This window comes from Notothenia rossii, assembly GCF_949606895.1.
Source record: "Notothenia rossii genome assembly, chromosome: 2".
NCBI classification, from domain to species: Eukaryota; Metazoa; Chordata; class Actinopteri; order Perciformes; family Nototheniidae; genus Notothenia; species Notothenia rossii.
In genome coordinates, this window is record NC_136904.1 from 59514062 (window position 1) to 59636809 (window position 122748).

A 122748-nucleotide genomic window follows, 5' to 3' on the forward strand; every position below is an offset into this window, starting at 1 on the left:
TGAGCGAGAATCTCCGTGGGCTCTCCGTCCAGTTGGCAGGCCGGTGTCCTGCACAGTCTCATCATATATTTGACCAAAACGATCCCTCTGCCCTTCAATGCAAATGCAAAACTCTTCCACCCTTGTCAGACAAAACTGCATGTCGAATGACTTGTTCTGTAAGATGTCGAAGAGCACATCTGCATGCGCAAATACCTCGTTAAAAGTTGAAAGGAAAAATCCAAATTCAAAGTTGCCCAGGTTTGATAGGTAGCCATCAGCACTGAGAATGGCAGCATCATCAGATTGCTCGTGGTGTTCAACGATGTAGTCAAACAGATCCTTAAGAGCATCCTTCTTTTCAAAGACAGTGCACACCAATCTTGATGCAAAATTCCACCTGGTTGGTGCCACCCGTGGCAGTCGCTTCTGGCATATTTCATCAAGCAGCTGCGTTCGTTTTGGCGATCTAGAAAAGAACGCAGCCAGGCCAGAAAGGTGTGAGAAGAAAATTCTGCATTCTTTCATTTTAACTACACCTTGAGATAAAACCAAATTAAGGGCATGTGCATAACAGTGTATGAAAAGTGCCTGTGGGATCTTTTCCTTGACCTTGGCTTGGACTCCGTTCAGCCCCGATGCCATAACGGCAGCACCGTCATAGCACTGGGCTACAAGTTTGTCCATGCATCCATGTTCCTCCAAGAAACCGAGGGCCATGGCTGCTACATCCTCTGCCCGTTTCTTCCCTGTCACATCCTCAAATTTGACGAACCTCTCTTTTACGCCACTGTCTGTTACAAACCGAAGAACAAACGATAACTGTGCAGCATTGCTGACATCCGTTGTTTCATCCAGCATTAAAGCTACGAAGGGTGCTTTACTTATTTCCTCTTTGATGGTCTCACCCATCACTTAGGCCACAGCACTTATCAAGTCGTTCTGTATTTGACTCGAGGTTCCAATGAACACCTTAGAAGTGGACAAATGGTAGTGCAAGTCTGGATCATATTCTGCTATGAATGTAAGCAGCTCCAGGTAATCACCTCGATTGGCTGATTATCTGCTCTCATCATGGCCCCTGAAAGGTAACTCGTGTTTCCCAAGGAAAATCACACAGTGGATCAGACGTTTCAAAATCTCCCGATTTTTGTTCACCTTTTCGTTGTGAATGATAATTTCTCTACGTCTCTTTTCGTCCAGCTGTAGATCAATCCTTGTGTCTCCAAAAGTCTTCATGGTGACCGTTGCCTTAAGATGCCCTGCTGTGTTTTGGTGTTTTTGTGCAGCCTTGGTTAAACAGCTCAGATTATCGTAGCCTTTCCAATTCCATGCCCCCTTTTCGGTCCCAAAAAGCAAGCACTCCCAGCAGTAGAGCCTTTTGTGACTAACTGAGCCCGTAAGCCACGGGTATCTTTCCCAGTTGCTAGCCTGGAAATGGCGAACATAGCCTTTAGCAACTTGATTCAGCTCCAGATTTTCAGGCGTTGGGCGCCCTTTTTTTACAATGTCCGTCTTTTCAGTGAATTGTCGTCTTGAAAAAGGAACCGACAATAATTCCGCAACAACATCTTCTTCACCTGTTGCCATGTCAACATTAAAACGAATAAAACAGAAAATGAATTGTTACGTCCCATCTATATCCTGTGTCTCGCACCTGTCAGAACTAACGGGCCTTCTAGCATACCCTGCACCGTGGGAAACTCCGAAAGAATACGCCCATTGGCTACAAATCAATATATGATTGGTTGATCAAACTGTCAGAATGTTCGCTCTCATTCATTTCAACGACCAGGGCCTTCTATCAAGGATACAGAATACCACAGATGCAGAAACAGATCTGATTGGTTGCATTTATTTTCTAAAATGCGTAGTGCAAGGTCCGAGAAAGACAAACAAATCAACGTAACACTGTTTATTACAGATCAACAACACAGATACGATTGTCATTTATAAAATGTATTTACCTTTTATTAAATTGTATTTATATAATTAAATCGATAAATGTATTTTTTTTATCTGAGTTATCAGGGTATTCTCTGAATACCTTGAAGGCCCTGACGGTTCGCCACTGATATATATATATATATATATATATATATATATATATCATATAATGTAGAACAGTGTTTATTTCATAATTTGATCGTATTTCATACCTTTATTATGCAACGTTAAACTGCATCTGCACCACTAGGCCTAAGCTAACGCCTCACGTCAATGACAATGTAATTCGTTAGCGTATTAGCTCGTTGTTAGCTTAGCCTCCTTGGCATATTACCTCGTTGTTAGCTTAGCCTCCTTGGCATATTAGCTCGTTGTTAGCTTAGCGTCTTTAGCATACTAGCTCGTCGTTATCTTAGCATATTAGCTCGTTGTTAGCTTAGCACTGTTAGCATTTAGCTAAACTCTTGTTTTCTCTTCACTTATAAAATAGATTAGTTTGTTAGCCTTCTAAGCTGTCTAACTAGCCTAGCCATAGCATGGTCATTTATGTCGTGTTTCTGTATACCTGTCATGTATACTTATCTCATTGCAACTGTAAAACAATGTATTTTTCTTGTGTGTTACAGTTTTACAATAAAGAATATAAGAATATTCAGGAGCTTCAGTAATCTCCAATTCAGAATCCCGTTCTCCTGGAATTATCTGAAGTTTATGCTGACTAAATAGCTAGATTCCATATATATATATATACTATGAAAACTCATCTGATCCTTGAATGTTCTTTCTAAATAAATATCCTTTGCAATATTTGTAATGTTTACATCAGACACATCAAAGTTTGTGTATGTTTGGGAATAAATAAAGATATATATCTGTGTACAGGTGTTATTAATTTATTTCTTTGTTAGTATATTGTATGCCTACACATAATTAGTGTCAATATAGCTATTCTAGCTGTTAGTTAAAACATTACTTTCACAATAAGGGATCCAATTTCCTGAGATGCCAAGGATGCATTTTGATTGACAGTCTTTCTGTCTGCTGGAACTGCTACCTCCGTGACCCGAGCACGGATAAGCGGGAGAAGATGGATGGATGGATGGAGTTTTTCTGTTATTCAAATGAACTTGTATAACACTTACATTTATCTCAGTCCAAAAACACAACAAAAATGACTATCATCCAATATTGTTTTAACTACATCATAACTAACTTATAATGCATTCATAACTGTATAATCCTGTTGTCATTTAATGTTATGGCCCCAAAACACATTACACCACATATTGTGCATGTGTGAGTTCAGGTTCAAGTGTTAGTGTTTGGGGGGGGGGGGGGTGTGTCTAAAGTCAAAGATGAATCTTGATTGGGCCAAATTTGACCCCGAGTCACCCACAAAATGCTGCTTGGTCAACACCAAATTATACACTTTTTTCTTTAGAGACCTTCAGACTTGGCTAAAATTGTCAAAATAAGTTTTGTAGTGTTTCTATAGCTGCTGTGGAGGATATCGTGAAACCTTGTTCCGATAAACAAACTAGAGCGTAGTTATTATATAACTTTAACTTGAAACGGGTCACGGGATTAATATAAATGCAGGAAAGTCGATTGTCAAGTCCAACAACAAACTATGCAATATATTAGACTTTAAGTACTTTGTTATTTAAAAGAAGACCTTAACTTAAAGTATTCTTTAATGTTTGAATAAAGGTTAATTTTGGCTGTTTTGCACATCCTCCTATTAATATCTTTGTACATCCGGCACTAAACTGTTTTATTGTAGAGATCACTTATAGTATCTTCTTGATATTTTCATCTATATTTCTATCATTGACCATCTACTTTCCCCCTATTTTGTATGTACTCTTAATATATGTATTTTTCATACAATCTAACATATCAACAAAGAAATTCAATAACATGCTTTAACCACTAGGCGTTTCAAACGGTCACGATAAGTGTTAACACAATAAAATATACTACTGTTTACAGTTTAGTTTATGACGTATGTATGTTGTTGTTATCCATATATTGTTTGGATATTTGTAACACCAAACCAACAGAAAAGAGGGTCTTAATAACATGACCCAGTGGTCAAGTTAATAAAACATAATACATATCAAACATAATATTACTATCAACTTTATTGTGAAATTAAAAACGGTGTCAGTTTCCGGTGTCCGTTCTGAGCCAAATCTCATAATAATGTAATATTTAATGCAGCCGAACGATTTTTTTTACAATGCATTTATAATAAGCAGCCCCGTGCCGGTCAGGCGCATTGTAGGAAAGCAAGACAATAAATGGCAAATATATGTAGAAAATAAAGGTAGAGTTACTTCCAAAACAAACGTAAAGTGGGAGAAAATACGTTCTACCAAAACGTAATTGGGAATGCAGTTTATTTCTGTCGGAACGTAATTTTGACGAGACAGGGTGGGCCTGTGATATATGAGAACATTCAAACTTTTGGGTAGGGCTATACCAAATCAGTGATGCATACACAGGTATGGTGAAAAAAGAGAACTATTCGGAGCAGGAAAAAAACAGCTTAATATACCATCTGACAAAGGCCTGTGCTATAATGCTTCAATTAAATGGCTATTCATTATTATATACTCAGATCAATAGGAGACAGAGATGTTAAGTTATAAATCAAGGGTTTATATTATCATTTACAGCAGGGGTGGGGAACCTTTTTCCTTTCAATGTTTACAACATCCTCCGAGGGCCGTACAAATGATTGAACTCAACCTCTGCTTAAAAAAACTAAAATCCCAGCCAATTCATTTGGCCTTTCTTTCAAGCTGTGCAAAGAAAAAGCAACCTCTTAATCCAAATATATTTACCATGACTCGCGCATGCATGCGCACGGTGTGGCATGACCACCAAAACAGAAAGATATGGACACAAGATGTGTGCAAATGTATCCATGTGAACATGATTTAAGTGGGGGGGACCTAACCTCCTCTAGGGGGGTCCGGGGGCATGCTCCCCCGGGAAGATGTTTTTTTTAAATATTGAAGTTAAAAGCATCAATCTGGTGCACTTTGAGAGCAACATGAGGAGATCTATGGATACATCTCTCAACACCCATTTGAAACAGAACTGTAAGGATATTTTACAAATCACTTATTAACAACTTTTTTGTTACTGTCATATAGTATTTTATACCTGTTTTTCATTTAGTCTCTAATTTCTCATTAATAATTATAATGATCATATCAAGGTGTGACTTAACCTCACTGAGCTGAGGTTATTTGAGCCTCTCAGGAGAGAGCTCTCTTCCACCTGGTTGTAGAAAAGCTCTTTAAATTTGTTAGCATAGCTATCTAACCAGATGCTAATAACAGATCGCCACTGTGCTTACAACTAAAGACACAGCCACGCAAACACTGCAGCATTTGTACGGCTCCTTATGGGTACTGCAATATTTGAAGAGCTGGAGCGGCGTTCCGGTGCTCTCCGTAAGCACTCTAGTCTACACTCCTTTCAGACGAGACATAACCACGTGAAGACACGTTACGCTCGTGTTGTGTTCAAGGAACCTGTCCTTGGCCATGAAAAACAGGCACTTGCTTGTTTAATTATTTTGCGATCTACACTTCTTCTTTTATGAAGTGAGAAGTTGTCCGTCAGTCGGACGGACAAACGGACGAAAAAAAAACTAGTTAGATAGTATTTTTATAAAGTGTTTTCCGGTTTGCGAAGCAAGAGGGTTGTAAAAAAAATCAATCGAGTGACACGCTGTGCTTACTGTCTCAATAAATATAGAGCCCATGATCAAACAATAAGTGTTTATTTTTCAAATACTAAATGACACTGCAACAAATAAAACATTTCCATATCCGAAACATTTACACAAATAAAGACATAGATACATAAACACAGTAAACATATGTACATATTGTATGTGTTGCCTGGATCCACAACACATTGACCAGGCAGCTCTCATGCTGAACCAGAGGGACCTGGCGACTCGGGTGTGGCAGTGAGAAACTCAAAATTACAGGCAGGCTCCCATGTGTTATCCCAGGTTCGGTTACTGTGAAATGCACAAAGTGTCCTGAGAACAAAGATCACATTTTAAGATCATTGATGAAAAAATTAAACACAAACATATTTTACCAATAAATGATTTAGAAGGACTCATTTAAAAGAGGCCTTTATTATTTATTATATTCTGATCATAATTCCATTGTTGAGGTATACTAGAATAGATTTATATTGTGCAATGTTCCAAACTCACATTGGTTTCTCATACAGCATCTCTGTAAAGTATGTGTATTCACTCTCTGTCCTAAACGGCTTGTTGGAGCTCCTGCCCCACCCCCCTGTAAGCCCACTATGCTCTGATGAGTCCACCACCATTACTGTGGAACATCAGTGTTTATGTGTTACAATGGCATTTGTTGGCAACCAGAAAATGACACCAGTGACGACAAACAGATGAGAATGCTGCGTGGGGTCTGGGTGCCGTGTTTGGGGGACGTTGCGGGGCTCGTTGCTGGAGCGGGCAGTGTGAGCTGGATTACTGGTGTTGTTTCCTTGTTGCTGCGTGGGGTCTGGGTGCCGTGGTTTTTCATGGCACTTGGTGTATATTCAGCCTCCAGGGAAACACAACGGGAAATCCACCTCACACTGTCCGCTCCGGGGGCCTCGCGGGGCGGAATACTGAGCTGCTCGGGAGTCTGCCCTGGCAGAGTTTGCCTATTGTTCTATAGCTGTGTGCCTATTGGTCCATTTGGACTTAGTGACGTCAACCTGCCCCGGAAGAAAACAATGGAAAAAAAGTTTTACTCGCTACAGGGTGTACTTTGAGGGTTTGTGACTCTGCAGACCGTTTACATGCATTAAAACCTTCATAACACACAAGGGGACGGGTAATAACCGGAAAAGCATGACATGGGACCTTTACCTATAGAATTGGAGGATGAAACCCTGTTTAATGGTCACACATACATGCACAGGGAAAAGTGTTCTCTGCATTTAACCCATCCTAGTACTAGGAGCAGTGGGCAGCTATTGTACAGCGGCCAGGTTTAATGTTGTTAAAGGGGGACTTTGCAACTTAAATCATGGTTTTAATGAGGTTCAGGTTTTGTGTTTCAAGGAGTAGTTATAACACACAGGGATAAGGATAGTGACGGCATCTTTCATTCATCAGTGCTCTCCTCTTCGTCCTCATTTCCCTGCTTTTCCTCACTGCTATGTTCTGCTCATGTATATAATGATACAGCGCTCCTGGAATAAATCCCAACACAATCCTATTTACCTCAGGCAAAAAGCACTTTATCATTGGTTTAAAAAAAGGAGCATACTTAACTGCGGTCCCCAACTTAGGAACTGTAGCCAATACATATATTTCTGTGTGCTACTTTTGTTTTGATGCTACAAAGATAGGGACGTTTTTGTAATACTTTGGTTACGTAATCAAACACTATGTTGGATTTTAAAGGGCAGAAAACAACACGCAGTTTTGTCATCAAAGGTTTAAAAACAATACAAATATGTATAAATGCAATATTTACTACTTCTTACCACACAGAGCAAGGCAACCAGCATATTTCACACTCTGCTTTCCCCTACACAAACACATAAAACACACAGGGAACAATCATTTATAATTTTAAGCAGTTACTGGATATTACTTATATTACTTTTAGTATTTCTTGTAAAGGCCTGAATGAGTTAATGAGTAAGGCCCTCACAACAGAAATATATACGATTAAGCCTTGTATATCTTACCTCATTCATTCTTCTTCCAAGTACCTTGTCAAAGAGGAAGACCTTCTGAAGGTTACATTTGCGGCAACCTTAAATAACAAAAAAAGTTTATTAGGTCATGAATGTGATGTTTGATGGCTGAATCAAATATGAGTCCAACACATTGTATTCATCATAACCCTCTTAGGTTAAAGGAGCAGTAGGTAAGTTTAAGAAACCGGCTCGAGTGCACAAAAATTCCAAAGTACACAACCAAAAAGAATCCGCCCCTTCCTTCAGACTTCCTACAGAGCACCTCCTCCAACACACATGAACGCGCACAAGATCATGATAATGAATGTAAAACAAATGTATAACACAGTTATTGTCAGTGCTTATATTTTTGAAGCTAGCATATTTCTTTTGTGAAAATGTATTACAAATGTTACGTCTAGCTGACGAGAGCAGGCTGCGGTAACGTTACATATCAGCTCGGTGTGCTCCATAAGCATCGTTGAAAAGCAACTCCGATATTGAATATGGTTTGACTTCCCCTAGTTTCCACTTTCTTTTTCTTCATAATTTGCTCCAGTAGTTTTTCTTTAGCATTACATTACATTACATTGCATTTAGCTGACGCTTTTATCGAAAGCGACTTACAATAAGTGCATTCGACCAGGAAGATACAACCTTTAAGAAAACAGAATCATATAAGTACATCAGGTTTCATAGAGCCAAACATTTCAAGTGCTACTCAACTGGCATTTAGAAAGCCAGCCCTTTATTAGTATATAAGTGCTTTGTTAGTAATTTTATCGCTCGAAGTGGAGTCTAAAGAGATGAGTTTTCAGTTTGCGTCGGAAGATGTGTAAGCTATCTGCTGTCCTGATTTCAATGGGGAGCTCATTCCACCATTTTGGAGCCAGGATAGCAAACCCACGTGTTTTTGCTGACGGGAACTTGGGTCCCCCTCGCAGTGCGGGTGCAGCGAGCTGTTTGGCTGATGCAGAGCGGAGTGCACGTGCTGGGGTGTACGGTTTAACCATGTCCTGGATGTAGGAAGGGCCAGATCCATTCGCAGCATGGTACGCAAGTACCAGTGTCTTGAAGTGGATTCTAGCAGTTACTGGAAGCCAGTGAAGGGAGCGGAGGAGCGGTGTGGTGTGGGAGAATTTGGGAAGGTTGAAGACCAGACGAGCCGCTGCATTCTGGATGAGCTGCAGAGGTCGGATGGCACATGCAGGTAGACCAGCCAGGAGGGAGTTGCAGTAGTCTAGGCGTGAGATGACGAGAGCCTGGACCAGAATCTGCGCTGATGTCTGGGTCAGCTGGGGACGTATCCTCCTGATGTTGTAAAGCGTGTATCTGCAGCAGCGGGTTGTAGCAGCGATGTTTGCAGTGAAGGACAGTTTGTTATCTAGGACCACACCCAGATTCCTTGCAGTCTGAGTCGGGGAAACAACAGAGGTGCCGATGTTGATTGTTAGGTCAACAGTGGGACAATCTTTTCCCGGAAGGAAGAGCAGTTCAGTCTTGTCAAGGTTGAGCTTGAGGTGATGAGCAGACATCCACCGAGAGATGTCTGCTAGGCAAGCAGAGATGCGTGCGACGACCTGGGTCTCTGAGCGGGGAAAGGACAGAATTAGTTGGGTGTCGTCAGCGTAGCAGTGGTATGAAAAACCATGCGGGCTAATGACAGACCCGAGCGAGTTTGTGTACAGGGAGAAGAGGAGGGGACCAAGAACCGAGCCCTGAGGGACCCCTGTAGTTAATTGACAAGGGTCGGACTCGGACCCTCTCCAAGTAACCCTGTAGGTGCGGTCGTTGAGGTATGAGGTGAGGAGGGAAAGTGCAGTGCCTGAAACTCCAAGTTCTTGGACAGTGCGAAGGAGGATCCGATGGTTCACCGTGTCGAATGCAGCAGACAGGTCCAGAAGGATGATGACAGAGGAGAGGGAGGCTGCTTTAGCAGTGTGCAGTTTGTCAGAGACAGCAAGGAGAGCAGTTTCTGTTGAGTGACCTGCCTTGAAACCAGACTGGTGCGGATCCAGAAGGTTGTTCTGATGGAGCGACCGGTTGATGATGTTGAAGCAGACTCTGCCATGGTGAAAATGTCCTGCAGCGGCTGCTGACGTAGTTCTTACAGTATTACGGCTTCCACAGATGAAATTTTGTTATGGATTTTTTTTCAAAGCAATTACAATATGCATTGCTATCAGGATATTAAGAGCATTCCATGGAATACAACAAAAAGTGTATCTCGAGCCGGTTTCTCAAACTTACCTACCCCTCCTTTAAGTTAGGGTTGACATTAACCATGGCGTTCCAAAATAACACCAAATAGGTCAAGGTCAAAGTCAAGTTTATTGTTTATTTATTTATTAAAGAATACAAATAATAACTAAAGAATAACAATCTGTGTTCAGGCTTACAAATTCAAAGACCTGGTGATGCGATGAAGACTGGTTTTACTACCCGATAAATGCAACAAGTCAAATTTGTCAGGAAGCGAATGTAATAATAGTGTGTAATATTTCCAATGCAAAACTTACCAACTGTTTTCTTTTTCTTTTTTTGTGGCCCCTCCTTTTTGAGTGAAAATGTCTGTGGTGGTGGCATGTTTGTTGAGGCTGAGGATGGAGAAGAAGAGGGCGAGGTGGGGCAAGTCATGAGATTCAGAACAAAGAACTCTGGCTGCTCTGCACTGGAGCTCTGTGGCTTCTCTGCGCTGGCGCTCTGTGGCTGCTCTGCGCTGGCGCTCTGTGGCTGCTCTGCGCTGGCACTCTGTGGCTGCTCGGCGCTGGCGCTCTGTGGCTGCTCTGGCTGCTCTGCGCTGGCACTCTGTGGCTGCTCTGCGCTGGCGCTCTGTGGCTGCTCTGCGTTGGCGTTCTGTGGCTGTTCTGCGCTGGCGCTCTGTGGCTGCTCTGCGCTGGCGCTCTGTGGCTGCTCTGGCTGCTCTGCGCTGGCGCTCTGTGGCTGCTGAGCTGTCTGTGATTGTTCTGCTGGGGGAGTGTCAGGTACAGACGTCAGTATTATTTATTAAGTAAAAACGGAGAGGCACACAAGTGGGGTCTAAAATAAACAAGAAAATACTCTTACCCTGAGTTAGAAGGACTTCATACACCCTCCGCATCTTATCCAAAATGGCTTTGGTCACAGAAGAAGCGGCGAAATGGGTCATGACATCTTCTACCCACTTATTTGGAGATTTCTTGTCTCTATGCCCATAAAATAAAATTGGCTTGAAGCCCAGAGCCTCAAGTTTCAACACCTGAAATGAAAAGAAGCAGTTGCAACACATTAGTTCAAACCACTACATTAGTACTGTAGAAAGCTACTTAATTTCAAGGACAGCTAATTGAATATGATGTTAGATATTATTTAGCGACAAATTGTTTGATTTCGATAAACCATAGAAACAACAACATTTGATCTTGCATTGTGTAAGACCAATGGTCATAAAGATGTAAGGGAAAAGGTGCCTCTGCCGTTCCTGCGATCGCCATCCTGAGGACTCAGGATTATTATTTGATAGGAAACACTGACTATTGTTGCTCTTTAACATAATACATAGGTAGAGATGGCTTCTACCTGGGGTTGGACTTTTGACTAAAAACCCTGATATCAATATTGTAGGAGCCGAAATGCTTATTTAGACTGAGTTAATTATTTAAATAATATTCATTTGTTCAAATCAACTCAAAGATGTAAAAAGTATCCCTGCAGGATGACAGAAACTGATGAAAATGAGACTATGTGTTTTTATTAAAAAGCCTGATCACATTGTCTTATGATATGTTAAACAAATAAAGCTTAATTTCACTTAGCAGACATTAATGAGCTATGAGCATTTTTTACTTATTGCAATACGGGCAGAATCAATGATGCGGTTAACGTTGCGATTCCTAACCACTCCTTGCCCCCATTTGCTGTCCAGGGTTGCTGCCTTTTTTATGATTTTCGTCATTGTTGACAGGGTCTCGTAACAGACAGTGCACGTTTTGATGCTTGCCCTATTAAGAGTCTGGCAAGTAGGGCACGGCCGTAACTTTGGTCAGGTCATATCTCCAAGACAGACAAACAGTAATATATACAAAAATAGAAAAGCAATAGTGGACAAAGAGATGGACAAAACTGGAGTAAGCACAGATAGCGAGAGAATTATGCAAAAGTGAGAGAGAGAGAGAGAGAGAGATGCACAGACAGCAACACAGGTAAGGACAAGGCACACTGAAAAGGACGGTTTGGCAAAACAAATGTGGCTCTTAAAAGTGCCTTTGGGTGGATGATTGAATGGGAGATCACAGGGGTATATCAACTTCAAAAGACCTGTGTGGAAAAAAGAGACACAATATTTAGAAAATTAGCCAAGGTACCTTTTACACTATCTTTTGTGTTCAACCTGGATGTGTAGTTTCATAAATTGTCATTTATTTTTGTTATCTTAAATGTATGCATGCCTCTTAATTAAAGTAAAATGTTTGTAAATGTCCCCTCTGTGGGATAAGTAAAAGGTAAAGTATGATTATATTTGACAAATAAAAGTAACACTATATTTGAAGGGCTGTGCATAAGATACACATCTGTCATAAACATGTAGGAATAATCATTTGGACTGCTCTTATTGGGTGTCATTCAGTCAATTCACTCATAGTCATACCCTATTAAAATGTAAAATTCTACGAGCTAATAGCTAATAGAGAACTTCAGTGACGCGTCCTAAAACCCGGAAGTAAGTTAGCATTTTTACCACTTCCGGTTCCTTCGATAAAAGGCAATGCAATTTCTCCATAGGATTTTGGAAAAATAGCTCCAAATAAGGTCTGTGTTTGACACAAATTGAAGAGACAGCTCACGTGTTGTTCTACAACATTAAATACATCAGCTGTGACCCCGCTGGTGAATTTTGAAGAGGTTACACATTTGAAAAACGATGGTTGTTAACATGTGGCTGAATAAGACCTGAATAGGACTACAGAAGTTGTCCAGGCCGTTTTACGTCATTACACCAAACACGTAAACACTCCCGCTAAGTGTGTTTGCCCTGTTCCGCTTGAAAGCAAGTACCTGCCTCCTGCAAACTGTTCAAACAAACGCTTCAACCTATACGTTTTAGACTAGAGTCTGTATGTTTGAATATGGATCTTAAGTTGGCGTGACGTTGAAGCAGCGACCCTGCTGTAGTTCGTTTATACAGACGACTTGAGATCGCGAGCGAATGCTACCCACCGCGGGCCATTCTGCTGAAGCCTACGTTGCGAGACTACATTGTATTAAAAACATTATGCTCTCTATATATTGTCTTTATTATGCTTTATATAGTGTCTCGGGCTTTGGTTATAGGGCGGCTCAAAGTATTTTGTCAGGCCGTTGTGAAGACTGCTTTGTTTATTGTCCTTGTTTTTGTTTTAAATAAAGCATTTTCAATCGGCGCATGCCAAACATGTGACGTCATATGATGCGTCGCATCTGAGCACAGGGAGCCGGGAGGCATCTATCGTTATTCCAACCCAGTTTAGATTTAACCACTTCCGCATTACGCAAGAACGTAGCTTTAGCGTCATAGACTTCATCTTCGGCAGTTATAGCGGTCGCGGTGTAAAGCAGGATATTGAATAGTTGTTTTTTGTCTTTCCAAAGGATTTGTTGACTGAAAGTAAACGACAGACGCAGCCGGGAGACCCCGAGCTCCGTATTCCCCGTATTTTTTAAATAAAGAGACTTTTAGACTGCATTGCATTAAAAACATTATGCTCTCTATATATTGTCTTTATTATGCTTTATATAGTGTCTCGGGCTTTGGCTATAGGGCGGCTCAAAGTATTTTGTCTGGCCGTTGTGAAGACTGCTTTGTTTATTGTCCTTGTTTTTGTTTTAAATAAAGCATTTTCAATCGACGCATGCCAAACATGTGACGTCATATGATGCGTCGCATCTGCGCACAGGGAGCCGGGTTGCGTCTATCGTTATTCCAACCCAGTTTAGATTTAACCACGCCCACTTCCACATTACGCAAGAACGTAGCTTTAGCATCATAGACTTCATCTTCGGCAGTTATAGCGGTCGCGGTGTAAAGCGGGATATTGAATAGTTGTTTTTTGTCTTTCCAAAGGATTTGTTGACTGAAAGTAAACGATCCAGAGTCCTGAGATTGTATTACTGGTGTTTTATCATCTCAGCTGGTGTAAGAGCAGAATATTGAATATAACCTTGACTATTACTGTGTAGCCTACTTCATTTATCTGACAGCATTATTTAATGATACTATTTTATATATATATATATATATATATATATATACACACATTTATTCATTTATAAACATATACATATATATATATAAACACACACTTATATGTACTCACACATGTATTTATTCATTTATACACACAGATGTATTCATTCATTTATACACACACAGCATTATTTAATGATACTATCTTATATATATATACACAAATGTATTCATTTATAAACATATATATATAAACACACACTTATATGTACTCACACGTGTATTTATTCATTTATACACACAGATGTATTCATTCATTTATACACACACACTCACATATATACACTTTATATTAATTAATTTGTACACACACACATACATATATATACAAACAAAACAACACAATATAATAATTAATAATTATTATAATAATTAATAATAATAGTTCCAATAATAACATAATATGGTATGATCAATTCTACCCTTTTGTTTTTGCTCCCATATTTCAATTAAAATATATTTTTCAAAATCAATATTGGTGGGGGCTCTTTTGCAAAGATAATCAATAACACCGCCTGACAGTTGTTGCAGATTATACAGCATACTTGTTACTTACACACATGTGCCATGATCGGAATGATCTCGTCTTGTACCTTTACTCAAGTACAAGATCTTATCACTTCTTACACCTCTGGAAAGCACTTTTATGTACAGGAATACATTTTTATAAATGTCCCAACATTTCATTTTTACATGGCAAAACGTTAATACATTATTAATGTTAAAATAGACATTTATAACATATTATAAATGTCTATAAAATATTAAATAAACGTTAACATGTTACATGACAAACAAAAAAACGAAACATTATATATAGGCTATATATACAGATGTTTGGAAATGTATCCCTCTTATATCCATCAGGGATTAATATTAAATGATGAATTAACATTACCTCAGCACTGCATAAGTGTGGTCGTCAGTCATATTGACAAAGAAGCACTATTATATTGTATATTATGCAGCGTTTATAAGGACGGTATTTTGCTTGTCAGATTCAGATTTCGCGGGTGTTAACATTACCTCAGCACTGCATAAGTGTGGTCGTCAGTCATATTGACAAAGAAGCACTATTATATTGGATATTATGCAGCGTTTATAAGGACGGTATTTTGCTTGTCAGATTCAGATTTCGCGGGTGTGCCATGTCTATGACGCTATCGCGTAGAGCTATGTCGATCCTTGCGTAATGCGGAAGTGGGCGTGGTATACGGCGCTGGGAATAACGATAGATGCAGCCGGGTTATGGCTCGAAAGGATCCGTCTAGTGTAAAACTATCGCGATAGTTTGCAAGTCACGTGGCTGAATGTTTACGTTTTTTATTCACAGGCAAGTCAACGTTGTCGCAGTAAAAGTCCCAAGATAGCTCCTGGTGCAATACAAAGTTCCCTTTCAGTGTTTTACTATTATGTCTGATGTTTCTCTATTAATATTACTGCTGCATTAATGTGTATGTTGCATGTTACTGCTGTAGGTGTTTCCGAGCCGCTCCAACGAGAGTTACAACGAGAACGTGACGTCATATTTACACAAGACGGATCCTTTCTAGCCATAACCAGGGAGCAGGGAGTCCCCGAGCTCCGTATTCCCCGTATTTTTTTTTTAAATAAAGAGACTTTAAATCACGGGCGCGCAACAAACGTGTGACGTAATGTGGTATTACAAGTATTAAAAGAGGTGAAAATCACTACAAGTCTGGGCATTTTGAGAGCTGTACATACACACAAGGGGAGTCAGTCGGTTCATAAGAGCCAGCATGCGGGAATCTGGGATTTGTAGTATTTTGCGTATTTTTCATTGTCTTACATTTCTACAGTTTTAGGACAAAATGTGACTTTTTTTACATGGAAATTATTATGTAAGATTGACAAACATCATTACGTGTAATCCGTTGCACAATTCAAACGGGATCGAAATATAATCTTTCTCTCTCCATTGATTTCAATGCATATTTTTTCCGAATAAGGTGGAGGAACCCGGAAGGGGAGGGGCTTCGCCTCTCTTTAATAAGAACGCGTGTGTCGCCACGTCGCACTTGTTAAAGCAATGAATAAGGTAAGAGCTTCATTAATCATTTGTGCATAATCAGAGACGAAGAAAACCATTAAATATACACCAAAACTGTTATTAAGTCCAGTCAGCAAGTATTGTAAGCACTTTAAGAAGAGCAAGGTAGTAGTTTTGTGAGTTTGTGAATCCTTTTAAGACATTACAATACAACTTACTGGACTATGCTAGCTAACGGCTACTAGCCATAGAGAACCCTCCTTCTGGTTCCTTCCTCAAAAACGCAATGCAATTTCTCCATAGGATTTTGGAAAATAGCTGGAAATAAGGTCTGTGGTTGAAACACATTTAAGAGACGGATCACGTTTTGTTCAGCAGGATAATATCCACATGTACTACTTTTATAATTTTCGAATCATAAATCTATTCGCCAGAAGCAAAATGCTAACGTTATGCTATAAACCAGGGGTTCCCAACCTTTTTCACCCAAGGCCCCCCCAAATGACTCCTGTTGGAATTTGCGACCCCCCAAAACTTTGAAACTTTAATTATCGCTGTTGCCGATCTGCCCCCTTGCCCGATCTGTACTGTGCATGTGCGAGATGGTCTGCCATACTGGACAACTCAGTACGGCAACCCAACTAGGACACTTGACACAGTGGCATTTGGCAAAGCACAAAAAGAAAATGGATTTAATTTCTGTTTGGCAGTTATCATACTGAATAAATATTTACTGTGAATATATGCAAAAATGTATGGCATATAGCTGTCTAATAGAAGTTAAATCTATGTCTCACTTATTCTGACAATGTACTTAACCCCAAATAAAAGAACCCAATAAAAAGAGTTGTTAAATAATAGTGAAGTCACGTTGTCATAACAATAACTCATCTCTCCCGGTTTTTTGTGTTCTTTTTCTGCTTTGCCAAACGCCACTGTGTGAAGTGTCCTATTACAGTTGCCGTATGTAGTTGTCCAGTATGGCGGACCATCTTGCACATGCGCAGTACAGATTGGGCAGGGGGGCAGATCGGGTAGTGACAGCCGTGCCTTACCCCCCCCCTTCAACTGTTTAAAACACATGCTCAAAGTAAACCGGATTTTGGCGATGTGTTTATGTGGATTAAAAAATCGTAAATAATCTACAAAATGGAGGAGACCGATCTGATCGGAGCAACTGTGACAAATAATCCAACTGAAACCGACACTTTACGCGCAGAAGAAACATTTATATTAAAGAAAAAATGATACATTTCTGTCTTTGTATGCTTTTATTAGCTACTAACTTGCAAATGTATGCATCATATTTATTTCAAATGTCGAAGAACAGGATACTTCAAAAGAATATACTATGTCTAATAAATAAATGGTAATATGGTTGCATAGGCCTGTATAAAACAAAAATGAAAAACTGGCATATTAAGCAGGTAAATCGAATGCTTGTCTGCCATGGAACAGGTAGCAGAGAGAAGACGAGGTTCAAGTAGGTTCATTAATGTGAACCTTGGGCTTGCACGCCCGCAGCCAGGGATGGAATGTCCGGTGTAATGTGAGTGACAGCCAGTCTAAAGTCGTTGTGAACGTCCAGTGTGTTGCATGCTTTTGTTTTGATGGCAACAAGTGCGCTGAAGGCTGTTTCTGATAGATATGTCGTACTGAATGGGAGTATAATCCTGGTCGTGGCATGCAGTGTGATCTTTGGAGCGAGGCTTGGTCCTTTGAGAATCCAAAACTTTTTAAATCCTTTTTCCTGGAAGTATTTCTTTGACAGCGAGTCAGCTTGGATGTCGGTGAGCTCATCTTCGCAATCCAGGTATTCTACATCCTCAACTTTGGCAATAAAGGGATCTAAAACCCACAATTCCTTGGAGACATACTCGTCTATGTCAGCGAACCGTGATTACATTTCCGTTTGCAGTGCGTTCATATGGCGGATGAACTCGCGACGTACAGGCACCGTTTCAGGATTGTTTTGGGATTGTTTCAGCAGTAGTGGAAACTGTTGCAGCTCCCCCCTCTTAATTTTCTCGACCCTGTACTCCAGTTTGCGCACAAATGCATCATTGGAGAATGTTGGACTCCACGCCTTGCAGACGCTTGTTTGTTTCATTGTAGAGACTGAAGATGTCGGCCAGGTATGCTGTTTTAATCCAGAATGACTCAGTCACTTGCTCTGACAGTGCGCGGTTACGAGTTCGTAGAAACTCTTCAATTTTTTCCTTCCGTTCTACAAAGCGTGCCAGCACTCGGCCGCGTGAGAGCCAGCGCACCTCGGTGTGCAGGAGGAGGGTTTGGCGCGCTTCATCCTCGCACAAGTCTGCGAATAGACGCTTGTTGGTGGGGCGACCTTTGATGAAATTGACTATTTTAATAACAGTTGAGAGTGTTTCGCTGAGGTCTTCTGACAGTTTCTTGCTGGCCAGGGCCTGGCGATGTATCACACAGTAAAATATTGTGCAGTGTGGGGTCTTTTCTTTCAAGCGACTGTTAAATCCCTTGTTTTTCCCCATCATTGAGGCAGCTCCATCTGTGCAACATGCAACTAAATTCTCATAGGAAAGCTTGTGGGATGAGAGGTAAGAATCCACTGCAGTAAAAATGTCCTCACCCCGGGTGGTAGTGGTAAGGTTGACTGACATAAGAATGTCCTGCTTCAAATCTTCCCCATCGATATATTGCACATAAACGATCAGCTCAGCCTCGTCTGCTACAGTTGTGGTTTCATCAAGTTATATGGCAAATGGCCCCTTTCCAAGCTTTTCGAGCAGCTGCAGCTCGCAGTTACTTGCCATCTTCTCAATTCTGTCTTTCACCGTATTGTTTGACAGTGGTACAGTTTTTAGCTTCTCCGCGACCTGCGGGCCGCACAGTTTCTCAGCCATCTTAATGCAAGCTGGCTTAATGAGCTGCTCGCCAATGTTGTGCGGTTTCTTTGCCTTTGCTATTAAAAGTGCACATTCAAAAGAGGCCTCGCTGCCAGCCCTAACAAAGGCTGTTCTAATATCCATTGGCTTGTTTGCCTTTGCAAGGTGTTGTTTCTTTATGAAAAAGTCCCGATCACGCCCGACTGTTTCTGGGTGCATGGTCTGTTGGTGTCTCTTCATTTTGCTGGGTTTCATGCTTTCGTTGGCTAGCTTCTCTCTGCATATCACACACTCTGGGCGGGTTTTGTCCGTTCCCTCCATGAAACCGAAGTTAAGATAGCTCTCTAGGTAGGTCCTCATTTTCTTTTTGATTGCAGATGAGCTGTCATCTCCTTTACGTTTTTCAGACATTTTTAGACAAAAATATTCACCTTATGAAGTCGGTCGCAAGCTAGCAAGCGCAGCAAACTGTTATTATGAAAGCTGACACAGTAACGTCAATGTTGGCGCCAATCGGAGGAGTATCAGATGAATTTTTTGAATTTTAATTTTAGTTCATCAATTAATTTCTATATTTAATTGTAATGTAGACAAGGCTTTTAGCGCCAATCATGTATTGCGTTACAATATGTAAAAAAAATTATATGTAAAAAAAAATTATATGTACATTTTTTTTTTTTATTATTATAATAAATATGATATTAGGCCTCAAATCATCTGAGGTCTGGCGCCCCCCCTGCATTGTTTGGCGCCCCCCCCAAGGGGGTCGCGACCCCCAGGTTGGGAACCACTGGTCTACAACATACGTATAGGGAGCTATGTAGAAGCCTATGGACATCCCAGAAAGTTGAAAATGTACGCTAAGGGCAAATCCCGGAAAGTTGAAAATGTACGCTAAGGGCAAATCCCGGAAAGTTGAAAATGTACGCTAAGGGCTGCCCCTTGCGTTGTAAAAAGCTGACACAGGGGACTGACATAACGTCAACATAGGCCGACCTGGGTGTGAGGATGTGTTGGCTCAATTGAGTTATTGCCAAGCAGTAAGCCAAACTTTGCTTACATTCTTTCATTTATATTTATCATATTATAAAACTATGATTCTTCTCTACAGTATTAACACATCTTCATTAATCTTTTTGGCATTGTTACTGAAATAAACATGGTCTCTGCCATTTCTACATTAACGTTTCACCCGTTGTTTAATGTGACACCAGTAATGGAGTAATTTGGAGGGGGAAATCAGCTAACTTCTTCTGTAGGCTAGTTAATCAATCAATAAATCAATCAATCAATCAATGTTTATTTATATAGCCAAATATCACAAATGTTACATTTGTCTCAGTGGACTTCACAGTTTGTGCAGAATATCAGTATGACAATACGACACCCTCTGTCCTTAGACCCTCACATCGTACAAGGAAAAACTTCCGGAGAAAACCCACAGTTTAAAGGGAAAAATGGGAGAAACCTCAGGGAGAGCAACAGAGGAGGGATCCCTCTCCTAGGACGGACAGACGTGCAATAGATGCCGTGTGTAAATTGAAAAGATAATACATTAACTGATGAAGCTGTGTCCGACTGAGCTAACTAGTTTGCTATGTGTTGAGTGTATTTTATTGTATTTTCCTTCTCTGTAGTGTACTCCTAGTGGTTTTATGATGATACTGAAAACTTTATTATTACATTACATTACATTGCATTTAGCTGACGCTTTTATCCAAAGCGACTTACAATAAGTACATTCGATCGGGAAGATACAACCTTGAAGAAAACAGAATCATATAAGTGCATCAGGTTTCATAGAGCCAAACATTTCAAGTGCTACTCAACTGGCTTTAGATAAGCCAGCCCTTTTTAGTATATAAGTGCTTTGTTAGTAATTCTATCGCTCGAAGTGGAGTCGAAAGAGATGAGTTTTCAGTCTGCGCCGGAAGATGTGCAAGCTATCTGCTGTCCTGATTTCAATGGGGAGCACATTCCACCATTTTGGAGCCAGGATAGCAAACCCACGTGTTTTTGCTGATGGGAACTTGGGTCCACCTCGCAGTGTGGGTGCACGTGCTGGGGTGTACGGTTTAACCATGTCCTGGATGTAGGAAGGGCCAGATCCATTCGCAGCATGGTACGCAAGTACCAGTGTCTTGAAGTGGATTCTAGCAGTTACTGGAAGCCAGTGAAGGGAGCGGAGGCGTGGTGTGGGAGAATTTTGGAAGGTTGAAGACCAGACGAGCCGCTGCATTCTGGATGAGCTGCAGAGGTCGGATGGCACATGCAGGTAGACCAGCCAGGAGGGAGTTGCAGTAGTCTAGGCGTGAGATGACGAGAGCCTGGACCAGAACCTGCGCTGATTTCTGGGTCAGCTGGGGACGTATCCTCCTGATGTTGTAAAGCGTGCATCTGCAGCAGCGGGTTGTAGCAGCAATGTTTGCAGTGAAGGACAGTTTGTTATCTAGGGTCACACCCAGATTCCTTGCAGTCTGAGTCGGGGAAACAACAGAGCTGCCGATGTTCATTGTTAGGTCAAGGGTGGGTCAATCTTTTCCCGGAAGGAAAAGCAGTTCAGCCTTGTCAAGGTTGAGCTTGAGGTGGTGAGCAGACATCCACCGAGAGATGTCTGCTAGGCAAGCAGAGATGCGTGCGACGACCTGGGTCTCTGAGCGGGGAAAGGACAGAATTAATTGGGTGTCGTCAGCGTAGCAGTGGTATGAAAAACCATGCAGTTCCTCAGCAAGGAGAGCAGTTTCTGTTGAGTGACCTGCCTTGAAAACAGACTGGTGCGGATCCAGAAGGTTGTTCTGACGATGGAGATAACAGGAGAGTTGTTTAAAGACAGCGCGTTCAAGTGTTTTAGACAGGAACGGGAGGAGAGAGACAGGCCTGTAGTTTATAACATCAGACGGGTTGAGAGTGGGTTTCTTTAGCAGAGGGTTTACTCTTGCCTCCTTGAGACTGTTTGGAAAGTGACCAGAAGTTAGAGAAGTGTTGATGAAATGGGTGGGAAACGGTAGAATATCAGGAGCGATAGTCTGAAGGAGGTTTGAGGGGATATGGTCCAGAGGACAGGTGGTAGGACGGGCAGAGGTAACGAGGGTAAGAACCTCACTTGGAGAGAGAGGGGAAAAGGAGGTTAGTGTGTGGGTGAAGGGAGGGTCTGGGGACCCAGCGGTGAGTAAAGGTGAGTCAGAAAAAGAAGAGCGAATATCATCAACTTTTTTTTCAAAGTGGTTAACAAAGTCGCTTGACAGAAGGGAGGAGGGGGAAGGGGCTTTGGGGGGGTCCAAGAGGGTGGAGAAGATAGAAAATAGTTTTTTGGGATTGGAATAGGAAGATTGGATCTTATCTTGAAAGAAAGTGCTTTTTGCCTGAGAGATGGAAGCAGAGAAAGAGGAGAGGAAAGCCTGATAGGTTAGGAGTTCGTCATGGTGTTTGGATTTCCACCATTTCCGCTTCAGCACGCAGTGCGTCATTTAGCCAGGGAGCAGGAGGGGGCTGACGAGCCTGCCGAGATGTGAGAGGACAGAGAGAGTCCAGAGAGGATGAGCGAGTAGAGAGGAGAGTTTCTGCAGCAGAGTTTGGAGGCAGGAGTTGGAACAAGTCAGAGGAAGGTAGGGCTGAGAGCACCGATGAGGCAAAGGTAGAGGGGGAGAGGGAACGGAGGTTAAGGCGGACAGGTGCAGAATTAGAAGAGATTAGTTTGTTATGTTTGGAAAGGGGTAGAGAGAATGAAATTAAGAAGTGATCGGATGTGTGGAGCGGGTTTACAGAGAGGTTAGAAGCAGTGCAGTTCCTTGAGAATATGAGATCAAGGACATTGCCAGCGTTATGAGTTGGTGGGGATGGAGACAGTGAGAAAGCATAGGTGGTTAACAGAGATGTTAGTTCGTCTATCTTCCCTGTCTGGAGGTTGAAGTCTCCGAGAAGTACAGCGGGAGGGCCAGCTTCAGGGATGTGTGAGAGGAGATTATCTAATTCCTCCAAGAAGTCCCCCAAGGCGCCTGTTGGACGGTAGAGAACAACAATGGTTAATTGTATAGGATGGGTTACTGTGACGGCATGGAATTCAAAGGTGGAAGGAGTGAAGTTAGGTAGCTTGAAGAGGGAAAAGCTCCAGTTGTGAGAGAGCAGGAGACTAGTGCCACCTCCTCTGCCAGAGGGTCTGGGTGTATGGGAGAAGGAATATGCTGTGGAGAGAGCTGCTGGGGTCGATGTGTTGGATGGAGTGATCCAGGTCTCCGTGAGAGCAAGGAAATCCAGAGACTGCAGGGAAGCGTAGCCAGAAATGAAGTCATCCTTAGGAACAGCTGACTGGCCGTTCCACAGCCCCCCTGAAACGAGATGTTGGATCTCAGTGGAGCATGTGGGATAGACAAGAGCAGGCCGGTTATATCTGTTAGGAGATACACGGGGCCAGTGATAATTGCGAGAGGACACATGAACAGGAATGGAGAAAATACACATGATTATAGCATGAGGGGCTAAAAAAACAAAGAGAATTGAATAAAACAAAAGAAAACACCAGCGATACTTAGCTCAATCAAAGTTTGCCTCCTCTTTGCCTCCCTCATGACTCCCACAGGACTCCAATGTCTTTGTCAGTCTTTGACTCCCACAGGCCTCCAATGTCTTTAGCCGCGTTCACACCGGAGTACTTTTCCCACTTTAGTTCCGATATAGTTCCGAAATGTCGCGTTCACACCAAAAAGAGCCGGAACTAAAATTAGTTCATGAGAACCTTTTTACCCCCTTTTCCGTCCCTGCTAAAGAGCAGGGACTCTCATGCGGCTCTCTTGTGAGAAAAGAGCTATATTTCTGATTGGCTGGGCGGATTGCAAACCACGCCCCGTAAAACTCAAAAAAAGTGTTGTGAAGCCACCATTTTATTATCCTCGCATTAGCATTATTAGCATTAGCATTAGCCCAGCGCAGAAACGCAGAGAGACTAACTTATGGCAACACAAAATAAAACATGGGAGCTGTGGAGATGAGGAGGTGTCGACGTTCTGGCGAATTACTCGGAAGGCTTCAGTAGAAGCTGCTGGGAGTCCCAGCAGCTTCTACTGAAGCCAGTCATGGATGTATAATAAGCCAGTCCCCAACTCCGGGGACTTCCGGCCGGGGATTTTGGGCGGCAGTATACGCCGTGAAGTTGTTTGCGGCCTGCCAGTAAACCCAAAGCAGAAGAAGAAGTGACGTCAGCGGCTTCATTTGCCTAATCCACCCCCAGGGACTTATTCCGGTGTGAACGCGATCTGTACTTAGTTCATCAGAACTAAAGAGTTCTGATGAACTAAGTTCTCATGAACCTTTGTGGGAAAAGTACTGCTGTGTGAAAGCGCCTTTTGTCAGTCTTCGTCTGGCTGACGCTCCAGGAAAGAGCCACCTAAGATGGACACCTGATTGCTGAGTTCTCACAGCTGTGGGGGCACGCACCTCTGATTAGTTAACTCTCTTCAGCTGGTGGGCGACAGCAGAGTGTTCCTGCCTATTGTAATGCAGGGTTGAGGCGCGTGAACCACTGAGACCTGTGTTACAGGTTGAGTTGAGCAGATCTGAGATTTAAAATCTCTCAGAAATCGCCGTTTTAGCTACAATAACTACAGAACAATTATACAGAGTAGGATAAATGAAACAGAGAAGTCTATTTAAACAAGAATATAACTTACAGTGATTGCTGAGTCAGAAGGTAGTGTCCTCACCGGCTCAAGATGCACACTGTTGTGTATATTGTATATTTCAACCTTAGTAGCCATAGTGCAGGCTCCAGCACAATCCTCTGTTTTGGAACCATGTTCACTTACATTGTCCCTTTCAAATGAAATGGAAATAGTAAACAATGAATAATACTGGAAGCTATCCCCAAGAACAACATTTGAAAGCTAAATATGAGGAATTTGAATTATATAAAGTGAAAGCATTTGGAATTGTTGACATGTTACTGTTATAAGTTTCACTTTATTATCTATCCTCAGGATCCTTTCTGGCACCAGCAGCAGCAACGGAAAAGGATAAGGTGCCCCCTCCAAATGCTGATGATGGTAAGTTAAGTATCCCACTTTTAATTGATTATACTGTGCATCGCACTCCAAAAATTCCTTGTAACATGATATTCCCTGTTTCTTTTTTGGTCATAGCAGTTCAGTCATCACCTCCAATATCTACCTTGAGTTAGGTGTTAACATCTTCCTCCAGTGGGGTGCCAACATCTGCCTCCAGTGGGGCATCAACATCTGCCTCCAGTGAGGCGTCAACATCTGCCTCCAGTGGGGCGTCAACATCTGCCTCCAGTGGGACAGCAACATCTTCTCATCATGAAGATGACACGTCAACCCCTACCTCCAGCAGCACTACCACGACTACAAAAGGTTTGATCACATCAGACGACCCTGCACAATGGCCAAATGTCCTAAATGATAGTGAAAAGTGTGCACTAGTAACAAGAGGACCATTACAAGAAACAAATATAGTCTTTCCGCAGAATACTGAAAAAACTTCACGTAGATTTACAGAGGAAAACTATTCTGGTTTTAATTGTTCTTTATATTTATATCTGTGATTTATTCGTTTTTGTATGTCTTTTATATTGATATTACTAACTAATAACTAACTTTGAATATAACAAAAATGGAAAGTTGTTAAATAAAAAACTGTTTACATTTAGCAATTTTTTTGTTGGTGTCAGATTATTTATAACACAATGGTGATGAAAGTTGGTTCGAGGCGCCCCCAGTGAATTTTTGCCTAGGGCCCCCACAGACCCTAGAATCGGCCCTGAATATGGGCGATCATACGGTCATGTAGCCAGTGGTGGACTGGGACTAAAAATCATCCCGGGACTCTCTGGCCCACTTCGGTACCGCTAGTAAATTGTCAACGGGGGGAGTGGGGGATGTGCAAGTGACTTATCCGACCGGCCCACTTCGGTACCGGCCCATCGGGATTCGTCCAGCCCAGCCCACGTAAACTGTCAACGGGGGGAGCCTCGCTGTGGCGAAACGGTGGACCTAGTGTAGGGCTGGGCGATATGGTGTCTAAATGATATTGCGATATTTACTGACTATATCGCGATATACGATATATATCGCGATATTCTGAAATGTCCTCTAAAACACATACATTTTTTTAATTTAACCCCTTGATGTTTACAGTCACGCCAGTATGATGATTCTAGTAGTCCCTGCAACATATGTCTGCATTAAAAAAATCGACTAATAATGAAGAAAATTAACACATTTGTTGCAATAGTAATTTATGCACTAACTACATTACTACTTGTACTACAATATTTGAATCATCAGTTCTTCCTCGTTTTCCTCAATTGTTCATATGTGGTTTATTAAAATAATAATATTGTGGTCATTGTTAAAAAATGTCTGCTATTATTATGAGTAGTATTATTATTATTAGTATAATGCGCTTTCTGTCTTCCTGTCATTATCAGGAGTTAGACATGTAATGGCTATGTATTAGATTAGATTAGAACCTTCATTCTCCTAAACTGCTGGGACATTTCCCTATAGCCAATACCTTTTATATTTTCTACTCTTCACTTACTTGTCAGCATTGATGTACAGAGCCGACAGAAGACCTTGTTTATATTGGCATCATATTGAGAGGTGCAGTGACGCGTCCTAAAACCAGGAAGTAAGCTGCTGGTTCCCTTTGGAAAATAGCTGGAAAGATTATAAAAGGGTTTTAGGACCCGTCACTGCACCACTAGAAAACAACTCCATCGATCAAGCTGGCTGAAACTTTCTCTCCCTCTTCTTCTCATGCTACCTGTCACTGTCCTTTAACTCCTCCGGTGACTTTCTTTTATTTGAAGATAGTTTTTTTTCCCGGCGCTCACAGGCAGACGGGAACCTGCTCGTGCTGGCATCACAGTAAACAGCTGTTTTCTTTTCACCCAACAACGAAAACCGCCTCACGAAACGCTATGTTGTAGCGTTAATAAACGAAACAATTTAACAACATTGCTTGTCAAAATACCTATACCACAGGACAATTTTTTTTTTTTTAAGCAATATTTTTAGTGGCCCGAGCGGGCAAGTGGAAAGTACGTTTTGCTGGCCCGGGGTGTCTAAATAGTGCTTCCGAGCCAGCGGGCCATTTATAATGTCGAGCCCTTCTCTCTGTCACTGCATGTGTGTAATGTTTGTGTGCAAGTTAGACGGGGCCTGCGTGTGTGCCTGCGTGTTTGACTGTGTCTATGAGGGAGAAAGGAACGCTCATTTTGGCCGCGGCGGGAAATTGATTTGACAACATAATACTCGATGTTCACGATGTGGTCATTTACGACATCGCATGTAGTGCAATCCACGATGTATCGTGTAAACTCGATATATCGCCCAGCCCTAACCTAGTGTCCCGATCGGAGTGGGAATAATAATAATAATAATAATCCGTGCATTTTATCCATTAATTTCCCCAACATTGTGGTAAAAAAAACACACGTTTGATCCATGTTGGTATACTACAACTACAAAAAGCATCGGTTTGTATTCTCATCAGGAAATGCAGACCGGCTCAAACAAACGATTTTTAAATCATCATCCTCGCGATCATTTAATGTATCATATTTTCGCCGAATTGAAATGAAAGCACTCCCTTCTGTCAAACGACTTTGTTAACCACTTTGAAAAAAAGGTTGATGATATTCGCTCTTCTTTTTCTGACTCACCTTTACTCACCGCTGGGTCACCAGACCCACCTTTCACCCACACACTGACCTCCTTCTCCCCTCTCTCTCCAAGTGAGGTTCTTACCCTCATTACCTCTGCCCGTCCTACCACCTGTCCTCTGGACCCTATCCCCTCAAACCTCCTTCAGACTATCGCTCCTGATATTCTACAGTTTCTCACCCATTTCATCAACACTTCTCTAACTTCTGGTCACTTTCCAAACAGTCTCAAGGAGGCAAGAGTAAACCCTCTCCTAAAGAAACCCACTCTCAACCCGTCTGTTGTTATAAACTACAGGCCTGTCTCTCTCCTCCCGTTCCTGTCTAAAACACTTGAACGCGCTGTCTTTAAACAACTCTCCTGTTATCTCCATCAGAACAACCTTCTGGATCCGCACCAGTCTGGTTTCAAGGCAGGTCACTCAACAGAAACTGCTCTCCTTGCTGTCTCTGACGAACTGCACACTGCTAAAGCAGCATCCCTCTCCTCTGTCATCATCCTTCTGGACCTGTCTGCTGCATTCGACACGGTGAACCATCAGATCCTCCTTCGCACTCTCCAAGAACTTGGAGTTTCAGGCACTGCACTTTCCCTCCTCACCTCATACCTCAAAGACCGCACCTACAGGGTTACTTGGAGAGGGTCCGAGTCCGACCCTTGTCAATTAACTACAGGGGTCCCTCAGGGCTCTGTTCTTGGTCCCCTCCTCTTCTCCTTGTACACAAACTCGCTCGGTCTGTCATTAGCCCGCATGGTTTTTCATACCACTGCTACGCTGACGACACCCAACTAATTCTGTCCTTTCCCCGCTCAGAGACCCAGGTCGTCGCACGCATCTCTGCTTGCCTAGCAGACATCTCTCGGTGGATGTCTGCTCATCACCTCAAGCTCAACCTTGACAAGACTGAACTGCTTTTCCTTCCGGGAAAAGATTGTCCCACCCTTGACCTAACAATCAACATCGGCACCTCTGTTGTTTCCCCGACTCAGACTGCAAGGAATCTGGGTGTGATCCTAGATAACAAACTGTCCTTCACTGCAAACATTGCTGCTACAACCCGCTGCTGCAGATACACGCTTTACAACCTCAGGAGGATACGTCCCCAGCTGACCCAGACATCAGCGCAGGTTCTGGTCCAGGCTCTCGTCATCTCACGCCTAGACTACTGCAACTCCCTCCTGGCTGGTCTACCTGCATGTGCCATCCGACCTCTGCAGGTCATCCAGAATGCAGCGGCTCGTCTGGTCTTCAACCTTCCAAAATTCTCTCACACCACGCCGCTCCTCCGCTCCCTTCACTGGCTTCCAGTAACTGCTAGAATCCACTTCAAGACACTGGTACTTGCGTACCATGCTGCGAATGGATCTGGCCCTTCCTACATCCAGGACATGGTTAAACCGTACACCCCGGCACGTGCACTCCGCTCTGCATCAGCCAAACAGCTCGCTGCACCCGCACTGCGAGGGGGACCCAAGTTCCCGTCAGCAAAATCACGTGGGTTTGCTATCCTGGCTCCAAAATGGTGGAATGAGCTCCCCATTGAAATCAGGACAGCAGAAAGCTTACACATCTTCCGGCGACGACTGAAAACTCATCTCTTTAGACTCCACTTCGAGCGATTGAATTACTAACAAAGCACTTATATACTAATAAAGGGCTGGCTTTTCTAAAGCCAGTTGAGTAGCACTTGAAATGTTTGGCTCTATGAAACCTGATGTATTTATATGATTCTGTTTCCTTCAAGGTTGTATCTTCCTGGTCGAATGCACTTATTGTAACGGCCCGTCTACACTACAGGCATAAAAAAATCTTGAAACTGGGCGTGTCTGAAGCTTGGCGATTTTTTGCGAGCAACGCGACCAACAACCAATCAAATGAATCTCCCGCCCCCGACATACAAAGCAATAGCAATGTTAAAACGAAGTAAACTGGATATAAACTCCCCAAACAGGCGAAAAACCTACCAGTTTCACCCACTGTCTCTGCCACCTCCCTCCATGCCTGGTTCCTCCGGTTTGTATCCCGGTAAATAGTTCTGGTCGTAAAGAACCGGGTGATTTGCTACCGTAATATCTCGTTTGGAATATGAGGAAATGAACTGCGGTCTGGCTCTCCCAGCTTGCGGTTTGATTGGCTGCGCTTGCACTGGCGGGATTTGCATAAACTGGATTTGATTGGCTGATGCCAAGCATCGAGCCTCAAAAGTTGAACATTATTCAACTTTTGATGCCGATAGATGCTCGTCATGCTTGCAAAGCCATGCTCCCCCACAATGCCACCAATGTCACCCCATTCAAGTGAATGGGCGAAGCGTTGAAAGCATTTTTCGATGACTGTAGTGTAGACGGGCCGTAAGTCGCTTTGGATAAAAGCGTCAGCTAAATGCAATGTAATGTAATGTAATAAATGTAGTTTCATCCACTTGAGTTTCCAACTACAAAAATAATCGATTTGTTTTTATATCACATCCTACGGGAGGAAATTCAGCAGCTCTCACTACCGATTTTTAATCCTAATTTAATCATCTTCACCACAATCATTTATGTTTATGTTCGCCGAATTGACATGAAAGCACTGACAATGAATGAATATACTGTAGTCAACTTCATTAAAAACGTTATTAACGTGCCTAAACTCAGTAATTCACCATTTCTACGCATGACAACACACTTTGTCCGTGTTTGGCTCTCTCGCCGCACAGTGAAGCGTTCCCGCATTGATGTCACTTCCGGCTTCCCCCAAAACTTCAAAATGAGTCGGAGGAATTTCCCCGCGATGTTCGAAATTATTGATATTTATCGGAACGGTATCGCACCTTCTTTTTGAAACTGACGGTTCGAGATGACTAGTTGCCCAATATTTCATTGCACAGTTGTTAGGATGCTGTCACAGGCTCTTTAAATCACTCAGTGAAGTGTTATGTCAGAGAAAGTGGTGTTTAGTTTACAGCAGCTTGTGACTGCCAATCATAGTTTAAATGTCTTCCTTACTGTAAGCAGTTATGATAGAGCTGTTTGTGAAAGGTTATTTGTATTTTTTATTGTTCATATAGAAACCACTGCTTTCTGCTCACTGGTGAGTTAGCCTATGAATGGGTGTTAAGCACATCAGACTGGCAGCAGTATGGGCATTGCACTATGGTAGTTGTTATTTGCACATTGTTAATCATGGACAATGCATCCTTAAATTGTTTAACTGTGAGGTATTATACAATTGTACTGTACTCTGGAGAGTTTTTTAAGGTAAAAAAGGTAAAAAAATAAACAGCATGATAGGATGCGCAGTACTAGTAGAGAGAACCAAATATGTAAAGCACTTTTTGTTAATGTATGATTTGCTGCATATAAGGAATAAAACAAAAATCCTCTGTCGTACCATATTGAAGTATCATTATTTTGCATCGTGTTGTATCGTATCGCCCCGAATCGCATAATGTTGAATCAAGTCGTATCGAACTGTATCGCAACAGGGGTGAATCGTATCGTATCACATCGCCTGGTATTTCAAATGTATTGTTAATGTATCGTGGCAACGTATCGAGATGCGCATCGCATCGGCCTCAGTGATGGAGATACACATCCCTAGTTTACATGCATAAAAACCTTCATAACACACAAGGGGACGGGTAATAACCGGAAAAGCATGACATGGGACCTTTAAAACATATAATTAATAAATGGGTGAAAATTGCTTGGGTCCATAATGGTCAGCATTAATATATACCCACATGACAGCTAAGGTCAGAAGAGCTTTAGTTAATAGCTGGTCTTATGTCTGTGACCCCTCCTGTTGTTAATTGATAAGCCTGAAACATGCACTTGTCAAGGTTCAGAGGCAAATTTTGCAAATATGGCAGTAGCCATCGATCATCTTAAGATAAGATAAGATATACTTTATTGATCCCAAGTAATACACAGCAGCATGTAAAACATGCAATTTATTGTTACTAAAATGCAGAGGTTAACCTGGTATTTTTACTCCACTAAATTTATTTTAGATACTTTGCAAATTCTGATTAATGATGTGAAATATATACAACCCTTAAACCTATCATGCTATATTTAAATGATATAGTGTATGACCATACCTATATAAGGTATATTTATACATTTTATGTTTCAAAATACCAAACAGATAATTTTTTAGCCATGCCTCGTTTCGCTCATTTTCGCTCTATTCCAAGCCTGTCTTTGAAAATTCTGAGCAGCAGCTGACCACGCCCCCCTGCAGAAGAGGGGGGCATGAGCCGTCGAGAGTCACGTTACCATGTTTGCTGTGATTACGAGTGTGAAATAAATATGTCATCTCAGAGCAATGCATGTGTTCAAGCATATTATCAATTTGATCCAGAAACTGACCCTGAAGCAGCGGAGGTTTTGGTGGAGGTGCAAACATCTCGGTTGCAGCAGGACGTTTCTGAATGGTTAGTTGACAAGCTGTTGTCCCTATTTATTTTACTCTGTTTGTTACGATGTTTGCTACTTATTCCGTTCATGTTTTGGCTAATTAGCAAGAATGCAATGTGTACAGTTTGTAACTTAGAGTTTAACCCAGCAATAAGTCTCTGAAAGGCGGGGTAAAGTTGTGTGGCTAGAGGCAGAGCACAGCGGCAGGCAGGCAGAGGAGCAGGCTGCGATACACACACCCCCCCCCCCCCCCCACAGAGCGCACCCAGAGGACAGGCTGCGTCACCTCACTTTGTAACTCAGGAAAGGAGCAGGAATCCTGGGTACGTGAGTGTTAAAAGTGCATTAAAATGTTTTAATCCGACAGCCGCTGATGTGCACGGAAGTCTGTCCGTTTCTTAACATTTGAATAGCCAAATGGACGGAAATCCGTCCTACAGTATATCAGTAGCGTGGCGAAAAAATTAGGGGAAGCCAATATGTCCTTTCTTTTGGGGGGGGGGGGGGGGGTGGTCAATGTAATAACGTAACCAGATGAGTGATTACAGCGCCCGGTATCATTTTACACACATTTGTATCATACAGATGCAGGACTTACACACGACTGTTATCTGACCGACAGGTCCGCACGCACTCTCCAGCCGATACTCTTAATAAGCATTCATTCACAAACTAAATCAGGAGACCTTTAACGTTTTACGTCCGGTTCGCTCCTTTGTTCCTCGCTGTACACAGCTCCAGTTTGGGCATTGGCCTGTCATCAGATTGTATTTGTTGTTGCTGCTGCAGCGGAAGTGTACAATTATTTTTGATTAAATACTCCAAATCTCCACCCTCCATAATTGCACTTGCTTCAGTTGCTTGCTACTTTCTAACGGCGGTGAGAGTGGTGCAGTGACGCTATCTATCTTCTATCGATTAGATTTATCATTCGAAAATGATAAAAGTAGGGTAGACATGTGGATATTATCCGACTGAACAAAACGTGCATTTACCTAACAGGTTCGTTTTCCACTGACCATTTTTCGAGCTATTTTCCAAAATCCTATGGAGAAATCCCATTGCTATTTTGTCGAGGGAAACCGAGCGCAGCTTACTTCCGCTTTTTGGGACGCGTCACTGCACCACTAAATTGATGCGATTTGTTTGGATTGTGAGGCAAGGGAAGCCAGCCGCCTCTGGCTTCCCTTGGCATGGTCCTGACCAATCACAGGTTGGCAGGGGCATGACGTGAGCCTCATCTGATTGGTCAATCCCTCCATTTTTTTTCACCAAGGGAAGCAAATTTCGGCTGGCCTCCTCTCGCAACAGAGAGTGCAATCTACTTTTTCACCATAACATCTAGAGGGGCGCTGTTTCACTCTTTGTAAAATACTCAATGAGAATGGGGGAGAGACGGGCCGGCAGCAACACACAACAAAGAATTTCCGAAACTAAACGAAGTGTTTTTATTTATTTATTAAAATTATAACTACAATCCGAAAAAAATAGGGGAAGCGTGGCTTCCCTTGGCCTCCGGGAGAAAACACCACTGCAGTATATGCGAATGAGAGGTTTGGAAATGCACGTGACCGTGGCTCATTCCCCTGATAGGTGGAGAGTTGACCAATAAGCGGAGCACCTCTTTGTGACGTAGAAAAGTGTTGAAATCTGGATCCGGTTTTTTCAGATCCGTTGCAGCCCCTTTTTTAGAGATTTGGCTAAGGAGGAAAATAGAGAGGGTTGTGTTTTCTGACACTTGGTGAGTTCCCTGGAACACCGGGGACACATATTCATGTATAAAATACGTACAAAGGTGCATTTTGCATGATAGGTCCCCTTTAAAGCAGACATTAGTTACACCCGAGTAAAATTCAGGGTGATTGTCAAGTGCTAAAATAAACTATGCAATATATTAGATTGTCAGACTTAATATTTATCTGTTGATACCCCCGAAGTTGTTTTATTATTCAAAAGAAGACCTTAACTTAAAGTATTCTTTAATGTTTAAACAAAGCCTTATTATGGCGCGTTTCCACTGCAGGCCTCGCTCGGTTTGGTTAGGCCTTATTAGGCCCGGCTCACTTTAATGCTGCGCTTCCATTACAGTTTAGGAACTGGGGTAATTACTATAGTAACGCAGTGTAGGCGGAGCCGTGACGTCATCTTCAATGAGCGCCCCAGAAAAAGAACACAGCCGTTAGCTCTTAGCACTCAGAGCTCACAGCTCTTCATATCTGTTCAGAAACTAGACAAAAGTTAAACAAGTACAAACCACAGACTGCCTGTGTCATGGCGAATACAATCGCTGGTTTATTTATGTCTGTATAGGCCGTTGTTGTGAGTGTGGACGGTCGGAGCATATATAACGTTAGCTTAGCCAAGCTCCATTTAGAAAACACGCATTTTAAAAAGGGTTTTTCGCATGCCGTCTGTCTGCAGACTAGTCAAAGCATTAATTCATGGTTTTTACTAACCGGTATAAGTATGTTGTTACTTCGGCATCATTTTGAAACGTGTATTACAATTAAATCACGGTCAAATATGTTCATCTTGTTGTAGTTGTGGCCCCCTTGCCAGCGATTCTCTCTAGTTTAGCATACTCAGCCCGACTCAGCCTGGTTGTTCCTGGCCCTAGAACCACGATTTTATGGGGCCAGAAAAACTGTGAATTAGGACCCGCTAGCCGGTACTAGGCCTAGTGGAAACGCAACCAAAAACGGGCCCCGCACGGCTCGGCATGCTTAAAGCGAGCTACCCGCTGCAGTGGAAACGCGCCATTAGTTTTTCTATTTAGCACATCCTCCTATTAATATATTTGGACGTCCTGCACTACCCTCTACTGGACTCTATGGGTACTACCTCTTAACCTTACTATGCAAGCATTCACCTACTGAGATATCTATAAACGTAGCCGGCTCCTCGGGGCGGAACTACCTGAATGCGTGCGCAAGCCCACCGTATATAAGGCGGCCACGCCTCCTGACTGTCATCCTTTTCTCTTCAGCGAGCGAGCAACAACTGAAGCAGAGAAAGTGAAATGTTTCAAAGAAGAAGAAAGAGTTATCATACCTTCATGGAGTCGCCACTTCTAGAGACCCGGGCCTGTCCTTCGTGCCCTGGCTTAATAGCGGGCGCCGATCCCCACCACCTCTGCTTCGAGTGTTTGGCAGACCAGGATATGGCCGGTGCCATTCACGTTCGCCATTCCAGCGGGGCGGATTGCTCACTTTGCTGGGGAGGACAAGGACGAGGACTTCTCGTTGTCGGGCACTTCCGGGTCCAGTGTCCATGGAAGTCCACCGCCCAGGTCTGTACATCCCCCTAGGTCAGTGGTTCCCAACCTGGGGCAAAGATCGCAGGGGGGGCACCAGGCCTCAGATGATTTGAGGCCATTTAGAATCTTTTTTTTCTTCTTCTTTTTTTACATATAATTGTAACGCAATACACATAAAGACAGAAATGTATCATTCTTTCTTTAATAAAAATGTTTCTTCTGCCCGTAAAGTGTTCAAACCAGGCTTGTCTGGATAAGCGCAACTTCCAACAGGAGTCATTTGGGGGGGCTCTTGGGAAAAAAGGTTGGGAACCCCTGCCCTAGGTGATGACCATGGTGGCGGAGCGTGGTCATCTGCTCCCAGCAGGCAGCAGGCTGGGCAGAGGGCCTCTGCCCCGCTGCCGCGTTACAGGGCGGCTGCAAATAAACACGGGTGTGTTGGGGGGATCACACTGCATGGCACTTTCCATAAAGACCGTGATGATCTCCTGGCAGCCAACGTGTTTACGGAAGGGCTCTTTGGATCGATTTCCTTGGTCACGTGGATGAGGAGTAGTCACAGCTTGGCGTATGCTGCTTCTTGCTCATTCTCAGAGGACAGAACACTGTCCCACACTCGCGGCCCCGCTGTAAACTCTAGTAAAGGAGCCAGCAGGTGGGCGCGCACATGAGTGGAATAAACTGCAGAAAGTGCTGTCAAAGCATTGTGCGGCTTCAAGATACGCTATTGCCGATGTGCTGTTGTCAGAAAACACATCTTGCCTGGTATAGAGGGATTTCACGGCTGGTCAGCCTTCAGTCAGCCGCTTATGACGCGGTTTTTGCAGGGGGTCAGGAGACAGTGCCCAGTGGTGCATGCCTCCTCCCCGCAATGGGATCTGCTGTTGGTGCTCGAGGCTCTGGTCACAGAACCATTTGAGCCTCTGGAGCTCTCCTCCCTGAAAACATTGTCATTGAAAACAGCTTTGCTGCTTGCCCTGACTTCGGCCAGGGGAGCGTCCGAGCTGGCCGCTATGTCGGTGCACCCGAGTTGCCTTTTGATCCGGGGGGACCGTAGCGGGGCGACACTCAGACCGAACCGCTCCTTTGTTCCTAAGAACCTAAGGAGTTTGTTCAGGTCGACGGCTATACAGTTAAACGGCTTTACTCTTCCACCCCATATTGGGGACAGGGAGGCTGTGTTTCCCCCGGAGACGTCGCAAAGAGACGGAGCGGCTCGACCTGTTGCTGCCTGCGATCTGCGATATACGGAGGCCTGCTCCCACCTGTAGAGTACAGCTGTACTGGAGAGGTTTTTACCGGAGCGCTTCCACGCTGCTGCTTTCGCCTGTCCTTTGCTGCTGTGCTGATTTGCTCCAGGAACATCGCGGATACTGTGTGCTGGTCTGGGAAAATGGCCCATATCGGGATTCTGCTGTGCCTGTTAACTCTTTTGGACTATGAGAAGATCTCTAGTCATTCTGAGAAGTGTACTGGATTCAGGTCTGTTCTGCCACCCGCAGTGGGCATCCCCTGCAAAGGTTCGGATGTGTTCCACAAACAATTACCGGTTGCCTTGTCACAGACAATCTGCTCGACAAAATATGTTTGTCTTTTTTGTTTTCCTGCGATGATGGTTCTTCAGGACTGCTTCTTAAGCTCAAATCACACTCTCGCAGACTTTCCGGTGTTTCTAAAGTAGATGACAATGTATGGGTGTAGTTTAAGAGGAAAAGATGCCAGTTTTTTTTGTTGCTATTTCTGTCAGGAGATGTACAACCTAACCCTGGTCCGCCCAGTAGTAGTAGTCAGATCGCTACTTCTGCAGATTTTAAAGCTAGGTCTGGGTTGGGTTTCATCCATTTGAATGTGCGCAGTCTGTTAGGTAAACTAGATTTTGTCCGCATTTGGGCAAGCTCGACTGACGCTGACGTCATTGTTTTATCAGAAACATGGCTAAATAAATCTATGTTGGCCTCTGACATTGCCTTAAATGGTTATAATGTGTATCGTTCCGACCGGCCTAATAAAGGTGGTGGTGTTGCCATTTATGTTAAGAAAAAGTTCAGTGTATCCAAATTTGTTTCCAAATCTATCAGTAAGCAATTCGAATTTTTAGCCTTAAATATATAAGTGGCAAAGGGGCAACAGGTCATGGTGGTGGGCTGTTACAGACCCCCCTCAGCTGTCAAGGACTCCTTGTCTTCGCTAGCAAATCTTTTATCGCAGCTAGACCACAAGGAAATAGTGCTACTTGGAGATTTTAACTGGGACTGGTTAACTGCAGTATCAGAGGATTTTAAAAACCTTTGTATCTCTTTAAATGTTACTCAGATTGTTGACAGTCCTACTCGCCCTAACATTAAGTCCCCTAATAAATCCTCCCTAATTGATCTCATTCTAAGTACTGTTCCCTATAAATACTTATCTGTGGGAGTATTTGCAAATGATGTGAGTGACCATTGTGCTGTAGCCACAATTAGGGACACTAAGGTCCAAAAGGTTAAACCTCGTATTATTATTAAGAGAGACATAAAACATTTTGTGGAGCAGGGTTTTGTTCATGATCTGTTTGGGTTTGATTGGGGAAAAATCGATCTTTGTGCTGATGTAGAAACTGCATGGTCTTTTTTTTATCTTGGTTCTATGTAGATCATTGATAGACATGCACCCCTGCGTACATTTAGAGTAAAGGGACGAGACAATCCTTGGTTTTCTGCTGAACTGTCTAGTCTCCTTCATGAGAGAAATAAGGCCTGGGCAAAGGCTAGGAAATCAGGCTCAGAGGTAGAATGGCTGCGTTTTAGGCAGCTAAGAAATAGCTTCACTTCACATGTCAAAAGTGCTAAGTGGAAGTACAATTTGTCAGTTACCACAGAAAACCGAAATAATCCTAGGAAATTTTGGAAAGCCATAAAATCGATATCCACCGGTGATATGTGTGCAACTCGATTTTGACAGGATAACAACTGGTGACTTCTAGAATTGTGTGAGTAACATTCTCTTTTTAGTAGGGCCGGGACTCGATTAAAAAAATTAATCTAATTAATTACAGGCTTTGTAATTAATTAATCGCAATTAATCGCATTTTTAATCACATATAAATATTTGACCTGAGAACAGTGAGAAGCAATTTTTTTCACATGGATTTTAATATACCATTGAATAATGACTGAATACATAAGCTTAAGCAACAAAACATTGCTTATTTTTTCCAAGGATGCACTTAAAGACCAACAGAAAAGTGCAATTTTTGCCATAAAGTGTAGCAATAGCATATTTAGGAATATAGTACATTTCAGAGATTCAGGTAGCCTATAGGTAGGTAGACCTTCTGTAAACTATAACACTTTGTTTTTTAAGTAAAACACAATACTTTCAAGTACATTCAGTACATTGGAAACCCTGACTATTAGAAAACATCTCTCTGTTGCTTCAGAGGCCATAACAGACTTTGTTGATTTACCAACAGTTGATTTAAAAAATCTAATCAATTTCAGTCCAACTCTCTCAATAACCTTGGCCAAAACAATAAACAGTTCAACATAAAGTGCCAGTTGCACCAACAACATAAGAAATAGTTCAACATAAAGTGTACTGTACCATTTAAAATAAAATAAAAAAGTGCCAGTGATTGACCTCAATCCCTCCTATTCTTCCAATATCCTGATGAAAAATAAAATCTCTCTGTTGCATAGGCCACTGTTTGATCAACGCGAATTGGGTGTGGGTCCTTGTACTCTGAGTCGGGCTAACGTCCACGCTAGCTTCCACGCTAGCTGCTATAGGTTTTGCATTGAGGTGATACTTGAGGCTTGATTTGCTGCGGTGATATGCAAATTCCTTTTTGCATAATTTGCAAACAACCGTGCTCTTATCGATGCTTCCATCCGTCCGTTTTTTAAAACAAAATGTCCCATCCACGGGGCCAGCCAAAGCGGTCTCATCAGCTTGTTCGTTCATGTTTGACTATTGTTCACTGTGGTTTGTTGTTGTTTGAAGTCATGAACGTTAGTTGGTGCTCCACTATAATCGGTACCCCTGAAACTCATCCAGTGAGAAACGTTCCGCGGTGCAAAAATAAGTGCAATTAAAATGCGTTAATTTTTGTGTAATTAATTCATCTTAATTAACACGTTAAAGTCCCGGCCCTAGTTTTTAGACTTCTCTGTTTCAGTGTGTGTACTCTGTATAAATGCTCTGTAGTTGATCTGACTGAAATTGTGATTTTAAATCTCAAAACCGCTACAGTATCTTTCAGGCAGAAACTTGGGACAACTCATTTGCTAGGGTTAACGTTGATTTAAACCTTTGTAGAATACTAAGAGCTTTATTGAGTAGGTGTAACTGTATTAAGGGTTAAACTCATAACTTTATAACTTAGGCTTTAATGTAATTGTAAACCCTTTGTGCCACTGAAAATACAATAACAACTCAGGAGGGAGGCAGTCTCGATTGAGGCCCATCAGCTCTGATCTGTGGCCACTTCCCCCCCAGAAACTGTATTTAAATCCACTTCCCCCATAAACTGTATTTAAGTCTCACCCTGGTCACTGACCTGCCAGTGTGCAACTCAATTTTGACAGGATAACAACTGGTGACTTCTAGAATTGTGTGAGTAACATTCTGTTTTTAGACTTCTCTGTTTCAGTGTGTGTACTCTGTATAAATGATCTGTAGTTGATCTGACTGAAATTGTGATTTTAAATCTCAAAACCGCTACAGTATCTGTCAGGCAGAAACTTGGGACAACTCATTTGCTAGGGTTAACTTTGATTAAAACATTTGTAGAATACTAAGAGCTTTATTGAGTAGGTGTAACTGTGTTAAAGGTCACATGTCATGGCCATTTCCACTGATCATAATTCCATTGTTGAGGTATACTAAAATAGAAAAATACTGTGCAATTTTCCAAACTCACATTGGTTTCGCATACAGCATCTCTGTAAAGTATGTGTATTCAGCAGTATTCACTTTCTCCACTAAACAGCTCGCTGCAGCTCAAAAACCTTCATAACACACAAGGGGACGGGTAATAATACAGGGTCATTGTAAAACCTTTGTGCCACTGAAAATACAATAACAACTCAGGAGGGAGGCAGTCTAGGGCTCATTCCCAAACCACCCCCTACACCAGCCAACCCCAATTAGCGGCCCGCGGGCCAGATCCGGCCCGCGAGAGGCAATAGCATGGCCCGCGCTGATCTACTGGCATTCACTTGTTATAACATAAAAACATAAAATAAAATGTCCGCGGTTTCGCTTTATTTTGACCTCCGTCGACACTCGTAAACCTGACCCATGACCTTATCGCGTGCATATGCAAGACGTGCTTCGCGCGCTTGACTTACTCGTCACCACCTGGAATAGCGGCAAACACATATAAACAATAGCTCGCCAGCTAGCCGCCTGTCATCCCAACCCAGCGATTGACCAACATGACACTAACGGGCCGTGGATAACTCAAACCCAGGATGGAATTCGCAAAGAAGAGGAAGGTAGACCAGGAGAACCGTCAGTTCAAAACTGACTGGACTGAGAAGTATTGTTTTTTTTTACCGGACCACGTCAATGCTAAACCGACTTGTTTGATTTGCATGCAGAATGTAGCTGTAATCAAATCAGACAACCTGAAGCGGCACTTCACCTCTATTCATGCTGCCAGTTTTAATGCTAACTATCCAGAGAAATCCGACCAGCGCACACAAAAGATAGCAGGTTTGCTTGCATCATACAAGCACTCTGTTTCCACAATGTCGAAAACAACATCGGCACAAGAGAGCGCAACAGCTGCCTCATTGCACGTCTCTTGGACGCTTGCTAGAGCCAAGAAGCCGTTTGCTGATGCTGAGTTAATTAAACGGTGTGCGATAGACATGGCTCATGAAGTTTTAAATCATGATGAAAAACAACAAAAAAAGGTTGTAGAGCTATTAAAGCAGGTGCCGCTGTCGGCTAACACGGCAACCAGAAGAGTAGAGGTTTTAGCGGAGGAGTGTTTTTCCAGTCTACTCACGGATTTGAAGAAAACAGAGGCTATATCCTTAGCCATAGACTCCTCCTGTGACCGAACCGACATGGAACAGCTGTCTGTGTTCGTACGATTTTTTGATGGGAAGATATTCCGGGAAGAGCTGCTGTGTTTGCTTACTCTGCCCGGGCACACAACCGGGGAAATAATCTTCCACGAGCTGACACAGTTCTTCGAAAAGAATGGTTTGAATGTGAGTCAAATCGTCTCTGTTGTAACCGACGGGGCTCCGTCGATGGTTGGAAAGCACAAAGGCTTGGTAAGCAGGCTTTCCGCCGTTAACCCGGCGCTTCTGACATTTCACTGCATCATTCACAAATCAGTGTTGTGCGCAAAACTGTGTGGAAAAATGAAAGAAACGATGGATACTGTGACGAGACTGGTTAACTTTGTGCGTGAGAGCTCTAGTCTGCAGCATCGCCTTTTTAGATCGTTGCTAGAGGAAATGTCCTCTGAACACAAGGATCTCTTACTACACAACGATGTTCGCTGGCTGAGCAAGGGCCGTGTGTTGGAGAGGGTGTGCGACCTGCGTGATGAACTGGTGTCGTTCTTATCAAGCCTGCAGGGCCAAAAAGCCCATGAGTTTTTGAGCTTTTTAACTGACACCAAGGTGATAGCAGATGTTCATTTTTTGTGTGACATCATGTCTCATCTAAATCACCTTAACCTGCAGCTGCAAGGCAAGAACCACACTGTTGCTGAGATGTACGAGGCGGTTGAAGCTTTTCGGTCAAAGCTGCACCTTTTGGAGAGAGATATTCATGGGAGGAAGCTGCACTTTCCACGTCTGCGTGAGCACTGCGAGAAGAATGAAATGCCGGAAGATCCAGTAATGAAGGATTTTGTGTCAAAACTGGCAGAAAACTTCAAGGAGCGATTTGAAAGCTCCCTTAAAATCTCACGTGACATCCTCCTCTTCCTCAGACAGCCATTCTCTGTGTCAGCAGACGGGCAGTGGACTGGAGAGGCCAAAAGGCTGGTGCCTTCCATAGAAGAGGGAGCTCTTCAGATGGAGGTCTTAGAGATGGGAAGCTCTGAGTTGCTGAAAGCTCAACACAAGGATACACCAGTGTGTGACTTTTGGATCAACATGGTTCCCCAAGCTCGTTTCAAAAACACCAGAGCTATTGCTATGTTCCTACTCACAATGTTCCCCTCAACATACATCTGCGAATCAGGATTTTCTTCAATGAATGCTATCAAAAGCCAGGACAGGAACAGACTCTCCAGTGCACATCTTGGACAGTGCTTCAGGATTGCCACAACAGAATACAAGCCCAACATCAGACAGGTTGCCTCATCCCGCCGCTCTCACTTCTCTCACTGATTGCTGAGTGAACAACATCAATTTATTTTTGCAATTTGTCAATTCTATTGTGGTATAATAATTATTAAGACAAAAATAACCATTTTATAGTTATATTTTATATGTACATTCATTTCCTAAATAAAATGCTACGCAGCGTAATTAAAAACAAATTATTAATATGATAGATAAAAAACCTTGGATAATGCAGGGCTTTTAACAACAGCCCACAAACTGGTTAAATTGAATACAACATTAAAATAATATATTAAAAATAAAGTAAAAAAAAAACAATGCTATTTGTTATTTACAGCCTGATATTATTTGGTACACATATTTAAAAATGTTAAAACTGATAATGTGGTGAATTTGGTACGACATTATAAAAGTAACTAACTGAAACTCTCTCTCTGTCTTCCTGTCTTTCCCAGTGTGTGTGTGTGTGTGTGTGTGTGTGTGTGTGTGTGTGTGTGTGTGTGTGTGTGTGTGTGTGTGTGAGAGTGAGAGTGAGAGTGAGAGTGAGAGTGAGAGTGAGAGAGTGTGTGTGTGTGTGTGTGTGTGTGTTACAGTGTTTGCTGAATTGGATGTGGACCTGTCTGACTATTTGATCAGAGTTCACTCTGTTGTTTTTTATTTTTGTTTTATTGTTATGCCCCATCAGACCACAGCAAAATCATTTGTATTTGTTAAAGCATTTATTTATTATTATTGTTAATAAATGTTTGATTTCGGTCTAATTTTGTTTCAAGGATGCATTTTTCCTTTACTCTCAACACAGGGTTTGTTTAATTACTACTGCCACTACTACAACAATTATAATAGAGGTAACATCTGCACATAGTGTAAAACAACTTTTAGTGACACATAGCATTTTGGCCCTTAGCTTGTCATGCTTGAAAAAAATTGGCCCTTTGGTAAATATAATTGGGGAACCCTGCCCTACACCCTACCCCTCCGTTTGCCCGTTCACGCGGAGGGTCCGCCATATTGAGGGCTGTTCCAAAGCAACAAGTGTGGAGCGGTGTGGTGGGGGAGTGGGCTATCAAGCCCTCTAACAGCGAGTCTGCAGCGGTGCTGACTTGAGACCGGTCTCTACCTGACCGGAGTCACGCTGTGTGTGTCCGTCAGGAAACACGCTGTTACAAGTAGTTCCAGCAAACATCCACTGATAAACTGCGATGTTAACAACCTCATGATAACCTCATATGTTTTTTACTTAGGATCATACCTGTGTTTAGTCTAGAAAAAGGTAAATGTGTGCATTTTATTATAAATTTGTTTATATTTAAAGACTGTTGAAAAAACTAAGAAGCTTATAAACATCAGGTTTAAAACTAAAAGAGCTTTACAAAAACACAATAAAATATGTTTGGAGTTTTATTTGAGTTATTAATTTACATTTTTTGTCTAATAGATGCTGATTTGAAACCATTGTTACATACAGTTACGGCATTTCCTGTTTCTGCCGTAGAGAGGGGAGGCTGTCCCAAAGCTTGCCGCTGTATTTACTCCCTCCATCTGACAGGAGGGAGTCTCGTTGAGCTGCGAGTGTGGCTACAGACGGAGTTCACTCCGTCACGGAGGGGTAGGGTCGAGGGACTGGTTTGGGATTGGGCCTACATTTGCTTTGAGGGCCACCAGCTGCAAAAAGTTAACTAATTAAAGGGGCGTGGCCCCACAGCTGTGAGAAATCAGCAATCAGGTGGCGATTTTAGGTAACTTTCCTGGAGCGTCAGACAGAGGAAGACTGACAAAGACATTAGAGTCCTGCGGGACTCAAAGACTGACAAAGACATTAGAGTCCTGCGGGAGTCACGAGGGAGGCAAATCCTACTCAGATTGAGCTAAGTATAGCTGGTGTTTTCTTTTTATTTATTTTATTTTCTTTAGTTTTTTAGCCCCTCATGCTATAATCATCTGTATTTTCTCCATTCCTGTTTATGTGTCTTCTCGCAACTATCACTGGCCCCGTGTATCTCCTAATCGGTATAACCGGCCTGCTCTCGTCTATCCCACATGCTCCACTGAGATCCAACATCTAGTTTCAGGGGCCCTGTGGAACTGCCAGTCAGCTGTTCCTAAGGCTGACTTCATCTCTGGCTACGCTTCCCTGCAGTCTCTGGATTTCTTTGCTCTCACGGAGACCTGGATTACTCCATCCAACACATCCACCCCAGCAGCTCTCTCCACAGCATATTCCTTCTCCCACACACCCAGACCCTCTGGCAGAGGAGGTGGCACTGGTCTCCTGCTCTCTCCCAACTAGAGCTTTTCCCTCTTCAAGCTACCTAACTTCACTCCTTCCACCTTTGAATTCCATGCCATCACAGTAACCCATCCTATACAATGAACCATTGTTGTTCTCTACCGTCCACCAGGCGCCTTGGGAGACTTCTTGGAGGAGTTAGATAATCTCCTCTCACACATCCCTGAAACTGGCCCTCCCGCTGTACTTCTCGGGGACTTCAACCTCCAGACAGGGAAGATATCTGAACTAACATCTCTTTTAACCACCCTTGCTTTCTCACTGTCTCCATCCCCACCAAATCATAAAGCTGGCAATGTCCTTGATCTCATATTCTCAAGGAACTGCACTGCTTCTAACCTCTCTGTAAACCCGCTTCACACATCCGATCACTTCTTCATTTCATTCTCTCTACCCCTTTCCAAACATAACAAACTAATCTCTTCTAATTCTGCACCTGTCTGCCGTAACCTCCGTTCCCTCTCGATGGATCCTACCTTTGCCTCATCTGTGCTCTCAGCCCTCCCTTCCTCTGACTCGTTCCAACTCCTGCCTCCAAAGTCTGCTGCAGAAACTCTCCTCTCTACTTTCTCATCCTCTCTGGACTCTCTCTTTCCTCTCACATCTCGGCGGGCTTGTCAGTCCCCTCCTGCTCCCTAGCTAAATGACGCACTGCGTGCTAATAGAACCATCCTTCGGGCAGCAGAGCGGAAACGGTGGAAATCCTAACACCATGACGACCTCCTAACCTATCAGGCTCTCCTCTCCTCTTTCTCTGCTTCGATCTCTCAGGCAAAAAGCACTTTCTTTCAAGATAAGATCCAATCTTCCTATTCCAACCCCAAAAAACGATTTTCCATCTTCTCCACCCTCTTGGACCCCCCTAAAGCCCCTTCCCCCTTCTCCCTTCTGTCATGCGACTTTGTTAACCACTTTGAAAAAAAGGTTGATGATATTCGCTCTTCTTTTTCTGACTAACCTTTACTCACCGCTGGGTCACCAGACCCGCCGTTCACCCACACACTAACCTCCTTCTCCCCTCTCTCTCCAAGTGAGGTTCTTACCGTCGTTACCTCTGCCCGTCCTACCACCTGTCCTCTGGACCCTATCCCCTCAAACCTCCTTCAGACTATCGCTCCTGATATTCTACCGTTTCTCACCCATTTCATCAACACTTTTCTAACTTCTGGTCACTTTCCGAACAGTCTCAAGGAGGCAAGAGTAAACCCTCTCCTTAAGAAACCCACTCTCAACCCGTCTGTTGTTATAAACTACAGGCCTGTCTTTCTCCTCCCGTTCCTGTCTAAAACACTTGAACGCGCTGTCTTTAAACAACTCTCCTGTTATCTCCATCAGAAAAACCTGCTGGATCCACACCAGTCTGGTTTCAAGGCAGGTCATTCAACAGAAAATGCCCTCCTCGCTGTCACTGAGGAACTGCACACTGCTAAAGCAGCCTCCCTCTCCTCTGTCATCATCCTTCTGGACTTGTCTGCTGCATTCGACACGGTGAACAATCAGATCCTCCTTCGCACTCTCCAAGAACTTGGAGTTTCAGGCTCTGCACTTTCCCTCCCCACCTCATACCTCAAAGACCGTACCTACAGGGTTACTTGGAGAGGGTCGGAGTCCGACCCTTGTCAATTAACTACAGGGGTCCCTCAGGGCTCTGTTCTCGGTCCCCTCCTCTTCTGCCTGTACACAAACTCGCTCGGGTCTGTCATTAGCCCGCATGGTTTTTCATACCACTGCTACGTTGACGACACCCAATTAATTCTGTCCTTTCCCTGCTCAGAGACCCAGGTCGTCGCACGCATCTCTGCTTGCCTAGCAGACATCTCTCGGTGGATGTCTGCTCACCACCTCAAGCTCAACCTTGACAAGACTGAACTGCTTTTCCTTCCGGGAAAAGATTGTCCCACCCTTGACATAACAATTAACATCGGCGCCTCTATTGTTTCCCTGACTCAGACTGCAAGGAATCTGAGTGTGACCCTAGATAACAAACTGTCCTTCACTGCAAACATCGCTGCAACAACCCGCTGCTGTAGATGCACTCTTTACAACATCAGGAAGATACGTCCCCAGCTGACCCAGAAAGCGACGCAGGTTCTGCTCCAGGCTTTCGTCATCTCACGCCTAGACTACTGCAACTCCCTCCTGGCTGGTCTACCTGCATGTGCCATCCGACCTCTGCAGCTCATCCAGAATGCAGCGGCTCGCCTGGTCTTCAACCTTCCTAAATTCTCCCACACCACGACCGCTTCTCCGCCCCCTTCACTGGCTTCCGGTAACTGCTAGAATCCACTTCAAGACACTGGTACTTGCGTACCATGCTGCGAATGGATCTGGCCCTTCCTACATCCAGGACATGGTTAAACCGTACACCCCAGCACGTGCACTCCGCTCTGCATCAGCCAAACAGCTCGCTGCACCCGCACTGCGAGGGGGACCCAAGTTCCCATCAGCAAAAACACGTGGGTTTGCTATCCTGGCTCCAAAATGGTGGAACGAGCTCCCCATTGAAATCAAGACAGCAGAAAGCTTACACATCTTCCGGCGCAGACTGAAAACTCATCTCTTTCGACTCCACTTCGAGCGATAGAATTATTAAGAAAGCACTTATATACTAATAAAGGACTGGCTTATCTAAAGCCAGTTGAGTAGCACTTGAAATGTTTTAGCTCTATGAAACCTGATGTACTTATATGATTCTGTTTTCTTCAAGTTTGTATTTTGTTGAAGTAAGCAGGCAGAGTGCCTGTAGCTTCACGGAGCAGCTAGCAGAGTGGAGCGGAGCGTTTGCAATTGCCGCAAATTGTTGTTTCTTACACGACCACTAGAGGTGCTTAACTTTAAAACGCGACTATAGAGTGCCACAGTGACGCGTTCCTAAAACCCGGAAGTAAGCTGCACATGGGTTCCTTGGTACATGGTACACAGTGTTAATTTCGTCAACGAAAACTATGACGAAAAACGTTCGTCAACGACCTTTTTTACATGACTAAAACGAGACGATGACGAGCTAAAAATAGATTCTTGATAACGAAAACTTTGACGAAATGTATATTTAGTTTTCGTTGACAAGACGGGACTAAGGTGTTAATGGTGGACTAACGGACATTCAAAATGCAGGGTATTTCCCCCCAATTGTCCGTCTTGTCTGTCAAAATGCATCTTACGTTTCTAACTTGCAATATCATTATTTCCGCTCTCTTCACTCCAGAAGAGCGATCTCCCTGTGTCTCTCTGTGTGCGGGGGGCGGGGCCTAACAGACACGCTGCAGCGGCACACAGAGATCTGCCGGGGACGGAGCGTTCAGAACGGAGTGGGACACATGCTGGAGTCCTTCAAGTTTGAATGAATTTGTATACTGCAGGGTAGCTTGTGGATTTACTCCAGGTGGAACTAAAGTCTGATTTAACACTTGATTAGTTTTCACATCATGCATCCACATCTGTAAAGTAACTAAAGGTATTAAATACATGTTGTGGAGTAGAAACACAGTAGCAACACATTTAAATACTCCAGTAAAGTACCTCAACATTGTACAGTACAATATTTTAACATAATTATATTCATTTCACATTTAAATAAAGCAATTAATTTGGTTAACAATTTGTTAGTTTTTCCCTTTAAAAAATAACAAAAAGTAAATAAAAGAATACGTTAAAGTACCGGATCAATAAGCTGTATCGATAAGACTAGTAGTGCCGTAGAAAACCTCAACGATACCCATCCCTAGATATTACACAAGTAAAGTGTTAAGAGAGTGAAATGTTGCTTTACGAATTTCAACACTTGATACTGTCACATTGATTCCAATTTCAGATAGGCCTACCTGTATTTGCCTAACTGAATTGGTTTAAAGTCCATGTAATGTCCAAAATAAATGTTATTCTGTGTTAATAAATCGCTTCATCACTTTCCACTGCTTCATTTGACATATCAACATCAATGATTCTTTCCATAAATACCCCCCAAATAACATGAAATGTGTGCCACTTTCCCGTGTTATTCCGCTCCGGTAGCGAAAAGCTTGCCAGCCATTAACCCAGCTGTGTGACGTCACACGTGGCAAACACCAGCCTCGTCTGGATTGTTTGTTTTGTATCCTTCCGCTATTTTCGCTCAACATATGTGTAACCGGACCTCGCTAAACTTTTTTTATCTAACAATTCATGATGGGGAAGCGATGTGTAGTTGTGAGCTGTGAATGTTTCCTGATTGCTATAAACATTGATCATGGGTGCTGGAAGATTGTGCACAAAACTCGGGTCAGAATTAAGTTACTACAGGTGTTATGCCAGCTTGAGCTAAATGTCACCAGAGTACAGTGAACTTGCCTAGTGACTGAAATATATAAAAGTTGAAGTGAAATAAGTAAGGCCAAAAATGAATTACGTCTGAATATCTTTATTATTTTTACCTTTTTACCGCAACCCGACCCGAACCCGCATATATATAAGCAGTGACAACGTGCAATTATTAACACACGCAGTTGCATATTTGGCTCAAAAAGCCTGGGATGTTGTTTATTTTCTCCATCTAGGTTGACACCAAAAGCCTCCCAGACGTTGGATTTCGCTCTTGAAGAAGAGTTATTGAAAATGGTGTATTCTCCGCTAGAGAGCTTCACCTCAGCCATTCAGAATGTGGCGCGCTCAGCAGCAGATAGATGCGCTGCAGAGGTTATGATTATGCTCGGTCCCACGGAGGAGAGGTCTGAGGATTTAAACATTAAACTAAATTATTATTGTTTAAATATATTTATTATGCAACACCCGCAACCGGACCCGCATCATCTTTGTTTTATCCAGAAGCGAACCCGGAAAAAAGCGTTTGAAAAAATACCACCCGCAAATCACCTTTTTTGCGGGTCACCCGTCGGGTACCCGCGGATACCCGACCCGATGCAGGACTCTGCTATCTGGTCAGTAGGTTGCAAACTGTCTATTTGTTCCATCACCTGCCAGATCTCTCTGCAGCATACACATTCATCTGCAGTGGGCATGCTTTCACAGCATTGACATGTACACCAGAATATTGTACATAACATTAAAAAAAAAACAATATCTGCCGGACGTGTGAGGAACAGATGACAAATTAAGATCGACATTTAGTGCAGGTCAAATTAAATAAAACAGAATTTACCATTCAGTATTGCCGACTCGAGTCTCGCCGGCTGCGGAATCCGCTTCTCTTTCACAAGTTTCTGCCTCGTTGTTCGATTGCCGGGCAGGAGGCTCGTACTGATAAGGCAAGATGCCTTGAAGTGAAAGGCTAGCTGGTTCACTCTCTACTTCTGTAACTGAATCCAGATAACCCACCGAATCTGAGCTTGAATGATCGCTCTCGCTGTCGCTGTCTGAAGTTGTCGCGTTGCTTGCCATTTGGACTGATTTGATCAAATGGCAATGTTTGCCACGTGTGACGTCACCGCTCATTCGGGAGTGATCGGGGGCGTACTCGGCAAACTTCGGAACCAACATCGGTTTTTAACGTATATGTCATTTAATTATGACCAAACTTTAAACATTTTTATTTATTTTTATTCTGGTGATATCTAAACTACATGTTAAAAAACACCTGTGTTAGATGCATTACATGGCCTTTAAAGAGAGAAAACATTTTGACTAAAAGTTGACTAAAATGTAATTTTTCAACGACTAAAAGTAGAATAAAACGTTTTGAGTTTTCGTCGACGAAAACTAGACTAAAACGTTTTGAGTTTTCGTCGACTAAAACTAGACTAAAACTATGAAGGATAGGAATGACTAAAATTTGACAAAAATTAATAACCATTTTCGTCTAAAGACTAAGACTAAATCAAAAACAGCTGCCAAAATTAACACTGATGGTACAAAAAAACAATGCAATTTCTCCATAGGATTTGGGGAAATAGCTCAAAATAAGGTCTGTGGTTGACACACATTTGGGAGACGGATCACGTTTTGTTCAGTCGGATAATCTCCACATGTCTACCCCACCTTTATAATTTTTTAATCATAAATCTATCGATCATAAATCTATCGATTAGATTTATGATTCGAAAATTATAAAATTATTGCATTTCTTTTTTGCAACGTGCAACGCACTAGCAAGACGTTGATCGAAATTGCGCAGGTCTCGCTTGTCTCAAACAAGCCTAGTAACTGCTTTCATCGCAACGCGATGTTTACAGTGAGAACAGCTGTGAGGTCCGTGCAGAAAGCAGAGCAGTGTGTAAAATATATATCATTCAGTATAACAGGCCTACATTACTTTCTGTATTTGTATGCTGTAGTTTAGTAGATATCTACAAACAAAGAGTCAATATTTTTCTAAGACCTTTTCTAATTTAGTGCTTCACATAATAAAATACACAACGGCTATAGCCTGATTATGCTTTAGGAGCAGTAGGTGTGTGTGGTACAGTTAGACTTGCCACCCGTTCCTTGAAATACGTATTTGTTACGTAATTGGGAATTAAATGTTGCGTTCCGTATTGAACCAATACGGAACGAAGTTTGTCCCGTATTTTCACAATCTGTCCCATGCACGTCTGTCACACACACACGTGAACACTGAACTAACAATAATGAACAAAATAAAGGACAGGAAATATTAAAAACAGCAAAATATGTTGGCGGGAGGTGCGCAAGACCTTCCGCGGACTCTCCTCTCTGCTCTGCCTCTGTGCCAAATCCTGTCTGTCTGCCTGTCAGCCCGGCCCGGCCCCTTTGCGCTGCCTGTCGTCGTTACGCTCGCTACGTTACGTCATTACGCCGCTCTGTCGCGGCGTGATTTTTAAAAACAAATGCAAGATGTCTTCAGATACGCCACCTCGTCCTCAAAAGAGGAAACACCGACAACAGAAATACAGACGAGAATGGGAAGAGGCAAACCAGTGGCTTGATAGGGTCCCTGAAGATGACTACAAGGCAAATTGCAAAGCATGTCGCAGAACATTTTCAGTGTCGCACGGTGGGCTGTCTGATGTCAAACAGCACGCAGCCGGGGATCTCCACTCAAGAAATATCAGAACACAAAGGAGCCAAGCACCAGTGTCACAGTTCTTCATAGCTGAAACATCTCCTGAGATTGATTCGGTATGATATGGGACCAGGGGTGGGTAGAGACTCTACCCACCCCTGGTCCCATATCATACCGATATGATTTTAAAGTCTATTAAATAAACGTGTATTTAATATTATCAATATAGAATGAAATGTAACCATAAAGAACATCTCTGATTCAGAATCAGAACTCTTATGTTGTTATGCTAATGCTGCTCATTTGAAATTATTCCTAATAGATTAACAGCAAATAAATACTGTGAATAAATACGATTGATTGATTGATTGATAAATAAAATAAATAGTGACAACAATATGAAAGTAATAATCTGACATCATCCCATTCCCCCCTCTAGATTACTGCAGCTGAGGTGACACAGGTATACCACACAGTAAAACATAACCTCAGCTACAACAGTGCTGACTGTGGACACAAGCTCAATCAAAAGACTCTATCTGATTCCAAAATGGTGAAGATGACTTTGGGGAGAACAAAGCAAGAGGCACTGGTGAAAGACGTCCTGGCCCCGAAGGCAGTGGGTGATGTTCTCAAGATCTTAACATCACCACCCCTCCCATTCTCCATACAGACCGATGCTTCCAATAAAGGGAACAGGAAGATGTTTCCCCTTGCTGTCCAGTACTTCACTCCAGAGTCTGGTGTCACCAACAAAATGCTGGACTTCATAGAGAATCCAGATGAGTCAGCTGCTGGGATTGTAGCTCTCCTGGAACAATCCCTTGAGAAATTTGGCTTGTCAATGGATCAAGTGACTGCATTCAGTGCTGACAACACAAATGTCAATTATGGTATTCACAACTCTGTTTTCACCAACCTGAAGAGAAAACAAAACGATCTGCTGCGAGGAAACTGCCATGCCCACATAGTGCACAACACAGTGAAGCACGCCCTTGACAAGCTTACTGTAGATGTGGAGAATGTTGTGCTGAAGGTCTATGGCCACTTCTCCATTTCAGCAAAAAGAAGAGAGTCACTCAAAGAATTTTGTGAGTTTTGTGACGTTGAATTCCAAGAGATCCTACGACATGTGACAACCAGGTGGCTCTCCCTCAATCCAGCCATCCATCGGCTGATGCAGACCTGGACTGCACTGAAGTCGTACTTCATCAGTCTAGGAGACGAGTGTCCCAAGCAAGTGCAAGCTTTGTTAAAGCTCAACAGAGACTCAACTGTGGAAGATGAAGACATTGTGGAGATTTACCTTCTTTTCTGCAACAATATACTCTCCCTCTTTGAGGAAGTAGTAAAGAGCCTGGAGAGCAATAGAACCACCTGTGTTGAGTTGTATTCCATCATGGATTAATTCAGGCAAAAGCTCATACAGAGACGAGACGACCAGTTCTATGGGTACCTAACAAGGCAAAAGCTGCAGCGCCTCCTCCCTCATGACGCACACATGGCAAGGGCCGAATTCACTGCATTCCTCAATACAGCCATTTCATATGTTGAGAAATGGTTCGACTTCTCCGAAGAGAACTGGCTCTTCTCACTGCAGCCTCTCTTACTCCAACATGGCAACCTGACCTTTAATCAAATTGAGAAGGTGGCTACCAAACTCAACCTCATCAATAAATTGAAGATGAATGAGCTTTACGATGAGTGCACCACAGCCAATACAATCCTGAGGAGGCTCAGAGAAGAATATTCTGATGCATGGAAGTCCAAGGGTGTGGCTGCGAGGTGGATGGCTGTGTTTAAAGAAGTGGATGTGCCCAGCATGCTCTCCATCATGAGACACATCCTGAGCATCCCAGCATCCACTGGATACGTGGAAAGGATCTTCTCCAGAATGACCAACAAGTGGAGTGACTGCAGGAGCAGGTGCTCAGTGGAGCTCATCAGGAGTGAGCTCCTCATTACTCTGAACTTTGAGCAGACCTGTCCAGAGTTCCACACCACAGCTCTGAAAGACAAGGAGCTGCTCAGTGCTGCAAGAAGTAACAAGAAGTACTCCTGGAAGAAGAAGTGAGGAAGAGAGGGGACTGTTTAAACCTGTTCTAACAAAAAAAAGGACATAAAGGAGTTGAGGGAAGCTATGCACTTTATTTTTTATCTGTTTATTAGTTTTATGTTATGCACTTTCTTTAGGCGTATCTTGACTCCACTGGTGGCTCCCAGTTATGAAGCAGAGGGTATGCGGCCAGGTTCAGACTTGGCTCAAGGAGTGATGTTATCAATCTTTTCATTTGTCATTTTGTTCAATCAGATAATCATAACAGGTTCACAAAAGTGTTTCATTTTAAGATGATTCGTAAAAGAGTCCTCAGGCAGGCTTTGTTACAGCTGTTACAGCACTTTATATGCATATAATACAGACTAGCATATGCTCAAGTTCAGCCTAGGTCAGTCTAATCACCCGTAACAAGTTTACAAGTGTGTTTCATTTCATTGTTTTCTGCCTTAAGTTTAATTGTTCCCAAATGTTACACTTAAAGCACATTCTATTGTAGCTTATTTAATTTAGGTGCTGTTCTGTTTCAGTTAACGTGCCCTATGCAGGCAGGCTTTGTTTAATTTACTATGGCTATGCTCAGGTTCAAATGTTACACTTAAAGCACATTCTATTGTAGCTTATTTAATTTAGGTGCTGTTCTCAGGTTCAGGCTAGTTCAGCCTATGCACAGTATGTATTTAAACATACAAGTTTACAAGTTCATTGCTAATAAAGCACTTTAAACTAAGTATGACTACAGTAAATGCTTTCTTGACTACCCCTTCCTTACTGACCACCAAGTGACCCCAGGGCCCAGAGGCTATTATGGTATGTGAAATCATGTCAATTATTTAAATCAAAGCATTTTGGTTCATATAAAAAATAGATATATTTCTATGCATTTCAGGAGTTTCGGACACCCGCGCGGCGTGAGGGGTGTTCCTTATTTCTATTTCTGAAAGGTGGCAACCCTAGGTACAGTGTACTGTGTAGGTGTTGTACAGTGCGTAGATGCGGCAGATAGACGGGTCTCAGTTGGTTTGGTGTCATATGCTTACTTTTAATATTTTTACAACTTTTGGCCCGTAATTTCAATTCCCCATTTCAGCGACCAGAGAGAGGGGGAGGGGGGGGATATATCCAGTCTCTGATTGTGTTACGTTATTATGAGAGTGCTCTCATACTTGTTTGATTCTGAAATTGTATATATTATATAAATATGTGTGTGTGTGTGTGTATATGTCCGCATCTGTAGCCTGTTATTGTCTCATTATACCGCACTGTCAATGAATTAAAAGTAAATATATATAAGTCGTCATGAACACATCTGTCCATCAGAGTGCTGCTGTGCCTCCTGTCATCATTGGACGTCTCTTTAAAATGACCGCTCAGAGGAGAGGAGTTCTCATTTCTCTAACCGCCTGCTGCCTCCACTCCTCTTTCCCCCTCCTCAGTCCTCCGCTCGCATCTCCTGTGGGCGGCACCAAGTCTCGAGGAGGGGAAATTTGAGTATAGAGCTCCTGCGGATGATGTCACATATGCTGGTCACGTGACGAGAAACGAAGGGGGCAGCCATTTTGGCAGTAATCGCGTCAGTAAATTCATTGGCAGGCACTGGCAGACTGTCGAGGATGGTGGATAACTGCTGTGCACCAGGTTGCACAAATAGGCGTGGGAAGAAGAAAGGTGTATCTTATTATCGCATTCCAAAAGACGCGGAGAGGAGGGAAAAGTGGATCGCAGCGATTAAAAGAGCCAGGAGCCGTCTGAACAAGACTGAAAGATGGGACCCCCCGGCCGTTTGCTTTCGCTTATGCAGTGATCACTTCATATCAGGTGGGTGAAGGAATACAGTACAATGCTACAAAAAGTTTCTGGTCAGTTTAATTTTTACCGAAGTAGAATCTAGCACCCAGTTATTATAGCTAACGGACTCTGTGATGTCCCTTTTTAACTCAACAAGTGTGGCTCTGGTGCAGCCTAGCCAGTTAGCTTGTAGCAAGCTAGTGGTAAACAAACCCGTGTTGAAAATATTCCTTCTTATTTTTTAGGGAGAAAGAGTGATAATAGTAGTAGTGGGCTCCCAGCACAACACCGTCGTTCCTGACCACCACCCATGGCTTTAGTTGACTTTCATTAAGCCTTTGGGAGTGATTAACCTATATATGAAATTCAAAAATAGATAAATAAAGGTTAAAAACGCCAGCCACTTTGGTTGAGTATGTTCAAAAATACAAACTAGTTTCAGACGCACTGCAGTAGCTATCCAAGCTAATAAACAAACATGCTAACGTGACACTGCCGTAGCTAGACAAGCTAATAAACAAACAATGCTAACGTGACACTGCCTATCAAACTGGAATAATTTAATACTTACCCTTGCAGTGATGATGCCGAAGTTTTTGGATGTAAGACTCCACAGTTGAATGTTGTTTACGAAGCCGGACTGACACCATTTGTAAGCCTCCAAGCTTTTGTAAGCTCTGAGGGAGTCTCCTGAGTACACTGATGGAAAGCTTACAAGATAGCTGTGGATGTCCGCGTAGCGCAAGTCGGGTACATCGTCTTCAGAGCAGGAGGTTATGCTCTTGAAAAGCACACCGGGTGCATTATATGGGTCGCTTATATTTAATCTTTCTAATTTTGTACTATAAAGCCGAATTTCACTTGAATTAAAATGAGATGTATACTCGCACGGTAGGAAAACGCTGGCGCCGGTCGTCATGTTTACTGCCAAAATGGTGGCTGATAACCAAAAGTCACGTGACCGCAGGAGCTCTATAGAGAAACCTCTACTGCAGCTCTCGTCTCCTCTTCACACACCACACTTTTCGCGGCACACATACTTACAGCCAATCAGCTCTGAATTATGTGATATGACGTATGGTGGGGATGGCAGCTCAGTGCACTGCCCCTATGGTCATTATTTTTTTGCCACACACATTAAATAGGACAATACTCTGAGCATGCGCAGTGTAGTTTTTACAGTCACCGTTCACTTAAGACAGTGAGAGGGAGGGGCATGATCGGGTTTTGTCCCACATGGCTCTAAACAGCTCAATAGGCACACACTGTAGACACTAATTAGAAATACACATACTAAAACAGCAATGTACAGACGAATCAGATGATTAAACATTATCTTAAAATATATTTTATATCTTTTATTTATTTGTTGTAATCATTATTTTTAATACTTTCTGCTGACACTAGGTGGGGCTGTGTTTTGCACTGAGAACTGTACACTGTAAACAATACAACCTAGACACCATGACGTTTGAAAGAAAATCTAAAATGTGTGCCCTTTTAAAACATTCACTCACAGTTTATTGGATGCCAGACCCTTGTCAGTGGTTTCCAGGTGGCCCAAGATCAGTTATACTGTCATACAACAAGATTGTAATGAACGTTGTTGATGTTTCAATATCCTTCTCATCACTAACTCAGTTACTACGGCTGAGAGACTTTCCTCTCATCAGTCTCACTAAGTTCCAGGTCTGGCAGGAAGGACGCAGTAGGGTCAGAGTCTCCAGCAGGACTCTTTTCTTCATCGTCCTCACTGTCTCCTGTGCGGACAGCTGTAGTGACGGTTCATTCTCTTGAAGCACTCGGCCTTCTTCCACTCCTCTGTAATGCAATAGGGCTCCCCTGCCCGGTGGACAGAAAGTCAGGGAGGCAAGGGAATGAGGAGGATTTCCCCCTGAAATTATTCTTGTTAATCCTTGCCTTAGGGAACGTTTTGAGACAAAAACATGGGCTAAATGTTTCAGTGCTGCAAAATATTAAAATACGGTCCTTCTTTTCAAAATTGGGACTGCTTTGCAAGAATCTGCTACAGCACTATTAGCTGAGGAACCTTTGAACATGTTATCAACAAGAAAATATAGTTCCAAATCCTGAGAATAATCTGTTTCAATGAAATGTAATGCCCTCTTTTTGATTGTTCAGTCACTTACACATATTGTAATGATTCACAACGGAGTGATAACATCTTTGAGACTTATCACAGTATGCAGCACTAATTAAAAAAAAGAACAAGTAAAACAAAGACTGGCACTTAGAAACAAATGTAAGCCTTTATTGGAATTTTGCAAGGCATTAAATACACAAATCCCATTATTTTAATAATTTGGCATTTAATTATAAAAAACTTCTAGTCTAACAATACTGGTCTTACAGTCGTTCTTATTTGTTTCATCTTTATAGCTCTTCTCTTTCACTGTATCACTGAGGTGGAATCCTGACATTGTGAAAGCAGATGGGAATTAATAGTACTGTATGAAGAAGGGGAGACAGCAACGAGACGTGGGGAATAATAGGAGAACACCTACTCAAACTCAAGAAAATACTGCGTGTCAAGGCTGCATCGTGGGTTAAAACAGTCTTTCGTTGATATCTATTCATTTTTTACCCCTGATTTCCCAAGTTTTACATATAAAAAACTTTTGTATGAAATATAAACAAGCTCTTGCCGTGGTACACAGACATGTGCAGATAATAAAAGTAGACAATATTATGTTCTAAACTTGTCAATAATCTCAGGAGTCACGGGATCTGGCCTGGACTCGTGTTTGATAAACATAAATAATATGTTCTGCTGTCAGGAAATTACTTTCAATATTTGTATCAACATGCAAGTTCTCCACCAATGCTGCTTTATAGTCATCATAAACATTATCATTATCACTCACTGCATGTTGCTCAACAGATCCGAAGGTTTTGGCTTTACGAGCCATTTTCCCTCATTTTGACAAGAAAAAAAAACGGAAAGAAAGAAAATAGGAACAGTCACAATACATTTCCAGCCGGTCTGTGTTTGGTCTGGTCTCTCTTTTTATATTCTGGTTTCTCATCCCACATCCAGAGCAGAATAAGTCATCAAAAGCACCTCCTGAGCCTGTCCTTAAACCGCCTAACGCCCCCCCAACCCCCAGAGTTAAGACATGACTCCGAACACAGGGTTGTGGCGGCAGATGCTCGGCCCGATCTCTTCGTAGTCCTTCTTGGTGTGGCACACCTGGTAGAACTCAGGCTGTGGAGGCAAAGCAAGATGAAGGTGAGCACACACAAGAGAACAGAAAGAAAACCCAGAAAGATCATTTACAGGGTTCCTGCAGGTTTCGCCAACTCAAATTTAAGACTTTTTAAGACCTTTTTAAGACCACTTTGAATATAATTTAAGACCTATTTCACGGCAATAAAGTATGAAGGAAAATTGCTCTTAAAGGAGAAATACGTCCCATAATTACATACAAAGTAAATGTATTCATGTTCAACATAAGAACAACGACTGAACATAACAGCATAACAGTACACAGAACTATGTTAGCGTGTTAGACAAAAAGTGTCAATGTGTGTCTGTGTGTGCTTGATTGTGTGTGTTAGGGCTGTGCAATTAAGCGTATTTTAATCGCAATTACGATTTTGGCCTGCCACAATTACGAAAACAACATAATCGAAAAAAACGATTATTTTGCTTTGCTAGGTTGTGATAGTGCACTAGAACATATTTTGATCTAATTAATTTTAGTCTAATTTATTTATCATATTTATATATGTTAAGTAGCTTGTGGAAGGAAGAGAGAGAGAGAGAGAGAGAGAGAGAGAGAGAGAGAGAGAGAGAGAGAGAGAGAGAGAGAGAGAGAGAGAGAGAGAGAGAGAGAAACAAAAACAAGAGCTATATGCAGAGCTCTGCGGCCTTGGCTACACTATTTCATCGTTGCTGTTGTATGATTGGTGTTTAGCTATGGTATTTAGCATCTACAGCACCTCCGCTTTTAGGGTTGACATAGACCCAAACGTCGCCCGGAGGTCCGCCGGTGTTGTTGCGGGAGCTGCTGCACTAGCTAACGCTCCACTAGCTAACGCTACATTAGCCAAACAAACGCTAATCTCTTTTGCAAAAGGTGCAGCGGGCTTCAAACACGTTCCCCTTCACTGGTTTCAACCAAGCACTAAATTGGATGTTTTCCAACCAAATACGGTTGAACTTACACCTCCCCATATTAATTTGTAAGTAGATTCGAAGATACATGAGTTTCTGACTGCCGCTAGCTGAAGCTTGGTTGCTAGCTGGCTGTTCTCCGATAAGGGGCCGGGGGAAACAAAGTTAGTGATTACTGGTTCCATGTTGATTTAATTCAATACAAATTGTTGGGGGGAACTGAAAGGCTCTTACCGTACTGGTTACTTTGCAGCCCGGACATTTCCCCCAAAACACATTTAGACGCTATCGCAACACAGAAATACCTTTCAAATCCGATCATTTTTAAGACCTTCTAAATCATATTTAAGACCTTTCTTATTTTTTTGGTCATATTTAAGACCTTTTTAAGGCCTTAAATTCAGATGATCAAATGTAAGACTTTTTATGACCCCGCGGGAACCCTGATTTAAAAAGCTGCATATGTCTGCATATGTATCTTCTGCAGATGTTGTTGTTTTGTTTTGCTTAGGCCTGGAGGTTATTTTATTTATTATAAACAAAATGCTGCAGAGGGAAAACTGTCTTCGCCCTGCAGGATCTACTCAACTAACTGCAGTTCTATTGGAAAGCAATGTTAGAGTTACATTTAAATGTTGCTTTTCTACTGCAGCATACAGGTCTGCTCTGTATATTAAATTAAGTAAATATGATCTCTTGGCAGTCCTGTGTTTTTACTTAACATGAAAAAACAAGACTGATTTTAAGGTTAAGGTATGCTAAAGGTTAGGCAGCTTATTTCTAAAGAGTTGAACTTTGAATTAATTTTCTGACTCGAATAACTTCAACTTCCCAAGTCTATTTTCTTTTCTTTGTTTAATGACAGCACCCGGCATTAGAGACATACTGTATCTCTACATGTAGCCATCTATCAATATAATGTTTTAACTGTTTTCATAAAGCTCAGATCTACTGTTCAATTCAATTACAGTACAACGATGGAACAGCATTGAAAGTTAAACAGGGCTCCACTTTTGTTAGAACACATTTTGTGGTAACCAGGCAACGCACGTCATTGGCCATTCATACACCTGTCCGCCCACTCAGAGGCGTGAACGCTAAAGGAGGATTTCTGATGCAGTTCTGTCCTCTTTGCAAAATACTACAGGTATGTAACCTCCAATAATACCTAAGACATGATTGTTGAGAAGAAAACCAATCATGGTGATATAAACAATAAATGAAAAGGTAATGAATGACTTCTTTAGGTTCTCAAATATTTACTGACAATATTGTTGGAATTTTCTATATATCAAACTGCTTGGGTTTTGGGAGCTATTAATATAGGGCATAAAGTCCTGACTGAGAAACCTGGGAGCTGCTAAAAAGAGCAATTATTCTTATCAGGGAACAATTCTATTCAATTCTAACATCAATTAGCCTTTTGTGGATCAAGTATCAGAAACCTTTGCTCAGTCATATTTCCTGCCGCTAAAATTATCAGCTTTACTCACACAAATAACCCTTAGGGGGGGGATAATGAACTGTCACGACCACCCACAGAATTCATTTTCACTCAGTAGGACTAAAATAAATGACACAGGAAATAAAGAGTGAACAAAAGTAGGGCCCGCCCTTCCATGTCACAGCAGATGAAAGCCATGGAGTTGGAGATTCTAAAAGTAGATGTGATGAAGTCTAACAGGAACATGTTCATAAAACAGTGATTGAAATACTTACAGTTGATGCTAACATTGATCCACCAAACCACACTGCATATCTCTGCATATGGTGAGTGATGACTTGGACATCGATTGGTTTGGGCTGCGGGGGGGGGGCGGGGGGGACAGAGAGATGGGTTAGGGATCGGTCACTCTGAGAGCTGCAGTAACAGGATGAGTGAGCAGGATTCATGTAAAGGGATTTTAAAGACTTTCCATGTGTCACAGATATTATTAGAATATGTTCTACACAGAAGAGAATACGTTAGTCACTGTTTCACTTCTGTGTGTTGCTAGGAGCTGGTGATATGGTAACTATCATGATACAGATCAACTGCAGGCAAAGAGATACAGCCTATTATATTTGAGCATATTATATATCATATTCTTTTAGAAAAACTTGAAGTTTCAGAGTAAAGTGTATACAATCTGAGAAAAATAAAAAGAGTTTGGTTTTAAATGCAATCTGAACAGTGGGATCTGCATTTACATTTATCAGCATCAATAACAAACAATATAAATAAACCTGCTTGCAGGCTATTTCAGGTAAACAAATAAAAGACAGACATTGTTTACGACTTCTGAAGCTAATGGTTAGAATAGGGTCTATTTGATTGTTTAAACTGATAAGTGGAGATACCACAAAAAACGATTCTCTGATTAACAGAGGTCTCTTTCTCTCTACGGTAGCATCACCACGTGGTTCAGAACCCAGCACTGATCCTGGGGCTTGGAGCTAAGAGCTTATGTTAATGGGGTCCGTGGCATGTACTACGAAGCAGGATTAGCGGTTAGCGAGGTACCTTCAGGGTTAACTCTGGGTTTCCGGTCCTACGACGCTGGTTCACTTCTTACCGGGGTAGATCTCCACGGTAACTTGTGCTGAACACATAACCTGCTCCGGTATTTTTTACCAGCTGTTCTGTATTCACCTTGCAGGTGCAACTATGTTGCTTATATCCTGGAGTATGTGTTTAAATCATGAATGGTTCAAGTTTAACTTCTTCATATTTGTGTAACATGATAGTTTACTTTTCATTCAGAATATTTGTGATTGGTCAAATGTTGCTAACCTCGCCCCATTCACGTGAACGCGCTCTCAGCCAGACGGAGAAACCCTGGGTTGATTTACCGAGTTAATAACCAGGGTCGTAGGACCGCTCAGCGAGATCTCGTTTGTTATGGTTAGTTAAGCCAGATAACTCAAACATATCCAGGGTCTGTTGAACTGGATTCGTCGTACAGGCCACAGGTTCCATTGAGTTCCATTGTAATGCTTTCAGGCTCTTTTCGGTAAAAATTAGTATTGGGCAAGGTTAAATTGATGCATATGCCCAAATGTCTATCTATGTCTTTCATCCATGTGTAGGACATTTTGGGACAGATGTCTATTTGTGTCGGTTTTTCTGTGTTTCAGACCACATCTCCTGAAATAACTTGTGAAATTCAGCAGGTTTTCTATTTGTTTTGTGGACTCAGATTGACTCCGTCGGCTTCCTCTATGCCTGAGGTGGAGTTACAGATGCCAGTCAGCGCAGCCTCGGGCTGGAGGACATTAAATATCTCACAAAGATGAATCACAGCTACTGCCTTCACAGTTTGACAGAGTGAGGAAGCAGGCAGAGAGAGCAGCTATATACTTCTGCCCTGAAGGTGAAACACTTCAAGTGTATTCCATCTTAGCACTCCCTGGCAATACATTTGCAATTTAAATCACCAATTCTAAATTCAATACACATCTGTGGCAACAATAATTGTCATAGGAAAGGACATAAACTTTAAAAGACACTTTCCCTCAGTTTCACTTCTCACAGTAATTGTGTTTTGTCGAGCAGCATCGATCTGTGCTGCGTATGAATTAAAGCGTTCTCTCACCGTGAGCTTGCCTCCACTCAGCTCCTCACTCATCTTCAGCCGGGCGTCCACCGAGCGCTTCAGGTCTCTCTGCAGACGCCGGCCGAAGTCCCTGAACATGGTGGACCCTCCTGACAGAACCACGTTCTGCGGGAGGAAAGAGATGAGGATTACACAGCTGCAGAATGAGAAGCACTTAACCAGTGGACCTGCAGCTGGCTACTGGCCAGCCGCCTGAGACAGCACCCACTGCTGTGTGTGGGGAGTGGAATGGCCTCAACTCAGTGATGGGAGATATTACTTGATGAACACAGTGACAATCAATCACACTCACTCCTTTTTATATTTCAGTCTCAACTCAGCCGTTAAATTAACTACAGCAAGCTGGGGTATCGTCACAAAATATTAGGAGACGAAGCTCCACACCTACTCACTACTAGAAAAGGCAATTTATCACTTTAGACATATGAATTTGAAGACAAGCAAAAATAATGGTGCACCCCCTTTTAAGAGTAAAATTCAAGCATTTTTCAAGAACTTACAAGGTACAATAATCAAAATGTCCAGACCCTCAAAGCCTTTGTCATTTATAATTAAATAAATGATCAAATAAATGAATGAGGTTTACCTAGATGTTGAAATAAAGTTAACAGAATTCCCTTATGCCTAGAATTATTGTATACCAATCAGTTAGTTAGTAGCAATGTTAATATCAACTTTGATTCTATATTTTGATCATCATTATGAAATGCTTAGTTAGCTCCCCAACAACAAACAAATGGAGGATTGTTACATTTGAAATGAGTGATTGTGTGGATGATAAATCTGAATGTGTACATATTCCTGACCTTCACCTTAAGCATTATCCAAAGACTTTGTATGAACCCTGTGATATGTAAAAACTCTACAAATAATGCAGTAAAGCTGTTGGATGATCTAATCTGCCTGGAGAAACACTGAAAGTTTTCCCTGTTTGTCAGCTGTCAGGTCTGAATGTGATATATGAATCAGAATCAGGTGTATTGCCAAGTAGGTTTACACATACGAGGAATTTGCCTTTTTACATCTAATATTTAAAGAAACTACGTGCAGTATACTATTGCCAAGTATTTAGAATAATAAATAAAAGTAAAAGTATTGTTATGGAAAGTGGATGAGAGGTAGCTGGTGTACAGATGTGTAAATATTTGGAGGCTTGTGCAAAACTGGCAATACTTAAGGTCTCATTATTTCATGTGTGGATAAAGCAGGTCTTGAATGGTGCAACACAACAACAGCTGTTCACAGTGGTTTTTGACAAACAAGCATCCTGTTACCATGGTGACTGAACTTACTTTATAGAGAGGACGCCTGACGTCTATAGGGCAGTTCTGAATGACCTCGTCCACAACTTCAGAAATAGGCTGGGTGAAGTCAGGGTTGGCAAACTGGGATCGGAGGATAAGAGACACATATGTTATACTGTGCAGTGAGTTTAATGATCCTGTGCCAGAGCAGAGTGTGAGGCGTCAGAGTCTGTTCTTATGAGAGCAGCTGCCATAAAGGCACATCTGGGAGGCGCAGTAATGTTGGCCCCATAAATGCACACTGGAATGCTAAAGGACATGGAAACTGCATTATTTTGTACAAGCTATTTTCTATTTTGTTAGATTTGTTGACCTGTAACTATCTGATAGGTTTAGTAGGTCAAGTTATGGTTACATTAAGTAACGCCCACACTGGTGATTCATTTCACTAGACCTAGCCAACAGTATACAGCTACATTGCAGTGATGCCCTTCTGTATGTTCAGGTGGAGAAGCGTTGTGAAAGTTTTACCAGTTAAATGACGAGTGAATCGTGAGAAAAAGGGTGTGATTGGTCACCAATATATAGGGTTGGGTGTCGTTTGGATTTGAACGATTCCTGTTCTGATTTCGGTTCTGATAATCGATCATGGTTCTTTCTGTTCTTTGAGAGGGCAAAACTAAGTCACATGCCAATTCCACAGGGGACTAAAGGGATTTATGAAAACCCCCAGGAAAATAAGTATGTTCCGGAACCGGTTTTCGGTACCCAACCATACAAATATGGACTAATGCCTGTCGGATAATCATCTGCATCTGTATTTGTGGGTTCATTGAAAGCAAAACTTCTTCATTTATGCAAGTTTAGGAAGGTTAGCAAATATTTTTACGGATGCATCGCTTATTAGACCTAGCTGAGTGTGCAACACGCGAAACAGTGGAGAAGTTGATCATCTAAGTTAAGCTGGGGACACCTAAATGTTGTGTGATTCCTGCTTGGATTCACACTGCACTGACCTCTGGGTGGAAGAAGATCTCGGGTCCCAGGAAGCGCTCGTAGCCCACATCGATGGTGAACTCCTTCTTGCTGACGGAGTTGATGCCGGTGTACTGCTTGATCCACTTGGAGCCGTCCGTGTCGTACTTGTTCAACTCTTTGACTAGATCCGGGCACACGTAGCTGAAGCGCTCCTGGTGGGGAGAGCATGAGCCTCAGCATGGCACAAACAAAACACCTTACAATGGTAATCCTAATGAAGCAATTAATTCAAAACCCTAACAACTAGCTGCTGTTTCACTGAAAAAAATCACATAGGTTTACTATGCATGTAATACAAGAGTGATAATGAGAGGACTGTTTCTCTGGTCTCTTGGCTGATGTATTCTACTGCTAGTTGGGAAGTTCAAAAAACATTTCATTTGAAAACTTGCTAGTTAATAGTGAAAATGAATGGGGAACGTAACAGTGTACTGTAATCAGAGAAGTCACTGGTCAAATTTGCAGAAAGCGTGGTCCACACTGAGTGATACAGCAGTGGAATCATTTTCCAGACATGATTGGCAATATGCACAACATGCATTCCCTCAATGGTAATAATAATTATTTGAATTCACATTATTTTTTGTTTGTCTGTCTCGGGTAATGAAGGATAGTCTTTGACATCGAGAACAAAGTCTTGGATAACAAGCTATTTAATAAACATTGGGGATTATTGGGGAATTGAGATGAATCGCTAAAATGTGCTGACTGACAGAGTAATAATAAGAGAAGAAATGGCATTTACATAAAGTTATAAATATGTGTGACCTGTGAAGAATAGGGGATACAATTGTCTATAGCTTTGCCTAATCTCGGTTTTGGGAACTGTGCTAATTATATAAAAGTAGACAAACAAAGCTGAACAACAGTAGGGGGTTTTGAAGGACACCAGCTGCAAGTGAAAGGAAGAGTGATGCTGCCCCCTGTTGTTCTAAAGCAAAACAACAATGATGGCATGTCAGCTACAGGTAAATAGAGAACTTTATCTGCATTATCCACTGTTATCCTCAAACTCCACACAAACAAATATTAAGATGAAATATGACACCCATAACTTGTAACCGTAACATTTGTAAAAATTGGGGATTACTAGCAGGATTACGATGTTACTAAAAAGAGTATAATAGTGTTTGTTGTAAAAGGATCAGATGTTCTCTCTTCTCTTAGAGCTGTACTGTTCTGTAGGATAATACTTTAAGTGTGAATCTATACGCCTACTGCCTGAGTCTGGTTTATGGTTTTCACTTCCTTTGCTTAATTTGTTCTTTTTTTAAATTCAGTAGGTGAACCTGTATGTTCATAAAATAGTGTGTGTGAGCTTAACTGTGTGTATTTTAACTAACACGGAGCATTCTCTGTAGTAATTGTAGTGGAATGCATTTTTTAAAGTAAATCTCCCAACCCTTGATATCAGTATGTTACTCAATACACCTTGATATTGGTTTTTCACACCACAGTGTAAGCAGAATATTCAAACAAGATCATCTGTGTTGGGGTTTACTGTGAACTGCTGTGACCTCAGAGGCAATGTGTTGGATCCCACTGCTGACACATGGAATTCCTAATGTGGCTGCAGCCAGCTCCTCAGCAGAGGAAGTGGCTGAGAGGAAGTGCAGTGAACATTTACCTTGACAGCCTTGGCCGTCTCCAGCGACTGCTCCGGAGGGATGCCCACCTCCCTCTCCCTCAGGAGCTGCTGGGTGAAGTAGGTGATGTCTCGTCCTGCGATGGGAATGTGCTTTATACAGCTGCCAATGACGTAGCCTTCAGCCTGAGAGATACAGACAAGAAGAGGAATAAAAATAGCTTATTTCATGTGTCATACAGCTGTTATAGTTTGACACTCTTCCACCAGATCTATGTACTGAGAGGCCTTCTATATATCCCCATGCTGTTGAGTTTTTGGCTGCTTTTGCTCAGCAGTGGCTTCACACATGCTGACTCAGTCACTCAGCCTCCAAATGTTTTCTGCAAGCACACTTCCTAAAGCTGAGTAATTTCTGCCGGCCTCTTAAACACTGTGGCCTACTTTCAAAGTGGAACATTTTTCAGTCTCAAAATAACACAAAATCCAATGATACTGCTGTTCTAAACAAATCTAAATATGAAAGACCTTGACTATCAAATATGAAATCAGCAAAAAAAGAAATGGATCTTTAAAATGTTTATATCTAGTCATAGTGTTGTTTTTTAATATAGATGTATACATTTACATTTTAAAATTAAATTTATTTTACAATAAACTTTATTTATTTGGAGGTATTTCCTGGCTATAGGGCTGTACACATTTAACAGAGGTTTTCAAATTCAGTTTTGAATGTCTGTTGTCATATTTGCCATTACCCTAAAATGAAATCCTTGAACAAAACCCCTGATTTTATTCAATAAAATATGAATACAAATAAAGTAAGTCTTCTTTTATTAAAACAACGTACTTTTGTCGACATGAATACATGTAGGCAGCAGGCTAATTCAATAAGGCCTTAACTTAATTAAGTACTTTCAAATGATACTGTTAGAGCCTGAATAAATGTTGTTGTTATTTTGGTTCTTGTTGTGAAAAACATAGACTGTTGAATGTTGTATTTTACACCACTCGTGTTATCGGAAAAAAGTTTGGATCAAGCAGAGAACAATCCTCCGCAGACCACTACTGGAATCAAATTCTACAAACAGTATGATACTAATCCTATGAGAGCAGCCTAATCTTTATCGGAAACTGTAAACAAACAATGGCTTTAAACTAAATGAAAATAAAAACATTTGCACACCATTTAATGTTGATTTAGAATTAGAATGTTAAAGATCCCATGTCATGGCCATTTCTACTGATCATAATTCCATTGTTGAGGTGTACTAGAATAGATTTACATTGTTCAATGTTCCAAACTCACATTGGTTTCTCATACAGCATCTCTGTATAGTATGTGTATTCACTCTCTGTCCTTCACAGCTTGTTGGAGCTTCCTTTTTTTTTGCAATCTTTGCAAGAGTAATTTTTCAATTTCACATGGCGGTTGGTCAGAAGTAATATCCTTATTGTCTGAATCTTTAAAAGTTAGTTTCCCTACATGTCCCATTGCATGTCTACTGGGTCTCAAGCCAGATGGCAATCTTGCAAGGACTACCGATCGGCTCTGGACATTGGGCTGTTTAGCCACAAAAAGACTCATCCTATTAAACTGGAAGGAACGCAAACCAGCCTGCTTTACTAGGGACTCATGGCTGAGGGAGTATCTGGACCTACTGAACATGGAGCGTGCAGCTTCTCTGCTGGGGGATTTTGAGGGGAGACAGGAGGATTGCGGTTCACTGTCCGCAGCTCTCCTATCTAACCCTGTCAATATGGCATCTCCTGTGTAATGTATAATGTCCTGTGTATGTCACAATCAGCTGTCTTAGGAAGTCATCCTTGCATCCAACCCCCCCGCCGTTACGTTTTGTTTAGTTGTTACATTTTTTGGTGTACGGTTTGTTATCTGGAGCAACCTCTGTTTATTTTATAACTGAAAAAAATATATATATAAAAAAATAAAAAAAATTCACATGGCGGTGAATACGACGTCAAAAGACACCGAGAATGCGATTCTCACAAGAAACGTGTCACTCAAAAAGAGACATCCCACTCTATGGAGACATTCCTACTCAAACCAAAAAATGATGGCCACTCAGAAATAACAAGCTAGCGCCGACCATTTTTCCAGACTCTGAGATAGTAAAGAAAATGTCATGTGGTCGTAAAAAAGCAGCGTCCATAATAACATGTGCTTGCCCCTGCCTCTGTGGAGAGTTGTTTGACAGAGTTAAAGACACCAGTGGTTCCAGGTGACAAAATAGCCCACACACTGTGGGGGGGCCCACCTGTTGTTGCTGTGATGGACAAAACTGAAAGCTATTTTATTTTTATGTATTATTATGTTTTTGTTGCCTCCTGGCCAGTTTTGATTTGTACTTATGGTTTTATTTTATCTATACATTTATGTTGTGCCTACTTTTACAGGTAATACACTAGTTGAATTAGGAAGATGCATTTCTAAACACTTGAAGTGAATAATGCCTGCTGCCTTGGTTAGCCTTAGTGTACTTTTCTTTATCAAGATACTAAATTGTTACTGCATTATGACTTCACTTTCTGTCATTGTTTATAGGATGCTGTTGAATAAAGCAAATGAAACCGAATAGAAATAGAGATTTTTTTCCCCCGGTGGCGGGCACGCGCGGGGGGGGGGGGGGGGGGGGGGGGTGCTGTTGAGAGGGTGTCCCACATTGTCCCACAGAAACATTCTCCTTGTCCCACATTTGGTTTGTTGGGACCTGGTCACCCTAGGCTGAGTTCAGGCTGAGAAATCCACGGAGCTACGGCTGAGAAAAGATAAGGCTGAGTGAGTGTTTCTCCGCGATCCCAACTCGTCTATTACCAACGTTCAGGGAGCTCTATGCAAGTCAATTGGACTCCCTGATAGTTGAAAATCTACGATAAAGGTCCCCCCACTGCGTTTGATAGTGACGCCAAGGGATCCTGGTGTGTAAGGAGCTCCGTAGCCGTTACGTCACTTAGCCCCTTACGTCACTTGGTACCAGGAAGAAAAAAATGGAAAAAGAGAAATCTCCAACGAGGCGTTCTGGGGCAGCATAGACTGGTCTTTTCTGTGTTAGAGTTTTGCTCGCTACAGGGTGTACTTTGAGGGTTTTTGACTCTGCAGACCGTTTACATGCAGAAAAACCTTCATAACACACAAGGGGACGGGTAATAACCAGAAAAGCATGAGATGGGACCTTTGACGTTAGCTCGTACCTATTCTGTACAGCCTAAACTAGCCATACTCAGTGTTGATTCTTTGAGATTCACTGTGGGACAGCGAGCAGTCCACGGAGCTGTGTGTTTTGGAGTGTGCGTGTCTGAAGAAGTGTAAACCCACCACAGGGATGACGTGGGTGACACCGTCCCCGCTGTCGATGACGGTGCCTGTCAGCGTCCTCTCTCCCACCTGTCTGGATGTCCAGGAGGCTGCCAGAGCCAGCACAGCCTGGCACACACAGAAATGTCATACTGTTAATATCATGGCTGTATACTCACATGTTAACATGATGCAACTATTCTGTAACACATTTAGGATATTTCTATACCAGAATGTCATAATCACTTTGCGAAAATGTACAGATGCCTAAATTATGAGAAGAAGACTTTTTTTAGACCTGAATATTTTTTGAGCTTTTGTACATAGGTAAATGTCGTGACACCTATATTTTCTGTCCAAGTGTATTTTCTTTTGTCAAAAATAATCTTTAAATGTTTTTAACAATATTATTTATAAGTCACACCTTTCATATTTATGTAAACACAATATTCATAATTGTTCTGTTATTTAAAGTGTCAAAATATCTAGTAATAGATAGTAAAATATATAGCAATATATAGCACATCCGATTAATGAGGGGGAAAAACATATACATCACCGAAATAAACATTTTGACATGAATGTTTGCTGTACGCAACAATCTTAAATGTTGGAAACATTCATATACGTCATTGAACCCACAATCAAAAAATGATATTGTACCCATTGTGGTACAATATACTGTAGACACACATATTTGACCACATCTTGTGACATTTTAAAGCCTTGAACAGAAAGAGAAACTAAAAATGAAATAAAAAAACACCCAAAAATAAAATAAAATGGACCTTATCAGTGACCGTATACATCAAATCAGAATTATAAATCCGATGACAGAATTAACCAAAAGTGATATGTATTTCCCTGCTATACATTTCTCACCTGCACAGCGATGTACAGCCCAGGTACGTTGAAGGACTCGAACATGATCTCCGCAGTGTACTCTCTGTTCTCTGGTGTGTTGAGAGGAGGCTCCGTCTGCAGACACACAAATACAATTACAGGCATGTCTTCAATCAACATTACAATTTCAAGGAATTTCAATGTTCCTTACCAAAAGGTTCCAGTTTCTCAGAGATTATTTTCACATCAAACTGTTACTATAAATGCAATGTTAAAAATAAACGAGCAATCAATGCATTTCAGCATGTCCTTATATTACCAGCTGTTCATCTAAACTTTGATTGTTTGGTTTGGTCATGATGATTAAATGCTTCGCTCATTGTGAGAAGAAGAAAACAACAAAATATGATGACAGGATTGTTTAATTTGAAAGATTCAGAATATTAGAAATGTATATCTGTTTAATAAAATGTTTTATATGTAATCAGCTAAGACAGAAAAAAGTGTACATTTGGCTGCAAATAACTGTTGTTTGTAGGAGCAATACGTGGTTAACTGGCTTTTGGCCCATTACATGTCACGCTGAGAGGAGAACTTTTAAATGTCATTGGAAGACGTGGAATCTCATTTCACTTTTAAGCCTCTTACCAGCAGGAAGTAGTGGTCCTCGGGCTCAGCCCTCAGGTACTTGAAGATGATCTGCTCCATGAAGCGCTCCATCAGGTCCCAGTCCTCCACTATCCCATGACGGATGGGCCACTGTTGGCATAAGGATTTCAAAATCAAAACTCTGCACTGAGAATGCAATTGCAGCGAAAAAGCGCAATTATAAGACACAAAAACATATACTGTTAGATGTTGGTGCTTCAATGACACGCTGCTTTCCTCCCATTACGTTTTATATTTTGATCGAACTTCCTGTCTACATGATTCAACCTGTGTTTTGAGAAATAACTGAACTGTTTACCTTTAAACCTCTGAAGCCAAATAGCTGCACTGTAGTCCACAAATGTTTGTTAATGCTTATATAACTGCATGAAGGTTTTACCGGTAGATACATGTGAATAGCAGCCCTTATAGGACTTCAATTCTCCCTTCTTTATAAGGAAATCTGACAACGGGTCCATCAGCATAATGTGTGACAGTCTCTTCTCTCGGATGGCAGATTAACCCTAACAACAACATCTAAAATGCACAGCATGTAAGAAATCTAATGATGTCATGCAGCTGTTATATCATTGTCAGCAGTTGTCTTCCTCCAGAATACTTTGGCTCTGTTCCAAAAGGCCTACCAGCATAGTTTATACTAAATATGAGGTCAAACTGAGCTTGTAGTGAGTTTCAACTACAGCCGTTTTTTTGTGTGTGGATTCTGTGTATGCAAAGAATACATACTAAATAGTCAAGAATGTGTGAGTCCAATGGCAGACTGTCAGGCAGATATTTATATGACGCATCACCTCACTTGTACATCAAAAATACTTATGGAAAGTATAGTTGAGTGGAAAACAAAGAAGCTAACATATATGATGTGCTGTACAAAACATATTGAATGCTCACATTTTACAATAAATGCGAGGAGGTAACGATGTGATTGGTAGTCATGATGTGAAGGAAATGTTTTTGTCTTTCGTAAAGAGTTTAAAATATCTTGGGTGAACCTGACGTATGAATTATCCTGCCTCAACCATTCAGTTTAGTCTATTTCATTTTACTGTTAGAAGTAGATTTTCCTTAGATGTGCTAAGCTCCCTCTATTCCTTGTATTTGACATTTTAGGAGAATAGTCTACATTTGCAAATATGTATACTTTATTTTTGTCACTTTTCTATGTGATAAAAATAATAATGTGTGGTGGTATGTTGTACAGAAGTGGGACACAGGTCTGGCTAACTGGGACAGCTTAATGGAGCAGAGCCATTGCTAGTAGCTGCCCCTGTGACATCACTACTCATCTGCTGTGAGAGACCCACTGCCTGTACCAAAGAGAACAATGGAGTGTGCTGCTGCTGCTGCTGCTGCTGCTGCTGCTGCTGCTGCTGCTGCTGCTGCTGCTGAACCTTTGATCTTTTATTACATGCCTAGATTCCCAGATAACCAGGAATAATGGCATTCATCTTATCTCTATGCTATTCCATATAGCTTTATATGCAGTACCAAGCAGTTCCTACAATTTCAATTCACCCATATATTCAAATCAACATGCTTTAATACACCAGAGTGTTGCAGTAACACAGATAGTCATTGGTCATTGGATTTGAAAACCTTGTTTGAACAGTTCAAGTCTCTCCCCTAATCTGCTTCTTGTTTACGACTCACAAATGCATAACAGGTATGACGGATATAATGGCTGTCTAAAAGAAAAGAGGAAATCAAACATTTGCTTTGCCAGTTTCTTGTGTGGGCGTGCTGAGCTGTCAGGGTAACCTACCTTAGTGGAGTATGAGGGCTTGTCTACTGCTTCATCTCCGATGTAGAAATCCAAGTCATCCACCCCCTTCGTCATCCTCCGCTGGGCCTGGTCTCCAACCTTGGCCGACTCTTTGATGGCAATACCTGACATGAAAATAGAGAACTCAATATAGAGCAACAGAGAGGAGAAACTCTCTTATAACAGTGTGTTGACTTTATTCAACAATAACTTCAAATTGTCAAGAAACATTTATAATAGTTTTGCAAATCCTATTAAAACAAATATATTTGTATATGTCAGGACCCAGTTGAAGTGACGGATCTCAAGTATTACTACCTAAAGATAGATTAAATAGGGGTTGTTATAAGCAATAATAAAGTCTGTCAAATAGAATGCAATGTGATGGTAAGAGAAATAAGTAGTTGACATAACTCAAATAGAATAAGATCTTGACAGAATGTATGGCAAGAGAATTGTATTTTCTTAGAGAACTACGAACAACATAAACATCAAGAAGGGAAACTGGGAATGAATAACTGTGTCATGTTTTATTTGGATCTAGTTCATATTATAACATGTGCTATAGTCTTTTTAAATGTAGTTTTAATGCCATTAGTATTGTTGTTATACTTTTATAAGTTTGCAGAGGCATTTATTTATTGTACATTATAAGACAATACATACAGTACAAAAAATATAAACTTTTTAAAATACAAGATGAATATTTGACTTGAAGGAGACCCAATGATCTTGTGGCAAGAGGTTTCGTTTAACCCTCCTGTTGTGTTCGGGTCAAATCTGACCGATTTACTACTTTCATCAATCATAACTTTTTTGTTTTACATTCGATTGCATTAAGGCTTCATGATATCCTTCACAGTAGACATTTGAACATATACAATTACTGATCACCACTTTCATTGAATTTTGGATGATTTAGTCAACTTTGACACACACACACGGAGGAGATGGCGGAGAGAACGCGCTCCGACGTGTGGTTAAACTATAGCCGTGTCGATGTGGACTCGTTACCAAAAGACACACACACACACACACACACACACACACACACACACACACACACACACACACACACACACACACACACACACACACACACACACACACACACACACACACACACACACACACACACACACACACACACACACACACACACACACACACACACACACACACACACACACACACACACACACACACACACACACACACAGTGTTCCCCCCCCTTATGTGCCCAATCCCACAATGTGAATGAATGGTTTTTGTGTTAATGTAATAGCAGTTAAAACAGGATTGGTCAAATTTGACCGGGAACACCAAAGTAAGGCGGGGAAATGAAGGCAATAAGAGGGATAATAATGTCAAACATCTTTCTCTTTTGAAAGATGCATCATGGTTATTGTAGATTCACTGCTTGGTGTGAGGGAGAATATATTGCACAGTGAAATACTCACATGATGGAACGATGAACTGCGGCTCTGTGTTTCCTGCATAACCCAGTTTGGTGTAACTGTAAGAGAAAAGCATCACATTTGATTACAGAGGTAACAGGAGAAAAACACCCACCTGCTTGACTGCTGGCACTACATCTGTATGCATGAAAGTTGACTTGGGTAAAGATTGTTTTTGGCTTCCATCTGCTATGCTATCGTTTTGATCAATGCCATCACTGTCCTCTGGCGGGCTGGTCAGGGACCATAAGCGGCCGGTGGCAGCTCTGGACTTTGCTAATGGGAGGCCATTAAAAGAGCCATTCATGTAGTATTGGAAAACTGAAGACTATTCGTATTTGTCCTGCAGGGAAAAAAGAGCATTGCGCATAAACTGACCATCCTTAATATAAACTAGCTGTGACCTCCACACTGCAGAGTTCTACATTGATTTCAATGCAAGACACCGTAAGAAAGAGGAAGTTGTATGTCAAAAAAGAAGAGAAAAACAAATTATGATTTGCAACATTTCCATCCCCATGTTCAAATAACAGTTAGTAAAGACACTTTCATCCTTAGCATCAAAGGCTTTCTGTGCTCCATACAAACCGTTTTGTGGAGCACATGCTTACCAGATGTAGTCCTGACTGGGTTAGGCTCAGACAGGACTACCATACTTCCTGACACATGGCCCAAGGGACTGATAGAGGACACTGCTGAAGACTGCCAAAGCAATGTGGGCATAATAGGCCACATCCTGGTCATAATAGTGGCTTCTTTGAATTCAACTTCTATACGAGAGGGGCCATATCAGCCACTCAAGTATACATGAATACAAGTGAATGTTGAGATCAGACTCTAATCTCAAATAGGTTTAATAGGAGTTGTAACAATTAACAAATATCCTGTACAGTGCAAGATTGTGCATCTGCATGAGTCATATTTAACTTTATTAATTACGTTTTTGATTAAGCATGTAAGCTATACTTTATGTCCTGGACACAAATCCAATACTTTTTTTCCCCTGGAAATATAACCTTACTGGACAGGAAATTGTGATTTGTACTTTTTATGTAGAGGCAAAAATAGACATTTGTGTAAAATAACTAAAGAAAGGAAGCAGAAATAATAAGTATGATGTCATTCCATTTTACGGGATTTGGAATTTCCAAGTTTGCAGTCATTCATTTCAACTGGAGGGCCGTCTTACTGTGAAAGTCAGAAGAATCTCACTATCCCCTAACTCAAAATCAGATATAGCTGCTGCTCCGCGCATCATTTACCGGAAAGCTGTGTTTATATACAGTCTATAAGCACTTATGTCTTATTTATGTTACATTCAATCTGTCCTACACACAGAACTGTGTAACGTTTAGCTTTGAACATGTTGCTAGTATGTATGCGCACAATGATGCTGAATTAAGTTTTGCTAGCAATGCAAAGAAAGTTATCCTGAAGAGAAGATGGTTTTCCAATGTGTTTTACCACTGAGTGTCTCTTGATTCATTAAAACAATCAAACAGAGCTGGATCATTCTCTTGATATTCACAACCTTAATGCATTTCTTGCTTTCTTGTGTCAAATAAGGTCACCCTACTCTGAAATGAAGAAAAACTACCTACAACCACCACTTCCCTATTTGTCCAAATCACAGTGTGGTGTGTGAATAAAGGTATATTATCTAATCTCGGCTAGGCACACTGAAAAACCAACAGAGCTGCCAAGGTTCATTTTCTACTGCAATAGATCAAAATACCTCAGACCAGACCAGGCAGGGTCCTAAATGTGCAGATTACAAAAGAATAAAGGCCCATCTATTTCAATGTGTTCATTTCTACGGTCTAAATGCATACTGCCTGGTAGCATAGGGAAGTTCTCTAGCTTATGAATAACTCTCAGGAAGTTCTGTGGCTTTGAAAGAAGCATGTATGCAGGAGTCGGGTCACTGTTACTACTAATAATAAATAATAACCAAGGATATCTGTTTGTTCAGTGATAACAAATAGTGCATGACAGTTACAAAACATGTTTTAAATAGTTAACATTATTACTTTGTGTTTGGTTTCTTAAAAAATAAATGCATATACAGTGGGGCAAAAAAGTATTTAGTCAGCCACCAATTGTGCAAGTTCTCTCACTTAAAAAGATGAGAGAGGCCTGTAATTTTCATCCTAGGTACACTTCAACTATGAGAGACAGAATGGGGGGAAAGAATCCAGGAAATCACATTGTAGGATTTTTAATGAATTAATTGGTAAATTCCTCTGTAAAATAAGTATTTGGTCACCTACAAACAAACAAGATTTCTGGCTCTCACAGACCTGTAACTTCTTCTTGAAGAGCCTCCTCTGTCCTCCACTTGTTAAGTGTATTAATGGGACCTGTTTGAACTCGTTATCAGTATCAAAGAAACCTGTCCACAACCTCAAACAGTCACACTCCAAACTCCAAGACTTGGATTTCTACATCGGAGATGAAGCAGTAGACAAGCCCTCATACTCCACTAAGGTAGGTTACCCTGACAGCTCAGCACGCCCACACAAGGAACTGGCAAAGCAAATGTTTGATTTCCTCTTTTCTTTTAGACAGCCATTATATCCGTCATACCTGTTACGCATTTGTGAGTCGTAAACAAGAAGCAGAGAGCTGTCAAAGGACACCAGAAACAAAATTGTAGACCTGCACCAGGCTGGGAAGACTGAATCTGCAATAGGTAAGCAGCTTGGTGTGAAGAAATCAACTGTGGGAGCAATTATTAGAAAATGGAAGACATACAAGACCACTGATAATCTCCCTCGATCTGGGGCTCAACGCAAGATCTCACCCCGTGGGGTCAAAATGATCACAAGAACGGTGAGCAAAAATCCCAGAACCACACGGGGGGACCTAGTCAATGACCTGCAGAAAACTGGGACCAAAGTAACAAAGGCTACCACCAGTAACACACTATGCCGCCAGGGACTCAAACCCTGCAGTGCCAGACGTGTCCCCCTGCTTAAGCCAGAACATGTCCAGGCCCGTCTGAAGTTTGCTAGAGAGCATTTAGATGATCCAGAAGAGGATTGGGAGAATGTCATATGGTCAGATGAAACCAAAATAGAACTTTTTGGTAAAAACTCAACTTGACTTGTTTGGAGGAGAAAGAATGCTGAGTTGCATCCAAAGAACACCATACCTACTGTGAAACATGGGGGTGGAAACATCATGCTTTGGGGCTGTTTTTCTGCAAAGGGACCAGGACGACTGATCCGTGTAAAGGAAAGAATGAATGGGGCCATGTATCGTGAGATTTTGAGTGACAACCTCCGTCCATCAGCAAGGGCATTGAAGATGAAACGTGGCTGGGTCTTTCAGCATGACAATGATCCCAAACACACCGCCCGGGCAACGAAGGAGTGGCTTCGTAAGAAGCATTTCAAGGTCCTGGAGTGGCCTAGCCAGTCTCCAGATCTCAACCCCATAGAAAATCTTTGGATGGAGTTGAAAGTCCGTGTTGCCCAGCAACAGCCCCAAAACATCACTGCTCTAGAGGAGATCTGCATGGAGGAATGGGCCAAAATACCAGCAACAGTGTGTGAAAACCTTGTGAAGACTTACAGAAAACGTTTGACCTCTGTCATTGCCAACAAAGGGTATATAACAAAGTATTGAGATGAACTTTTGTTATTGACCAAATACTTATTTTCCACCATAATTTGCAAATAAAGTCTTTAAAAATCAGACAATGGGATTTTCTGGATTTTTTTTTTTTTCATTTTGTCTCTCATAGTTGAGGTATACCTAGGATGAAAATGACAGGCCTCTCTCATCTTTTTAAGTGGGAGAACTTGCACAATTGGTGGCTGACTAAATACTTTTTTGCCCCACTGTATATTTAAGCAATAGCTCACGACAGGCCGTGGTATATGCTCATTATATCACAGCTAAGGGGCGTGGTTCGGCCCGATGAGCAGAAATTTAAATATATTTATAAAACTGACACGTCAAATCAAGCAATCTGATTGGTCGATAGCGTTTTTGCAGACCTCTTTGATTACAGATTTGAAAACATTGTTGCTTGCTTTAAAAGTAGCACAATTCATTATGTCAAACCTTCGAAAGTATCTAGATATCCCTGCCCTAATGCCAAAGGAACTGCACACTGAATATGTTTTGCCGTTTGATGTCTATGTCTGGACCGCTGCGTAAAAAGGAGGGCTTCTGCCCGTTACTTCTCCGCTGCAGGCAGTTTGCTTTTCAGACCAACGGTATACTGTTTTTCTCAGATGTGGAGGGATACTGACTTGTTGTGAAAAGTAACTTACAATTCTACCCGTGGTATACGCTCAGTATATCACGGCTGCTTGATTTGACTTGTGCGTTTTATAAATATGTTTTTATAACGGATTGGATTAATTCAAATTTAACATTAAAAAAAAGTATTATTGTTTTACTTGCTGAATGTTGAGCATTAGTGAAACTACTTTCTAATTAGACTCACAAAAAGCTTATTAAAACAATGAATGTCTTTGTGTTTCTTATGATATTCTTGACCTCTGTAGCCCCGGCTCATGTGTCATTGTAAGGCTTTTCTGTAATAAAGTAGAAGCAAAACAGACAGTAACAACACCTGATGGTTTGGCTGATGGTTACAGAATCTTGCAGCAGCACTGTTAACACCTTCATACCACAGAGCAGTCCCAGCTTGTCTCCCTCTACCTGCCTTGACACGTTACAGTACAGCAGTCTGAGGGGGACATTAGGCACAGGACAGCAGGAGCGTGCCCAACAACCAGCTAACTACTGCAGGGAACCACTTTTTGTAAAGCCTGTGTTAGTATTGTTTTTTAGGAATTAAAACCTTGTGATCTTAGGCTAGATGACCTGAGCTTGTTTGCAAAACACATTGGCCCAGTAATTATTGTAGCCTCATGTTATAACATTTCAACAGCTTGCTTTGGGAGAATTACTCAACCCAGCCTCTTGAGTGCATTAAGCTGCAACACCTGACATTTTGTTTTCACTTCTCCATGACATTACACTGAATATAGATTGAGTTTCAGGCTGTCATATTGGCCTTTGGAAAACACTGACCAATATCTTTCACTTCTTTTATGTGAAACAACTAATCGACCAAGTGAGAACATAATGGACAATGAAAATACTTGCTAATAGAAGCCCTACACAAACCTAAATCTAGAAAACCTAACCCACAATATACTTACATCTGGATGTGACTGCTTTGTTGTTGCATGGTCAAGTAGGCTATTCTAATAATAGCAGCCGGGCTGCTTAGAACACTGATGTGTAAAAGGAAGTGGAGTTGTCACTGTTTAGAGATCTTGATATTGACTCAGAGACAGCTGTTGAACTCCCTCAGCACTTTAGAACTTTTGCCCAAAGCTGGTACTCTCTATCAAAGCCATAGCCTGTCAGCGTTAACACAACTAATCCATTTAATGTGAACCTAAACTCTGAGTAGATGGCCGATTGTTACTTCATTGATAGCTTAACGTAACATATGTGTTATGACTCTAAGGCTTGGCCAGAAAGAAGAAGCCATATGCTTGATGAGTAGAAACTAGCACAGGCTAACCTTAACCTTATTCCTTTTTTTTTGCTGTCCCAGTGCAGATCAGAAGCAGCAGTCTGGTTAACAGCCTGGAGGGAGGGGGGTGAGTGGAAAGGTATGCAACGAGAGGAGTAAAGAGTTCAAGCCACTACATGCAGGCAATCCAAACCACTTTTATCCCCCAAAACTAACTGAGCATACCGATCATGCCGAGTACTTTATTTGTGCAGCTCGGCATTGGTTAAAATGCATTTCTCTTCATCAAAGTGAGGATTTCTCATATAAAATTATACAATGACTGCCGTGTGGATGCAGTAAAAAAATGATAACGACTCAACAAGGACATCCTTCAAATGTCAACATTTTAAAGAAGCTCTTGAGTCGTTCTGGTCATGGTTTAAACATTTACCTACAAATAAAGAAAACAATCTGAGGTGGCACTACTAATACTAAAATCAGGGAAGGAAGTATGCACAGCGATCAATACAAACACTGCTGCAGGAGGAGCTGAGAGAACATATAGCCTCGTATTGCTCAGACTGCTCTTAAAACAAAATGTTTTGCTACAGCAGATTCTTATAACGTAATTAAACTTGACACAATTCATTAAAGAATGTAATCGGTAGCCATGCAAAGAAGAGAAATTGGAGAAGTTAATCCAAAAAGCATGCTCGGATGCAGAAAACGACCATATAAGGACTAAAAAGCGTGAATGAGGAAGTGTAGGCTGGATAGGAAGTAATATTGCGCATGCTCAAATCCAGACGAACGAGTGAAAAGGTTCCTGAATTGCACGAGCTGAAGTCACGGATATCTTTACGGAACACTTGTTATGGGGAATTTGGCAAAATCAAATAAAACGTTAGGTTATTCTGGCAATAGTGTTATCCCTATTCAAAAATTAATGAAAGAACACTGATTTAGCATTACGTTACACTAGCTGCTGGGCTCTTCCAGTGAAGAAAACCATACCCATAGGGATGGAGCTCTGCTCATGATTACTAGCTAACCAGCAGGAACACGAACATGAAAAAGACATGGTTACAGGGCTAGCCAGTTACCCGACCGCGGTTATCTTAAATGCAACCGGGAGAGAGTATTAACATGTAATTGTTAACCGTTCGTTGGCATTTTAGCTTGTTGGCTAGCTATCTGCATATCCACAGACAGACACACACCCAGTTGTTGCTGCTGCTGCTGACACTGACAGTCTCACTCAGCCTCTCGGTGACACCGAGCCCTCTGTTCGCGGTTCGGTTTGAACAGCTTACCCTGTGCCGCAGTCGACAACACACGCCGGTAACCGTCCAGCCATCTCTCCCCTGGTCTCTGCTGCTTGGGAACGGTTAAATGTGATTGAAAGCAGGTTGTGTGGCTGGAAGATATGCAAAGCCGTCCACAGGCGGAACCCCAAGCCCGCACAGTGCCGTTTCCACTTCCGCACTTGGCTTCTGGTAGGCAGGGAGAGAGGCAAGATGGCGGAGGCCGGGTAGAGGGACGCAGACAGGGCTGTACAGCTGTCAATCATCGAGAGAGGAGGCGGGATCAGTTTAAATCTGCATGATGGGTTTATTATTATAACCGTCTATTAAATTAATGCAACCCCTCTTTGTTTTGTTCTCATTTGTGAATAAGCCAACTAATTTGAAAGGTTTCAGTGCTGTTTTGTGCTTCAATTAGGCCTATATACCAACATACACGTACATATTTATAAAGATAAAGAGATGCATTCATTAAGATTTTATATTTTCATTTTTGGCATAGAAAATAAATCATTTTCTGCTAATTAAATTTGAACAAATATCAAAGGGAAAACAAATGATTTATGGTATTTAATATTTAGGAAATTCATACAATAACTTCCGCTCGATAAACGTTATTATTATTTTTATTATTATTATTATATGATATAATATATTATTATACTCTTCAGAGTATTACTACATAGCCCAATTATTAAAAACAAAACATGCTATATCAAATTTCCATAAGTGATCATATAATGAAAGCAGTGTGATAGTGAGTCATCATAATAGTCAATAAACTGCTATACATTTGGCTATATTTATTAATATTAATAAATTGCCTAAATGTTTTTACTCCAGATCAGTTGTTGGCAGTAATCTCAAGTAAAGTTTAACTCCATCCTGTATCGAAACATAAAACTCGATCTGATAAATTAGCAAAAGATGCTTTGCAAAAAGAAATATTATAATTTTATTGATGAGAGATTATTGTTGGTTACTTTTGTTCTTCAAACCATATGTCTTGATGAGCATTTTAATGCATTTAAACTTGTGTGTACAACAGACGGACCTCATGTGGTTGATGTCAAATAACTTTTCTGTTACAAAGCATTTGATATACAAATGTCATACAGTTGTGATGATGCAAGTTTGTTTATTGTCCCAAACGGTTTCCTGTGATTCAACAAAGATGCATAGGAAGCCCTTTATAATCCAGATGTATAGTAGTGCAGTGATTTTTTGTCGAGCGAACCCTTGCAGCTTACTTCAGGGTCATACATCACTGCATCACTCTATTGTGCAATAGACAAATATTGATGTTTTTATTTTCATCTATTGAAGGTAAAGAGGCCAAAAAAAAAATTCTTCAAAATATGATGCTGATGATGCAATTTTGCTTTATGTTGGAAATAGTCTGCTGTGATTTAAAAAATGTACATGTCTTGAAGGTGAACAGTGGCCAACATTTTAATTTCCATTTTTACTGAGGCCTCCTTTTTATATATCTTTAAATCTGTATATTTTCCAACGGGATTTACATTGTGTTATGTCTTGCACACTGATAATAAATTGGACTTTAGCAGGTTTATTGATCTTTTTTATTTATTGATCTTTTTTATTGTAAAGATCATTATGGTTCATTTATTCTATTCTGAGTGAAAATACCTTCTATTTGGAGTGAAATTAACTTCTATTTGGAGTGAAATTACCTTCTATTCTGAGTGAAATTAACTTCTATTTGGAGTGAAATTACCTTCTATTTGGAGGGAAATTACCTTCTTTTGGAGTGTAATGACGTTCGATTAGGAGTAAAATGACCTTCTATTTTGAGTAAAATGACCTTCTATTCTGAGTAATATGGCAGTAGAGTCGTTTTTAATATACACTACATAGACTAAATAACCATTAAGCAGAGTAAAATCTAAGCACATAATAGAGTAAAATGAACTCTAAAAATACAACGCTGAACAAAGAGTACATTTTACTCTAGGTATGTAATATTTTTAGAGTAACATTTTCTTCAATTTGAGTCAATTTTACTCAGAGAAATGTACTGTGTACCAGTTCCACTTCCAGGAAAAAGAGAATCAGTGATTAAGAAGAAAGGTATGGAAATGTGTCAGAAAAGGTAGGGAAAAGACCAGAAGGGGGAAGGATATCATTGACAAATGACAGAAGTCAGTCAAAGCTAAGATCTATAAATCACAGGATTAAATAATAATAATAATGATAATAGTTAAAGCCGCGAGCAGCTATGAGCAGGTCTTCGACGCTCCACGCAGGCTCGCTGTTGTCCGCACGTGGACGTCGCACAGATGTTTTCCGGACTCGCCCGTTAGCAAACGTGCAGTTTCAGGCCGATCGGGGAATGAAGAGAAAAAAGTATATGAGCATTTTATGAGCATGGGATTTTGACCCCTCATATACAACATATGCATAATGCTATTATAATATAATTACTGTGAACTTTTGAATAAAGTAGTTAATCTACTATTAGTAGTTTGTTTAAATGCATTACTTATGTTGTTTTTTTCATTAAAGAGCAACTTGCAGGTTAGAGACACCAGTGAATAAATGTGTAGGAAAATGATGAATACACTAGATTTTCAAAAAAAGATACAGAAATATACACTAGTGACATCTGGCACCGTTTTAGTAAGACATTTTCACTTCCGCATAAAAAAGCCTCCGCACGTGACCTCCCGCGTGTGACGTAACATGGGGGAGTGCGGCCGGTCTAACGTATGAATAAACATGGCTCACAATGCTAGTTTTGACACAGAAGAGGTTGAAAATATATATTTGAATGTATATGATTATAATTATGAGCCTGCTATGCGTCCAAGAGACCAGGAGCAGCCAAGGATTAGAAAAAATAACGGCCATCGGAGAGAAATGGAGCTTTGGTGTGTGGAGAACCACTGGAGAACAGAGCAGCTGTCTTGTTGAGTGACCGGCGTTAGCAAGTTAGCTAACGTCAGTCACATCACAACATTGTAAAGTTAGCAATCATATATCAGGCTATAACTAATGTAGTATTGATAGTAACGTTACTGGCAGGACTGTTGATCCATAACAGAAACTAATGCGCAAGTATCAGCCGTATCTCGCGTTACCTAATGCAACTCCACACTACGGTGCTGTGTACCAGAGGGGAGACGCGAGATACGGCTGATAATTGACGATCTGACGGAGAAAGGTTGTGGAGCCTCCGTTGATATGCCGTTGTAAATGGCTTGATGGAAAGCAGGTGTGTAGTCGGGGAGGGTGCACAGCTGATTGCAGCAGGTGAGTGGAGGTTGAGCCGGGAGCCAGGAGTGACAGCCACCACGCCCACACAAACAACACAGACAGGGGGAAACAAACAAGCACAAAGGAGACGGCTGGAGCAGTACATCCACCACAGCGAATTATTGTGTGGGTGGGCCTGGAGAAATGTAGGTGGGCCAGGGAAGACATATTAAGCGTGGGGTCTGAGCTGAAACTTCATAAATGATTTTTTTAATGCACTAATAGAACATAAGCATAAATTAGCAGTGAAAACAAAAACATAGGCACGGCGAACTCAGAATGTGTGTAAAACTGACAGGGATGGGTATCGTTAAGGTTTTAACTTTTATCGATAGCGCTTATCGATCCAGTCCTTTTAACGGTACTTTTATCGGTTCTTTTGGAGAAAAAAATAAGGTAAACTTACTAAACAAATTGTGAACAAAACTAAAATGGCTGTTTATTTAAATTATACATAATATTTCACATAAAAGAAACAACAATGTTTTAACAAATCGTATTAAATAATCTGATGACAGAACTGTAAACAGAATAGCTGAAACTTTAACAAAATAAATAACGTGGTTACCTCTAATCCTTAACCCATGTTTGTATAATGTAGTTAACTCCGTGTGTTGCTGCTAGCATAACACCTGACGTGGAAACGTTACTCGTGGATGGGGCTACAGAGCTACTAGAAAGACAGTCGAACCCGGTGCATTTCTCCGTCTGAATGTGGTGCACTTTAGCTAAATGTTTTTGACAAATTGCTTGTGTTACCGCCCTTACATGCTAAACTCTTATTGCACTGACTTTTGGTAACGAGTCCACATCGACACGGCTATAGTTTAACCACACGTCGGAGCGCGTTCTCTCCGCCATCTCCTCCGTGTGTGTGTGTGTGTGTGTGTGTGTGTGCGTGTGCGTGTGTGTGTGCGTGTGTGTGTGTTGCATGTAGCAGCTGCGTGTGTGTAAACTGCCCCGCCCCCTCGCACACAGACGGGGGAGAGAGATCTCTCGTCTGGAAAGATCTAAAATACTAAAAATAATCAGACGCATTTTGCTGTCTTTTTGCATATTAGAAACGGAGTTGGCGACACTACAACTGCAATGTAATGTTTGTGTAGCAATAATACATATGACATATATATATATATATATATATATATCGGCGGCAACAGGTGTTTTCATATTCAGCAAATGTGTACATGCTAAACTGCAGACTTCAAGAAGAAATAATACTTTCATTCACTCACGGCAAAAGTTACTTGACTTACTATAAAAACTCACGGTAAAAAAATGCACTCCCTGTTCCATTGTCATGAAGGTGGAATCTAACTATATCCAGAATAAGTTTTATTGGATCCAGGCTAGAAACATGTTTATTTCTGCTGTAAAGTTGGGCATTTTAACATGGGGGTCTATGGGAATTGCTCCTTTCTGCATCCATCCCCTGTCGGCCACTAGATGAACTGTAGTTTGTGGCACTTCCTTCTGGGCTTCCCGGCTCTGCGCTATGAAGCGCTGATTGGCTGTGGGTGGGCCAGACGTGCATGTGGGTGGGCCTAGGCCCACCCGGGCCCACCCACAGCTACGCCACTGCTCCACACTACGTCTTACGGTGCCGTATACCGGAGGGGAGAGAGAGAGCAGCGAAGGGGGGAGAGAGAGAGCAGCGAAGGGGGGGAGAGAGATGTAATACGGTTTCCTGATAAAGCTGTGGAGACGGAGTATGTGCTGCAGGGAGGTGGATGCACAACGCACCCAGGAACGAACGCTAGCTCCGGTCCTTTTCCCGTGAGGGAAACTGTGGACTCGATGTCCTGACAGGCTTGAGTTTGTGCAACCTGCACAAACACAAGCCCACCATGATTACAAATGGTGAAATGCAATGTAAAATTACCGAAAAAATACCAGCTCACTAAATCACAACCGCTCAAACCAACTACAAACTACTACCGCGGATTGGGCAGAGAACAAGTCCGAGAAAGTTGCTCCCCCATGTGACGTAATATGACGCGTTTGACGTATGACGTTAAAAAAAGAAGTTTTTAGTAGCAGAGCTCAAAACGGCTCCTTTTCCTCTGAATTCCTGCCCCTATGTCTTGTAAAACATATCAAATCCTGCATTAACATTTTTAATTGTAATTTTCAGGCAAGGTTAAGCCTAAATGTAGTAAAAAAAAAAACCTGCAAGTTGCTCTTTAACATAAAATAAATCTCACGTACCCCCTGCAGTACTCCAACGTACCCCTAGTGGTCCGCGTACCCCCATTTGAGAAACACTGATCTAGACCACCTAGGATCTTGATTCTGGTGGCTAATCCTACATTTTCAAGGGTGATGAACGCAGTGGTACTATTTACAACATGCTATAATGTAGCTAACTCCATGTATCTGGTATTCAGGGAACAAAGTACACAGTAAAACCATTAACATATTTATTATGGTGAAGTAGTATGTTACATAATATATATGTAATATTACAGGTTTTCAACTAAATGCAGAGTTAGTTCTGAAAACACAGTCCAACACAGTGGCAAGGGCAGTGCACTGAATTGCTGCCTTGACACATTTGAAAATGGTCCACTGCACCCCTTTTTGCATCCACAGCTGAGGAGTTTGCGACAGGCCTGGTCTGGTAATGTGGTCCCGTAAACTTGGATGGTAAACTTACCATCCACCTGTGGCCTTCCTCTTCCACCCCTCTTCCACATCATCAAACGTCATCCATGTATCCCACGCCGTCTTCTTGCCCCTGCCACCAAAAGACGACAAAGTGTCACATCCAGTAAATGCATGGAACATTGGTAAGGCTATGCATCGATCTGGACCTAGTGATCTCGCCATCTCATGAGCTGCTAAATGCCTAAAACTCTTCCCAGCTCCAAAGGCAAGCCACAGAAGTGATGTTGAGGGATTGGGCTGCTGTTACTGCCAGTACTACCACGTCCGTGTCAACTGTGTATATTGACACCTTGCTATACACTTCCATCACAGCACCTCCTAGGTGCAGTAGAATGCGGGTATCAGCCTCCTCATCTGTGCATGGTGCAAGTACTGATTATTTGTTTGCCAGTGTTGAGGGCTGTCACACTGGTTGCCGCCAGGAAGGAGAACAGTACAGCCTTCTTGTCTTCAATGCGCAGAAACTCTGGCCAGTTTTCAGGAATGACACTGGATGGCTCAACGTGTCTATGAACTCCCTTCCCTCTCTTGCTGCGTGTTTCAGCCTTCAGACTTTCGGGGAAATATTCATCCCACACGACATCGACTCTGCTGACATGCTCCAGCTCTATGGTGAGAACACTTTCGGCACATAATCAAAAAACTTCTTAGCAGCACCAGGTCGTAGCATGTTCACAAGAGCAGCCCCATTAAGGATGATGACCTGTACTGTGGGGTGAGATGCATTCTCTTGTAAAGAAATCAGGTCCTCCAAACAGCGCACCAATCTGACTTGGTACCAGTTCTCAGCTTGCCTATTTGTGACAATGATGGCGGACATGCCTGGTTTTCATGCTCAAAAAACTCATCCAGACTTCCATCACGTATCTCAGAATGTACTGCCTAGAGAACAGAGAACAGTCATTCTTCAGAGATGAGTGCTGTTGTTGGGACCTGGACTTCTCTCGGACTGGAGGCTGGCTGAATAGAGGGAAGTTTTTCCTTTTGATGGGATCTTTGATGGGCTTTGTCTATTTGACCAGGCGCTCACTGACATACAGTGGAGGAAATAAGTATTTGATCACTCACAGGTTTTGTTTGCCCACTTACAAATAAAAGAACAGTCTATCATTGTAATGGTAGGTTTATTTTATCAGTGAGAGTAAGAATATCAAAAAGAAAATCCAGAAATTGAAATGATATAAAAGATACAAATTGATATGCATTTAACTGTGGAAAATAAGTATTTGATCCACTTGCAAAACATGTGTTAGTTCTTGGTTGAGAAACCCTTGTTGGACAGAAGGTCAGACGCTTTTTGTAGCTGGTCACCAGGTTTGTGCACATTTTAGGAAGGATTTTGGTCTACTCTTTGAAGATCCTCTTCAAACCCTTAAGGTTTTGAGGCTGATGCTTGGCCTCTGGAAGCTTCAGCTCCCTCCAAAGATTTTCTATGGGATTAAGGTACGGAAACTGGCTAGGCCCCTCCATCACCTAAATGTGCTTCTTCTTTAGCCACTCCTGTGTTGCCTTGGCCGTATGTTAAGGTTTATTGTCCTGCTGGAAGACATGACACATTTTCAGAGTCCTGGCTGAGGGAAGGAGGCTATCGGCCAAGATTTCACGGTACATGGCCCCGTACATCCTCTCCTCGATGCAGGAAAGTAATCCTGTCCCCTTAACAAAGAAACACCCCCAAAGCAGAATGTTTCCACCTCCATTTTGGTCTGATCTGACCACATCACCTTCTCCCAAGCCTTCTCTGAAGGATTCAGATGTTCATTGTCAAACTTCAGACGGGCCTTTCACAAGTCTTCTTGAGCAGGGGGCCTTCAGGCGCTGAAGGATTTGATCCATTATGGTGTTGTGTGTTACCAATAGTTTTCTTGGTGACTGTGGTCCCAGTTGCCTTGCATAGGAGTTGCCAGGGGGGCGCTAGGGGGTGCTGCAGCTCCCCCTAAGATAGCCATAGCACCCCCTAAGCACCTAACTCCGCCACCACAACTTAATTGAGGAGTAACGAATCTTTAAGCAAAACAGCACTTTAAATTGAATTTCATTAAAGTAAATTTACGTTACCTGTTGACTGGTGAGCTGGAGCGTCTGCTGGAATTACCTCTCAATCACATACATATTTTCGACTTTATTCTCGTAATATTAGGTTTACGACTTTATTCTCGTAATTATGACTTTATTCTCGTAATTATGACTTTATTCTCGAAATCTCTCTTTTTTTTTTCTTAGTGTGGCCGAGTGGCGAAGTCACGCCCATCTACTTCCGGTCCATGGGACCTTATTTCGGAAAAATAATGTATTGAAGTCAATGGAGAGAGAAAACGTATCTTTCGATCCCGTTTGAATTGTGCCATGAATTACACATATGAGGTTTGTCAATCTTAAAAAATAATTTCCATGTCAAAACAGTTGCAGTTTGTCCTAAAACTGTTGAAATATAAGACTATGAAAAATACGCAACTACAAAGACTACAAATCCCAGAGTCGCGTAAGTGATGTCACAATTGTTTTCCTCCACTAAGAGATAGCTAAGATCAGCGCCATATAGATATAATCTATCTATATGTCAATGGCTAAGATAAGATAACTTTAACAAGATGCCTGTGTGCTTAGTACCAGGTTGTTATCATACCAGCAATGGGTCCTGCTTATTCTTTCGCTTCCCGTCTGATGAAAGGACCAAGAGTGGCTGGATCAAGTTAGTTACCTAGCTAGTAGCTAGCACGTTAGTTAGCATTACAGCCTTGTCATTTTTATTAGCCTTAATATGAGGTAACATTAAGTAACCCAACATGTTAAACAGTAAGAGTAGTAATCATATTTCGTGAACCCTTTGAAGAGTACTGTCACCGGTGGGATCATTCCATAATACACAATTTAAGGCCGGGGGAGAAATGCTAACGCTAACGCTAGCATCGGCGATCTTTTCTACTTCATGCTATCTGCACAAATGGTTGACATTAAACATTAAAAAGACAAGGCAGCTCAGAGAGAATCAAAGGAAGGCAGACAGGCAGCTTTGCATGACATTCTTCTGGACGTGTTTCATTGTGAGCGATAGATAAGGGAGAAAGATGGCTGCCTAGCTGGTGCGGAGGTGAAAACACGCTGCAAACAATTTAGTTATTTTGTAGGAATCCGGGAACTGAGAGTGTAACAAAAGTATGGAAGCCCATTTCCGCCACTTGAAAAAAATAAAATCCCCATGAAAAGTCATAATTATGAGATAAAAAAGTCGAAATTATGAGATAAAAAGTCGAAATTATGAGATAAAAAAGTCGAAATTATGAGATAAAAAGTCGAAATTATGAGATAAAAAGTCGAAATAATGAGATAAAAAGTCGAAATAATGAGATAAAAAGTCGAAATAATGAGATAAAAAGTCGAAATAATGAGATAAAAAGTCGAAATAATGAGATAAAAAAGTCGAAATTATGAGATAAAAAGTCGAAATAATGAGATAAAAAGTCATAATTATGAGATAAAAATTGAGATAAAAAGTCGAAATAATGAGATAAAAAGTCATTATGAGATAAAAAGTCGAAATAATGAGATAAAAAGTCATAATTATGAGATAAAAAGTCGAAATAATGAGATAAAAAGTCATTATGAGATAAAAAGCCATTATGAGATAAAGCAGCTCTTTGGCTCGAGTTCTCCTATTTATCTTGACACGGAAATGGATTGTGAGTACATTGAGGACTACTTTAAACGTGGATTTACAACAGATGAAATACTTAATTTGCTTGCTGATTCACATGGAGTTGTACTAAGCAAACGCACCCTTGAAAGGATTTTAAGCAAGAAGCAGCTCTGGCGTCGAAAGAATAAAACCGATGTGGCTGAGGTGGCAATCTTCATTGAACAGCAACTGGAAACATCTGGTCAGTGTCATGGTTACAGATGGATGCACCAAAAATGTTGGTTACATGGAATTGTGACTGACAGAGAAACAGTGTGAATACTGCTACAGTTATTAGATGGTGAAGGTGTTGATCTGAGGTCAAGAAACAGACTGCGAAGGCGCATCTACCACAGCTGTGGTCCAAACTATGTATGGCACATTGATGGTTACGACAAGCTTAAGCCATTTGGAATTGCAATCAGTGGATGCATTGACGGGTTTTCAAGAAAGATGATATGGCTTGAAGCTTACAAAACAAATAAAGACCCGAAGATCATCGCTGGCTACTTTATTGATGCTGTTATCAATGCTGGTGGGTGCCCTGCCAGACTCAGACTTGATTTAGGAACAGAAAATGGCCATATGGCTGAAATGCAGCAGTTTTTGCATTTTTCTGAGAACCAAGCTGAAACAGACAATGTAACCTTTGGTCCAAGCACTGGAAACCAGCGTATTGAACGATGGTGGCTGACCTTGCGAAGTGAGTGTGTCCAGTTTTGGATGGACCTTTTTGACAAACTGAGTGTAGATGGCTACTTCTCAGACAACTTCTTGGACAAGTCCTTGATCCAGTTCTGCTTTCTACAAATAATACAGGTACTTGTCACATTATGAAATAAATAAATGTTGAATGTGGTGAATATTTTTAAAGAGCCACAAATGAACATGTGTAAAATAGAAATTGCCTGTTTTCCGTGGATAGAGTGAATAATAAGTTATTGTTTCTGGCTAACAAAAATATGTGGGTATTCAGAGTAGCTGTGTCAAATAAGTAGGTATCTAAGAATTTTTATTTTCGGGTTTATCCACCACATTTGTATAGCTGTTAAGATATAACATTAGTTGCACTGCTGCAATTTACATTTTACAGGTATTAATATGATTGTGCCAACCTACCATGGTAAAACTAGAAGACAAATCTCACAAATATAACAAAACATGGGTCAAGACTATACTTCACTAAGGCAGTAATCACCACTGCCCAGTATTTTTCTACTTTCTATTTGACTGAATATGATTTGTCTCCTAGGAAGAACTTAATGAGGTTGTATTGACTTGGAACAATCACAGAGTCCGTCAAGTCCATAACTCACGATCACCCCATGGACGTCCCTCCATATTGCATGCAGTCCCTCACCTGTATGGAGGCAGAGATTGTTTGCACCACGTGGACCTGGAGAAAGTTCAAGTCTGCCTTGATGAGTGTGTGTTCAAGGACTTCCCATGTGATGAAGATGTGTTCCATATCTGTGTGGATCTAATGTCAGAGTATAATCTGAAATTAACAAAGGATGTATTTGAAACTGTTAACCTGTATATCACACTCAGACAACTGATGAACAATGAACTGGATCATTAACTTTCCTGGGGCAGTGTCACAATTTATATTTCAGAAATGTGTTTCCTGTTTCATCCCAGGACAAATTGAAATATATATACTGATTGCAATTGTCAGAATTATAATATACTTGAACCTGTGATGAATGAAAATATAATTGTAGCTGTTTGAGACACGTCAAAGATGTACCAAATGTTCTCAGTACATATATTTGTATGTACACACAAACAAAGTCATGTGTTGCCCTTTGATTGACTATGTGTAAAAACAGGATACAAATGCAAAATACACACATGTATTAATATAATTATTTATTCAATTATTTAAACAGGTAGGAGCAAGCAGCAGAGAGAGTGAGACAGAGCGAGTGACTTCCTCAAACACTCCTCTCTCCTCGCTCCTTTCTCCCCTTCCATTTATCTGAATCCAACCAATCAGCTGGCAGACTTCAATAAACCTCTGAAACCAAAATTGCTGTTTTCATTTTTGACTGCATTTTAATCTAACTTGCTACAGCATCAGCAGCCTTTAATTGTAATCCATCGATACGTTTATGAGTGGTTTAAATGCCAAACTGTCTTTTGGTAAATAACAAGAACAGCACCTGAATAGAATAGTGCTTAACAAAGGAAGATATACATTGTTGTCTGAAATAACTGATTTAGACTCAGGTTATTAGTGAAGTCTAGCAATATAAACCATCAATCTTAAACTACTTCCTTAACTGAGGTATTCACAGAAAGTTATCTGCATTGAAACGTAAACATGTTCTTAAACTGAAAACAATGTTCAACAAAAGTTGCTAAAAGCAGTAAAGAAATATTGACAAGATGTTGATGCGGTGGCACTCAGTAAGGTTAAACAAGCTGTATTACTTCCTTCACAATAATCTGGAAAACCTACAAATTCTAAACGTGAACCTCTGATTGCAGTCTAGTTGCTGTAAGCTGAAATCTTTGTATCTTAGACAATATCCATTACCCACACGTTGCTATCTAAGACTTTGTTCATTTCATGTCGGAAATCTGGGTAGTGGTCGTAACTGACTGGCAACTCCAAGTAACAGCCACATGTATGAGCAACAGGTCTTCTTTGAAATCCCTGAAGTTGTGTGAAGCTGACAGTGATGCTCTTTCCTGTGAACAAATCTGATCCTGTGCAAAATCTGAGGAAAAGGGAGAGGTGCTGGGTGTCTGACTCTCTAAGATATGCACTAACATACTTGACCATTTGTTTCTCCTGGGCATTCTGTGTACTGGGGTAAGTCATTGATCTCATGATCTTTCTTGATGTTGGTTGTAGCTCTTCATAGACTGCTGCAATCCCTTTCAGCTCTGATCTAAGAGGTGCAAGTGTGTTGTTCCACTGTTCAATCACAAAAGCAGGCTCTTGAATCAGTTTTTGGTGAGCAATCTCCTTCAAGATTTGCTCAAAGTTATCTGCTGTTGGAAGCCGCCGGCAGTTGTGGATATCCATGATTTCCAACAATTCTTCTTGGTCCACACCTTCAAAATCTGAACGACAAGATTCAAAGATCACCCGCTCAGACTCTGAAACATACTTGAGAAAGCTGTCCACAAGATCACTCTCAACAAAGCCCAAAAGAGCTTGCTCCAGAATTACAGGTGAAAGTTTAACAGGAAGGTACTTCTCTTTTTGCCAGCCAAATGTGATTATTCGGCCTACACTTTCCCATTCTTGTTTACCAAAATCATGACGCAGGCATGGCACTTTGAAGCCATTTCCCATAGTGCACTGCTCATAAAAGTCATTCCAAAATTCGGACAGTATATCCCTCATAACACCTCCATCATCCACAGCTTTTTCAAGCTTTCCATCGGGAAGAATAACTTTGAAGTGAAAGTCATTCTCCATGATATTTTCCTCAGAAAACACTACAATAAGTTCTCTGAGAATCTGTCCACGATGAAGAACAATAATTTTCTTCACTCTTTCTCTCTGATTGGCTTGTTCCTGAAACATATCCATTGAAGGAGGCATGGATGATTCAATAGACAGTTCCGTAGAGAGAGGCAATGTATCATCAAGACTGGAGTACTCCATCAGAGAGATGCTGTCTGTGCGGAAAGTTACGATGCCACTATCATCTAAAGCACCGACATGAAACAGTGTTTCATGTTCTTGCAAACTGGATGCATCAGTTGGGTTGACTGTGGTGTAAAGAAGGGAAACACTATCAATGTTTTCATTTGCAAAAACTGTGCTGCTTCCAACAAAAATGACATCTGAAGTACTTATCTCCACCGGATCTGTTGCAGATGTGTCTGTAGAGAGGTGATAGATATCAGGTCTGGCATGTGTGTTTTCACCTTCTTGAGCAGTTGCATCACTATTGTTTTCCACCAGATTTATGTCACTGGCAATGTCTCTCTTCTTGGTTGTTAAATAGAAACGTAAGAGAGGTAATTTTGTCTTTTCATACAGTTCCTTGACTGTGATACTATCCTCTAATGAATGCCGCTGAAAGTCCGTTAAATCAATGTCAAAATCAGTAAGGCTCCCCTCTGCATTTTTTCCATCTGGAATAAACAACTGCACAGCCTTTTCAATCAGGTTCTGTTTTGTACTGTCCTTCATGACACTCTCTTTTCTGGTCCCTCCACCCTTTTTGGTGCGTACCTGCACAAATTCCCCTTCTCTGAAATGCACCCATCCAATTTCAATCTTTCTTTGATTCTTCTGAGCATTCTTCTGAGCATTCTTCTGAGCATTCTTCTGAGCATTCTTTGGAGCGGTTTGATGGTCTGTCTCAGACACATGATCACCTTTGTTTCTTGAGAGCTTTCCTCTAAGTCGATCAAAGAGCTTTGACTTGCGACTCGTGGGTTCTTTTTCCTTCCGTCTACAGTATCCAAAAACAGCCAGTCGATCACCATAGGATGGCAGATACTCTCTCAGCTGGTCATCTGTCATGAGAGTTATGACACTGGAATCCATCTAAAATGAAGAAATATATCAAGAATTCTTAGGTCAAGTGAATTAAATTACAACCATGAAAAACCTGCATACACAGCACCAGGTATTATTTTCAAAGCTCTTCCAAACTTTGGGTTTTTTAATGTTTATTTGTGAATTGTCACATATTTCCTATATCAAATCAAATCAAGTTTTATTTATAGAGCAAATTTAAAAACGATTTTTGGTTGATCCAAAGTGCTGTACATGTAATAAAGACACTTTACTACAATAACAAGAAATGTTCAGAAATATAAAAACAAAATATATACAGTATAAACTACCTTCTCCTGTTCCATTCGCTGTATGTCTTCCTCAGGCACATGTCGTGACCTTAAATAGTCAGATAGCTCGTCCATCTTGTGACAGTTGAAAAAACCTCTCCACCTGTGTTGAATGAAATGAAAGCTTAAATGTAACCTTAAATACATTTGATTTTTAAAGTTGATTTTTACAAAATCGTTTTTGTTTGTCGTTTTGGTATTCAAGCATCTTCACAGGTAGGTTGTGTAAGTTGGAGAAACCAGCTAGAGATCACTAGAATTTGAAAATACACAACCGGAGAAAATCTGCCACTTCCTTACAGAGCACCTCCACCAACACACGAACGCGCACATGACCAATGAGGGCACGAGATAAGTTTGTGCACAGATGGAAGGCTGACAGGCAGGTAGGCCATCCAGTTACTTTAGCCGGGCCGGCTCAGATGATTGGTCGTGCTTTTTACAGTACTACGGCTTCCAGAGATGATATTTTTTGTATGTATTTATTGTCAAAGCATTTAATGTATTCATTGCTATCGGGATGTTAAGAGCATTCCATGGAATATAACAAAAAGCGTATCTCGAGCCGGTTTCTCAAACTTATCTACCCTACCTTTAAATGTCATGTTTAAATAAGACTATAAACTTTACTCCAAATTCTCCAACTAAGGAGGAAGGGGAGCATTATTTAATTTTATTAGATTTTATTGATCTTGTAATAGTTAAAATAGGACTCTTGGTTATCAGATTTTCGTAAGTTGGCCTCTGATATGACAAATCCAATCTTTAAAGTGGTTAAGGGGAAATATTCACTTCTTTTGATTTTATTGTGAGGCAGCTTATGACATCGCTGAATGAAAAAGCACCTGCAGTGACTAGTTGACGATAACCCGTTTGGCTGGATGTTCAACAAATTAAAGAAGCCAATGGAACTTCAATTCATGTTTTTAAAATGCAATTTTTATTAAGAAGGGAAAGTTGTTACATATGCCATGAGCGTGTTTATTTACTTAATGCTCTGCTTTTTTTCATAGCTGTGTAGCAAAAACTGATTTGTAAAAAACCCGGCTTGTATTAATATTTTATGAAACAATTAGCTGCATGGCAACAACTTTCATTGTACGTTGATACATCTCAACAGCAAATGTTGTGTTGCATGTAAACCAATAGTTGACTATTTTCAGACTTGTTATAACATTCCCATTAGGCTTTTCCCTCTTTCATGAAAATAAGTTACCTATAAGCTATACTTTAGTTGTGATTAAGACTATATTTAATATAAGGAAAAATGCAACATTTGTTCTAATTGGTCCCTCCTCTCCTACTCCTCTGCCTCCTTCTCCTCCTCTCTTCCTATTCCTCATCTCCTCTCTTGCTTACTCCCTCTTCCACACTTCCTCACTCTCTCCTCTTACTCTAACTCGTATATTGCTAACACACTCTTGCCCGCATTATCAAGAGCCTGACTAAGTTCTAGATTTGCCAAGTAGCCGAGATATCCATGTGTTATGATATTAGGGTCATGCAGAGTGAGATCGCTATATAAGAGAGAGAGAGAGAGAGAGAGGTGTGGCGTGTGTGTGTGTGTGTGTGTGTGTGTGTGTGTGTGTGTGTGTGTGTGTGTGTGTGTGTGTGTGTGTGTGTGTGTGTGTGTGTGTGTGTGTGTGTGTGTGTGTGTGTGTGTGTGTGTGTGTGTGTGTGTGTGTGTGTGTGTGTGTGTGTGTGTGTGTGTGTGTGCTAGTGGATCGCCGGAGCTGTTAGATTAACATTAACATGCTTATTGTAGTTGTAAGTGCACTGCCTTGCAGCCTGTAGCACCATCCTGGATGGAGCATATGTGTGGGCTGGACCTGTATTTTACAGTAAAGGAGTGAGCAGAGAGTAGAGTAGTTGTCGATTCTTGTTCTGTTTTCTGTGACAATCTGCCGCACCCTCTCAGACTTTGAGTTGCGCGCGCTACTAAAGAGACGTGTTACCATGGAAACCAAACAATGGTGTAGCTGTATTAAAGTCCGAGTGGAAATAGTCCTGAGTAAATCTGATTTTGTCAGAAATCGGGAGAAATGCGGGAGAAATATGACCCCGGGAGGAAACCGGGAGAGCGGGAGAGGGCAATGAAATCGGGAGTCTCCCGCGAAAATCGGGAGGGTTGACAAGTATGTGCGAGAGTGAGCGAGCGTTTTTATGTTTCTGGAAGTAAAACGAAGCAGCGGAAAATATAGGTCTGTGAAGTATTTTGTGTAACAAGAAGAACTAAATAAATGCAACGGCCTCCAAAGAACAGCTCGCCTCTCTCCAGTCATTTCGATATTATTGAACCTGAAGCTTGTTGCTTCGGCCCTGGGAGACCACAGAGTAATCCCCTGTTTCCTCGACTACGGTCTGGGAGCCGAGAGGAAAGTTCAACACATGCATAATGAATGCTATCCATGCTATCTGACTGTACTACTTCGGTTTGGCCATGTACTGAATGATCGCTATGGCATTAGTATTTCCCCCAGAATAGCAAACTGAAAAGCGATAAAGAACGACAGTGCAATGTTCAATTAACGCATTACTTTTTAACCACTGCGTTACATGTAGGCTACTATAATTAGTGGTGTACCGTAGCTGAGATAGCATTTACGGGTTAGAGTTAGGCTAGCAACTCACAGCAGCAGTATGCCTACACTATTGTCATTAGTGGCGTGAACGTTACCACAAAACTATAGGCATATATGTTATAGTTCAGGTAAAGTCAAAGCTATGGACTGCATTGTTGTAGTTTAGCTGCAATATAGGCTATATGTAACATCTAACATTTACAAAAGTCACCTGTAATAGTTACCTTATTTAGGACTAGATGCCGTTTGCATGGTGGAGAGCAGCAAGGTGATGAAGGGACCTTTGAAGACAGCGCCACTGCAGCGCATGCGCACTTCTTATCTTATAATTATGACTTTTTATCTCATTATTTCGACTTTTTATCTCATTATTTCGACTTTTTATCTCATAATTTCGACTTTTTTATCTCATTATTTCGACTTTTTATCTCATTATTTCGACTTTTTATCTCATTATTTCGACTTTTTATCTCATTATTTCGACTTTTTATCTCATAATTTCGACTTTTTTATCTCATAATTTCGACTTTTTATCTCATTATTTCGACTTTTTATCTCATAATTTCGACTTTTTTATCTCATAATTTCGACTTTTTATCTCATAATTTCGACTTTTTATCTCATAATTATGACTTTTTATCTCATTATTTCGACTTTTTATCTCATAATTTCGACTTTTTTATCTCATAATTATGACTTTTCATGGGGATTTTATTTTTTTCAAGTGGCGGAAATGGGCTTCCATACAAAAGGGCGGGTTGACTGCGCAAATACTTTTTTCTTACAGAAGGTAAAGAAAAAGGAAAGGGAAATGTCAACACGTTTAAGCCAGAAAGAAAAACAGAAACAGGCCGGCACAATGAATCCGCCTGAGGCAAATATACCTGAGGAGGGAGGGGAAGGCCTCTCTGAAATATTAAAAGAAATCAGAGAATTCCGCATGGAAACTGCTGGGAATTTTGGAGTATTGAAGGAGGAAATAAACGACTTGAGAGAAGGCTTCGGAGAGCTGAAAATAAGAGCGGATGCAGCAGAATTAAGAATCGCAGAAAATGAAGACCGTGAAATCGGTATGACAAAAGTACTCCTTCACAGTTTACGCATGCAAAAGCAAAGCAAGTAAGGAAGCAGCTCCAGGAAAGAAACATCAAATCCTGCATTCTGTTCCATGCTAAACTGAAATTATTCGAGAAAAACGGAAAAGTCAGGGTTTTTAACAACCCACAAGATGCGGCACAGGGTCTACTGGAGTATGGTGTCAACATGGAGAGTCCAGCAGGAGAACCGGACTTGGAGTCTACTCTTCAGGCTTCAGGATGGCAGACACACCGCTCCAGGAACCGGAGAACCCCAGGATGTGAGCTGATGTCGGACGTAAAGACATTAATTGACTCGCTTGATCGGCATGAAAGACCAAAGGAATGAACAGGTATACTATGTGTGGAGGGAGTTAACTCCTTGCAGGCTCTTTATGTGGACAGCGTCCTAAAATGCACACTGGTTGGAAAAATGTCAATTGTGACTGATGATTTAATGGAATGCATAACTATAGAAATTGAAATGGAAAGGAAGAGAAATTTTGTTGTGACTTGTGCATATAGAGCACCAGGATCAAATGTAGAGCTTTTTAAAGATAGTTTAGGAGCATTAATGGATGGCCTAAATGAAAATAAAACATGTATTATTTGTGGGGATTTTAACATCGACCTTCTAAATGTATCTAAACAACTTCTGATTTCCTGGTTACATTGTACAGCAGGGGGCTTTATCCCCTAATCACTAAGCCCATGTAGAATAACATCAACTTGTGCAACATTGATCAACAATATCTTTACAAATGTCATGGAAAACACTGCTAAGAGTGGGCTAATAATAAATGACATAAGCGACCATTTACCTGTATTTTTAGCAAATGATTGGCAATTAAAGAAAAAGAAGGAAGAGACTCGCAGTAGATATGTCAGGGTAAGGACTGCTGAAGCAAAAGACACATTTAGGAGTGACCTCTTAAAGGAAGAGTGGAGAGGGGTTTATGTTGAAGATGTAAATGCTGCATATGAGTCCTTCCTAAAAATCTACATATCACTGTATGACAAACATTGTCCCACTGTACTCCGTACATATAAAGGTACTTATTATCAAAAGCCTTGGATAACCAAGGGCTTACAAAATGCTTGCAAGAAGAAAAATAACCTTTATAAAGACTTCATAAAATGTAGGACAAAGGCAATTGAAAAGCAATACATTGCATATAAAAATAAGTTGACAGTTATAATGAGACAAGCAAAAAGAGAATATTATAATAATATGTTAAAAGAAAAGAAATCAGTTATTGAGTGAGAGTCAGTATGGAGTTAGGAAAAAATGATCTACAGCTTTAGCTTTAATGAAAATAACAGAAGAAATTACAACAGCTATAGAAAGAAAGAAATACACAATAGGTGTATTTATTGACTTAAAAAAGGCATTTGACACCATAGACCATTACCTATTAATTTCTAAATTACATAGATACGGAGTGAGAGGAGTAGTTCTAGATTGGTTAAAAAGTTATTTAGATAACAGACAACAATATGTAGAATTTGCTGGTAGTAGATCAGAGTGTATGAACATAGAATGTGGTGTCCCGCAGGGCTCGGTTTTAGGGCCTAAACTTTTTATTTTGTACATCAATGATATATGTGAAACGTCAACATTATTACAATTTGTGTTGTTTGCAGACGACACAAATGTATTTTGTTCAGGAGATAATTTAAACATTTTAGCAAAGTGTATTGGACATGAAATGGTCAAACTTAAAAGATGGTTTGTTGAAAATAAGTTAACCCTAAATTTGAATAAAACGAAGTTTGTGGTTTTTGCTAATAGAAAAAAAGATGAAAACATTTCACTGTCCATTGATGGAGTTTTTATTGAAAGGGTTTCTGAATTTCGATTCTTAGGTGTGACGCTGGATGAAAACCTGACATGGAAATCAGACATAGCACATGTTAAAACGAAAGTGTCTAGGAATATTTATGTTCTAAACAAGGCAAAGTATTTGCTAGATTACAAGGCATTGAGGATGTTGTACTGTTCACTTATTTTGCCATTTTTCATTTATTTTATAGAAGTGTGGGGTAACACATATATGAGCAACATAAAGCCATTGTCAATATTACAGAAAAGGGCAGGACGAATAATTCATAAAGCTGACTCAAGAGAACACACCAACAGACTGTTTTTTAAGTCAGGACTCTTGAAACTCAAAGACATAGCTGAGCTGCAGACATTATCAGTAATGCACAGGGCAAAAAGCAGAATGTTACCAGCATATTTACAACAGTTGTTTGTTTTTGGATCAGACAAGGAAGACCACAGAAGGAAATAAAATGTTAAGCATCCATATGCAAGGACTACTCTTAAACAAATGTGTATTTCGGTGGTTGGTGTACAATTGTGGAATTCTCAACAAAAGGATCTAAAGAATTGTATATGTATTTTTCAGTTAAAGAAGTTGTATAAATGAAGAAAGATGGGACTATATGAAGCAGAATGTGAATAAGTCTATGTACTCTGGTCCTTCATGTTTTTGATGTCTTTGATGTGATGTCTCCTCTGTATTTGCGGGTCCCATTGCCATTGTTATTGTTGTTATTGTTATTATTATCATCATGCATTGCTTTCCACCTTCTTCTCCAGTAGGACTCAGATGAGGGTGTTGCATTTTTCTTTTCCTTATACATGGGATGTTTTGGTGTTGTTTTGTTTCTTTCCGTTAACCGTCAAGTGGGAAATAAGTTTTTTTTTTTTGTGTTTCTCTTAGTATCCTAAGATACTGTTATGTTTGGCTGTGAACATGTTTTTATTATGAAGGGCAGACCATCTATTTGTATTTATTTTGTTTTTTTTAGAAAGGGGCAGGTCACATAAGATTTTATTCTTCTCCCTGCTCCTTTTCGCTCAATGGTGTTTTGGTAAAGTCATGTTTTGTGGCAATTATTGTACATTTGGTTTTGCGTACCATGAGCGGGACAAATAAAAATGAAATGAAAAAAAATGAAATTGTGGTGATAGTGAGGATAGTCAATCGTTTTGTTGACAAGACAGTAGTGACGGCTATCTTGGTGACGTGTGTTGTTCTGCGAGACGAGAGATGTAGTTCATTGAGTGCTTCACACAAACAAATGTGTTACTTCACAGTTTTACGACACATTTTCTTTTTTTTTGACTTGCAAAATTATCTTTTAAATTGACAAACATCATATGTGTAATTCGTGGCACAATTCAAACGGGATCGAAAGATAATCTTTCTCTCTCCATTGACTTCAATACATAATTTTTCCGAAATAAGGTCCCATGGAGGTCCACCGGAAGGGGAAGGACTTCGCCACTCTATACCCCTTCTCTCTGAACTACCTGGTCTTTTTAATGTTAACCATTTGTGCAGATAGCATGAAGTAGAAAAGATTGGCGATCGCCGATGCTAGCGTTAGCGTTAGCATTCTCCCCCGGGCTTAAATTGTGTATTATAGAATGATCACACCGGTGACAGTACTCTTCAAAGGGTTCACGAAATATGACTACTACTCTTATTATTTAACATGTTGGGTTACTTAATGTTACTTCATATTAAGGATAATAAAAATGACAAGGCTGTAATGCTAACTAACGTGCTAGCTACTAGCTAGGTAGCTAACTTGATCCAGCCACTCCTGGTCCTTTCATCAGACGGGAAACGAAAGAACGAGCAAGACCCATTGCTGGTATGATAACAACCTGGTACTAAGCACACAGGCATCTTGTTAAAGTTATCTTATCTTAACCAGCGCCATATAGATAGATTCTATCTATATGGCGCTGATCTTAGCTATCTCTTACGGCCCGTCTACACTACAGGCATGAAAAAATCTTGAAGCTGGGCGTGTCTGAAGCTTGTCGATTTTTTACGAGCAACCAATCACATGAATCTCCCGCCCCCGACATACAAAGCAATAGCAATGTTAAAACGAAGTAAACTGGATATAAACTCTCCAAACAGGCGAAAAAACTATCAGTTTCACCCACTGTCTCTGCCACCTCCCTCCATGCCTGGTTCCTCCGGTTTGTATCCCGGTAAATAGTTCCGGTCGTAAAGAACCGGGTGATTTGCTACCGTAATATCTCGTTTGGAATATGAGGAAATGAACTGCGGTCTGGCTCTCCCAGCTTGCACGCGGTTTGATTGGCTGCGCTTGCACTGGCGGGATTTGCATAAACGGGATTTGATTGGCTGATGCCAAGCATCGAGCCTCAAAAGTTGAACATTGTTCAACTTTTGATGCCGATAGATGCTCGTGATGCTTGCAAAGCCATGCCATGCTCCCCACAATGCAGTTCGGTGAAAATTAAAAATGGGCGAAGCGTTGAAAGCATTTTTTGATGCCTGTAGTGTAGACGTACCGTTAGTGGAGGAAAACAATGGTGACATCACTTACTGGGATTTGTAGTCTTTCTAGTTGCGTATTTTTCATAGTCTTATATTTCAACAGTTTTACGACAAACTGTGACTTTTTGACATGGAAATAATTTTTTAAGATTGATAAACATCATATGTGTAATTCATGGCACAATTCAAACGGGATCGAAAGATACGTTTTCTCTCTCCATTGACTTCAATACATTATTTTTCCGAAATAAGGTCCCATGGACCGGAAGTAGATGGGCGTGACTTCGCAACTCTATAGACCTTATTTCGGAAAAATTATGTATTGAAGGCAATGGAGAGAGAAAGATTATCTTTCGATCCCGTTTGAATTGTGCCACGAATTACACATATGATGTTTGTCAATTTAAAAGATAATTTTGTAAGTAAAAAAAAAGACGAGATGTGTCGTAAAACTGTGCAGTAACACATTTGTTTGTGTGAAATGCTCAATGAACTAAGGCCCCGGCCCCATGAGGACGAAAACGGTCGTTTGCGTTTCTGTACACGAGGACAACCGAATATGACCGTAAACAACTGCGGAGATGATAACGGGTCCCAAGGTGGATAGAACGGCATACGCAACGCTCTGGGGGGTCCAACGGCTCCGTGTGTGCGCCCTATACGATCATTTTCTGATAATGATGACGCAATAGCCCCGCCTCTCCCCACCTCTGCTGCTCACCCCCGCGTCAAAGTAAACTGCACACTGAATTCAGATTATTTATCTTTCTCTCGATATGGACATAAACGCGAGTGAAGTCTAATCTGACAGGACGGAGACACGCAGCTCTGCTCACCTGCAGCTCCTCCCGCTGTGATGCAGCGGTCAACAGAGCAAAACACACACTTCAAGTCAGATCATCACCCTTAGCTATTTTAATTACCTCTCAAACTACTTATAAATATGTTTATTTTTACTGTTGGGTCACTCATTACTGGATCAGCTGCTGCATGAGACACTGACGCTGTCAGAAGAGAGGGAGGAAAAAGAGAGGCTCCGTGTATTTTATTATTATATTATATGGAGTCGTTATTCATTTGTTTTAAAGCTCAATAAATAGCAAAGAAGACCTTTGACTGGCACTTTTATAATTTTGTCCGGAAGATTAAAACTTTAATATACGTTGACTGTTGAAAAACTCTGCCCGGTGTCGGTACACGATGTGTTCGGGGTACATGATGTGTTCGGGGTCCGTCTCTTACCAGTGACGTCACCACGTACGACGTCACCACGTAATGACGTCAATGACGTCACGCATTGTGATTGGCTGTACGGTAATTTACCCACGCTGTCTAGAGTATAGAGGGTTTTTTTTATCATTACATTACATTGCATTTAGCTGACGCTTAAGTGCATTCGACCAACAAGATAAAATCTTGAAGAAATACAATACAAACTTGAAGAAAAACAAAGACGAATGAGGAGAAGAAAAAGAGAAATCGAAGGTAAGAAGTATATAAGGTAATATGGTAGGTAATATGTAATATGTTCAGTGCCGTTGGTACGTTAGTTCAAACAGTAACAACGGACTATTTTTTTTAACGGATGCATGTCAATTTAAATCAATACATACAACTATTTCACATGTACAATATTTTCTTAGCCCTAATACTTAATACTACTTATTTCGTTTTGATTGTTATATTTGATTATATTATATATTATCAAGAAATTATATATTATATATCAATATGATATACTTTTCTATTTAATAGAATATCAAAAAAAGTATTTATTAAGTAAGGGATAAAGTGCAGCAATCACAATCGAGTCCACAATCGAATCCATAAAGACAAAGTAAATCTGTTTACAGTTGTTTCATATGGATGTTGAGAGGTATCCATATATCTCTTCATTTTGCTCTAAAAGTGCACCAGATTGATGCATTTAACTTCAATATTTAAAAAAAATCACTCCAAAAGGAGTGTTTGTTCTTCCTTCTGTCTGTCTCTATATGTGTATTCTCATGTTCCGATTAACCCAGCCAAATGTTTCTTCTTTTGTGTCTATATCAACGCCGGGATCTTGAGTGGAGGCTGATCCTCTTGCTGTGGTCCCGCATCCTGGATCCTCTATCCTGAGTTCTGGATTAAGTCGTGGACTTCGGGTCGTGGCTGAACCTGTCTCTGCGGTCCTGCCTGGGTCTCGTCATGCTGCCTCCCTGAAGGCTCCCACAGGATTGTTGACATCTTCGTAGATTCATCCTCTTATTATAGACACATGCATTTCCTAATATTCGGTCTACCTATGTTGTAAAATGTATTATCTCTTCGATTTACACACGGCATCTATTGCACGTCTGTCCGTCCTGGGAGAGGGATCCCTCCTCTGTTGCTCTCCCCGAGGTTTCTCCCATTTTTCCCTTTAAACTGTGGGTTTTCTCTGGAAGTTTTTCCTTGTACGCTGTAAGGGTCTAAGGACAGAGGGTGTCGTTTTCTTCTCATACTGATATTCTGAACAAACTGCTGTTGTATTAGCTGTAAAATGTCTTTACTGTAGGGTATTTTTATTATCTGTACAGCACTTTGGCTCAACCAAAAATCGTTTATAAATGTGCTATATAAATAAAACTTGATTTGATTAGAAAGGGTGTGCGCCGAGGTTCCATATTAGGACCAATAATTTCACCATATATGTAAATAATCTCTAATAATTTTTCAAATGCTGCTTTCCATTTTTATGCAGATGATACTGTTATTTAGTGTTCATCCTCTTCTATAGAGCAAAGTCTTGATTTCCTCCAGTCTGCCTTTGATGTTATTCCATCCCATTTATCTCAACTCAAGTTAGTATTAAATGCAGACAACTCCAAACTCATGATATTCTCAAATGGCAACAAGTTAACTTATTTTCTCCCCAACATTTGTACTGTTCAAGGGACTGACATTGACATTGAAAGGGTCACTACATACACATATCCAGGTTTTATTATTGATCAGAACTTATCTTTCAAGTCACACACTGAAAATGTTATTTTAAAATTAGGTTTCTCCTTTCAGACAAGGAAACATTTGATCTCTGCAACGTTTTTACCAGTATTGGATTCTGGTGATCTGCTTTACATGAATGCCTCTGACCAGTGCCTAAAGAGTTTGGATACTGTTTACCATTGTGCATTATGTTTTATTACATATATATATACAGTATATATACAATGGGGCAAAAAAGTATTTAGTCAGCCACCAATTGTGCAAGTTCTCCCACTTAAAAAGATGAGAGAGGCCTGTAATTTTCATCCTAGGTATACCTCAACTATGAGAGACAAAATGAGAAAAACAAATCCAGAAAATCACATTGTCTGATTTTTAAAGAATTTATTTGCAAATTATGGTGGAAAATAATTATTTGGTCAATAATAAAAGTTCATCTCAATACTTTGTTATATACCCTTTGTTGGCAATGACAGAGGTCAAACGTTTTCTGTCAGTCTTCACAAGGTTTTCACACACTGTTGCTGGTATTTTGGCCCATTCCTCCATACAGATCTCCTCTAGAGCAGTGATGTTTTGGGGCTGTCGCTGGGCAACACGGACTTTCAACTCCCTCCAAAGATTTTCTATGGGGTTGAGATCTGGAGACTGGCTAGGCCACTCCAGGACCTTGAAATGCTTCTTACGAAGCCACTCCTTCTTTGCCCGGGCGGTGTGTTTGGGATCATTGTCATGCTGAAAGACCCAGCCACGTTTCATCTTCAATGCCCTTGCTGATGGAAGGAGGTTGTCACTCAAAATCTCACGATACATGGCTCCATTCATTCTTTCCTTTACACGGATCAGTCGTCCTGGTCCCTTTGCAGAAAAACAGCCCCAAAGCATGATGTTTCCAACCCCATGTTTCACAGTAGGTAGTTCTATTTTGGTTTCAACTGACCATATGACGTTCTCCCAATCCTCTTCTGGATCATCTAAATGCTCTCTAGCAAACTTCAGACGGGCCTGGACATGTACTGGCTTAAGCAGGGGGACACGTCTGGCACTGCAGGATTTGAGTCCCATGGCGGCATAGTGTGTTACTGATGGTAGCCTTTGTTACTTTGGTCCGAGCTCTCTGCAGGTCATTGACTATAGGTCCCCCTGTGTGGTTCTGGGATTTTTGCTCACCGTTCTTGTGATCATTTTGACCCCACGGGGTGAGATCTTGCTTGGAGCCCCAGATTGAGGGAGATTATCAGTGGTCTTGTATGTCTTCCATTTTCTAATAATTGCTCCCACAGTTGATGTCTTCACACCAAGCTGCTTACCTATTGCAGATTCAGTCTTCCCAGCCTGGTGCAGGTCTACAATTTTGTTTCTGGTGTCCTTTGACAGCTCTTTGGTCTTGGCCATAGTGGAGTTTGGAGTGTGACTGTTTGAGGTTGTGGACAGGTGTCTTTTATACTGATAACGAGTTCAAACAGGTGCCATTAATACAGTTAACAAGTGGAGGACAGAGGAGGCTCTTAAAGAAGAAGTTACAGGTCTGTGAGAGCCAGAAATCTTGTTTGTTTGTAGGTGACCAAATACTTATTTTACAGAGGAATTTACCAATTAATTCATTAACAATCCTACAATGTGATTTCCTGGATTCTTTCCCCCCATTCTGTCTCTCATAGTTGAAGTGTACCTAGGATGAAAATTACAGGCCTCTCTCATCTTTTTAAGTGGGAGAACTTGCACAATTGGTGGCTGACTAAATACTTTTTTGCCCCACTGTATATTGTGAGTTTGGAATAAATATGCACTTTATGAAAATTATTAGTTGGTTACTGTTAGTAAAAAACAGTAAGGTTAATACTGGATGTTTGTTACACTTGGATATGTTTTCTGTAATACTTGTAACATAATTATTCTCCAGTTTATGCATTTGAGTGACTTGCAGTTAATGCTCGACATTCAATTCAAAACCTTTATTTATCCAGGTAAAATCCCATTGAGATCAATGATCTATTTTTCAAGGGAGACCTGCAGCAGTAGGTTCCACATGAAGACATAAAAACATAAACAACCGAATAACAAAAGGACATCATACAGCAAAAATTACAAGGATTACAATTTACATATCTATCCACATGTACAGGTGCCAACAACATCTGATTGTGGAGCATCCAACCGAGCTTTAAAAACATGTAGTGGTACCAGCTTGGTAATTTTCCATTCTTTTTGCAGACTGTTCCAAGTGGAGCTGCACATCTAAAAGCTTTCTTCCCTAAGATAGTTCTAGCATTTGGCACATTTAATAAAACCAAAGCATGAGATCTTTGCCGAGAGATCAGGGAGCAGATATAAGATGGTACTTTATCCAACATGGCTTTGTAAATGAAAATGTACCAGTGACTGAGCCTCCGTACAGTAAGTGATGGCAAAACTGCCTTGGTTTACAGTGTACAGTGATGCGTAAGTGCTTTACAGTTTGTCACAAATCTCAGTGCACTGTGATAGTAAAACCTTATTGTGGTGTAATTATATATCCAAAGCAGTCAGAAGTCAGAAAATCATTAGTGATGTTTAACCACTCAGAAGACAGCCCATCAAAATGAATACATTGAGACCTTTCAGAGAGGTAGTTCATCTTCTACATATAATAACGGACAAAGTAAAGAATGAAGTGTAGGCTATGTTTAAATGTTCGGAATTTGACCGTGTATGATGGTCCTCTTGAGTTGCCTTACAGCCAATGGCGTACAGCCAATGGCGTACAGCCATTGCTCCGTTTTCATGTTTTTTAACATGTTTTTCACAAACATTTTAATACGCTAGGAGTATAGGAATACTTCAATTCGGTTCGTCATGATCTGTAGCACATCGTGTACCCCGAACACATCGTGTACCGACACCGGGAGGTTTCCCGATGGCCTGGCCTGTTAAGTGGCCTGAGGAAATTTTTTTGTATGTACACTGAACAAAAATATAAACGCAACACTTTTGTTTTTGCTCCCATTTTTCATGAGAGGAACTCAAAGATCTAAAACATTTTCTATATACGCAAAATAACCATTTCTCTCAAATATTGTTCACAAATCTGAAAAAATCTGTGAGAGTGAACACTTCTCCTTTGCCGAGATAATCCATCCCACCTCACAGGTGTGGCATATCAAGATGCTGATTAGACAACATGATTATTGCACAGGTATGCCTTAGGCTGGCCCCAATAAAAGGCCACTCTGAAACATGCATTTTTGCTTTATTGTGGGGGTCTGGGGGGGTCCGAAAACCAGTCAGTATCTGGTGTGAGGGTTGGGATTAGGGTTAGGGTTAGGGTAATGTTGTGAATCGAGTGGCCTGTGTTCATCGTCCATAACATACGCCTGCCCACACCATAACCCCACCACCACCATGGGCCACTCGACTCACAACGTTACCCTAACCCTAACCCTAACCCTTATTTTGTGTTATTTTGTGTCTATAGAAAAAATGTTAGATCTTTGAATTCATCTCATGAAAAATGGGAGCAAAAACAAAAGTGTTGCGTTTATACTTTTGTTCAGTGTAATTAGCTAGTAGCTCTGTACGTGATTTATTTTCCTTATGACTGTTGTAAGTAAACATATTTATTCTATATATTCTTCTTTATGTGTATGAGCTCTGTACCTGTTTCTTTTCCTTATGACTGTTGTAAGTAAACATATTTATTCCATATTTCCTTCTATATGTGGATTTGAATTTATGTCACAGTCCTCTGTTTATTTATTGTTAAGAAACGCAACACATGGTATTCAACAGTTGAGCGATTTATGTGAATGTCAACAGCAACATCCCAAGCTTCTTTCTAGCCAATATTCATTATGTTATTATGTATATCTGTACCTTCAACTGTAACTGACCAATTTGGTGTATTTTGTTTGCAAGTCTGGGTTCAACATACTACTTGGAGTACGCTTAACGCTGCACAAGTCTGTACTGAACATGGACACGCAAAACTCTCAACAGATCAGTTTTTTTTTCATATCTGATACCAAGTCTTGCTGAAATATTGCCACACTGGAGATGTATAGTTTATGTAGTTAAGAGTTTAGTTATTGTACATTTCAATTGTGTTATTTATGTTAAATGTATTCAATGTATTCAATGTGTTCAATGTATTCAAAGTGTTCAATGTGTTAAATGTATTCAATGTATTCAATGCATTAAAATAACTACCCAAACATTGTATTTGTTAAATGTTCATTGTTCATTGTATATGTAAGTTATTTATATGTATGTAAGTGTTGTCTCGTGTGTATGTACTGTTTGTGATCGTTGTTGTGCCCTCACTCGTGGCCTGCACCTTGACGTGGTGAGTGGGCTTTAAACTAAGACAGGCCATTTATGTTTGAAATATCATGCTAACAAACCTGCAATTACAGAATTGAATGATAGTGGTTAAATATGTTAATGTCTTGCTGACATTATTTGTTATCCTTTTCCACATAGCCTCTCAGATGGATTCCTGTTTCATCTGTTGGTTTGCCACTGTCCAGTGTCTGCCAGCTGGCTCCCTCTCAGAAAACTGCCATCTTCTGTCAACAGGAAGAACTGTTGAACACTTGTCACCACTGTTCGAAATGGCCAAGCTCCCCCTGGCTCCCCCGAAGAGGGAGGGAGCTCCCCTGAAGGCCGACTTTGAGATAAATAGGGGGAGCCCAAAACAATCGTGCATATTTGTGTCACACAGATTAGAAATGTTGAGTTTCTGTAAATAAAAGTTCTTGAAATAAATAATAGTTATTGTTCATTACAGTTTCTGAATATTTGTTTTATATTTGTGAATATTTCTGGGTGTTGCCATCTGTACGTGGCGGCGCTGCATTCTTTACGCGACTTACGTTGCTATGGTTACGGCAGGCGATGCCGGCTCTGGCTTTGTGATAAAAAATATGGCAAAACGAAAACAGCCTTGCCTCGCAGCTTTTGGATTCACAAGCAAAGAAGCAAAGGAGTCTAAAAATGACAACGTACGCGGAAAACAACTTTTAGTTGGCCGGCTGTAAGCGGCGTTAGGGTCGAGTTTGACAGCTCCTCACCTAGTTGAGTAAAGTTGGAACGACATTGGCAGATTCAGATTTCACGGATCAATAACTCATGAGCAAAACGTTGTTCAGACACAAAGTATGTCTCCTAAGTACCTTGGTAAGGTTGACAAAGAACTACAATCACATTTTGATAAAAAAAAAAAAAAAGCCAATACGTGCTGTCCTCCAAACTGGACACATTACATTGGTCTCTATCCGCAGCCGGAGAAGAAACGAGTGCTCAGGGACCGTCTGCAAAGTGCAACCCCGAAAAAAGAATACAATAATATGTAATCACTATTATAAAGCTTACTATTATACAGACTATTGATGTGTGTGGTGAGTTTGGTAGAAATATAATAGTAACGTTATTGAAGATTATACCATATTTATTGAAGATTTTACATTAGAAATATTCCCCAAAATTATTCATAGCACATTCTTCCAAACTCTCTGCTGTAGTATGAGCATCAGGAGACTATTGATGTGTTTAGTGAGTTTGGTAGTTATATACTGTATAATAGTGAAGTGATTGAATATTATTGTATTCTCTTTTTTCGGTGTTGCACTTTGCAGACGGTCCCTGAGCACTCGTTTCTTCTCCGGCTGCGGAAAGAGACCAATTTAATGTGTCCAGTTTGGAGGACAGCACGCAGGGCCTGACCAATTTGCCGCCCTAGGCAAGATTTTAGCTGGCGCCCCCCCCCCCAAAATGCAGACACAAACTATGATTTGCGTATGTATGCACGGTTGTGGCATCACATAAAACAGAAAGATATGGACACAAGCTGTGTGCAAATGTATTTAGTATCCTATCCATTTGAGCATGATTTAAGTGGGGGGTGGACGGTGGACCTCACCTCCGTCCGGGGGCATGCTCCCCCGGGAAGATTTTTTTTTTAAATATTGAAGTTAAAAGCATCAATCTGCTGCACTTTGAGAGCAACATTAAGAGATCTATGGATACATCTCTCAACACCCAGATGAAACACAGCTGGAAGCAGATTTTCTTTTTCTTTATGGATATTTTACAAATCACTCCCCTTTTAAACTGTATTCTTGTTTATTAATAACAACTTTATTTTACTGTCATATAGTATTTTATACTATAAGAGAATAGATGAAAATCTATTCTCTTATTTTTGTATAGCTATAATGATCATATAAAGGTGTGCCTTTACCTCACTGAGCTGAGGTTATCAGAGCCTCTCAGTCTTTCAGGAGAGAGCTCTCTAAAGCTCTCCCCCCGCGGCTGCTTACACAGTAAATTCCAATGTTAATAAAAGCATACAGAAGCTGTATACGTTTTTTGGGAGTTTGATTTATTTTAAATTAACACAAATACAACATTTAAAACCTATAATTGCACACTAAAACCATTATTTAAAAAAAGAACTATTTCACATAAACCCCTGGTTTTTACTGGGGCTGGGGCAGTTCAACTTGATTTGGGAGGAGGGGGGGTGCGCCATAGTTTATAGGCGCTGTACGCAATATAGGCGTAGTTCTGTTAGTATAAGAGAATAAGATGTACTTTGTTGATCAAAAATCGGGAAATTGTGTTGTTATGAAATAAAAAATAAAAAATAAAAAAAAGATTCATTGATTGATGCGCCCTTAGCATTCGCCTATACTGCCTATGCCAAGGGCCGGCCCTGACAGCACGTATTGGCTTTTTTTGATCAACATGTGATTGTAATTCGTTGTCAACCTTACCACGGTACTTAGGAGACGTAATTTGTGTCTGAATAACGTTTTGTTCATGAGTTATTGATCCGTGAAATCTGAATCTGCTAATATCGTTCTAACTCGACTTCCACACCGAGGGAGAGGCCTGCCGATGCGGAGCCTGAAGAGGCTTCAACAACGGCCACAGCCGCCGGCGTAGTGACACTGTCTGTATTAGTAGCAGAGTGATTTTATAGCAATTGATCGAATCTGCGCTGCTGCGCCAGTCAACAGAGCGTGCGTGTGATATATTTAGTAGCAGGATGTGCACTGAAAAATAGGGCTCCCCCGAAAGTAAATGGGTAACTCGAACACTGCTTGCCACTGAAGCTCAGCGCAAGTTCTTTCAGGAAGACTGGGTATGTATACATTCACTCCGCAGCTGCTTATAATCAGCTCACCACGGACGCTGTCTTTAACCTACATTCACCTCATTCTCCAGCAGCCAATCACCATGCTGCAGCCAAACTTTAAAATGGTTCTCCTCTCTCCTGCAGTCAGCTGTGATTGCAGGTGTTCATGCTGCCGCCCGCCTCCTCTCCACCCACCTCCGTTCATCATATCCAGAGCCAGGAGAGCTAATCCAAAGACCTCATCACACCTCCTCTTCATCCCATCTCCTCATCAAATCCAAATCTTCAGCATCATCATCACCAGTGTCTAGACCCCGGGGGTTCCCTAAATGCTCACGGCTTTTCCCCCTTTAGATATAAGATTTCAGGATCGGGGTCTAATCGCCAAAGACTTAACATTTATCATATGACATGTGTCAATAAATGTTCTTTAAACAAAATGAAGTCTCTCCTGATTGAACTGTCTGGACCCCATCCTCAACTTTTTTTAAAACCATGAAATGCCTTCAGAGGGCTTTCCTGTTGATCATGTTTGGTGGATTTTTTTAATATAATAATTGCAATCAATATTATATATATTACCTTTTAATCTATATAAATTGTATTTACATTTGTTGTCACTATTTGTTCCACCAATGCCAGCCATCAGAGGTATAGGCCTACATGTGTTAACTGTGTTAATCTCTTTTTGGTTTCATTTATTATTTTTGTGAATTTCTATATAAAAGGCTGATTTCTACCTTAAATGCTTATGTATTTTTAAATTACATTTTCGTAGAGTTTTGACTTTTTCAGCTGAATAAATATTATAACTCTAGATGGTTTTGTTCAGCATTGCTAGCTTCACTGTTGAGCTTTATGTTGTGCCCAGCATTCTCCTGTGCTCTGAAATCAAAATGTGGATAAGCATAAAACAACACTAAAATAAACACAATACAACTTGTTATTTGACACACACAAGGTTGTTCATTTGTGTGTATAGATATACAACACAGGCTATAAACATATATATGTATATATATATATATATATATATATATATATATATATATATATATATATACATATACAAGTATAATTAATACAACTGTTAATTTGATTAGAGCTTTGACACATATATTTATATATCTATAAGTATGACGACTTCCTCGGGCGATATCATATGGTATAGCTAATTAATCTGGGTCAAAACGTGTAAGGTTGTAAACTCTGGTTTATCCCTGGTAGTTCCTAGTCACAACCTGGCACATAGGCGATTGGTGTTTGATTCAGTCGCTAAGCTGTTGGACTGAGGCAGATAGAGCTTCTCGGCAGCTGCACCCATGACTGAGCAGCCCCTATTCAGGGTCCACTCTGCTCACCCCAGTAGGGGAGGGGGTTAGAAAAGGTACCCCAAACATAGCCTGCCTCACAAAATTCTGTCTGGAATACCGCATCCAGAGGGATCACCATTACGCGGTCAGAAACAAAAAAGAAAAGAAAAACAAGACCCTTTTACAGCCAACGTCATCAAAAAGTTGCGCGCGCATGTGGGCAACGGAAGTGGTGTTGTTTTCAAGCAGTTCTGAATGACAAAGACGAGGTAGCAACTGGTTAGCAAGCATTTACAAACTGTACCCAGCATCAACATGTCTGGTTGTTGCGTATATGGTTGTACGAATCGCTATTCCACCGGCGGACTAAAGTTTTATAGGATTCCGAGAGGACCACGACCATTTCAGAGCAACCGGCGGCGTCTGTGGCTGCAGGCGATTAAACGTGGAATGAGGACATAATCAAAAATGCTCGCGTCTGCAGCGCCCGCTTTATATCAGGTAATGAGGTTATCTAGCCTACTCTTTGATTTTACGGGAGAGCCTTGTTTACATTAGTGATTGTCTGTATGATGTAGAATAATAATCAAATGCAGCTAAAGTTTGATAAGCTGGCGTTAGATTTGCCTAGTAGCTTGCTAGGCTAAACAAACGTGTTTGTGTTTTATTTTTGCAGGCGAGGCATCATTGGACTCTAGTAGTCCTGATTTTGTGCCATCTGTGTTCATGTACACAAAACAAAGCCAGAACCCGAATTCAAAGATGGACAGGTAAGATTAGAGTTGACATCCTCTCAGTCGTATTTTGTTTTGTTTACCTCTCTTGCATAAGCTTTGGTGCCTACAGCTGCTGTTTTGAGATATGGATTAGTCTAACTATGAATTTCTGCTGTTACTGTAGGTACCATTGGAAAAGGAGGAGAGCTGACACTGCAGCAAATCAACGTGTTACTTCTGAAACTCCAGAACAAGAATGCAGCATGAATCCAGAACAAGAATGCAGCATGGATCATTGTCCTGGTATGAATATATTTATGAATATATCATCTTACAATTAACTGATTGATTGTCAGGGTTCCCACCCTCACTGAAAGAATCAGTGTGCTCCTAGTGTGTGTGTGCTCCTGCCAGGCCCACTGCTCCAATTGCTATGTATGTCTGTGTGTGACGTGTACACTGGCCCCTGGATGGGTCAAATGCAGAGGAAAAATCTCCCCCTGGGATCGATAATGTATCTTCTCTTCTGTCATGGAAAAGTTTTGAAAATTCATTGGTAAAAATGTGTGAGAACCCCTGAATTGTGAATTTGTTTGCATTGGTTGCAGCACATGCTAATTTTTCACTTTTCTATATTAAAGCTGAAGAGGATATCCCAGTTCCAAAGAGAGAGTACGATGATCTGAACCTGAGATACAGTCAACTTCAGGAGGAATATGTCAACCTGCGACAGGAGTTTGACACACTACGAGCAGAAAATGTAAAGCTTAAAGAGGAGCTGCACAAATCTACATTCTCCTACACCACTGTTAAGTGCAACATTGGACAATTGATTTTTCTCACAGGACTGACCTCTGTGGTCTTTGAGTGGCTGATTACAAAAATGATGGGCAGCGTAGAAAGAATTCACAACAAACTTACAGTAGAGGACCACCTATTGATTATATTGATGAAATTAAGGTTGGGCCTATGTAATACTGACTTGGCTTATAGATTTCAGGTATCAAAAACCACCTTATCAAATATTTTGTGAAGCTGGGTCCCTGCTATGGCCTTGGTCCTCAAGCCACTCATTAAATGGCCAAGTAAGGGTGCAGTACTTAAAATATGCCAAAAATATTCAAGCGCAACTTTAGAAGATGCCGGTGCATAATAGATTGCACAGAAATGTTCATAGCTAGACCCAGTAATCTGACTTCCAGGGCCCAGACATGGTCAAACTATAAACACAACAACACCATTAAATATTTGATCGGCATCACTCCAGCTGATGCAATTTCATTTCTGTCTCCTGGGTGGGGTGGACGGGTTTCAGACAAGCAGATCACTAAGGAGTCAGGTTTGCTCAAACTTTTGGAGCCTAGGGATGAGGTTTTAGCCGACAGATTTCTCATCAGAGATGAGCTTGCGGCCTATGGTGCAACCCTTCGTATCCCTCATTTCACAAAAGGAAAGAAGCAGCTTTCTGCACAGGAAGTGGACACATCTAGACAACTTTCTCGTGTGAGGATCCATGTAGAGCGAGTTATTGGTCGGTGGAAAAACTTTAAGATTTTACAAACAGTTATTCTTTTGTCGCAGGTTGACATACTAGATGATGTTGTTATTGTATGTGGTGCCCTCACAAACCTCTGTAAGAGTGTTGTTCCCAAATGAGTTACACATAACCATGTATGACTTATAAAGTGATTTTACATTTTTAAAACATGTATATAGGCCTACTGTACTTAAAACTGAATGCATTTGAATAAACTTCCCCACATTGGCTGCCACTGGTGTGTCTAATGGTCCTTTCCCCCCCAGATTATCTCAACAATTCAGAGTGCAGTATCACATTTATTTGTAATGTTGTTACTAACAGAGTTTCATTCCATTCAGGTGCCATTAAAGTGCCACTAAGCATTAACAACATAAAAAGTAGGAGTATGTACAATATATTAGAATCAAACGGGTTTTGTATGTTGTAAACAGTAAATAATAATTTTAGGTCGCAAATTATCTCTATGGATACATATATAGCATTACAGAATAAAACTTAAAATATCTTGTTGCACTGAAGTGCATCTAGACACGGCTGTCAATAACAACATCAAATGTAAAGAAAAGGCTGATGATGAATTCATTGTTTCAACTGTAATGCAACTTTAACAACCAGGGAAAGACAATCCATAACCGACATCTAACACCATATCTGGCCATATCCGTGTCACTGTTTTCCAGGCTCGTCAGCACTGCAGCACCTGGGTTCACATCCCGCAGTTCCCGGATGTCATCATCTGTCAACACTGATAATAGAGCAACAAAAAGACACAATTAGTGTGCTGCATAATGTTCACATTTTAAGAATAATGACTGAATTATTCTAAAACCAGACCAGTTAAGCTGTAGATAACAAACAATCGAATTTCTAGAATCAGTAATCTGAAGACAAAAGGACAGACATATTCAAACTAACATAACAAATGATACTGAAACTATTCAAACTGAGCGTGTATGTTTACAAAAAGTCATGATGCCAAGTTGGTCTGTAGGCCTTTTCATCTCTGCATCACCAAGTAACACCTTTCTCAGGCTACATTATGGTGTCAAAACACTGAGGAGAAATCCTGAGAATTAATTAAATGCACTATGGCAAAAGGAAACTTATCTAGGCTCTTTCAACTATTACATGCCTCTGGGTGTGATACTATTCTTCCTAGCAGATGTTGAAGCTGCTGGAAGTTGCCTGCCAAGCCTCTTTGGTTTGTGGAAGCTGATTTCCCTCAATGGAGCTGGTCTGACTTCTTTCCTGCTGATGTCTTTCCACATGCACACTCCAGAAGTAACCGCTGCTTTCTCTGTCCTTCCCATCCTAACATAGAGCTTAACTTTGAATAATATTGCAGCTGCATGGCTGCAGCATGACCCAAGCCTGAAATTTCACAAAATCATAATAAACATACTGGGCTTGAAAGTAACATTTGCTCTCAGACAAATCTCGGCTCTGGCTATGAAGTAGGTAAACATCTAACTTACTAGACATGTGAGTATCCTAAGCTTAATCAGGTTTTGAATGTAACTGAATGATATTGGCTGCTGACATTTTGAACCCTGTTGTCGCTGTGTTGTTGTTCATGAAAATGTTAGTTTCAAACCCTGGTTATGATGAGAAAGTTACAGGGCAAGGCATACGATTTTTGATATGGAAAGGAGAGTAATAGCCAGCTGAAAGGACAGTAACACACCCCTGAACTGTTACCTACAAGCCCACAACACCAAATAATAGGCTACTTACCCCGCCATACAGGTGCAATTCGCTGTGAGGACGTAGTTTTCTCGTTGGTTGATTATGACCCAAGCCTCATACATCGTTGTCTTGTGTCCTTGTCTTTGACTAGGGAGAATTTCTGATCTCAAAATACAAAACTCTGAGTCTATGTCATGGTATTTGAAGTTCTGTACATGACCACAGACAACGTATTCGTAAGCATCCACTGACTTATAGGCTCGTAATTTCTCTCTGGTGTTCACGCTCGGTTTCTCAATTAAATATATCTGGCCACTGTATATTCGGCCACTTGCTAACGTCTTCAACCCACTCATCAATAGAACACGGATCTGGAAGTCGGACACCATTTGTCAAAGTCAACTTGTTAAGGTAACATTCACGATCTTTAGTTGATAATCCCCTTGCGTAGCTTGACAAGCTGTTTATCTCTGCCATCCTTCTGTTGCCACCATGCGCGCGCATACGTTCTACGTCATCATTGTATACAAACACAAAAAGGTCTATTGGAGCCTGGAATGTGCGGACCCTCACGGACAACCAAGCCAGCGATCGACCTGAAAGGCGAACTGCCATCATCTCCAGAGAGCTAAGGAAGTTCCAGATCGACATTGCAGCGCTCTCCGAGACCCGACTGGCTGATGAAGGGCAGCTGAAGGAGGAAAAAGGCGGATATACTTTCTTTTGGAAAGGAAAGCCTGCAAATGAGCCACGAATCCATGGTGTGGGTTTTGCTATTAAGAACTGCCTCATCAACAGCCTCCATGAACTCCCTGTGGGCATCAACGAGCGCCTAATGACCATACGTCTGATGCTTGCCAGCAGTCAGATGGCCACCGTTATTAGTGCCTACGCCCCAACGCTTGATGCACAGGATGAAGTAAAGGAGGCCTTCTATGCTGACCTGGACAAAACTCTATCTGAAGTCCCCAAGGAGGACAAGTTAATCCTGCTTGGAGATTTCAATGCCAGAGTGGGACAAAACCACTACCTATGGAGAGGAACGCTGGGGAGAGAAGGGGTTGGAAACACAAACTCCAATGGCATACTACTGCTAACCAAGTGCTCAGAGCACAACTTGGTCATCACCAAGACACTTTTCCGTCAAAAAAACAAGTTCAAAACATCATGGATGCATCCTCGCTCCAAACTATGGCATCTCATTGCCATAGTCCGCTCCAAAGACCGCCGTGGTGTCCTTAACACCAGAGCAATGACCAGTGCAGACGACTGCTGGACTGACCACCGCCTCATTCGCTCCACCATGTCTATCCGCTTAATGCGGAAAAGAAGGATGCAGAAAAGACAGAGCCGGCCAAAGCTTAACATCGACCTGTTGGGGGAGACCACCTACCAACAACAGCTGCAGGATGCTCTTAGCGCAGCCTTGCCCAAAAAGTATCCGGAGGATACTGAAAAACACTGGAGCACACTTTCTACTGCCATCATGAACTCCTGCAAAAACATCCTTGGTCAAAAAAAGCGGAGACATCAAGACTGGTATGATGAGAATGACACAGAGATTCAGCAACTCATTGACATCAAGCGGCAAACTTTTATCACCTGGCAAAATAACATCCACTGCAAGGTGAAAAGAGCAGCCCATGCCAAAGCGAAGGCAGCCGTCCAAACGCAAGTTTGGAAACTGAAGAACCAGTGGTGGACAAAGAAGGCTCTGGAGATCCAGCAGTTTTCCGACTCTGGTGATACAAGAGGATTCTTTGATGCCACAAGAGCGGTATATGGTCCCAGCTATCGCCGCCTAACCCCCCTTTGCTCTAAAGATGGGCTCTTGCTTCTGAAGGACAAGGATGCAATAGCAAACAGGTGGAAAGAGCACTATAAGGACCTCTTAAACAGGGACACCATTCCTGAGATGGAGGCTCTTGACCAACTCCCTCAACAGCCCATAGTTGAAAGCATGGGAGAACAACCCAGCTTGGGTGAGGTGCAGGATGCCATTAAGAATATGAAAAACAACAAGGCTGCTGGGCCCGACGGCATCCCAGCAGAAGTCCTGAAGAAAGGCGGACCTGATCTCCTTAAGCACATCCATGCCCTGCTTCTCAAAATCTGGGAAGAAGAGGAAATCCCTGCTCAGCTTAGGGATGCCTTAATTGTCTCCATATTTAAGAAGGGAGACAGGGCAGTCTGCGGAAATTACCGTGGCATTTCTCTCTTGTCCACCATAGGGAAAGCCCTAGCTCGGGTGTTGGCCAACAGACTCACCCCCCTGTCAGAAAGCATCCTTCCTGAGTCTCAGAGTGGATTTCGCCCAAACAGAGGCACTACAGACATGATTTTCACTACTCGCCAACTGCAAGAAAAATGCAGAGGACAAAATCAACCATTATACATGGCCTTCATCGACCTCACCAAAGCCTTCGACTCAGTGAGCCGTCAGGCCCTCTGGCTGGTACTGGCAAAGATTGGCTGCCCAGAAAAATACGTACTGAGACTGCTGCATGACAATATGTCAGCCACGGTACTCAGTGGCAGTGGAGACGAAACTGAACCCTTCCGGGTCGACACAGGAGTCAAACAGGGATGTGTCATCGCTCCAACACTATTCTCCATCTTTGTTGCTGCTATCCTACATCTCACAAGCAAGCATCTGCCCCAGGGAGTCAATATAATGTACAGAACTGACGGCCAACTCCTCAACATCAACCGTTTCAGGGCTAAAGGTCAAACCACCACCATATCGATCATGGAGCTGCAGTATGCGGACGACAACGCCCTTGTAGCCCTCTCAGAAGAGGACCTACAGGGTATCCTATCGGCCTTTGCGAAAGCATACAAACAGCTTGGTCTAGCCATCAACATAAAAAAGACCCAAATCCTCCACCAACCACCACCAAACAGCAGTACGCCTGTCCTACCCCCAAACATCTCCATTGACAACATCAGACTGGAAAATGTGGACCACTTCCCATACCTTGGCAGCCTCCTATCATCAAAAGCTGTTATTGAT

At 41.3% G+C, this 122748-nt stretch overlaps 4 protein-coding genes and 1 long non-coding RNA gene across 10 annotated transcripts; 2 read left to right on the forward strand and 3 right to left on the reverse strand.

Moving 5' to 3' along the window:
• Positions 1-5708: 5708 nt before the first annotated feature.
• LOC307029978 (uncharacterized protein) lies at positions 5709-56719 on the reverse strand. Of its 5 annotated transcripts, none has more exons than XM_079666185.1 (6): positions 56099-56719; positions 10732-10903; positions 10185-10631; positions 7675-7742; positions 7468-7511; positions 5709-5992 (listed from the first exon to the last, which is right to left on the reverse strand). In XM_079666185.1, exons 1-6 carry the CDS (start codon positions 56444-56446, stop codon positions 5878-5880), a joined length of 1194 nt encoding a protein of 397 aa, XP_079522311.1. In that variant the 5' UTR covers positions 56447-56719; the 3' UTR covers positions 5709-5877. The 5 variants fall into 5 exon arrangements, 4 of the variants coding, with proteins under 4 accessions (XP_079522311.1, XP_079522310.1, XP_079522312.1 ...); XM_079666184.1 differs by having other exon boundaries at positions 10185-10634; positions 56099-56718; XM_079666186.1 differs by having other exon boundaries at positions 5709-5971; positions 10185-10634; positions 56099-56713.
• Positions 47254-54469, forward strand: LOC307029977 (uncharacterized protein). Its single transcript, XM_079666183.1, has 2 exons — positions 47254-51799; positions 52123-54469. Exons 1-2 carry the CDS (start codon positions 51515-51517, stop codon positions 53089-53091), a joined length of 1254 nt encoding a protein of 417 aa, XP_079522309.1. The 5' UTR covers positions 47254-51514; the 3' UTR covers positions 53092-54469.
• Positions 56720-57778: 1059 nt separating the features above from the next.
• actr3 (actin related protein 3) lies at positions 57779-82178 on the reverse strand. Its single transcript, XM_079666157.1, has 12 exons — positions 81974-82178; positions 75176-75231; positions 73716-73840; positions 71933-72043; positions 71324-71419; positions 70463-70570; positions 67171-67314; positions 65522-65695; positions 64554-64646; positions 63241-63366; positions 61385-61468; positions 57779-58753 (listed from the first exon to the last, which is right to left on the reverse strand). The coding sequence occupies exons 1-12, from the start codon at positions 82015-82017 to the stop codon at positions 58658-58660; spliced, it is 1257 nt and encodes a 418-aa protein (XP_079522283.1). The 5' UTR covers positions 82018-82178; the 3' UTR covers positions 57779-58657.
• A 10149-nt stretch (positions 82179-92327) lies between these two features.
• LOC307028670 (uncharacterized protein) lies at positions 92328-99263 on the reverse strand. 2 transcript variants are annotated; one of them, XM_079663893.1, is made up of 3 exons: positions 99211-99263; positions 96405-96507; positions 92328-96102 (listed from the first exon to the last, which is right to left on the reverse strand). In XM_079663893.1, the coding sequence occupies exons 2-3, from the start codon at positions 96477-96479 to the stop codon at positions 94108-94110; spliced, it is 2070 nt and encodes a 689-aa protein (XP_079520019.1). In that variant the 5' UTR covers positions 96480-96507; positions 99211-99263; the 3' UTR covers positions 92328-94107. The 2 variants fall into 2 exon arrangements, with proteins under 2 accessions (XP_079520019.1, XP_079520018.1); XM_079663892.1 differs by lacking the exon at positions 99211-99263 and having other exon boundaries at positions 96405-97751.
• Positions 99264-116001: 16738 nt separating this feature from the next.
• LOC307030505 lies at positions 116002-118274 on the forward strand. Its single transcript, XR_013805673.1, has 4 exons — positions 116002-116294; positions 116470-116563; positions 116694-116812; positions 117151-118274. It is a non-coding gene; the product is annotated as an uncharacterized lncRNA (long non-coding RNA).
• Positions 118275-122748: the final 4474 nt, after the last annotated feature.

Coding starts and splice junctions, on each gene's coding strand:
- LOC307029977 (XM_079666183.1), top strand. CDS start 51,515: ATGTCTTCAGATACGCCACCTCGTCCTCAAAAGAGGAAACACCGACAA. Junction 51,800..52,122: donor CATCTCCTGAGATTGATTCG/GTATGATATGGG, acceptor TCCCCCCTCTAG/ATTACTGCAGCTGAGGTGAC.
- LOC307029978 (XM_079666184.1), bottom strand. CDS start 56,446: ATGACGACCGGCGCCAGCGTTTTCCTACCGTGCGAGTATACATCTCAT. Junction 10,904..56,098: donor TCGGCATCATCACTGCAAGG/GTAAGTATTAAA, acceptor TTTTCATTTCAG/GTGTTGAAACTTGAGGCTCT. Junction 7,743..10,184: donor AAAGAAAAAGAAAACAGTTG/GTAAGTTTTGCA, acceptor TTGTTATTTAAG/GTTGCCGCAAATGTAACCTT.
- actr3 (XM_079666157.1), bottom strand. CDS start 82,017: ATGGCTGGACGGTTACCGGCGTGTGTTGTCGACTGCGGCACAGG. Junction 75,232..81,973: donor GTTGTCGACTGCGGCACAGG/GTAAGCTGTTCA, acceptor TTTCTCTTACAG/TTACACCAAACTGGGTTATG. Junction 67,315..70,462: donor TCACCCACGTCATCCCTGTG/GTGGGTTTACAC, acceptor TGTATCTCTCAG/GCTGAAGGCTACGTCATTGG.
- LOC307028670 (XM_079663892.1), bottom strand. CDS start 96,551: ATGTATTTAAGGTTACATTTAAGCTTTCATTTCATTCAACACAGGTGG. Junction 96,103..96,404: donor AGCGAATGGAACAGGAGAAG/GTAGTTTATACT, acceptor TCTTCATTTTAG/ATGGATTCCAGTGTCATAAC.